Raw genomic sequence first — 129150 nt, forward strand, 5'->3', positions numbered from 1 at the left:
AGAAATGAAAACATAAATTATCAATTTTCTGAATTTAAAGTCCCACCTAGAAAGGAAGACAATGCTTGGTAAAATCATGACTTAAATGCAAATTGAACACGACTTTATGAAAAACTTCACAAGTAATGACTTTTTACACTACTTAGGTTTAAAATTCCTCAGAAACAGTGGTTAAAATGTTTTAAGTGCTAAATTACAAGTTAGCTTTCCAAACTAAATCAACTGGATGGTACAGGAGATTGCAAATCAAAGTTTGCATCTTTTCCTTGAGACACTGGTCCAAAGCCTGTTGAAGTTAACTGGAATCTTTCAAGTGAATTCACTCTGGCCTTGGAAGATAAACATTATGTAAAAACTTTTGCCTTTATAAACCTTCTACTCCCATGAAGGATATGCAAACAAAGGGGAACCTAAAAATTGGATAAAACTTCTGAGTGCTGTGTCTGAGAGGCAGTCGTGATATGGGCTAAATATTCCATTTCAGGACTGGAATAAAAACAAAAGTTCACAAAATCTGCAGACAAGCATGGACAGCCCCCCCCCGCTGCTATATGCATGGTCCCCCCTTCCAGGCTGTAGATTTTACAGGGGCACTGGGTCATCCTTTGCAAGGACAAAGGCCTTCCTTGGGTCTGCCCCAAGCTTCCTGCAGCCCCCTCACTCCTACAATTAACATATCTGTAGGAGATAACTGTGATGTGCCCAGGGTTAACCTTCTCTTATTGGTACCTCTAGGTATCTGTGTGCTGAGTTTCACCTATTTGCTTGTCATATTTGCACTGCTAAGCCTGATTCCAATATTTCCAAGTCCTTAAAGTATAGTCCTACATCTTACCATGGAACCGGACATTCTTATCTTCACCTCATTCAGCCACCTGCAATGTGCTTTGAAGTCAAAAGGCTACCTGAAATTAAGATATTTTTGGTGCTCACCTGTCTTGTAGGTACTGGTATCATATGACAATCAGCCAGATTTCCAATTTTTTTCTTTTTGCATCGACACAGGTCAATTTCCCACAGGCAAAATCCCAAAGCATAAAGGGAAGCAGGACAGAAGCTTTGGAGATACCAGATGCTGCTGCTGGGAGCAGGGCAGACAGGCAGGAGTGGGGTTTATTACTTTTGGGAGATGTCCTCCCCATCCACAGCCCAGGCACTGAAACCCTCACCTCTTGATCAGCACTTTGTATTTACACAGCATTTTACATTGGTGTGGAGCAGGGTTGAGTGCACTTTGGGTGGCAAGGTCAGAACTGGTGAAGAATTTGCATTAACTCCTCCCAAAACTTCTGCACTTGCTAATCACCACAACCCCATAGTGCTGAAAAGCACATTAAATTGTTAAATATTTTTGCAGGACTGGAGGCTTCCAGACCCCATGCTGGGCATCTGAATCCTTTAATGGAAAAATTGCAAGTTTAAGACTGTGCTCCTGTCTGCTCCTGTAACAGCGAGATGGTTTCCCAATAGATTTCTGGGGATTTAGATCAAATTCAGTGGCAGTCTTGGTAATGGATGCTCTAATGTAGTTCAATAGTTTTTGAAAACCTCTGCTGTGAAATGGCTAGCTACAGCACTGAAACACTCCTGATCTTGCTTCTTTCATAAGAAACACTTGTGGCAGCAAAGCCTGAGACCTCCCTGCCACCTGCTGCTGAGCTGGCTGCAACTTGGACCCTGTGAAAAGCTTCTCTCCTCTTTCTTAATACAAAATTGCTGGTTTGTTTCCTTTTGCCCACCTAGTTCTGAAGTTCAAAGCCAGGTTTAGAGTGCAATGGCACAAGGGTCACTCAGAGCAAAATTTTGGTATAATACCATTCAATTATAATGCATGATCTCTAAATATGAAATACAATTCTTAGCTCAATCCAAGGTTTATTGTTTTGTTATCGTAGTTAACATTGCAGTTTGGTACCTCAGCCGCAATGAAAGTATGTTTATGGTAAAATGCCCTTCCCCAGTTTCCTAATTTACCCACTCCTAAAGCCCAGATCTTTACAGACTAATGCTTTTGTGCAGATCTGGACAAAAACTGTCAGTGTAAAGCAACCTACATGATGAAAAATATGTAATTTACAGCCTGAAACTAAATTCGTGTTGCTTGAAACAACTATTTTCTAGCTTAGCTGTTGGAGAGGCGGAGGTGCTAAACTAACTACAGCCTAGTTTTGCCCATTATAAGAGGTTAAGAGATGAGACAGACACAAGAGTAATGTGGAAAAGTGGGGCTGTAACTTTACTGGAACTAGAAAGCTGGCCATAGTCAAGATGCTCTCTGGGCTAATGCCTCTTAGAAGTTTCCTGTCCTTGGATAGAATACCAAATCTAGATTAAAAGCTCCTCCTTGCTTCAGGAACACAGCCAGAGAGATTAGGGTAGGTGTCAGGACCTACTCCCAGTTCATCATGTTGCTCGAGGGAGCCACGTGGCAAATGCTCTTCTGCTGCAGAGCAAGATCCAGAGATCTGGGTAGAGATTGGGCCTTGGCAGTGAGTCCTGGCCTAAATATTAGCTACCTGCCAGTCATGCTTTTTGGACTGGCTTTTCAGGAAGATAAAAGCACCCAAAGCACCAAAGAAAAATCTACACTCATTGACACTGGGCACATGGTCAGAGGAATGCTGTCTGGGCAAAATACAAAAGGCAGCAATAAAACATCCTGCTGCTGTGAAGCTTTCCCATCCAGCCTCATGGAAACCAGCCTAAAGCCAGAGAACCCTGTCTGTGAAGGAGGTGGAAAATTTCACACAGTGAAAAAACTTGAACCTTTGTGAAGAATCTGGGCTCACCCTCCCAAGCGCTGCAATAGGTGATAACCCTGCACACAGCATGGGACCTCATCTCGTCCTGCTGGTGTGGACCATGGGATGTCTAGCAGCATCTTCAGCACCCCACTTCCCTAGCCAAGCCAAAGGAAAGGAAAATCCCTTTGGGAAACTTGCCTTTGGCATATAGGAATATCTGAACGTGAGTTGCAAAGAAACAACTGCCCATCCACTGGCAATCTAACATGCTGTAATTTTTAGGGGCTTTAACCCACTCTTATTACATTTCAGAGCGTTTTCCTTGACATTTGGATGTTTGGGGCTGGAGAAACAGCCTCAGTGGATGATATTTGGCACTTCCTGGATTTTCCACACAAGGTAAGCCAACAAGCCTGAAGCAGCTGGGGCTGGCCAAGTCCTCTTCCCTGTTGTGCAGACTCATGATGTGCCAAGGAACCTCCACAAGTCAAGGCCCAAAGGTGAGAAGGCAGTGAGGAGAAATGAGACTTTGGCTTCCCACTTCACATCACTTCAAATGACTTTTAACATCCAGGAGGAAAAAATACAGTGAAAATCTCTCCCTGCACGTGCAGGAGGGTGAACACGAGACCTTTCTACTGAAGCTCCAGCATGTGTTGGTCTTTTATTTGGATGCAACTCTTCTTCCACCCCCTCACCACTGCTGATGAATACCCCCAAATTTGTCCCAGAAGCCTGTCATACCTGGGCATGTGGAAAAGGACAACTGTCTGCTGTGGAAACAGCAGCAGATTGGCTTGTGGTTACCGATCCTGTCTGCGGCTGAGGGCTTGCTGATGGGGAAGCCTACATCCAGCCTTTAGCGATGCTCCTGCCTTCCAGAGGTGGCTGGCAGAAGTTGCTGATGTCTTTGGCTGCCCTGAGTGTCCCTCATTCAAGGTCCTGCATGGAATTCCTTCCTCTGCCAAGTGGTTTAAAAAAAAAAAAAAAAAAAAGAAAAAAAAAGAAGCAAAAAATAATTAGACTTACACTTAAAAAAAGAGTTTGGAAAATATGTTTCTTAAAATCAACCCCCATTTAAAAAAATTAGTTCAAGATGTTGTCACTTCCTGAGCCAGGAGACACTGGGAGCACAATGCAGGAAGCTTGTCCAGCCCCTGCACTGCTGTCGGACAGGGACAAGTTATTATAGTGTGGGTGTGATTAAAAAAGGTTCTGAGCACCCAGACAAAATTTTCCTTTGTCCCTGTGCAGTATGTGTGTAACCCAGTCTGTCACCTGCACTGACCAGGGGATGGAAACAAAGTTGAAGAGTTTTACCTCTATGAAGTCATTTGTTTCAGACAAATTGCAAACAGCAACACAGATCCATCTGTGGTGAAGACTATTTCTGCCATGTTGTCAGTGGGATGTTGCTAAACAGAGCTGCCACAGACTCTCTTCACCCCACAGGCCACCCTCAGGAGATCAGACTGTCAGGGAGAGATGCAGTAGGATGCTGATGCCAAACAATCACAGAACCACAGAATGGTTTTAGTTTGGAGGGGACATTAAAGATCATCTCATTCCAACCCCCCTACCTTGGGCAGGACATCTTCCATTAGACCAGGTTGCTCAAAGTCCCATCCAACCTGGCCTTGGACACTTCCAGGGATGGGGTATCCACAGCTCTCTGGCAACAGGTGCCAGTCTCCCACCACCCTCACAGTAAAGGTTTTGTTCCCAATATCTGATCAAAATCTACCCTTGCCCTAATGCAGGAGGACCATGAGTCAGCTATGAGTGACATAGGAATAATTAAATCATTTAAGTGAGCAAGAACTGTGCTCTGTGTGTCTGTGCTGGTGTTTGTTAGGGTATGATACACACACCAAAAGCACTGAGGCATAAAGATGCCTGTTAAATGTTATTCTGTTATCACTGTGTCTGCTCCATGCAATTACATTCACAATTCATTTCTGAACTGGGAGAGGAGAGGAGGAATAGCTTTTTTCTCTTTAGCACTTCAGGACCAGATCCAAATCTCTTGAACATCAATGGGCACCTTCCCAATGCTTTCATTAGGTTTCAGCACATAGCCTAGCTGCAGTAGAACAAATGGAGATTATTATTTAGGCAGATAAACCTTCCATCACCTTTAACTAGCAGTAAATTTCAGTGTGACAGAGACATAACGCATATTTGGGAGTCAATACATTGCTTGCTAACTCTCTAACAATACTGGGAGATACGCTTTTTTGGAACTGAACATTTCAAAGAGATATAAACTGGAATCTGCAGTGCATAAGCTGTTGCTTCCAGAAGCCCCTAATTTTCTTCTCTTTCTTTTTTTGCTCCTGATTTCCTTAGCTTCAGCTTCTCCTTTCTTTGATTTATCCTACAGTCTTCACTTCAGTGAGGCAATGCTCAGTGTACAGAACACGAAGTCCAAGTTGAGTTTCTTCTTTTTAAGGCGGCTCTAACTTGACCTTTCTCCATTTTTTTAGCTTTTCAGCTTTTTCCAACATCTTGTAAGTTAAAATATATGGTATTGTAGTGTTGAATAAAAGTCTATAAGACACAAGAAAAAATTGAAAATTTCATTTTCAATGTATATTATACTAGACAGAACCACTGACAGTAGTATGCTAATGGCTGGATGCAATAATCTGAAAGGTTTTTTCCCAGGCTAAATTATTCTCTGAGTCTATGAATAAGTTTAGTAAGTGTATCATTTAATATGATTCTGTAATTGTTTATATCTGCAATTAGAATTTACAGATTTTTTTCTCAGTATTATCTGCATATATTTCTGAAGAATAACAAAAATGAAATTTAAAGGGTCTAAAACATACCCTGAGGTAAATTTCATATATAGAATATTATAGCATTGAAGATGGATCTCCCCGGATTGTCTGCAGAAAGCACTTTATTTCCTTTGATTGATGTTATCAAAGTCTTGACTCTAATATTTGAAAGTCAATGCCAGAACTCATGTTTCAAGAAAATTTACTGGCAATTGAAATATAAATTTTTTTGGGGTTTCTTTAAGGGGTTGAACATTTAATAAACCAGTCTTTGATAATAACTTTAAAGTGCTTGAATGTGAATTTAAGAAACTGAATTGTGAAAGTTGAGTTGGTTTCATTTTAAAGTTTTTAAAAAAGATTATTTCCTGTAAATTAAGATCTATACCTGTACACTGACAAGATTTAATTTAATAAAGTGGTTTGAACAAACAGAAGTATTTTTCCCCTCTCACTTAAAGATAATACACTGCAGAGATTAGCAAACACATGTTATTTGCTTCCTCAGATTTTGGTAGAAGAGAAAATATTTGTGTTCTCATCAAAATAATAGAAGTTCCATTTTATCATCAGCTGTAGGAGTATTTGATCCATATTTAAGTAAATTAAAATCATGGCTACAGACTTACGGGTCTGAATTTCAGATCCGTTGATAACAATAATAATACCCCAATAAATCAATTATGTAATAAAGGAGGATAAAAAAATCTAGTAAATTAATCACTTCATGATATTTTAACTAAAGGAAAATTCATAGCAACTTTTGTTGAAATTTGCAGTATATGGCAATAATGCTTGCAACAACAAAGATTAAGAAACCTGAATCTATGACTTTGGGTTTTGTTTTTTGTTTTACAGATACTGAGCTTAAAACTTCCTTATGAACTGAAATATATTGTTTATTTTCATTAGAGAGATATGAAATGAGTCATTAAGTCTTTGACCTAAATGCCTTTTTGCTTGCGTATGTTATCTCCAAAAGAAAGAACAAAGTGTTATTAGGCTACAGGTTATTTTTCAATGTGAGGGTTACGTTCAAAATTAAAAAAAAACCCCACATTTTTACTTGGTTATATATATTTGTTACCTAGTGCTGCTCTGCCCTCTTTTATATGTCCATTTCTCACATCAAAATAGGATTCACTCCTGTCCAAAGTTTTTTCCTAAATTCAAAATATAAGGAAAGAAGGTCAGAAAACAAGAGGTTAACCGTAACTTCTAACAATATAAATCCATTCAAGCCATAAATAGCAAGGTGATTTGGTTTCTTAATGCTTACCATGACTTTAAAATGAGTAGTAAGGAATCTCCAGTGCTGGAAAATTGAAGATTATTAAGGGTAATGAATACCAGCCAGAACTTAGATGTTAAAAACTGGGGCATAAAGCAGGCCAGAGCTGTGCTGGCTCTGAAGAAGTAAAGGTTAGGAGCAAGACTCACTGAGTTTATGCCAGAGAAATTCTCATTTGAACAAAACATTCCACGAAATCCACTGTACCTTGTCTGTGTTCCAGCAGCTTTCACAAAGGCCAGGCATCACAGTGGGACATTTTCCTGCTCTCTTCACTCAGCCTAGTGTTGAGCATTTCAGACTTTCAGTTCAGACTGAGATGTTGGATGTTGGGTGACACAATGGCAAAAAAATGGACAGTCATTGCCTGGGAAGGTAAAGCTTGATAAGGAGTTGATGGCCTTGGGTTAACCCTTGGTCTTGACTTTGAAAATACCCATTTGCAGTCCTCCAGTGAGGGTTTGGGTCCTGTTTCGAGTTCATTTACCTTGAATGGATGAGGAACTTGGTGTCATAATGTTCTGGAGTTAGCGCAGCATTACACTCTGGAATTTCACAGTAGATTATCCCAGTTTTGCCCAGTTGTGGTCACATCTCCTCTTGGAATCCTTGCAAAACTCTGTGTGGCCTAAATTTGAGTCCTCCCAAGGAATTTCATCCAAGTGGAACTGGCTATCCAGATTATTATCAGAGTATGCCACAATCTACACTGAATGGAAACCTCAATCAACAGGGACCTCTTGGAGCTGCACATATGCCTGTAAGTGCACTACAGCTTGGGAGGCCAAACCTTTTCTGTTCATCATGTCAGGACGACCACGAGCAACATCACAGAGCCCGTGAGTGATGCTGACAAGCACTGAGGTGAGCATGAATAAAGAAAATCCAATTTGTGCTGAGCACCAACACCGAGCCCTGGCCTTATGAAATGCACTTACTGGCAGAAGGCTGCTGTTTGCTTCCGCTTTCTATTTCGCTGGAGCCAACTCTTTAATCTCAGCGAGTGCCACCCCTGAGCAGTCTGGCATGTGCACTCTGGGGGCTGCTGAGATCCCAGCAGCCTCCTGCCAGGAGTTCATTAGTTACAAGAACAGGAGCGCTGCCTGTGTGCTGTGCCAGCGTGTGGCTTCCAGGTCTTTGACGGTGTGTGTTTATGCAACTGCAGACAGTGCTGGCGTCTGCTGCGCCTTGCAGGGTGACAAGGAAATGACAGTAAATCCAAGAGTGTGCTCATTCATTGCTTACGTGAAAATATCCTGCCTTCATCATGCCAGAGAGGAGCCAATGTCAGCGCTCAGAGCTCTGAGGTCACTTCCCCCATATCATGTCACATGTCTCTGGGGTACTTGCATGGACAGACCAGCAAAGTTGACAGGATCCATATTTTGTTTCAGAGGCAGTTGACCATCACCCTGCTGCTGAGGTCAGTGGAAAGGGAGACAAGACTGAGCCAGGCTGAGCCATGGAGCTCTCTGATACAGCCCTTGGAGATGCCCAGCTCCAGAAGGGTTGCTTTCCTGGATTTCATAGCCAGAAAATAGTATGCAAGAGTCAGTGACTTGCTTGGTGCCAGCCAGAGCAGATCTACTGATGCCGTGGACTGGCACTGTTTCGCACTGCACAAATATCTGGTGCAAGGTTTTTCGCTCCTCCTGACTGCTAATTCCAACTGAAATGCAAACCCATTTTAAGACAGTTTAAAAATGTAAAATTAGTTCTTAGTTTCTTATCTGCTAGCATCAAATCTGGCCAAGGCAGCTATCTGTAATTTTAGAGTATATCAAGAAGATTTATAGATCTCATGGAAAGACTCTTTTCCATCTCCCTGGCGATTTAGCCTTCCACTTGCTTTTTAACTTCAGTCCATCTTTAGATCCTATGGAAACAACACTAAAGCTAAATGCAGAACTAAAATGAGCTCACATCATCTGGAAAAACATCTTTCTTGGAGAGGCCATATTTAACTTAAACCTCTACCAGGGTAGCAAGAGTTTATACAGTGTTAAAGGGTTAGAGTTAAAGGGTTTATACAGTGATACAGAGAATTATACTCTCTGATAACCTTGTCAGGGCTTGCCACAAAGGAACATCAAAATAGAAATGAGTTTCATGAGCAGACATCAACCCTTTTTAATGTTAGACTGAAACAAAGGGATTGAGGTATAGGAACAGGAGAAGATGAATAGGTATGAAAAAGCTTAATATAATGATTACAGAAGCGATGAAAACTTGCAAACATGGTGTTATAACCATTGCATGTAAAATGAAGAGTAAATAACCACAGCAATAGCAACCAATATTTTTATGATGTGGCAATCATATATGTTATCCTTCCATTGTCCATATATGAATGACATTCAACTGAATATAATAAACCATTAAGAATGAGAGGTGAAGTGTTCTCAATTGCCATCTGAAAAGGGATCAAACATTTCAGTACCAAAGAGGAAACATTTATAATATGCCTTTGAGTTCAAAAAATGGAAGCAGCAGGATGGAGTAACTGGAAAAACAAAGTGGTATGAGAGAGCTTGGGGCAGAGGCCAGCCACAGGGCAGATAGAGGAGGAAAGACTTTTGACAGAAAAGTATAAGCCTAAACTGCAATGAGTGGCAGCTCTGTCCTGCAGCTACTGCAGATAACTTGAAATAAAATACTAGGAGCTATAGAGAGAACTGGCCAGTGCTCTTTTGACACTAATTCTCCTTCTTGGAGTTTTTCAGTTTTCCATTAAGAAATTTCACAAGAGGTATTAAAAAAATGCAACAAACACTAAAAAAAAAAAAGAGCCCAGATCATTGTCATACTGGACCTGGAACCAAAGATATATGATAGACTCTGTCATGATGCTTCTTCTTGCCCTGCTGCAGATTACAGAGCTGAGCTACTGAGCATTGCAGTCTGAGTCTTGAATTGTTTATTGGGATGTCTGCTTTCCTGTCATACTTGCCAGAAAAGTGTGGCTGAATGTCTGATCTGAAGCAGAATAATTTACTTCTGTTATCTGATGCTGTGCAAAGGGTGAGACTAATCTTTCATTGTCTGCTAGCAAAATAAAAAAAATGGATTCTCTGAGTATATCTCCCACTGTCCTTGACTCCATAGTTGCACAAACTTGCTGGAAGTTTAGGCTTTCAGCCTTCTAAAAGACTAGATGGTACAGTAGTCCAGATGTTCTTCACAGAAGGCTTCATTACAAGGATAGTGCCATTACAGCCAATGAACAAGAACTTGTAGGCATTCTTCAGTGCCCTTTCTGCAATGCAGTTGGCCAATTATGCAACTTCAGCAAGTATGGTGATGGAACTTGGTGGTTTTATGCAGTAGAGGTTCCTGCTGACTGGAAGGAAGACAGTGTTGTTCCAGTTTACAAGGGCATGAGGGAGACTTTGGGAAACTACAGACCTGTTAGCCCAGTCTTGATGCCTGGGAAAATTACACAGAACATCATACTGGGTGCTACTGATAGGCCTTTAGAGGACAAAGCAATCATCAGTGGGTTCATGGGATAAAGGGAAGTCCTGTATAATTTATTTAATATTCTTCTAGCATAAAGTCACCCACCTATTGGATGAGGGGAAGGCAGTGGAAAATGTTTTTCTGCACTTCAGTTTATTAAGGATTTTGATTTTGTCCCTCACAACATTCCTCTAGACAAGCTGTCCGACTATGCAGTGAGCAGGTACATGGTTCAGTGGGTGAAGAATTGAGTGAAGAGCAGGGCTCAAAAGGTTGTAGGGAATCTGTCTGGAGGCCAGTCACCAGCACTTTTCCCCAGGGCTCACTTCTAGGGACAGTTCTGTTCAATACATTGGAGACTGCAGTAGGAAGTTGATGCTGATGATGCTAAACTGGAATATACTGTTGACTCTCTTAAGGGACAAGAGGCCTTGTGGAGGGATCTGGATAGTTTGAAGCACTGAGCAATCATCAGTGGCATGAAACTGAACAAGAACAAATGCTGGGATGGAGAAGTACTTTCCACAAGTATGAATTGGGAGTGGCATGGCTGGAAAGCAGCCCCACAGGAAGGGGTCTGAGGCTGCAGGCTGACAGCATGCTCAGCACAAGTCACCAGTGGCAAACCTATCTTAGGATGCATCAAATACACCACAACCATCTGGTCAAAAGGTGGTTGTATCCTGTACAGCAGGTTGCAAATCCTGCTGTATTTAGCACATACAGATGACCTGCAGGGTCATCTTGAGTATTGTGGGTCCCAAAATTTAACAAGGATGTGAAGGTCCTTGAATGTGTCAGAGGGGGACAAAAAAATGGTGAAAGAGCTGGATGCCACATCCTCTGAGGAGCAGCTGAGGACAGGGGCTTAATCTAGTTTGGAGAGAAGGAGGCTGAGGCACCTCACAGAGCTGCTCTCTGCAGCTTCATGACAAGAGGAAGTGTAGAGGGTACCCAGCGCCAGCATGCATGGGAATAGCTAAAAAGCTGCTTCCAACAGAACGGATATAACTGGAAACAGGATTTTAATTTATGTTTCTGACTCTCTTTCAGGACAGGTGCTCACAAGCAGTATCACAGTGTGCAGGTGTAGCCAGGAACAGGTTAATGCAATCCTCAATTTAGCTTGAAAAACCATCACTTGAAGTCTGGCAAAGTCAGAGCCAGAATTTTGCAAATCCCCTACATCTTGTGGAGAGCCATTTCCTAGTGGGACTGCATGAGGAAAGTGGATTTCTGTCTCACTTGTGGCAAGAAGTTAATGGCACAATTTGTATCCAACACAGTTGCTATGAGCTCTACCTCTCCAGACAAGTTTGCCCATAGAGTTTCTTGAAATATTATGAATTATGGGCTGTTTATCTTCCTGGTGAGTGTCCTTCACCCAGGATCTCTCTGGAGAGAGTGAACATGACGGTCTGTAAACACCATTCCTTCATAGGACATGTTTGTTTTGACCACACATCCTTCCTGAACCCTGCCGTATAGAATAGCCCAAACAATGGAACTGCCTGGAGCCAAAAGAAGTTGTGCCAGGTGAACCCAGCCTCCTTCAAATCAGAGGCAGACACTGTGTCAAGCCACAGATGATACAGCAGTCTTGAAAATATGTAACTGATATTGAAAACCACTCTGAAAATTATCTAAAATGTATTAACCTTTACCAGAAACAGGAAAGCAGATAAATGATTGATGCAAAAAGAAGGCTCGTTCTAGGAAAAGAAACCTCAAAAGTTTTAAGAATGTGACTTTCTCTGTTTGGTAATGCATTTTTTATGTATGAATTTGTATTTTGGCATTCAAAAAATCCAACCCGCAAACATTCCTACTTTATTTTTATTAGTTTTTCTTTTTCTCTGTTTTTAAATTATTTTGATTTTTAGCCTTTGAGGAGGAAGAACAATAACCAAAGTCATGTATTACTTTGGATGTAAAAGTTGAAACAATTTTGATTTATGAATACAGGGGAGCAGTCCCTGTTTCCTGAAAAGCGGGAATAAGGATTGGATACAGTCACAGAGAAAAGGATTGTCCAAATTATGACACACCTTGATAACACATGAACCACACTTGTTGCCTTCCAAAACTTTCTCTGCTGTCATTCTTGAGTAGTGATGCATGAAAAGCACTCCTGTGCCTGCCTGGTGCTTGTATTGCCCACATGGAGTGCTGAAAAGTGGCAGCTCCTCATGGGGCTGCAAGCCTAGAACCTTTCCAAGCACAGGCTGTTTTGCACAAGCAAGAACCCCTGGAGAAATGGAGCCATGGGGAGAGCAGAGCTCGCTCCCTCTCAAGGTTTGTAATGGGCCAGAGAGAGCCAGGGCACGTGTGGTGGCTTGGAAGCACAAGTGCAGCAGGCAGGAACAGAGTTGGAAAGGCCCAGAGAAGCCCTGGCAAAGGGCTTTGCTCAGTGACACACAGAACAAGAAACAACTCTGGGGGCCACCCTTGGAGCCTAGGAAGCTGTCTTTCCCCAGATGTGGGGTATGAGGGTCACCTTCGTGGGGCATGAGCAGCAGGCAGCAACCTGGCCAAAAGGGAGGGACCCTACAAGCCCTGAGCAGTGGTCATGCTTGATGCTGCAGAGGAAGGCCAGAAAGCCATGGAAAACGGCGCCAATCTGTCCCACAGGAAAATTCCTTCCTTATCTCAGCACCAGTACAGGCTATTCTCTAGGCATGTGTCTAAGACCTGTTTTGTTGTCTCACAGATTGGTCAACACTTCCCAGATGTCTAAAACCTATTATCCCTCAGCCTGGAGCTGTCTCAGGGCCTTATGAAGGTGGCCATACTCGAATGGATGCTGAACTAGCACATCCTGAACCAATTAACTCTGGCTGTACTAATTACATTTCCATACTGTGCTGTATTTAGCAATAATCCAGACTGGATGTAACAACTTCCTATACAATTGGCACTGAGAGCCACATCAAAATAAAAAAATAGTCACATCTTTTGGTCGCTGTAGGTGGAAATTTTTTTGAAGCACAAGTGAGACTTCACTTTTTATTTTTACTTTAGTTTTTAACTATGGCCATTGATGGCCTGATCTGAGGTTTATGTCTCATCCCAAATGTTTTAATATGGGCTGCTGTTATGTAGCAGGGCACTTTAGTGTGAGGGTTTTCAGTACAAAGCAAGTGCTGTTTACAGCACTGGAGTGCAGCAATTGTGCTCATGCCCTCGGGTTCAGGTGGCCCAAAGTTCACTGTGGTGCTCAAGGCACCTGACCAAACACACACCACGTATGTCTTCCTCCTCTACAGCCCTTTGCCAGCCATGTTTTAGGCAGCTGCTATAGAAATAAAGTAGGAAGTTTTAGTGATGTATTGTGCTTGGCCATCCTTGCCTGGTGCTTTTGGCTGGCAGGGACATGTTTCACCATCGAGGCAATATCCAACATTTCCTCCTGCTGTTGAAAAAGATCCTCTGAAGGGAGAGATTTTGTTAGTGAGCAACACATCTGACATCATGCTAGAGCTGCTCTAATATAGGCAACATTGAGCCCCAGGCTTTGAAGCACAATAACTCTTTGCTTCCAGTGGCTTAGCTTTTGAGATTGCCTGTTTCACAAGGCCAGCTCAGGTGGCTCAGTGATGGGAGAGGCAGCAGGTGTACGGGAACTTGTCCTGCCTTGCTTCATTCTGGACTTTGTCCTCTGATTAGTACTCCTAATGTTTCCCATGGGGACCATCAGTCTTTTTCGCCCACATCTGTAAGAGTGAGACTGTTGGAACAAATAATCCTAAGGACAATATCATTTTGGCAGTATGAGCTAGCACAAGGAGGAAATTAAATGGAAGGGTGTTGGGCGCTTTCAAGGTCCAAATTCAGCAGCTCTGTTAAGCAAACTTTTCTTGGAATTGAAAGAACAGGGTCGTAAGTGCCGACTGTTTACTTCCACTGGCTAGAGATTATTTCACGCCTAATCTATTCACTTCAGTGGGAGGTGCAGATGTTTGGTACTTCCCCGAAGCAAGCATGAAAGGTCAAATCCATCCAAGGCCTCCTTCCTTCTGCAGGGCACCCAAGAGCAAGCACTGGTCCCTGCATGGCCATCAGGCACTGAGTGAACATTGTCTGGGTGAGCAAACCCCACGAGAGCTCTGTCAGACTGGTCAGGTCTTTCAGGGATTTGTATTGCCCAAAAAGAAATGCTGATTTTTAGGAGACTTTAAACTTGAATTTGGGTTCCATAATTAATGTCCTCTCTATAAATTCATAAAACAAGCTGAAAAGGGGCAGGCAAACATGGTTCATCTTCTTCCTTTTTTCCTCCCTCACTCCTGCTTCTTTTCTCTGGGGTGTGAAAAATACCACTCTGCTGGCATACTTTAATTCTGCTTTATCTCATTTCTTTTGTCACCTTGCTCTATTATTGCTATTTTTCTCCCCTTCTCACCTACATGAAACATGAACTTAACAGATTTCTGAATGAGATTTCCAGTCTAGGATGTCCCAGCAGTCTGGAAACAGGGTAAAATGTCTTCTGTTTGGGTGAGATTTCTCCCATGGTAAGCGACACTGCCTGCTGCTCACAGCCTCCTTTGTGTTCAAGCAGGCACATTTGACAAAAGAAAGGATTCAGAACAGATCCTGTGCTGGCATAAAACATCACATTTCTTTGGAAATCTGCAGAGTACTGAGCCAACACACAAGTAAAGACACCCCATTCCTCTGACAGGACTGGGTCTGCAGGAAGAGGCAATGTCTTTAATTAGCTGAATTGGTATGGTTGCAAAAGTAGCCAGCTTTAGGCAAGAGCTCCTCTTCCTCTTCAAGCCTACAACTGAAGCAGCTTCTTTCAAAGCTGAATGCCAGCTGAGAGGGATTGTTCACAGTTTAGTCCTTCTGACAAGCTGCATTATTTATTTACTTTAAAGCAGGAATTATAAGGCCAAAAAACTTTATATTAAAGCTGCATATTGCTTTGTAGGTACAATGTTCATTCCATGAAGAATCTTTGGAGCTTTCTACATACCATTTCTTTAATTCAAAAGTCAATATTTCTGAAAATAACTTCTACATCATTTCTGTAAAAGAATGCTGGGAGAAAACATCTTGTTTTCTGTCTCTCTCTCTCTCTCTCTCTCTCTCTCTATGAAGCAATTGCTCAAGAATGAATTATGGTCATGCATACAGGATTTAGTACAGGATCTTACTTTAATAAAGGAAAAGCAATGTGGGCTGCCCAGCATAGGGCAATACATAGTTCACCATCTCCTTTGGAGAGATGTGGTGTATTTCCAGCGGTTAAGTATCTACAGACTCCGCAGAGACCAGAGTTTTAACACTCTCATCATAGTTGGTAGTCACTTGGACCACTAATAAGGGTATCTCCACTGTCACTCATCATTACTTTCAGCATTTCCACCTCCTGTGCTCTTGCCAGTGCAAACTGCTGCCAACATCAAGAATATCCTTCTTTATACAAGTCACCGATTATGGGGTATTGCAGCAATGAACAAGGGTTAATGGCACCAAGTCTATGGTAAAAAAACCCCAAACTCAATGTCCATATGAAAAATTGCCCCATCAAATTAACAGAAGCAACTCTCATACAAGAAAAAAGGAAACAGGTGAAGAAAGAACATAAAAAATTAATTTCAAAATGGCATGGCAATGGAAAGATAGGAAGGACTTTTCTCACAACTTTAAAAGGCTTATAGGACAGCGGAGAAGACCTGCCTGCTGTGTGTGAGGGTACAGCGAGGTTCCTGACAGACCTGAAGAATGAAGATAGGACAGTGGGGACAGGCTGAAGGGCACTGTCTGGCCACACAGGGGCTGTCACAGACTGCTGGATTGGGGCAGGAGCCATGAGCACATACCCCCGCCAGACAGGCTGGGACAGCAGTGGCAGAGGTGATGGGAGCGGGCATGCATTCTCCGTGGAAAACAAAACTGAGTCACCAGCCCGGCCTGAAGGATAATTTTAGTGCAGAGGGTGAAACTCAACCCTCTCCTTCAGCGTGACATGGGCTGCTACGTAGAGCTGGCAACTCAGCTGCTGCTGTTTCAGGAACGTCAAAGCTGTTTATCAGCCCTGAGCAAGCGTGGGAAAAACCTTGGCGGGGAGCAGGGCGAGCCCAGCAGGTTTTCCTTTCATTTCCTCTCCTTCCTTTTTGCTCACGAGCCCCTTTGCCTGGCGTCATGGAAGCCTGAGCAGAGCCAAATTAATAGTGATGGCTGGGTGTTGAGGGCACAATCAACACCCCTGCACATGGAGCGAGCGCACAGGGGCACACAGGGTAAGCCCAGACGCGTAACATACACATGTAATTTTACTCCATGTTGTAAGGCAGGGGCTGGGAACCCTCCATGACATTGGTGCTACTGCCACAATGCCACCAGGCCTCTGAAAGCCCCACTGGTGGAGGCAATGGTGTTGGCCCAAAGTTATCACAATCAGGAAGGCAAGAGCAGGTGGAAAGCAGAATTGTTGTCCCTACCTTGCAGGGTGGGAAAGAAAGGAGTCTGAAGTAGATTCCTATGGATGTAGTAGTGAGAAGATTAATTCTTTAGTCTTTAAGGGCAGCAGGCAGCACTCTTTTAAAATCACACACATTCTTGTAGATAAACACACAGGTTTATCAGTTTGCATCAGACATGCACTCACGCCTGCAAAATGTGCAGTGCTGGGCTATTTATCTTTGTTTCAAACAAAATACCATACTGCAGCTATGTGCATCACTTCATTTAGGATGCAGTTTTGGGTTCTATGGTGAAACAGCCATACCAAACCACATGGATTTTTACCTTGGAGTATGTTGAATTAGCAGGCACTGGAAGTGTTTGGAAATTTACAGCAACATATTCAGAGCAGCATCTTGTCCTACATTTCTGACCATTTTCTGGGACTACTGACTAGATCCTTATTTTTTTTCCTCTCCCTTTACAAAGCAGCAAGTGCTCAGGATTGTTTAAAAACTTTTCCAAGCTTACTTCATTTGTTCCTATGCCTAAGTGCAGATGTGAAGATTAAATCTGTGTCTGAGTTCATGCCATACATGCAGCCTTCTGGAAAGACTGTGACCTCCAGATCTTTATAGTCAGAGACTGCTGTCCACTTGTGTGGGTGCCCTTTTGAAATCTTTATTCTTTACAGCTAGGGAGTAAGTTACTGATGATCTTGTGATGTGCCTTTCTGTCATGTGGGAACATCCTGCAGTTTGCCTCCAGCATCAGTTTGTGGCCAAGGATGCAGGATGTGATACAACAGACATGCCAAGACCTCTCATCAACTATTACTGGGGTATTTTGGGACAGCAGCAACTGCACATGAACCAACTCTGGTCTCTCTGTTGGACACCTGCATGTAGTTCAGTGTATGCTGCACACATATGGCTGGCACTGCCCTTGCCCTTGAGATAGAACTGCTGGCAAAATAAATAGGTCAAATCCAACTCAGATTCATCAGGTATTTAGATGCTCCTACTGAAATACATGCAAGCAAGTGTTGCAAACGCTGTTTGGAAGTGAACTTCACTGATGTTAGGAAGTAACGGGTGGTGGGAAAAGAGATGCAAGATTGCAAGGAGTAAGTGGAAGCACTAAAATGCAATTAACTTCAAGGTGAGAAATACACTGATTTTGTAATGTCCCAAGATAAGAATATCATACTGTCTAGAGATTCCTTGACTAAAATTGACTTTGACAATGGATTATTGTGCTTCTACCTATGTTATTCATGAAAGTTGGCATTCCCTTGTATATGGCAGCACTTCCATGGTGTGCAGCAAGGCTTGAGGCAGCAAAATCTGTCCCTAATACTAGAATTAAGCAAACTGTTAAAATAGGAACTGAACCAAATGCCCAGATCTCCTCCCCAAACTCAAACAAAACCTTTATTTGAGGTTCAGGAATATTTGGTTAACTTTAAATTAAACAATGTTGTGTTTCTACACATCCTGCTTTCAGCAAAGACTCCAAGCAGAAACACAAAAATATGGCAGGCACATCTATGTTTGCACTATTTCTGGCCCAGCTGAAACCAGGAAACACTGGAAATCACACAAAATTGCCTCACAGACTATCCAGCTACCAGGTTTTGCTGCTGTAACCCCACAGAGTACAATATAACTCATGTTCATACCGATTTATTATTAATTTTTTACCAAATAACCGTGACAAACAAGTTTCCCAGACTATCGGACATATGAACCCCCCATTTTTATTCAATTGTGGCAGCATACTATATAGGTACCTTATATTCCTTTTATGTTCCTTCTCATTGAGTCACCGGCATAGCTGCCTGAAGACAAAATGTCTCTTGTGGTATGCAACGACAAACCAAAGCACATCATAACAGAGATAACAAACCAGGCATTCGCAGGTTGTGCTTCATATTTGGTTTGTGGCTAATTCGAAATACGTAATCCTAACTTTTGCTGCTTGATATCTCTTTTGACAACTCTCTGCATCGGATTTGTAGAGCATAAATATGAAGACAACCCTCATTGTTTTAGAGGAATATATTTAACCATATAACACTTCTCTATAAGTCAGGGCAAAATTTTGAAAGCACTTTTGTGTACCAGAGTTTTGCAAATTCATATTTAAAGGAACATTTAATGTTATTGCTAGAAACTTTATCACTGTCAGCAAAACATAATACAGACACCCTGATTACCCAGCTATCTGCTTGACCGCAACAAAGCCATCCCAAACGATTCAGTACCACAGCTTCATGCTTGCTAGCCAGATTTATTATATTTTCCAGATTCTAACAAGACACATATTAAGAAATGCATGTTAATCATTGTCCTAATGAGAACAATATGCAGTTAGCATTTAGAGTGTCACACAAAAAATACAGAAGGCAAGTACAGAATAAGTGCACTCTAAATTCAAGGAAACCAAATCCTTCTTTCCACTAGTGTGTTTCAGTGAAATGGCCCTCTCCAAGAGAAATTTTTAATCAACTAGCTAAATTTTAACTGGTATGTATATGTGCTTTCATTAGGCATGGGGCAAAGTAAAATGCCATTATGACCACAAAGAATGTGAAAGAAAAACAACCACTCTCCCACTTGCTTGCGTACAAAATGCTATGCGTATATCAAGCACTAAAAGCCTGCCCAGTATCTCTCCTCTGGAGACACCAAACTTCCCAGTGTTTACATCTGTTTACAGCCAGATGATTTCTGGAGCTAACATGTGTTAAGAAGACAAGAATCTGTCTTTAAATTTATTTGCAAGTAATGAAATGCATACCTTACAGAATAAACCAGTTAATGCCATTTGGTAAAAGTGCAAAACCCATCACACTTCTGAGAGTCTCAAAGGTGCATGAAGGTTTGGTTTGAACTTTCTAAAGCAAAATATGTGCACTTGCTGAACTTTTTTTGGTTATGTGGAGATAAGAAGATTGAGATGCTGATGAAAAAGCAATTAAAACAGGTATCAATGGAGTGGGTGCAAAAAAAAGCAAGATTGTCATGTCTGCTTAGACTGCAGTGCCTCGCTGCCACACTGCACAGAGAAGATCTAAAACCCATGCCTCCTGTTCTTCTCTCCAGCCTTTCTACACAGGTCACAGGCTCTGTCTTTCTCTCCATCCTGACCACCAGGCACTGTGTGAATGCTGATTCAGCCTTTACTAACTATGCACAAAGAACAGCTTCTCTTTTTTCAAACCTCTCTGTAATTATAAAGGTGTTACCACACCCTGAGTAAAGACTGTTTGAAGTAGTAACAAAACATTAAAGCCATTTAGAGTGCAGTACTGTTTAATCCCTTTGCATAGGTTAAAACTAGTTTGGCCATGAAGAGTGAGTGCTGAAGTAAAATGTGACTGAAAATTGTCTTAACACACCCTACTGGACACCTTTTCCAAAAGGAAGATGCATAAAAACTTTGGCTTACTTCTTTTTGAAGGTGTACCTCTCCCTCCTTCCCTTCCTTTCACACCATTCTCCGAAGAAACAGAAAAGTATTTTTTGCATGTCAGCAAGCATTAAATGAATAAAGCTACTCCAGTTTCTTTTCAGAAAAACAAAACTTAGCTCAAAAATTGACTACCAGCTTCCTGAAGAGTAGAAAAAAACCAAAACCCCAACGAAAACAGAACACAAAGCAAAAATAAAACCCAAACAACAAATGTACATAATTTTGATGCATATCATTTAAAATGTTATTTTTCACTTAGGGATAAAGTTTTATGGAGGACATCTTTCCCCTGAAGTCTCCAAAAGTAGCAACAATAATGACAACAAAATTCAGCTTTTTCTTCTAGGCAGTACCATTGCTGCTATCTGCTTTGTCTTCTTGGAAAAATAAATAATGAAATCTTTGCAAAAGGAAAATCAACCTTAAATAAATAGTACCTATAAATATTATCTTAATGGTAACTATATAATACTGCAAATGCATCACTGAGCAGAATAATGTGATTGAAAGATACCTTTTGTTTTATGTATTTTACTCAGTTATATGCTTATGTTCTCTCTCAAGTGAAAACTTAAGAATTCCAAAAAGAGCAACAATTAGCTTGAAAAATCAGCTTAGAAGTCAACAACTGACTACTAATAACCATCCTCTTGGCTAATACGCGTCTGCCCAGGGCAGCCAGTGTCTGTAATCAGCATTCATCTTTCATCCTCGTCAGCTGGGCTGCCTGGCAGGTGCTGGGTGGGGTGAACACGGAGGGGTCTGTGATGCCTGGATGGATGTCGAAGAAGCGAGTGGAGGTTGTCACGCTGTAGTTCTTGGTGTAGGTTTCCTGTACTGGGTAACAGTCTTTGACGGTGTAAACGCCGACCCAGGATTCCACTGCAACCAACCAGAAATGTGACTAATTTAGGTGACAAGACAAGATGAATGGGTCATGATGATGTCAGTCTCTTTTAACTCACTGCTTCTGTTTAACAATGTCTATTCAGATTCTCATTATCATTTTATTATTTTAAAATTCCTACTCTTTTCAAACACTTCTAGCGGTTCATTATCTCAAGACTACACTCAGTGCCTCCAGGTATGTGATGTAGCATGTCTGTCCCTTTTTAACTTCAGTTTAATTCCACAGTGTGCTAATCTCAGAGGTGTTCCCTCTCTCTCTTTCCCCCTTACTCTCTGTCATCACCTCTATCCACTATGCTATTTAGGAAGTGGCAGTAATACCATTGAAGTGGTTTCCTTTGAATACACTTCACTTTTATCTCTCTCTTATTAACCTCACAGACACCTTCTGTGTTCATCCTTTACCCCTTCAATCACACTCCATCCCATTGTTTTATGCACTTCAGACCTCTTGACAGCAGAAACTCATGATATTAAAATTGCCTACTGTGATCATAAATCAGCTCCTCACAGAGGAATGCCCGTGACAAATTTTTCTAGTCCCAAGGGCACTCATTTTCTCCCACCCAGCAGCAATCAAACACATGTGTTTTTAGTACTTTTTAGTTTTGTGTCATAGCCTGTATCACAACCACATTACCAGAAATAAATAAATGGTGACATGAAACACATATTCTGTATCCAAAGAAAGAGTGGCAGGTTAAACAATATTTGAATATACCTCTTTTGAGCATGCTACTTTACCAAAACCATTCTGACCTCAATTAATATGGTTTTGAGTACAAAGAAAAGGAGGCAACCTTTTACCAAACAAGTCTTCTCTCCTCTAAAACTTTTGTAATTGTAAAATAAATATAATTTTTACAATCCAAACCAATACTAACTGAAAGGTATATAGGCAGACATGTAACTTTCAGACATTATGTTTATGAGTGATCATATAGAAAAGCACTGGAGATACAAAATAATACAGGATAAAAATCACCCATCATTAATTTAATGTATCTGGATATAATGTTCCACAAAAATTCAAAAAATATCAGATCTGAAAAAAAATTATTATTGGAGTGAGTGATAATTTGCTTCTTGCAATATATCAGAGGATGTATCAACCCAGTTACAGAGGCTTAATGATCTTATCCTTCATTCTCTACTTAATTTGTTCTACTTTTATTCAAGAAAGAAATATTTTCCTCTGGCTAAATGCTCAAGTTCGTAACCAGCCTCTATATATTAGATGCCCATAACCATAAGTATTGCATTAGCTGAATAGTCCCATAAATTTCACTGAGGCTTTAAAATTATTTTTATAGTTTTCTGGGTCATCAATAAACCACAGATGAAACTGAAGCCAAAGTACTAATAAATTTCTATGCATTCAAAATCTAACATACTAAACGCTGGAAAATTCAGCCTTCTTTCTTCTATCATGCAAGTATTCAGCTGCCAAGTGCAGAACTAAGCCTTGTGAGCAGATATTTTTTTGCCAGTATAGAGCACAACAAAATTTAGGCACTTATTAAGGATTTCAGTGGCTGCAGAATCATGTGTAGACAAACACTGACACCTGATTTGTTTCTGTTAGACTCTAGTTCCAGTGTGCCCCTAATGATAGTACCAATTCTTCTCTAGATAAATTTTGATACAGGCTGCCAGATTCAGACATGAAATGATGCTGTTCCATGCCAAACTCTGTATGATACCAAATACAACAAAATCGAGTCCCCTGAACATATTTAATCCTGCTGAGATATGAAATTTTCCTAAAAAACCTCATTGTTATTAAAATGATATTCTGTGCACAGGATATTTTCATTACTTCTTCCAGAGAACTTTATAGAAATATGGAAACTTGGGGTGAAACACAAATAATTTTATTTTTCCTTGTGCAGCAGAGACATTGGTTATTATTAAAATAAAACAAAAGCATGCACATACATTTCCTGGCTGGTTTTCTGTCAGACCATTCCTGTACCATAACTTCATCTCCAGGTCCCCCAATGTAGTACTGATCTTCATAAGTTGAATTGGCAGGAATATCATATGGATCCCATGGCTCTGTCAGAGCAATCTTTGAACAAAGCTTTGTAACTTGTTCAATCTGAAACATCACCGCATCTTTGTAGAGCAATATATATTCAAAGAACCTGAAACATTAAGAAAAAGCAATTAACATATATAGTCTTTTTCTGTCCTAAGCAACGAACACTGCTGATATGTAAGCTTGCCTTTGACTTCTCAGTATAAGAACATTTCCACTTGCATTAAACTTCGCCAAACTTTGAGTAACGCTAACCCATTGGGCTGAAATTTCCCATGCTGAAAGTTTCTCTCAGCTGATTCATTCCAAAATAAATAAATCAGGCTGAACTGGTTCAGCCATTTCTGAGAACAACAGAACAACTTTTCTGAGAACAACTGAGAGAAAAACATGTTATTATTCCTAGTTTGTTGTTGTTTTTTTTTTTTTTCTCTAATAGCTGTTTTATTAAAATGCTCCACTGCCTCCACGTTTTGGAGAAAGGAAAAATCTTGGCAGGGGAAAAGTTTTTATTAAAAGTTGCTCAGATTTGGCTAAGCTATAAGCCTTTGAAAAAAATCTGCTTGCACAGGCTGGATAGATTCACTTCTCCATGAATGTGGTAGAGCCTTCCTCTGTGCTGGTGAGATACGGTATCTGCCATCCTCACAGATGTTTCTCCATGGCAACACACACAGCTTAAGTGGGACATGGTGGTGAAGGGGGAAATACATGGTCCCAAGTGCAGAACTGAGAGGGTCCCCCTCCATAAGGCACAGCTTCTCTATGGAAGCCACCAGACCCCCAAGATGTAGTGAAAAGAAAAAGCAGAGGAGCAAAATAGTAAGGCAGAGATAAGAAGCAGTGTGGAGCTCAGAGTTTGAGAGATTGGAAGGTGAAGTCACTGGCATGGATAGTTAATAAGGACTTAAAACAAATCTTCTAGCGAGTATGAAGTGACCAAAGCCATGCTCTGAGAGAGGTGATAAACATTTATATGGACACTTTAATCTAGTTTCTTTGTACAGTGGTCTGGTCTACCACCAGTACTGTGACATTGCTTCTTCTATACCTTCAAAAAGGAGGTCCTTGCCTTTTAACTGGGCACAAAACCAGAGAGAAACAGAAAATCAAAATTATCAGAAGTATCAGCTGATCTTGAATACTCAGCTGGCAATAGCAGAAACTTGACTTCTCCAGGGTACTTTGCATTGCCAATCAGATGAGAAGCTCAAAGCACATCTCAAATCATCATCATGCACGCTCTGCATCTTTTGCAAAGAACTTACAGGGGTCACTTTCTAAACCCTCCAAAACTCTGCATTCATTATTAGAAGCTTCCCTTGAATATCTCAGCTCAAATATTTGGCTACAGGCTACTGCTATGCAGAGAAAAGGAAGGGAACAGCTTCATCTTTCCATCTGTAATTCCTTTCTTCATTCATAATGCTGCCTCCACTTGCAAAAAAAAATAAAAATGGCTTGGGTGCCTTTGGACACAGAAAGCTTCTACTTCACAAATCTGATGCTATTTCCTAACACTATGCATCCTGTGCCATCAGAAGGATGGGAAGCTAGTAGAAATTATTGCATAATTCATGTAATTGAAGAGATGATGCTCAAAAGCAAGAGCAGACACTTCTCTATTTCCCAACTCCTGCATGTTTCTCTTTGCAGTCCTCACATTCTTTTGGGGAGGATGCAAAGTTTACATAAAATAGGGTTGAAACAAAAACAATTTACAGTTTTAATTTTTGCACTACACAATTCCACCAGACAGCAATAACTTCACCCACCAGTGACACTGTGGCATTTAAAGGTTGCATAATAAGAAGTGTCTCAGCATGGTTAAAAGCATCTGAGCAACATTCTCATCACTTCCTGAGAGCATCGTTTATCCTGCATGCATGGAAACACAGTCAGGCTAAATGGCCTTAACCAAACTGAACAGTGATGGAGAATATAAAACGGGACAAGGAAGCTGACCTGATGTAAAATGGAGCCCATCTCTTACTCACAACCTTGCAAAACATGGAAGGCAGCTTGTCCTGCTTTCCAAGTAGGAAAACTGGGAACTTCCTCCACACTGACAAGACTCATGCAAAGAGGCTGACAAACTGCAAAGCTACATATGACCCTGCCCACAGTAAATCATTCTGCCCGTATCTTAAAATATTCCTGCTTCTGCCATGACTTTCACCAACTTTCACTAACCTTGCCTGCCATTTCCTTAGTCAAAGGCAAGGTTTCTACAGTCATGATGTGCTACTGAAGAATTCAGTATCTTTTTAAACTCTTTTCTTACATAAACCCAACCTGAGATCACATATGGACATACATAACTTTTATATCACATTTGGTTCAGAGAACATACAAGAACACTAAAATACATTTATTTATGTGTTTTCAATGAGAGTCTAATGACCCAACTACTCATCAGGTGGCTGCCCAGCAGCTCCCATGACAGTGGGATGGGAAATGCCTTACAGAGGAATCTATCATCATGTTTAAGACATCTGAGTGATCATACAGTGATTTTGTAAACAAACACAAAATCCCCAATGTATTAGAAAAGCATTACAAACTACTAGGAATAAAAATTAAACTGTTACATTTCTTTTTAAAATCCTCACTTAAAACTCAATTCACACAGAAATTTTACTCACATTTTTAGCAATCCTACAGACAACAAGATAGGCATTATGAAATACTAAAGTAAATAAAAATAAGGAAAATCCAAACAAATCAAACTCAGCATCAATCATCTCTCTGGCAGCCATTCTGCAGAATAAGAGGCTCCACCACTGACATTTTGGTTCTGAATCTATGTGTAGGAGACACTAGTCCTACACCTTGATGTGCCGCTGGGATGAACTCTGCCTCTGTGGTGGCAGGCACACAAGGGGAGATCTGCAGAAAACATCATTCTTCTCACTGAGCATGACAGCCCTGGGTAAGCAGGGGCAAGATTTACACTGTTCTTGTTCAACCCAGATGTGCCTCACATCCAAGGTTAATAGAGAATTGCTCTGTGTCTTGGAAACAGTCAGCACAGAAACCTAAGATTACACAGGATCTGAGTTTAATGGCATATGAAAGGTGAATGGTTAAGTTGCTGTTTTATAAAGAGAAGTATTTACCAGCCAAAATTAACAGCAAATTGTGCACAAATATAAAAACGATAATTAAAAAAAAAAAAAAAAAAGAGAAATATTTTCCTCTTTTTGTTTTTAACCAGCCAAATCCTGAGTATAGTGCCTCTATTTGTTTTAGGTGCCTGAGATTTCATTGGCTTCTTGAGGGGAAGCACAAAGTCCTGAAAATAGGTCTTGGCAAAGAAACAGCAGAGGAAATTATTTTTAATTAGTTTGTTTTTTCAGAATAATGTAACATATTTGCAGCCTGTGCCCACCTCTAATATTATTTTTATACTAATTTAATTACTTAAAATGTAACTTCAAGAAATCCCCAACCTAAAACCAAGTGCCCCAGCTAGGCCTCTAATTAGGCACCTTGAAACAGATTTGAAGCAGTTACTTGGATAATTATCCTATTTGCCTGACTCAGATTATTTCCTTTCATTTCCTATCCTATTCTCTTCCACCCTACCGTGTTCAATGCCTCACTCCCTTGCACACTATGGAACTCTCTCATGATCCTTAATACTCCCTTTGTCTGTGCCTGAAAATGGATAAATTCCAGCATATAAAGAGACACATATTTTTGCTCCCTTGCTTTAAAGAATTTCTTAACTCTGGACCATATCCTGCACAAATAATTCCATTGATTTTGCTGGAAGCAATCATGTCAGATAGGTGGGATACAGGCTGGGTTCAGTACTTTCTTCTCCCAAGCTAAGGAAAGTATTTTTCTGAAAAAGAGACCAAGAGAGTTAAATGCAAAGCCAGAATACCATGACCACACATCAAGGTGAAGCACAAGGTGAAGTACTAAGGATGTACTGCAAGGGGTGGGTGTGCATCCAAATACTGTCCTACCTCTGAAATTCCTCGTGAAATCTAGAGAGATAGCTAGAGGTTCCTCTCAGGACATAGCCCAGCTAACATAAAGACACACTCCTGGACCCTCACAAAGGCTGAACTAATAAACTTGTCTTCTGAATGGGTGATTTTTTGCATGTTAATAATGCAGTTTGTAACAATGAACTATTTTTCAACATTTGTCCGAAAAAAAAATATCATTAATGTTAACATCATGCTACCGACTCCTTTTCAGGTGCTCATTCTGCATCCTATGCTGGGTCCTTCCCAGTCCTGAAACCTGCTAGCCTGCCCATCACCTAACACATCTGCCTGACTCCCAGGGTTTACTTCTGCACTTCCAAGGGCTTCCTTGTGAGAGCCAAACCAAGAAGAAAGGAGCTGCTTGCTGTTGAACCGCCTTTGTAGTGACTCAGAAGAGCAGAGGTGCTCTTAGTGGCCTGGCAAGACCCTTGTGATGTATTGAAGAATATCAGACAAAGTCATTTGCTAGAGAGAAGTAAAATAATGGTTTGGGATTGAGACTGGGTAACAGAAACTCTTTCTGTGCTAAATCTGTCTCTGCATCATTTTGCTCATCATTGTGGCTTTGGACAATCAACTTACAGTAACAGAGCCTTAGAATGCTGTTTATTATTTTCCTTTGATTGCTGCAGCACTAGTGAGACACAAATCTGTGATTACAAACCAGTTGTGTGAGGCATTGTATTAACAAAGAACAAAACCACAAATCCTTCCTCAAACAAACACTGAAACAATGGTAAAACAGACTTTACTGCAAAGGTGTACTGGGGTTTCATGAACCTAGGGCTTTAACCTGTTGATTCAGATTTCCCACCTGTAGCTATTGTAACCTTAAAGCCCTCACTCATGTGAACCAGGACTTACATTAACTAGTAGTATAAAGCTAGTGAAAAACAAAAGCAAAATTTTATGTATTATTTCTATCTGAGATACTGTATTACTCAGCAGGAAACAGTATTTAACTATTTAACATGCTATTTAACATCTCAAGCTGAGGTCACTGCAATGATTTCCAAACTAACTTTACTTTCACTTTTGTGATTAAATGAATGCTTGAAGCACCTGTCTGCTTCTGTGGTACTACCTAATTCTTTGACAGTTCATTTTATAAAAAGATACTTTTAAACATTTTAAGAATCTAACCCCATATCTAACTATAAGAAATTTCACTACAAATAAACATCCCAATCAAATTATATGTTCTAGTGTGCATGGATAGGTACATCCATATATTTAATTCCTGAGGTATCTTGTCCCATCTTGATAAAATACCCCACAATGATACCACTCTTTTTTACTGAAGATGGACTGGGAGAATGGGAACCTTTAATTGAAGTGTAACTACATAACCCCATGTTCTCAGGTCCTCAGATCAAGGGAGCAAAGCTGCAAAGCAGACATGCAGACAGTTGATAAACACTCATCAGGTCAAGAACATTCATCTGCTTTTAGAAGGATCTGGCAAGCTCATTTCAAAAGGGAGAAGTATATTTCTGGGAACTCCTTTCCTCTTTCCCATGAAGTTTTCGGTAATTTCAGACTTGTGTTTTTCTTCTGGTATATCAGACCTCAACAACAACAGTAATTTACCATATTTGATCTCACATGTTTGGCAGTGGTGCAGGAATATGGTATATTGTACAAATACAGGACTGTGCAAATACATGTGACAGTAAATGTAATGTGATATTGTGTAAAAGCAATATTTTTTAGTCTGACTTAAATCACTCACAGATTGTAAAGGCTTTGGTTTTTGTTTTTTTTTTTAAATTTTAAAGGAGATCAGGCCCCTTGTATCAGGTATCTAATTAATAAGGTATATGAGGAACTTTGACCAGACTACCAGTCAGAAACTTCAGTTTCTGAAACAGAGTATTAGCTAATTTAAGTCCTGTTAATTATGCAGTTTGTGTACAAAGAAAACCTTAAATACAGGAATCAAAAGCTGAAAAGTCAAAACTACACCAGCTAAAGAATGACATACATTTGTGACTTCAATTATGAAACTCAATAAAAAATTATGCAATTTGTTATTATTTTAATTGTTTTCCCATAAATTAGATTAGTTATTTTGGCAAACACTAAGGGAAAATCAGCTCTTCAGCAAGAAGCTTGCTTCCCCTGATGTCCCTTTTTGGCTATTTGACATTTCTTAATAATCCACCAAGTCACACCCCTGAGAATAATGCATTGCAATTGAAGTTGAAATTCAGAAAAACAATTAAGCATTTTGTTTAAGGGAGTTGTGTTTTGCAAGAGGCTAAAAGATGCACTGCCCTTAATAGAGAGCATCTGTGTGTTTCCATAAGTAACAGTATATTTATAATTGGAGCCCTCAGTAGACAATAATGCAGCTCAAAAGGAAAGGAATGGAAGATGTGGCCAGCATACCATAATGCTTTCCAATGAATCAATGGAATCACCTCCTAGGGAATATGGTATATACTAGCAGAACCACATGGTATCAAAATATACTTGAGGTCAGAGATTATTTTCCTGTTATGGGTTTGTAAAAATGTCTAGTACAGTGACGCTTCCATGAGTAAGTTAATAATAATAAAAGTTACTGGAAAATCACAGCAGGGCTTAGAGGAGACCAAAAAGAGTGAGGAAGGCCAGGACTCACCTCTTAGTATATACAAAAGACCTTAGGCAAGATGAAATAATAAAAAGGGAAATAACAGAGGTACATCATAATTTATTCATTACATTTCTCACCCTCTTTGTCCTATATGCAGAAGGGCAGTAAATAACTCTACTGGAAGAGTCAATGCTTAAAACTGAGACATAGAAATGCTCTTTTGAGAGTGCAATTATTTTAAGGCACTCTGTGAGCTTGTAAAGATGTAAGAAATAGGAAGCAGAAATTTAATATGTAGAGAGAGCCAGAAAAAACATGGTTACAATGACTGAGATCATCTCAAAAAGGAAAGAAAAAAACCATACCCAAACATAAAAGACATACCTGTGTTCCTGTTTTTAATTTCACCTCTAGAGACCAGCCAGGAGCCTGAAGCTTGTGCCACAAGTCCTGGCAGGATCTGGGCAGGGCCAGGAGCAATGCTGGCCAAGCCCCACTAGCATGTGTAAATGGAGCCACAGGGAGCAGTAGAGACCAAGACAGGCCAAGAGGGTGTGGGGTGGCTTTTCCCGTGCAAGGGTTTTCAGCAAGGGGGCTGAACCTCTGCCAGCTTGCCCAGGTAGCAACTGAATCCACCAGCAGAAAGGCACGGCCTCCCTAAAGCTCTGCAGCTGCTACAACTGATGCAGCTGCCCAGACAGAGCTCTGGTGGACCCAGGTGTCACCTGCAGTGTGTGCCCTGCTTGGATGGTGGCAGTGAGCATCCTTGTGAGAGCTGAGGCCAGGTACAGGAACACCTCTGCTTAGTGACAAAGCTGCGGGAGCAGGTGAGTAGGCTGAGGAGTACCAGGGATTGCAATGACCCCTAAACTACATTTGAAGTGGAAAAGTTAAAATCAGGCTTGCTAGAGGTAAGCCTGGGGGTGGCACACCAGTGTTTGAGGGATGGTGTGCTATCAAGGTCGTTTGGTCTGCTCACTCAGTGGAGGAAGGGTATGAGGGTATGGAGGAGATCTACACAACAGCAGAGACACAAGGGTTATTGATGTGTTAGAAACCACAGAAGAGCTTGAGAACAGTCACAAAGGACTTCTTCCCCTCACAAAACAGGAGGCAGTATCAACAGCCTGACTGAAATGCATCTACACTGATGCACACAGCAGAGACAGCTGGAACAGGAGTTGGAAGCCATTCTGCAGCAGGAAAATAGTGATACAGTTTGAAAGACGTCAGGATGACTTGCAAAGCTGGAATGTTGTAAAGAATGGCTGCAAATGACTCAGAAGAGATAGGAAAGAGAGGTGGTGGAGCAGCCCTGTGTGTTAGGGAGTATTTAATTTGTCTGGAGACTAGTGATGGTGACAACAGGGCTGAGAGCAACATGGATAAGAGTTGGGGGAAGACTAGCAAGGCAGATGTCATGTTACAGACCACTCAATCAGGATGAAGGGGCAGACAAAATATTCCACAAACAAGCAGCAGGGAGAAGACTCGTAATCACTTGCTCTTGTTCTCATGGGGGACTTCAACTTGCCAGATGTTTGCTGGAAATACAACACAGCAGAGAGGAAACAGTCTAGGAGGTGACTGAAATGTGTGGAAGATAACTTCCTGGCACAGCTCATGAGGGAGACAGCTAGGAAAGGTAGCCCTCTGGAAATGTTATTCATGAAAGTGACAAGCTCTTCGGTGATGTGATAGCTGGAGGCCAACTTGGGCACAGTGATCACAAAATGACAGAGTTTTAAATTACCAGAGAAGTAAGAAGAGGGATGTCAGCAGAACTTTTTTGACTTCTGAAGGGCAAACTTCGGCCTATTCAGGATGAGGAACAGGCCAAAATACTTAATGCCTTCTTTGCCTCAGTCTTTAATGTAAGACCTGTTGCTTTCTGGCTACCCAACACCCTGAGCTGAAAGGCAAAGACAAGAAGCCTCTATAATCCACAGGGAAATGGTCAGTGACTTGGTACACCACTTGTATTTGTGACACACAAAAGTCCATGGGGCTGGATGGGATCCACCCAAGAGCATTGAGGGAGCGCAGAGATTTGCTCACTGAGACACTTTCCATCATTTCCCAGCACTCTTGGCTCACTCAGGAGGTCACAGCTGGCTGTAAGTTAGAAAATGTGATGTTCATCTGCAAGAAGGGCAAGGAGGAGGATACAGGGAACTGGCTTGTCAGGCAAATGTCAGTGCTGTGAAAGGTCATGGAGCAGATCACCTTGAGTGGCATTATGAAGTATGTGCAGAATTGGGTCCAACCCACAGGGGTTTATGAAAGGCAGATACTGCTTGGCCAACCCAATCTCCTATGACAAGGTGACCCCACTCAGTGGATAAGAGAAAGGATGCTAAAGCATTCCTTGGTTTTAGTAAAGTCTATCCACAGCATTATCCTGAAGGAACTGGCTGCCCATGGTTTGCATGGGTGCACTGTTCACTGGGTTAAACACTGTCTGGGACCAAAGAGTAGTGGCAGAGTTAAATCCAGCTGGAGGCCAGTTATGAGTGGTGTTTGGAAGGGCTCAGTCTTGGGGCTAGTCCTGTTTAATATCTCTATCCATGAACTGGATGAGGGGATCAAGTGCACCCTCAATAAATCTGCAAATAACACCAAGTTGGGCAGGAGTGTTGCTGATCTGCTGGAGGGCACAATTGCTCTACAGAGGGATCTGCACAGGCTGGATCAACGGGCTGAAGCTAATGGTATGAGGTCAACAAGGGCAGGAGCTGGGTCCTGCACTTACTTGGGTCACAACAACCAAGTCACAGGGAGCACTTCAGGCTGGGGGAAGAATGGCTGGAAAGCTGCCCAGTGGAAAAGAGGTTGCTGGATGTCAGCCAGCTGAACACGAGCCAGGGGCGTGACCAAGAAGGCCACTGGCATCCTGGCCTGTATCAGCAAGTGTGACCAGGGCAGTGATTGCATCCTTGTACCCAGCCCTGGTGAGGTTGCACCTAAAACAGTGTTCAGCTCTGGGTCCCTCACTACAAGAAGGACACTGAGGTGCTGGAGCACCTGAGGATCAGAGAAGGGCAATGGAGCTGGGGAAGGGTCTGGACCACAAGTCTGATGAGGGGTGGCTAAGGGAGTTATAGCTGTTTAGCCTGGAGAAAAAGATGCTCAGGGGAGACCTTATTGCTCTCTACAACTACCCGACTTGACATGGTAGCCAGGTGGGTGCCAGTCTCTTATCTCAAGGAACGAATTATAAGACAAGAGAATATGGCCTGAAGTTGTGCCAGGAGAAGTTTAGATTAAGTATCTTCATATATTTATATAAGAAATTTCTTAAATATTTTAAATTTCTTCAAGCATTGTAACAGACCCAGCAGGGTGGCTGAGTCATGATCCCAGGAGGTACTAAAAAGACCTGAGGATGTGGTGCTTAGGGACATGGTTTAGTGGTGGCCTTTGTTTGGACTCAATGACCCTAAAAGTCATTTGCAACATAAATAATTTAATGATTCTAATTGTCAGATTTATCTGGAGTTTTTATACCTTTCTCTTAACCAGGGAGACAGGATAATAAACTGGATGTTAGCTCTGCCCCCTATGAAAGTATCTATTTTACACATCAGACAGACATAGTAGAATAAGGCTCCTTAAGTACAAATAACTAAATTAAAACACTCTCCCTCTTCCAGACGCGTATTTTAGAATAAAATAATAATAACATATAAAAACATTTCTTCAGCTAGAACTGGATACTGCAGCTTTTTACACACCTTCTGCTTATAAACAGAGGAGGATCTTCATATAAAGAGGGATTACAAGCATTTCAGGAGCCCTATAATGATCTTCATTGAGATTGTAAATCACATCATGCATATACTTGGCCAGTTAGTTGGTTTTCAGTATGCACTCCTGCAGAAAAAGTAATCATGAAGCAGTCTGAGGAACAGATTGCCCTTTGGAACAGATGGGGAGGAGGTCCCTATTCTGATAGAGTGAACTTTTCTTTCATGATGGAATATTCCTTGGAAAAATTTGTGAGGATATGCGCTTGTACCAGATTGCTGTCCCAAGATGTAATGTTTTCCACCTTCCATCTGCAATGATTTCCTTAAGAGGGATGATTCAGGTCTTTCTGATACCTATCCAATATAAAAAATTAAAAAAAAAGTGTCGGTTTTCAAGGGAGTTTGGAAGTCAGGCCAGATAATCAGATGCAACCGTTAAAAAGCTAAGTACTCTTCAACTTTCCAACCTCCATCCAAAGATCTGAGTATAGCTTATTGTTAAATAAACTTTGTGAAAGATGGACATTCACTTCATTGGAAATATAAGCAAGCTGAAATCATGGCACTGAACTACATTCTTCCTCTCCATCTCCAATGTAAAAATAACTTCATTTCAACCAGAAGTCTTTGTGCAGGTCCTTTTCTTCTTCCTTCAGCAGCTATCAATCAAAAGTAATATTGCTAGGTGAGTGCATAAGTTAATGACTGGATTCAAATACAGTGTGTCTGTGTGTTAAAATACTGGGTGGAACTGACTGAAAGCGTAATAAAGCGGAAATGTAATAAAACAGATTTATAGAAAATAAGGGAATGTCTGTGTGAAAGAAAACAATTAGGGAAGATGTTAATTGCTACATGGTTGTAAAGGAAATGGCATTTTGAACACATATCCACTGAGAAGTGGTGCAGTGCACAGTACTGATTTAGAAAGTGAAGTTTACAGTTCTGGGTCCATTAGGGAGGTTATTTATTCAGCTCTGCTTAGTCCTGATGAGACCAGAATGCTGATATTGCTCCTGGTTTTGGATGCCTCACTTAAGAGAACAGATAAACAGATAGGACACAGTCCAGTGAACAGCAAGGACAGTGGGATGTTTAAGAAACAGGACCTATGAAGAAACCAAGCATGTTTAGTCTACAGCAGCAAGCCTGAGGTATGATGATAAGATGGTCAGCATATCAAATGCTAAAAATGAATACCAACTTTTCTCCATGTCACTTGAAGCAAGGAGGGCTTACTTAGGAGATACTCTGAAAATGTCTGTGTCTTCTTACAGTCCAGCTTTTACAAGAACTGGTAAGAAAATCAGGGATCAGGGACAACTCATGTAAAGCTTTTCTTCTCCAGGATGGAGGAACAAGTTATATGGCAACCTGAAGACCTTCCCAGCCTTACACGTTAGTGACTGGAGAATACTGATGTCTGCTGGTCTTTTTTTGGTAACAGACTAGCTCAAACAAGAAGTCCTGATATTATAAGACCTGGATTCTTGACACTGCTTCCTTCCTAAAGATGCTGAACAATCTTTGGGGATGACTTCCTGAGACCTCCCAAACTCAATTGTAGCACTCTCTGAGGAGTCTCAGCAGAGGGCTCCATCTCATTTCACATGAGAATTTGAGAGATGGTGCCATCTCTTGCACATTGATGACCTTCATCTGTTTGCCTGCACAATTAACTCTAGTTACAACATCTCACTGTTTTCAGTGCCTGAATGAATTAAAGACAAATACTGTCTAAAATCAGGACTGGTGATGTAGGAGTCAAATGAAACATGTTCAGCATTCACAGGGAATAATTAAAAGGTTGAACTATCTGTAAAATTTGCTCTTCACAGAACTATTTTTCTTTGGTCCTCTTTTGAGTTATTGTGCTTTTTCTTATGACAACAACTTTTCCACTTTTGGGGAACAGGGAGCTGCTTTCAGCAGTCACCACATGCCTACTGCTTGTAGGAATCCTCCATAAGCAATAACCATGATACAGCACAAGAAACTGGCCTAAATCAATTAAAAATCAATTGGGTTGAAAATACATAATTAGTAGATGAAAATTAATTTCAAAACCTTTATCTTCAAGTTATTGGGCACACATCAGTGTGATTGATACAGAATTATTTCACAGGTTATCTATTAGTCCATCACAGAAACAACAATTGCTGAAGACACTGCAATCAGCTAAAGAAAGCATGATTAAGCATACATTTCTATTTTTAAGAATGCTTATAGCTATTTCAGTTGCATTAACCCCCTGACACATTTATTTTTCATTCAAGGACAGTTCTAAGAAGCAGTAGCAAAGAGGGTAGGACCTGTAAATAATATTGGTATAAATATACTACGCTGGCACAGCTGAAAGTTTTCCATTACTCAGGAAAAGGTCACTAGACCTATTGAACATGTTTAGACTACCCATGCTGCTTGAAACATGACAAAAATAGCTTTACCATTTAGCATCTGACACAAATACAAACTGAACTCTTTAGCTAACTGGTATGCTTACCTAATTTTGGGGTGTTTTCCTGACATGGAGCCCGGTGTCCTACATACACTCACAGTGAGCCATACTTTTCTTTGAGCTTTGCCTAATCATATGAATTTAGAACTTTTGTGCATGCTGAAAGTCTTTTCCTTTACTGTTCCTATAATCATAACAGAAATTAACATAACTCTTGTTTTTAAAAGAGAAAATTCCTTTATAATTATTTCAAAATTACACGGTCTCATATTATCATATTACATTTTTTTGCTGTTCTAATCACATAATTTAATATATTTAATGGGCAAAATTTTCAAAACTGACCAGTGATCTTTACCAGCTTCCTATTTTGGGCATTCAACATGAAGAAACTTAAAAAAGGGCAGCATTCAGTATTTTCTAAAATTCAGTGTGTCATTGCAAAATTGAGGTGCGCAATTCTACTCGACACTTTTTCTTTGTATTCAAAGGCTGCATAAGAAACTCCTGAATTCTCTCCCCAAAGAAACAGATAAGCAGAAGTCACTTTCTGCCCATCAGATTTTCATCTCTCATGTTTACAATTGTCCAGAGACAATTGTGGAAATTGTGGAAATTGTTCTTTCCACATCATAAGAGCAGACCCTCATGTAACTCCTGCTGTTTGCAATTTCCATCCATCAGCTATGTAATTAGAGAAAAATACGGCTCTACAACCCCTTTTCCAAAAGTATACATTAACCTGACCCGAAGTCTTGTGAAATCAGCCAGAAAATTTCACTGACTTTTACAGATGCTACAACAGGTGTTTTACTTAGAAGAAAAAATAAGCTGAAAAAAGTTTTAAACCTAACATGGCTATCAACTCATCTCAAATGGGCAACATAAAGAGATGCTGAAGGGTAAGCATAACATTTTATGCAGTTTCAACTACACAAAAATATATTTTCACAAATTTTAGCCAACTTTTGCATATTCTGGGATTTGTGATATTTCTTTTTCTTTTCCCTTATAGTATTCTGGGCCTTGTTTTTAGGTAAAGCATTAACATCTTTATATCCTTAAGTGCAAAAACCTAAATTATATGAAGCATCTTTTTGTCATAAAAGCTCTCCTTTGGGAAAGTTTTTTATGTAGTCTCTTGCTGGAGCTAACTGGACAAAAATCCTACAACTGTGAGAGTATGGGAACAGAAAAATTAATTTGCTTATGAGAAATCTTTGGAGCATTTTCATTTATTCATTTGTTTTCTGTTGTATTGCTCAGCATACTTGATCTCCCACATTCTCTGCATTGCATTAACCATGCAGTTGGACTCATCAAGGGAATAGGAAAGTGGTTTCTGAGGGAGGGTGGTGCTACTGAAGCAACCAGGGGGAGAGAGGATGAAAAAAGCCTGCACCAACCAAGCCTCATCTTGTTACTGCCTGCCCCAGTGCTCTGCACTGCAGGTGCACCTCAAAGGCATTGTACCTGGAGGTTGCTATGATCACATCTCACAAAAGTTAATTTATACATGTGCTACTTCAGTACAAACAGTTTGGGCTAATGATTTGAGCTGACTTCATTCCTTACATTTGATGCTTGTTCATACACTGTACTAAGATCCTGGTAAACATCACATACATATTATAATGATGAGATGTTCTTTTACTTTTCATAATATTTCAAGGGGTATTAAAAAAAATACAAAAATTATCTATGAAAATAATCTATGGAGTTTTACAGCCTAAAACAGCATTCACATATTTGGGGTATGTGGAAGGAAATCCAAAGAACCAAACAGTGTTTCAGATGTATTAGACTTCCAAAACACAACATGGCTTGACCCACCATGGATCCCTCTACCAGGCTCCAGCTAAGAAGTTTTAGTACCTACATTTTTGAGGTGGTGCCTTGAGTATCATCAAACTGCACATTACTTTGATTTGGCTTGACTATGCTAGCAGAAGTTATGTGACAGACTGGGTACTCTGGACCTCTAGAGACCAACTGTTTTCTTCTTCAGAGGACTAGATGACTTATTTTAGGAATTTAGGAACTTACAATAACCTGGCAATGAGGTATATATCTTGAGAAGTCACCTACTCTTACACTCGGCAAAGCTAACAAGAAATGTATGTAACTATGTCAATGAACAAAGAATACACATAAATGTATTGAGAATCAATATCTTCATGCTTACATTTGTTTTAGAGATAGCCAGAGCAGAAGTTAAAAAAATTAGCAACTTTTTATCTTCTGCTGTGTTGAAGCAATTATGTGGTCTCGTACACTTTCCCTCTTCAATACCAAGGGGATAAAATAGAGTATCTCTACTCTCCTACCCTTATCCCCTTTTACTCTCCCTAATTCTTTTTTTTTCACTTATAAAAAAAAGAAAATACCTCACCTTCACACTTTATCAAGCTCATTACCTGAATTTGTGCTTTCCTCTGTTTTCTGAAAGAGACAGGGTTACAAACTGGTCTGGCTTTGCAAATCCAGTGTGGTTTTCGGTACTTAAAACGGTACATGGAATGTCCAAATAAGCACAGAATCACAGAACGCTTTGGATTGGAGGGGACCTTTAAGATAATATAGTTCCAGCTTTCTGCCAGAGGCAAGGACATCTTCCACTAGACCAGGCTGCTCCAAGTCCACAGGTACTCTCACAGATAAGAAAAAGAAATTAATTCCTTGTACAGAAGATGTAAGTTAAGAAATCTGGATCTAATTAAATAGTGATACCTTAATTTGGAAACTAATTCTACTAAGAATTCCTCAATCTGTACAGAATTCTGCTCTACAATAAGCATCCTCTGAGAATTACCAGAACGGCACAGCATGAGTAAACTTTCCAGTGCTGGCTGCCTAAAAGTATGGCAGAATCATAAGTTTCCTGGCAAGAAAAGTGTCTGAATATGATAAAACCACAGATGCAAATAGTATTAGAAGATAGTGAAAGAATGAAAAATGAAATCTTTCTTCATTGTGTTCACTGGGTGGACTCTGGGCTCCCCTGAGTGTTTAAAAACCTTTAGCACTACCATGAACAAAACTGCCTTCAAAAACCCTGGGGAAAATCTGGCCATTCCCCCTCAGGAACATTAATTTCTGAAACAACAGGTATCCATACAAACAGTAGGTTTCCATACAGACAGACTACTTAAGGAGAAATTTCCAGCTGTTTAGCAGCTATACAGGTGTCACACCAGCTTTTCTGTGTAGGGTTTCACCAAAATAAATGGCAAATCACGGCACATTTTTAGAAGCCCTCCTATCTATTGATAGAGCCATCTGATTTTCAGATGAAGCAGCAAGCATGAATTCCCACCAAGAACTGACAGGAGGAAAGCAAATTAAGGCTTGCTAAGCATAAAAGTACCAGAACTGACAGGGTGGTGAGGGATGGGTAACATCAGAGACCAAAACCTCAGCGGAAAGTTGTATTAGTGGTTTATCTTCCTACTTTATACCACTTTTTTTTTTTTTTTTTTTTTTTTTTACTGCTGTTGGTGCCACGTTCTGAATAAAGAGAATAGAACAAACACAGAGATTTTTGTTCTTTATGTTGCTGATAAGAAGGGTTACATTATGTGGAGGTGTTTTGGGAGCCTTTTCATTTTACTCCTTTAAAGCCTTAAGAAAATGCACATTAGAAAATGGTTTGCTCCAAACAACCTGAAAAATTAGTTACAGACAAACTTTTTTAGTTACATCACAAAACTTTTCTTTCTAAAGCAGTTGACCATGTGTTTTGAACATACACTCTGAAGTATGAAATAATATTTGGCAACAGCTATAAAGGAATGTATTTTGAAGAGCACATTACTGGACAAGAAGTCAATCATTAAGGGTCAGTGAAGCTGTTTTTGGAGTGATTTACTTGTGAATTATTCAACTGACCAAAAAGTAAATATGCAGAGTATTATTACAATGTTATTTTTTAACTTAAATAAAGAAGTAAGTAACCTTAACATGAGATGTTGCAATACATGTGGTAATATTGGTCTTCTGCATTGTTTGCTATATCACATTATCATATTGCATTATGAAGTGTCCTCAGGAAAAAACAATACATATAGAAAATAAGATAACTAGTAAGTAGACAATATCACTTTCCATTTGAGAAGGGCATATAAGTTTAATGAACTTAAAGATAAACCACTTCTTCGATGCTTCATAGTAAAAATAATTTGAACTGCAATGAAGAGATTGCTTTTGTTTATAATTTAGGGAGAAGTTAGAGCAAAGAAAGTTAAGCTAGATCAAAGAATATTAAACTAGAGCAAAGAAAGTTTCAGTCTTCTAATATCCAGATGAAGACAGCAACTGAAATTTTTACTACTCTTTTAGAACTCCATAAATCTAATGTGCTCTTACACCTGTAGCTATTAGATCACTCTTTGGGGACAGTCAGGTTGAATCAGACAGTTATGCAGTCCTACATGTATTTCTATCAAACTTTAAAATGGGTTTTTTTAGTTACAAAAAAAAAAAAAAAAGAAAAGAAAAGAAAATAAAATGCAGATAGAGCCCCAGAATCAACATAATTTGGTATCTCTCAATGATATCTGATAATCTAAATCTTCCTCACTGACGGAATCTTACAGGTTATTTTTGTAAGACAAGAAATGAATAATGTCCCAAGACCACTCACTTTCATATGCAAAAGAAATAAGCTATACACATACAGTGTGGTATCAGCGCACATATTACCATGAATTTTCAACACTCCTTCAATACAGCAGTGTACACCATGGACCCCCAGCCACAAGGCTGACTGACTGAGGTAATTTCCAACCCACGCATCTAGCCTCTTCTGTTCCTCCTGCGTGGACAGAAAGGCAGCAACCCAGAGGGATCCAAATTTCAGACAATCATTAAACCAACAAGGAGCTATTCAGTGGGGAAGGGCAGAAGGCTGGATGGAAGTTCCCTCTGGGCTGGATTTAGCCCACAAAACATAGTCTGGATGATGCCAGAATGGAAGGTTAAATTTCATAAGGAATGAAAGGGATAAAATAAGCTTTCATGGAATGAATAGCTACGTAGCTCCCCAGACATATGAACTCTTAGTAGCCAAAGACTGAAAAATTGTAGTAACTACAGTGTGAGCACTGTACAAGAAGAAAATGCCTGCCAAATTCATGTTCTGATGCCAGAAATTTTTAAAATCATGAAAACACATAAACAAAAATCTGAGAAAGTATAAATACGGCCATTGCTAAGTTATGGGAACAACACTATTGACTGTAGGAAAGTTGCTAATAAAATTCTCACAGCAAAAATAAGAATTGCAGAAGTTACCTTATATTTTTGTTGTTTTGTGATACATGGGAAGCATCTTTTAATAATTGACTGGGACACAAAGTCAAATGTCTGCACATAAACTTCAAAACAATGATTAAACTGATTCCCAAATAAATGTTAGCCAGGGATCTTTACTAATGAAACATGAAAAAAAAGTGCGTGAGTTCACATGAAAACAAATGATTCCCTCTTTCTTATTACCACCTGTTATAAATTAGGTTTTGGACAAGGACATTTATGCTGCTGTTGGAAACCCCAAATTTACTCTTGGGTATGAAAATATAAGAGGTACCAGCTTCAGAAATTATCACAGTACTTAAAACAAAGACTATCTCACATGTTGAATCATCCGTGCTTTCACACATGGGAACAAATTCTTGGCAGAAAATCCTGTCCTTGGCTCATGACTCTCAGGTATGGCTGAGTGACCATAATACAGGCAAAGAAGCATCCTCCAGGATCCTCAGGACAACACAAAATTTCTCCTGTAGAATCTAAGATCTCTAGTCAACATACATATATCTCCTCTGGGGCCATGAAAGTGAAGCAGTAAACAAGAACAACTGAAAGGGCTGCTTGGCAGAGGTGAGGAGAAGTTTCACTGGCCACTGGTACCATAACGTTATGCAATGCTGTGCTGGGCATAATGCTCCTTATTCTAGGAGAGCCAAAATATTGCACAAAGTGGCCCTGTTTTACCCAGACATCATTCCCTCCCCAGCACATCAGACACTATACCATGCCTTAAAAACACTCTGGAGGAGAAAATAATTTCCCCTTTGAGTAAAGAAGAGCAACAGGTAAAAATACTTCATGAGAGAGAACTCATCAAGTTGCTGAGCATGGGATTCCTTGCAAATCTACAGCTAAGGCCAAAATGAAAGTCATCTGAAGACAGGGTTGAAACTGATCAAGATGACTTTCAGGAGTTGGATTGTTGCTGCTGCAGCTACACAGATTCACAGCTGGATGACCTCAAGTCTGAATAGCTCAGTATTATTTATTATGCCATGTCATGGTTAGCCACCAGTTAGTTTATAGCAAAATGGAGAGGATAGAAGGATATCTGAACCATACCTTTCAATTTTGAATCAATTAATGACTCGGCATACTAAAAAAGGCATAATAAGGTACCATTTCACTGACCTGTCTGGGAAAACGTCATCCAGTTGAAAACTTGTCCCATGCAGCTAATAAATGGATAAACCCATCAATATGCAATGCAAATCAGGTCTCTTATCTTGAAAAGGAAACTTTTTTTTTTATCTCACAGAAGCCCCATATTAGAAAATTCTGGTTTAACATTTGGAGGAGATACTTTTTCAGATGAATGGCCTTTGGTCCTGTGAGAATAGGTGTGATGCTGTCAGTTGTGACATCCCAATTGCGTCAGGCCTCAAGCTTAATGGAGCCCAAATTAAGATTATGAATATAAAGATGTCTTTCACTGTGTTTGTTTAGCTGTGCAGTCATGTCACCATCAGCTGTCTGTGACCACAGAACACTGAATCTCTTTCTATTCACATCCACTTTAAATCTCTACCAAAAAAACAAAACAAAACAAAAAACCCCCACCAAAACAAAACAAAAAAAACCCCTTTGAATAAAATTCATGGTGATTTATCTTTGAAAAACACTGGTCCAAGTTATAGAGCTATAAGCATATTATATTTTCAATGCAGTCCTGGTTTTGCCTTAAGTTTTTGTGATAATGTCCAACAGCAGAAAATGAGCCATATGTTTCAAAACAAATACACATTATTCCAAAAAAGTTCAAACAGACAAGCAAGAGATGGTAAGAGGGAAGAAAGAAGTAATTCCCTGAATTTAAAGGGTTCAGATGGATAAAAGGCTTAAGCCAATATACACTAGTATCAAGTAGGACATGGTCTTAGTGACTACCATTTAACGTCTTTTAGATAAAACTTCTTAATGAGAACATCTGTTTTTTAATAACATCCAGTAAGCAATATCTGTAACTCATGTGGTAGTTACGACCCCAGTGAGTGTCTGCCGTGGTTTTTAACTACATCAACCAGAGCACTAGTGAATTATCCATTTGGGGTCACTGGACACTTTATCTACATTTTTCTCTAGCTTTAAAGGGCTTTGTGGATCCTGCTATTTTGAATTTAAGAGCCAGTTAATTTTGTTCAGTTTGGATGTGTGCTATGTTTTGGTATTACATGAAATGGCTCCAGAGCACTTAGCATAAACAATGGTTTCAAGAACACTACACTAAACAGAACAGCCATCTCAAAGCAATGGATTTGCTTTCTTCATACCCAGGTGTTTTTTTCTGGGTTTTTTTTTTTTTTTTCACAACAAAGATGCTGTTGTTCAAGGAAGCATAGCACACAAGACAGAAAAAGCTTTACTAAGCTAACAGATCCCAACTTCCTCTAACAGAGTCCACTTGTTTGTGACTGCTGCAGTTTGATGGCTGAAGAATTTCAACTGCCTCCCCTGAGCAGTGTTTTAATCTCTTCCCAACCAGTCCACCTGTAACAACAAAAGCAACAAACTCCAGTGCCTTCCTGAACTGTATAGCCTGGCCGACTTCCAACAAGATCAAGAACTTGGGAAAGGTAATTGCTGCTGCCTGTGGGCAGAGACAAACAGAATGAACAGTTGGAGTGAGACGAAGATTCTCCACCATGCAGCCATCATGGATCACAGTTCACTCCTTGTACAGTGCTCTTCTCCAGGAACCAGCTGGATGTCTCTCCTTGGCAGGGAGCATCACTGAGGGACTCAGTAAAATGACTTGTAAATGGGCTTATGATGGAAATGTAGGAGTTAAGGCTTGTACAGCCAACTGCCACACCCCATCACACAACTCTCACTAGAACAACTGAGGCTTGCTTCAGGCTATTGCCTGGCATCTATCTGTCAATGTGCATCCATGACAGCAGCTTTCCAAAGCCTCTTTTCCAAACTCATAGTCATAAGCAGCAGCAGATACTTGAAAGAACTTGACACCTATAGGAGGAAAGTAAATGCAGGAGGTCCTTCCCTCGGTTCTTGTTCTCAGAAGTGAGTTATATACACAGCAGCTTATTAAGAATTTTAGGTCCCAAGAACTCAGGTTACATTTAAAGAAACTGCTGAAAATTCATTTCTGCTTCATTGCAAATTAAGGGTTTCACAAGTCTGCACAGTCTACATAATCTTAAAAAATGGAACTTGGATTCCATATTCCTTGGGCAACTTGGCCAATTCTGAAAATTTTACCCGTGATAGTCTTTCATTCCCCAGAACATTAAACTCCAGAAACCACTCCCAAAACCAAGTCTGGGAAACAAATTTGCAGTTGCTCAGGGTAGCTCAATACTTAGCCTATTGAGTCACCACAATGACCACAGAACGGATGGATTATATGATTTTAATAAGTCAGACACCACTGTTTTTTCCTTTACAATCACACATCCTAAAACAACTAAAAAGTAGTTGAGATAAGTCAGACACGTGTGCCCACACTCTGTTTATTTTGAAAAGTCATCACTTCTTCTTCAGATGAATGTTGTTATATTTGCACCTGACCTTATGCTGCTTCTCTTCAGTCATGGGCAGGGATTGACACACACAGGCAAAGAGCCTGCCAGAATAAGAGACTTATTTCTCTAAACATAGCTTTGTCACTCCTCTATCACACCAGCAGTTTGTGTTGCCAGCTGAGGAGTTTATCCTCCCCTTAACTGTACCTATCTTTTTCAAATATGATTGAACTAAAGGAATTTAACAATATGCAGTTCTGTTTTTAAATTAACACTGATAGTGTACCTCCTGATTGTTTTTCTGCTGTGCAGCTACAGTTTTTAAGACACTAACCCTAACAGCTGCAAAAACACAAGCATCTCAATGTTCTGAGTACTGTACAACAGGCCAAGGAAATGACTGTTAAATTACACGGATAGAAGAAAGAAAAAAAAAAGCATTTGTTTCCTCCTACCGACTTTCTTGACCACGCTAATTTTTTTTTTCCTTTCCACCACCACCACATTTCTCATAGGACAACCTGTTATTGGCCCTTCCCTGAAAATCATTCTGTGGAAAATAGTATGGAAGATAAGTGTGAAACTCTGTGAACACAACATGTGGCAAGTAATACTCTCAAGCACCACCTGTACTATTTCTGCTCCTCATTTCACGCTTTTCTTTCTTCATAACTAAGCACTAACACCTGTTGAGTGGCTTCAGCAGTGCCAAAGAGTACACCCTTTGCTCTGTTTCTCCAAGAAAAAGAAAGGTGATGGATAACATGAAGTTCTGGCCACAACACAGTCAGTAGGATTTTTTGTTTGGACTTTTTTTTTTGTGCCAGGATTTCTCACAATTTGCAGAGATGTCATACTCAAATCTACACCATTTGAAGCTACCTTAAAAAAAACTCCCCAACTGCAAACCATGCTGGTCACTGTTACCTATTTTGTGAAGTGTCCGGAGAAAAATGCCAATAGAGAGTTGAACGTGAGGAATGTTTAACATCCAGAGAGCACAGAAGGAAGAAACTTCACCTAGCAGGCAATAAAGAATTCAAAAATACGTTCTGTGTTTAACAGCATGAACACAGCTTTGCCTCAAGAGCTCTAGGGAGCTGTTTCAAGTGCTACCCTTTCACATTATATATGGAATGACCTAGTCCAAATGGGAAACATCACAATATATTCAATGCTTGTTTTCTTTTCTCCTCTTCTGCTACCAGTATCAGCTGAGCATTACACATAACTTGAAGATTGTCCCTGCCCATCTTGTCTATCCCCAAAAATTTGATCCTGAAGCAGAAAGAAGTAGCAGGGCAAGGCATGCTGGAGAAAACAAAAGAAACAGAGTGTAGCTAAGGCTGGGTCTGTAAAAGCAATGAAAAGAAGTGAGAAAGAAAGCCCAGAAATTAATCCAACTGGAATAGGTTCTCCTTGAAAAATCTCAGCCTAGGATCACTGTTGGTAGTTTTTACACTCTGAGCCAGAGTGTGGAAGCCAATTGTGTGACCTAGAGAAACACACACCCAACAAGCTGGTTGAAACCATGAAACTATGACTTCTCTGATGAACTGGGTCTGTTGGTTGTCTGGCAAGCAAGGTCTGTGCCCAGATGGCAGGTGACACAGTGCAGCTGTACAGCCTTTACCAATGTGGTCACTGCATCTCAGGTGATCTTGAACCAACCGATGGGCAAAGAAGCGATGTTAACGAAGCAGCAACTGGTTGTTTACCTTATGGCTACTTTTCTGGAATTGAGGTAGGTATGTTTTATGGGCTGATGTAGGTATGAAAATGCCACATAGCAGAATACATGATTTTGAAACATATATCTCCATTAAAATCTTAAAGTTTCATGTTTTCCTGCGGCTATGAGCCTGCAAGCCATTCCACACAGGAAAATCTTTGTGTCCTTGATTAACCTCAGCCAATAACTCAAACAGGGCTGTGTCTGATTAAGGTCCACATTTGCAAGCTTCAGAAAATGCTTTGTAGAAAAATGTGGTTGTTGGCCAGCCCTGATTGCTGCACATAAGTTACATCTGATAGGAGCAAAATGTGAGAATTTAAACTGAAATTTCCTTAGAGACCAGGGCAGCACTATTTTTCTTGTTGATTTTGTACTCGTTGCCTCGGCATAATTACCCCTTTCTTGTCAATGTCAAAACAGGGTGGAGGAGAGGTTATTTTTCAAAAGACAGGATAAATCCCTTTGCCTCTAACTTCTGAAGGCTTCAGTTTACGACTCAATGTGTCCACAGTTAAATGAAGTTGTGATCACAATTCTAGACCTGATCCTACACATACTGAAACCAATGGGATACTTTCTGTTTACTTAAATGGAAGCTGGGTCATGCCCTGAGCAGACATTACTGCACATAAAAAAAAACCCCTCTCCAGTTTTGGATGGCAGAAAGCATGGACCTGGAAACATTAAAGACCCCTGAGGTCAGAAATTGTCTACAACAAAAATACAAGAAAAACCAACAAGCACACCTGTCTGACTGTTTCTAGCCCTATCAACCCAGACAAAACTGTACCAAGAGCAGGTATTTATCAAAAATGTAATAAGTTAAGATTTTGGCAAAAGACAAAACGTGGCCCAGAGTCTAAAATGTAGCATAATTACTAAATCTTAAAGTTTTCAAATAAAATTAACATAAGCTTGAAAAAATGAATGCAGCACAACCTATAAGCTAGAAAAGACTTGCATCAGGCTTTGTAGCAGTTTTATGCTTGTCAAACATGAAAGTCAACCTAGGATTTGCAGAAGAAGGGAAGCCTGAGCACGTCATGGCCAGTGTTAGACTCTGTGATCTATGTCAGCAGACCACCAGTAAACACCTGTATGTTGTTTTTAATTCTTCATATGGTCCCTATGCAAAAACAGTAATGAAAAAAGCTTACAGTGAGGGAAAGATAAGCCTGAAAACGAAACCAGAACAGTTCTAAGAGCGTCAGGGGATTTGGAGGGAAAGGATCACAGAAGAGCATATGCTTTGGGAGGATTAAAACAATTACTACACGATGTTGGTATGAAATTGATTGTCAGGAAAAAAAGCCAGCAGCAAAAAAAGAATATTGATCTTTTAACAGGAGAGACCATTAGTTTGGATGATACAGCATTTGTGGGCTGGTCTTTACCTTGTCTTACACATCCCCAGGATGGACACACTATTATTTGAACAATCCATCGGTAGGAGAGGCAGAAGTACGGGCAGACCTGCTACCCTCACACTGGCAGGTATGTTTTGACATGTTGTCTGAAAGTGATTGACGCTCAGCAGCCAGAAATGTCTCACTCAGGAAGGCCTCTCTAGGCTGATCAGTTCTTCCACACAACCTGAGCATGGCAGGCTGAGGAGGAAAGAAGAGGCTCTTCTTTAGTTAGCTTTTTTCTACATTTATTTTTCAGTAAATCAAGAAACAGACAATGACACGGGATTTTTTGGGATACTTATGGGCTTAACAGATACACCCTGTGTAAAGGAAGAACGGGAAGGTCCTGCAGGGCTGTGCAATGGGAATGAATACATTGTACCACAGGTAATGGATGCATCCTGACACCAGGCACTTCCTTAAGGCCAAGCACTGACAAGGACCAAGAAGGGCCAGAGAACTTGTAACTCAAATTTGTCTGCAAATTACTGAGCTAGAACCTCCTCCCTTACCCCATAACGTTATTCACATATTTGAGTATAACCTCTTAATTATAACTCATGATACCCGTTATTCTTCACATATTTGGATTCACTTCCAATTCCATTTAAACAGCAAAAGAGCTGGGGGGAAGGGGGGGGGGGAATATCTCTGAAAATACAAAGCTGACACTATTGATTATAAATCTCCCGACATATATATACATATATCTACACGGAGGATGGACGCAAGCCCTGTTGGTGACAGGTTTCCTAGCGGCTGCTGTTCCCAGGACGCCGGTGCCTCGACTCCGCCGTCCCCGCGCTCCCCCCACTCACGCAGGGGAGGCGCCGCCCGCAACGCGGGGCCCGAAGGACGGAGACCCCCCCCCCCCCCCCTTCCCGGCTTCGCATCACCCCACACACCCCGGGAGGCGCCTCCGGGCTCTGTGCCGACCCTCACCGCCCCGCCCGGCCCAGCCGCAGGTCCCGCCGCCACCTACTTCTTGCAGGGGATGAGCGCCTTCCTCTCCTCCAGGATGCGGAGGCGCTGGTTGGGGCCGTCGTAGGAGACGGCGGCCCGCGTGTTGCGGCCCGAGCTGTGGTCGTAGAACACGGTGCGCCCTTCCCACTGCCGCGGCGCCTGGCACGGCTCGGCCCCCGCCGCCGCTCCACCGCGCAGCAGGAGCACGCCCAGCAGCAGGAGCAGCCGCAGCGGCGGCCCCGGCCCCGGGCGCAGCTGCCGCCCGGCCGCCGGCCGCGCCATGCTCCGCTCCGCGCTCCCTCGGCGCACGGCCGCCCCGCACGGCGCGCAGGCGGGCGGGCAGGCTGTGCCGGGGGGCGGGGGCGGCCCGCCTCCAAACCCGCATCGCCGCGGCGGCGAGAGGCGGCGGCCGCCACAGCGCCCGGACGCCAGCGGGGCGTGAGGCGGCACGGCGACAGGGGCCGGGACACTCGGCCTCCCTCGCCGCAGCCGGGAGGGTCTGGGCGCCCTGGCCGTGCCCGCTGCTCCGCGAGGGCCGCCCAGAGGGCCAGCTGCGAGCTCCAAACCCCGGGCACTCCGCGCTGGCTTGGGGAGGGAGGGGGTACGCGAACAGGAGCGATCTGCTGGGACAAACTGCTTTCATGTTGCCCTCGAGGGGGACATTTCAGTGCGTCCCCACGGACAGAGAGTGTCACCAAGCATTTCTTCACCACATGCATTCCTTCATCTCCCACTGCCCTCTTAGGTGTATCTGCTGTTGTTTCCTGCCTGCTCTGGTTGTGCTTTCCTCACCCACTGAGGGAAGGGGAGGCCCGTGCCCCACAGATGCTCCGTCTCTGCAGCTCTGCTGCATCTGCAGGGACTAACACCGGTGGCACCACGGTACCTGGCCGGGCAGGTACCTCTGAGCTACGCTGGGGCTTTCTCAGGTAACTGGGATAACCCGGCATTGAGTTAATCTTCTTATCTCAGCGGGTCCCTCACAGACGGGGGAGCGGCATTTCCCACAGTGAAGAACGGGCCCGGAGGTCTTTCCGTGCAAGGGCGAGCCGAGCTGGGCTGTGAGGGAGCCCTTTCCCCCGCGCGGGCCCGCCACACCAGGGGCGCGCGGCCGGGGATCACCAAGGAAAGGAAGATAACAAAACAGCTTGGGAAAACATCTGAAACCCCTTCTTCCACTCGTGTGCAGACACGACGGGTGGGGGGCAGGAGCGGGGCGGAGGGCTCACTGCCCGCACAGCAGCGCCGCGCTGCCCCGGCCCCGCCGCCCGCTCCCGGCTCGGCTCGGCCGCCGCCGCTTCCCCTGTCCCGAGCAAACCGGGCCACCAGCCACCCCCCGCCTGTCCGCCGTCCGCTTCCCGCCTCTCCCCGTCCGTGCCGAGCTCATGGAGGGAATTCTGCAACCCCCTGGAGGCGTCGGGAACAGCCGCCGGTGCTCCCTCAAGCCCGCAAAAAGTTTCTTCTCCCTTGAGAAAACGCGGTGTATAAAGTTGAGCCTCACGGGAAGAAGCCGCGGCTCCTACCGTCGCCCTCCCTCTCCCCACGCCGGAGCGCAGAGCCTCCCGGCAGAACCGTGTGGTTTGTGTTTCCTGCCCTCCGCCCCCCTTCCACCTGAAGGAATTTATGACACAGATGAAAACTGAAACGGAGCTGGAGCGGCGGCCGAGAGACGCAGTGATGTCGCCGGGGGATTAAACGGGGTGGAGGTGATGTCACCGTGCCTGCACAGCAAAACGCACACATACACGCACACCCCCCACCCCCCGGAGGAGCGGGGCTGCCAAGGGAGCGCGATCGGCCCCACGTCACTCGTGCCACTGGTATAAATGCGGTCCCGCGATGTCCATGGCTGTCGGCGCGGCGGCTCCCGCCACTTGACTGCAGCAGGGCTCCGGGAGGCAGCGCCGCTCCGCGCCCTTCGGCCGCCGGGACCCGCGGGGCGGCGGCGGGCGGCGGCGGACAAGGAGGAGAAGGAGGAGGAAGAGGATGCTGCGCGCCTTGGTGGCGGTGTCCCTGTGGCTGCGGGTGAGCCCGCGGGCGCAGGGCGCGCCGTGCGAGGCGGTGCGCATCCCCATGTGCCGCTCCATGCCCTGGAATATCACCCGCATGCCCAACCACCTCCACCACAGCACCCAGGAAAACGCCGTCCTCGCTATCGAACAGTTCGAGGAGCTGGTGGCCACCGGCTGCAGCCCGGTCCTGCCCTTCTTCCTCTGCGCCATGTACGCCCCCATCTGCACCCTGGAGTTCCTCTACGACCCCATCAAGCCGTGCCGCTCCGTGTGCCAGCGCGCCCGCGACGGCTGCGAGCCCATCATGCGCCGCTACAACCACAGCTGGCCCGAGAGCCTGGCTTGCGACGACCTCCCCGTCTACGACCGCGGCGTCTGCATCTCCCCGGAGGCCATCGTCACCGACGTGCCGGAGGGTGAGAACCCCGGGGGCAGCGAGAGGTGGGAGGGAGGACTCCCTCCACCCCCGCGGGACGCCCCAGGGTGGGACAAGGGGGCTGCGGGACCCCCACGCTCCAGTCCTGGAGCCTCTTCCGACAGTTTTCTCTCCCTGACGCACCTCTGTTTGCAGATGTGAAGTGGACGGACTTCACACAGGGCTTTATGGTGCCGGACAGACCCCTGGAGCCTGACTGCAGGAGCCGCGGCCAGGGTGAGCCTCGGATGACCCCCCGCCTCCACCTCCCCGCAGATAGGGTCCCTCTGACACCCCTCAACCTTTCTCCTTTCTCTTCCTTTGAAGAGCGGTGCAGGTGCAAAAAGACAAAGCCTACGCTGTCAACCTACTTGGCCAAGAACTACAGCTACAGTAAGTGCATGGGGGAAACACTTCACTTTGCCGGTCCCGCACCCTCCTTGTGTCCCTGCAAGTTAGGCAGCTCTGTGTGCGTGGTGAAGCCACACCAGGCCCCATCCAGCAAGTCTGGCATGAGAAGACTTCTCCAACACAGCCTTTCCAAGTGGGTGTGACTGGGGGATACCTAGCTGTCCTCTTCCAAAATCCAGCTGTAGCACACACCATGTGCAGGCAGTAGTAGTGCACAGAGGATGGTGTGTTTCTGCCAAAAGCAGTAAAATGTCAGTAATGTGCCCCCTTCTGCTCTGCAGAAAGTTGGTTACTGCTGCAAAGGTCACTCTAGTAAAGGCAATTACGTCTGATGTGAGCGTGACGACTTGGCCAGCTCCTGTTTTCGTCCAGCAGGTAGAATAAACAGGGGGTTGCTACCCAAATAAAACCTGTAGATGTGAACCAGCTGCAGCAAAGTAAAAAGTTTTTAGAAATTTATATATACTTTTACTTATTAGCTAGAGTTCTGTCCCATGCAGAATTGTCAGAAATTAACTGAATTCGGTGACAATTTGCACCATCTGGCTGAATAGATGGCTGATAGTTTTATTACATGTTGGGTGACATACTGGCAATAAAAACAATATTCTGATGGTGTGAATCAGGAAGAATTCTAATTAAGATTAGATAAATGCCAGATTGAACCTATTGTCAATACAAAGCCCCTATTAACTATGAATTTAATATGCAGTATTGCTTCATTTTGCACTTTGTGGGCATTTTCTCAGATGGCAGATTTTTTTTCCAGTCATTTATACAGTTCTTCTGCAGTAGGGTTATAATATAATCCAATTCCTATTTGCTTGACATCAAATGAAAGTAAGTTGGTAGCTATTTGCTTATTTGTTAGCATGTTTGGTGGGAATAATCAAGTTGAACCTCTAGCTTAGGTAATTGTACAATTTTTTTGTTCATTACAACATTCTGGTGCATTTACACAACGTATTGTTTTTATATAATTCCTTGATCTGCATCTCTACAACACAGAGATCTGTTTAGGTGGAACAATGAGCTTCTACAGTTTCCTGAAATGTATGAAAAAGTAGTGATATCAAATGACTGTTCCAAAATGAAAAACAGGTGTTAGCCGTGTCAGTTCTGATTTGAGTGTTCCTTGAGTGAAACATGTATGTTGGGATCCAAAATTTAATTCCATTGAATTTGTGAAATCAAGATTTTGTTTTTGAGATGTAAATTTCCATTCAACTCCCTCTGAGATAAATAGACCTACTTATATTGAAAATGAACTGAGGGATGAGATTTAATGAGTTGAAAATCAATCAATCAATCATTTTTTTTCTGAAAACCCTTTAAGACATACAGTCAAATTGTACTTTTAGCTATCAGAACCAATCAGACTTGAAAATGGACTATGAGTCTCCAAATTCCCTGCATGTTTTGTGTCTGTTATACATGTCCTGATAAAGGTAGCACATAAACCCCAGACCACATTAAAAGTGCTGGTCTCCTGTTTTCTACGTGTGAAGTTTATTTCAGATTTTATGAGGTTCATGTGAAGGCTTTTGACCCAGTGGCTGGCAGGGTCCCACAGGGGCAGGCTGATCACCCTGTGCTCTATACAGTTCACATGCTTCTTCAACTGAAGAATGTTCAGACAGTAGAACCCTCTCTATTTTTACATTCCCTAGAGACAAAATCTTTTATGTGAAAATCATACTTTATTGGACCTGGTATTTCTCACAAGAGAGAAGAGATGAAATGATGGACTGGTAGGTAATGCCAGGGTTTGTAGGTACAAAGTTAAGCAGGGATCATTTCAGAGCAATCTGCAGCGTTTCACCTTCTTGCATCAGTGCAGACATGCAGCTTTCCTCAATGAAAGGTAAAAATACAAATGCTTGTGTATTCAGAGTCAGAAGAACCTGTTTCAGTGTCTCATTTATATAAGCATCTCACTATTGGTAGAGAATACAAAGGCAAAAGATGAAAAAAGTATAGCTCAAGTAAATCATGGCAATCCTAAGCCTCTTAGTTTTTTTTGACTGTTCTTTCTAGCCTTCCTTTGTTTCTTATATTTAAGAAAAGACTTTATTTCCTGGTTTAAATCTACAGGAAGTGATTTGATTATTGAAAAGACTGAATTCATGACAACTGTCTGTGAGGTAAATTATTCATTACTTAATTGGAAATAGCCAGATGCAGCTGGAGAATGGGTTAGATTTATGCAAAGTCTTGTTCAAGTCTGAGTTGAAGGATCTGTTTGTGTGTGTGATTCCAGGCGAGGCTGGTTGGCCTGATGTGGCCAAGATTTAAGCACATGTTTAATTCCACTGTTGTCAACAGTCCTACTGAAAACCAAATCAAGATCAGGCCTCTCTTATTCTAAGCCACTGTTCGTGCCCACACAGGCAGAAGTAGTTCTAGTTTCAAAACCAAAACAACAGCTTCCAATTCAATATTTTTATTTAATTTTGTGATGTGTTTAAATTTCTAAGCGTTTATTGTTCTCACTGCTCTATTTTTCTATTTGCAGTCATTCACGCTAAAGTAAAAAGCGTTGAAAGAGGGAACTGCAATGAGATAACGACTGTGGTTGAAGTCAAAGACATACTCAAGTCTTCAACGCCAATTCCTCTGTCCCAAGTGCCTCTTCTTACAAATTCCTCCTGCCAGTGCCCGCCTCTTCAACCAAAGCAGGATGTTCTCATCATGTGCTATGAGTGGCGCTCAAGGTGAGCAGTGATGATGTGGTGCAAAGAAGTGTTAGAGCTGACTGTGATAGATGGGAAGGAGGACCAGCAGAGCTTTCTTCCCCATCATAGGCTTGTTTTGCTGACAGTTTTTGTTAGGATAACTCATACATACACATATGTGTTTCCATTATCTTCACATCTGACTTTATCCACTTCATCAGCCTCAGCTCTGTGCCATAATGTAGTATTTACAAAATTTGGCTCATGCAAAGAGGATAATAAAATTTGGTGGCATTAGGTGCTGCCAGCATCTTGATAAGGCATTATGCAGCAGTTCAGTCACCCCCAGCTTGGGAGTGTTTTTCCAGGACCACTTTCCATAGGGATGAGCTGCTTTGTGTGCAGCAAGCCCAACAGTGGCTGTAGATGATGGTCTGTGTTGGCAGGACCATGTGGAAGGCATCGTTCTGTCTCACCAAGGGAGTGGGCAAGAGATGATACGCATCTTCTGTCAGCAGAGCTGCTGGAGTCAAAGCCAGGCCTTCTCTACTGGCCTGTCCATACTTTGGACCAGTGCCATCAATGAGATGTTTCTCATCCCACAGCTGCACTGGGACCAGCCAAAGCTGCAGCCATTGGAGCTCAAGCTCCCGGATGGCAGATGAAAAGTAAATACTCTCAGAGCAGCTTGCCAGTCCTGCTGTATGATTAAAAGAACAAAACAAAACAAAACAAAACTAACTTTACCAGACCTTTCATCTGGCAGTCGGCCTAGCCCCAGACATGGAAGGAAATCCAGCATGCTGGTTTGGAGGGAAAGGAGTGATGAATCACAGCTCCCTTTTCTCCAGGGTTCCTTGAGGCAGAAGGGGGACGTCCCATCCCCATTAGCACCCCAAGTGCACCAGTAGATGCCAGCAGAGCAGGTGGTGGTGTTTTAGGTTCAGTGTAGGCCTATGTGTTGTGGTTTGGAGACAAGGCTGTCTGTAAAATGTGCAGGCTGGTTTTGCATACTGTGAAGTTACTTTTAATTGGTCACACACACTTGTAAGGACCACGGAACATTCACATGTGGGACGTGATGGGCCATGTCCATATTTTTAATGAGTTTTATGTTGATATTTTCAGAGCATTTTATAGGTGTTTCTAAAATTTTTCATCTGACATCTTATGGCTTTAACTTGTTTTTTGGTGAGCTAGCAAACACAGTATTTTATTATGACACCCCTCCAGGTCTGGAAGTATTTCACAAATGTTAATGTAGAGCCCTTTATTTGTGTTAGTCATTTTAGGGATACAAGCTCTGACTCATGTAGAAAGATTATGACCAGAATGGCGATGGAGGAGCTCTGGATTGCAGAGGATCCTCTGGAGGCTGTTAGGAAAGGGAGATTTCATAAGTCAAAGATCACAATCGGCATCTCCATTATTATGGAAAAACACGCAATTCACTAAATATCTTGTGATGGTTTTTAAAGGTCATTGAGGTTTTTAATTTCATATAGTGTACTAAAATGGATTTGAAAAAGAAACATAAACTATTATATGTGCTTCCTGTTGAACTCAGTGGCAGGCAAACAGAAGGTTTTGAGTTACAGCAGTTTTTTTAAAATGACAGAGCCAGAATCTGCAGAAGCTGTACCTCCTCTGCAGTCAATGGCAAAATACCTATTGCCTATTGTTAGGGATAGAGCCTCACTGGATAATTGACCTGTACCAAAGCTGTGCCAGATGTACCCCATGTTGTGGTTTCATTCATGGCAGTGTGGCCTTGGCATCAATCCTGTACGTTTGTCCTCTAATTTGTCTTTGGAAAGAAAAGGAAATGTATGACATACTGATCCTGATTCTCCAGGGTTTCCATTCATGTTGAGCCTTTTATGTTTGGTCAAACTGGATGCACATTGGGACTGTGAGAGGCAGCATTTTGTACTGCGTTTGAGCTGCTAAGAGCAGCAACACTATTCATGGAAACTGGAGGTCAGGCCCTGCTACACTGTTTAACCTTCACCAGCCAGAACAGTACTGTGTGATGTTGTGTGCATTTATAACAATGTCTTTCCAGCCAACACTGATGTCTAAGTAATAACCCCCAGAATTTTAGTGAAATTTATATTAGGGCATATTAAGGTCTGGTATCTCAACCAACCAAATAAAAGAAAACCAAGAAGTTGTCTCTAGGTTGGGACGTGGAAGGTGTCATGTCAGACTGCTTTAGAATAAGCTGTTTTATTTAATATTTAATAGTCACATTATTGTTTTATTCATTTCATAACGCCTAGACTCAATGTTTTCATGCAGGAGCTAGCCAGATTTCACTGGTAGGTAAGTATGGCAAGTATCACTAACCATATGTCTTCCAAACTCACCTCATTAAGGAGTTAGATGTAGGAAACACATATTTCCATCCTCATGTATTTACAGGTAGAAATGGATACAATTGTAAGTGATCATATAATTATATTAGTGTTTTTTCAGCTAAGCTGTATTAGCTGGTGCATGTGGAACAGCTTCTTTTCTAAAGTCAGAAGTAAAATTTATCAGTTTAATCTACTCTTCACACAAAGACGCACAGAAACATATGGTATCCCGTCATCCCATACATAAAACCTTTCAGTACCAGTACCTGTGGGTGCATTTCCACCCCAGTCTGTGTTAAATCATCTGGAATGGAATCTCAGGAATTAAAATCAGAAATATCTGTAACTTGTTTGTATTTCTTAATTTTCAGGTTGATGCTTCTTGATGGATGTCTAGTTGAAAAATGGAAGGACCAACTAAACAGAAGATTTAAGGTAAATGCAACCAAAGAATGCTGATGTTCTTGTTAAAAAGTTATACGCCTTTGTTTTACTTCAGCATTAACTTTGATGACTTCCAGATATGTGTAACTCCTCTGGGTATCATAATTTTTACTTGAATATTTTCAGCCCTTGTAGTTACCCAAGTATAAGTGAAAATTTGCATACTTTAATCTTGTGTTTTAGAGTCTCTAAAATTTTATTTTGATTAAATTTTATCCTGTGGGATGATCTTTTTGTGAACTCTGGTTTCTTACAATTATATCTCTAGGAATTTCTTTCATATCCTTGTTACCACAAGGAGCAATGAAATGGAAGTGAAGGTGATATGCAGATGAGTACATAGCCCACATTAGATAAAATCCTCTGCACTGGATTAATTTTTTTTGCTGCATTAAAGATTGCAGGCTGGAGACACACACTTCTCACCAGATACTCCCTACTAAGACCCACCCAAAGGATTGGGCATTATCCGTCTGGATTCAGGAAACACTGGAAGGGAAAGTCTTTAGTATAGAGACATAGGTGGCAGGCACAGCAGATGCCCCTGCTTTTTGGGGCTTCAGCATAGCACTTTATATCACTCTCTACTTGTAAACTCCTCTTTTTAATGGAAAGAAAAGATGGCTTGTGAGAAGGTCTGATTCTTCCTCCTGCTTTTAGAGATGGAAGAAAGGTATTTTTGGAATTCAGAAAGGTTTTCGGAGCATTAAGGACATACATGCGTGTTTAAGGACATATATATGTATGTTTTAATTATGAGTTGATTGGCAATTGATAGAGAGGAGGAAAAGAGATGTAGGAATCCATAAGCAGAAGCTTTTGTATTACAGACCAACTTCTTGCAGGAAATTGCATTCAGTGCTTCTCTCATACACTCTTCACTTACTCGTAGGAAACCTATGTGTGGAAAAGAAAACATGCTTTAAATCTTTAAAAAATAAATACATGGCAATTGCAGAGGATGCCATGTGGGATTTAGAAGAATATTGACATATGACTTGGATTCTTGAAATCCTTTAGCTGTCAACTTAATGGCTTGTTGCTGGCACACAGTGTGTTTTAGTCACCTCCTCACACTGTTTTGTCGTTTCTAATTGTGTCTTGAATCATATTTGGGCATTAGTTTTCAGATAGTCAAATAGATGCATGACGGCCAAACAAAATACCCTTCAAAGCACATGTCATTTCCTCTCACATTAATAGTTTCAGTAACTAGCTCCTCATTTAAGCATGTTTGGGTGGGACAAAACTAAATTTCTGCTGATTGTTTTGGTTTTATAAAGATGCATAAAATGACTCTGACCACACAAAGTCGGTATGGAGCTAGGTACCACTGTGGCTTAATTTTAATACCCATCATTCATCTCTGAAGATTTGCATCCAAATTTTATCTTGAGTTACCACTTAAAATGGATGTTTTGAGCTGTCTGTCAGCCACAGAAGACAGTTGTTAACATAACCACAACATGGCTGGTCTTTTCTCTAGCCAGGACAAAGAGTCTGAGCTGCAACAAAATCAGTGCAGCGATACTGAATAGGAAAGCTGGAGAGCACTTCTCTTGCTGTGATCACTGGTAAATCCCCTGCCTTTAGGAGTTTCAGAAGGGAAAGATAATAGTGGGGAGAGCTGAGACCCTTTCTGGGTTCCACTACCTACCTTGTTTTCCTTAAAATAGGTATTTCTGTTCCTAGAAGTGAAAGTCCACAGTCTCTGTTGCTATTTTATGGATCCCTCCACGTTTTGGAGAGCTGACCAGTTAAACTTACTGTAAAAACCTGTTTTGTAATTCCTGCACTATTTGATTTGAAAATCTGACAGCTGTTGTCTTCGGTAGGCTCATTGATTTTCAAAATTTCTTGCTGAATAAAGTTAGAGGTGCATTATTCAAACCATTCCATTGCAACTCTCAACACTGTGATTTCACTGTGATCATCACTATTGTCTGTCCACAACATAAGCTGGTTCATGCCCAGTCCTCTCCACCCCAAGGAAAAGCAGAACTAGAAAGTAAATACCAGCTCCCCCTGTAGCTGGATGCTTAAGTATACATTGTGAAAGGATAATTTGATTCCTGTAGACTTTTCTGAGGAAAAGTTGAGTAGCACCTTCAGCAAGATAGCAAAGAAAGGCCTTGCAAAGGAGTTCCAATGTGCTGATCCTGACTTTTTGATGTCATGATGCTAGCTCCTCTCTATTTCTGAAAAGGCACTCACATGCAGCATGCACATGAGATGGGAAATTGTCATTTCCATCCACTGGTGTTGTGGAAATTTCCTCTAACTTAGAACTTGTTCTCCCTGCAAATAGCCATAACTTGCTGACATCAATGGCCTTGAAATACAGAGCATGAAACTATCAAAGGCAGCACTAGCATCAGTGGTTCAAGATGTCATTAAGATGTAATTATTTATGATTATGTTCTTCCCTAACTCATCCTCTTTGTTTTCTGCATTTCTACAGAGGTGGGAACAGAGACTCCAAGAGCAAAAGCGGCGAACTGCGCGCAGTAAGAACCAGAATTCAGGACGCAGTGGTCAGAGTGGAGCCCTGAAACCACAAACCAAGAACACCAATCCACTGATCAGTGGCCCCAAAAAGGCCAATAAAATAAGAAATGGCCAGAAAGAAATCAACCCAAAAAAAGTATGAGTGTGAAATTCCCAAAAGGAAGGACTTTCCATGCACGACAAGGGTCACAATCTGGCTTGGTCAGCATGTTTTATTAATCTGGAACTCATTGACTTAAAAAATCCTGTCAGTTTCTACATAGACCTTTTTGCTGCACTTTACTGTTACAAGGTTTGCTTATCCTTTCAAGTCACTGCAAGCCATAGAGCATAGGTTTGCACTTATTTGAGGTAGGCATATTCCAGCTGACTGAGCTTTATCTTTGGGCTCTGATTTCCCATCTAGATAGAGGTAGCCTTGGCTGCCAGAGGTTTTGACTCCTTGTACCAGTTGCCTAGTCTGCTTCCTTGCCAGATGCTGGAGAGCTGCATGGAGTTTCTCCTCAGCTGGTGTAGCATTAGTCTGTGAGTTAATCTGTGAATTCGTTGAGAGCTCACTAGACTCAGCAGCTGAGCAGCAGCAGAAGGATGGTAACCTCTGGCAGATATCTCAGGCAGCAATGACTGCAGCTGCTGGAGCTGAACCTATCTTCTGTTTGGAATCACAACCCTTGTTCAGAATGTTCAAAACCATTAAGCATTACCATTAAGCATTTGGGTATGCATTATGTGATTATTTTTATTTGTGTGCCGAAAATATTCTTACAGTGATAGTATTTGATTTTGTGGATTTGTGTAGTAAAAATGCATACAAAGCAGACATTTAATTTTTTATTGTACTTCAGGCTGGCTTCTGTTGTTCTAATTTCAAATATATTTAAACATCTAATTGAAAAATCCATATTGTTTTGAAAGGACAGATTAAAGTGAACAGATCTGTAGACTTCTTAAAAGTAACACATTTGCTGTAATATAGCTTAGCTATGAAAACTGGAATAGAAGCTTTATTCTAAAGATAACTGACAGCTACTGTACAGTATTAAGGAGAAGACAGGGCTTCAAATGGCTCAGTAATCTTTTGGATAACTTTTTATCATTTGATACCATATTTCTAACCTTTCTCTGATTAAATAAAAAAATAAATAAATAAATAAATAAATCAGCCTTGTCCTTATTAATGCGCTTCTCAAAGCAACTGGCTGTCTGCAGTTTTTCTTATCAGAAAGTAACATTTATCCTGAAAAGGGTGACAGAAAAGCAGATGCTTTTATTTATGCAGTGAGTTTACTGACTTAACATTTTCTCTGTGAGGTATTAGAACAACAAAGGTGATACAAATCTAATCTACATAACTCCAAGATGGCATTTATGCTATTCCTTCCAAGGGGTACTTGGATGAGGCAGCATAGATAACACATTCTGATTTCAATTCCATGTAACACACAAGTAGAGCACCAACATTAAGATCAGAAGAGCTTGTGATAGATGCCTGAAAGACCTTCAGGATTTCCTGCAGGAAGACTAAGGACTAGATTGGTCAATCCTGGTAAAATGAAGATTTTTATAATAGAGAAGTTCTACGTCAGATAAGTAGATTATCATAAGGAGTAAGAAATGGTCATGTCACTATGTTGATCTTTACCGTGACAAGAATTCCAATGAAATTTGCATGTGTGAAATTCACAATAGATTACACTGATGTTGGTAGCAGCAGTTATATACTTGGTAATTTGAGGCATAGATGTCAAGTTACAATGTTTAAAAGAAACAGACCAATGTGTTACAAGAAAATGGAATAATAGCATATAGAATAGTTCAGGGGGGGGAAAAAACCAACCTAAATGGTCGTTGTTGAGCTTTGAGCAGCTGCTTAAAATATACAAAGGTCAGCAGTTGGGTGTAGCCCTACTGGTAATTTTGGGCAGGTGCAGTACTTTGTTGATGTGGAACACCTGCAGAATTAGATCTAAAATTCATTCCAGGTGCCAGGAATGCTGAGCATATATAGCAGCATCTATTGACTTCACTAGAAATGATGTGTATTTGACGTGTCTAAAAAAACACTACAAACTTAGGTGCTTAAATACAGCCTGTAGGTGGAACCTTAATCATGTTCAGTGAAATGGAAAAACTGAAATGGAAATCAAAGAAGACGGAATTTCACTTGCAGGTGACTAGTTTAGATTAGTGTGAAAATGCTGACTTAAGTAAGCATGGTCTAAAAGATCAGCGTGATTGGAAAATTTCTAATATAGTTTTATGTACTGTGTAGCAGGAATTCTTAAGCTTTAATTACTTATTGATCCAAATTTAAAGTACCCCAATAAATGTATATATGGTTGGCCATTAAAGAATGAGTGACAGTCACATCAATGTGATGTTGAAGTAATAAATACTGAAGTCATGATATATCCCTTAAAGAAATTATATTGTGCACACAGTCAAATGTGGTGTTTGTTAAATGAAACTTTTGGAACAGCTAGCTAGACTGCACAGTAACATCACATGCTCTTTTACAACTGTTAAAATCAAACTTTTATTCCTTTTGTCAGAGTAAAAAACATACAGATTATTTTCTCCAGAGAATTGTCACCATTCCTTCTCCAAATTGCTGTCATTAGATTGACTATTCCAGGATGCTGGAATAGATGTGGATGCATCCAGCCAGGTGTTTCCAAACTCCTTAACATTTTTATACTTTATGCTGACTAACTTTCAATCTGTTATGGTAAAAATATGGGCTAAGGAAAGGCAATGCAACAAAAAGCAGGGGATATCATAATACAAAGAACAGACATGTAAGGGATAAATTACTAAGGTAGTATGTTTTTCCTAACTAATTTTTTCCTATATTTTAAGAAGCTGTGTGTCAATCCAATTCAGCACTAATGCAAGTAATTTCATTTTGAAAATCCTCTACAATTATTAACTCCTGTGACATCAACTGCCAGATGAATCCAGACCCAGAACATTTGCACCCTCCAGCGTCCCTTCCCTTCCTGTGAAATAGGTTTTGGAGCAGTTGAGGGCTATTTGAACAGGCAAATTCCTCCCCAAAGGGTCCAGTCCCCACATCTGGTCCCTGGTATGTGGCAAAAAGGTGAGACACACCTCTTCTCATGCACATCCATGGCCAAGTGTAGCCATTGCTGTGCTGGTGCAATCCAGCACCGGAGTAATGAAACTCATTTCAGCAAAGGGGGACAAATAGTTTGCTGATGGACAAATGTAATTACTGTAACTACTTAAAGATGAAAAATTAACAGGCCAAGTTCTTGAAGTGTTAAATAGGTTTTTTCTCAGTGTTGCAGCTGCCTTCTTACTGAGGGGCTTGGCATTTTTAAAATATAAAATAAAAATTGCCTGGAACACCAAACATAAGCTTCTAGTGAGCTTCTAACTACCTCCCACACACATGTGCCCAGTTTAGTTAGAAGTGCCATTCAGTATTTTCGCTGAATGTTCTAACCTCTGTTCCAAAAGAATGAAACCTGAAAAAATATTTACTCTAATTGTGAATGATTGGCACCATTTTAGAAGCTCACTGTAAACACAAATCAGAACTCTTTTATGAAACACATTTTTAAAAATCCCATAAACTCCCCTCCAACAAGACCTGAATGACCCGGTCACTTCAATTCAGTGTTGCAACTTTCATCCAGTCAGTGCATATGACTGAGAAATACTTCCTAAGCAAATAAAAAGAAGATTTTCCTATCCAAAATACTCAAACAGCTCTTAAATTCTTTTATCCAGGATTGTAACCTAGATTCCAAATGAATGAAACCTGAAAAAATATTTACTCCAATTATGCACAACTGACACATGCTTTTTGGTTGAGCTTAGCAGTTGAATGTAAATGCACATCTGAAAACATTTCCCCAACCAGTTTTTTCTGGTAAACTACATCAGCTACAATTAATTTTGTAAATAAATGTAATCCATCAGTATGGGTCAACAAACATTCAAAATAATGTTTCCATTTATAAATATCCCCACCCCCAAAAAACTTGCAAGTCATTAATTTCTACAGAGGTGCATTACCTCTGATTAGAGCTAGCCAAGGTTTCTAGAAAAATTGCAGTGAATTTCAACTGCTGACACTTTATTTCATGTAACATCTCTAAAATGAAACAACAGCCTTATTGGAATGTAAAACAACATTTCAAACTTGCTTGTTGTATATGCAGTAAATTTGAGGGCTTTCAGGTGATGTATTAATATTAGATTGGTTCCTGCTGCTGCCACAATGCTTGCAGACAAAGCACTATGGAAATGAGCATAAAGCAAGGGAGACCAACACTCCCTTTCTCTAGATGGGGATATTAAGATTAAGCCACAAAAGTACCTTAAATAAGTACCTTAAATAAGGCAGTTTACATCCAGATAGAGGTTTAATGGTTGTATCAGAGTAACCAAGATATGTCCCAAAGAAAACACCCTAAGTATTTTGATTTGTTGTGGTTACAGTGTGATGAAAACTTGTTTTAGTTTGCAGATACTCAGAGAACTTCCATATGTATTCTCTGAGTAAGGTAATCAGAAAGCTGATAATTTGCTCATGAAGAGCTGTGGATAAACTGAACAGATACTTGCAAGGTCTGACTTGCCAGTGTAGCTCATTCAGCAGTCAGAGCAAAGGAAAAACAGTGCAGCAGTACAGAGCCACAAGCTGATTGACTCCATCTTCTTGGCAGGGAAAAAAAGCTTTTTCTCTACTTGTCTTATTTTTTCATGTAGTAATTCAGTACAAAAACTTGGTACAATCAGACATACTTATTCTTCTAAAACAGTATTTTGAGATTTATAACCATCTTGTTTATCATTCTAAACTGAAACAGATCTTTAATATAGTCTTTAGTGTCAAGTTATGATTTCATTAAAGTTCCTAAACAAGGAAATATGTGGTCTGTGGTACAAATAAACATGCCCTGTGTTTACATTTCTCTCCTGCTGGGACAAAAATCAGAAGAATAATTATGTTATCTTTTGTTAGTCTTGGAAGAATTATAATCAAATCTTTGCACCACCTAATTCTATGATGAACTACAAGATGTTTTCTAAATAAACAGTCGTAAAGGCCACATTCTCTTGTGAACTGGCATTTAGATATGAGATAAATTGACAGAGTCAGACTTTCTGTAAGTTTTATATGCAGCAGTTTTGTCTAAATTTAATTGCAGGAAGATTTTAATCTGTGAGACTCCATGGAGTTTATGTTGGAACAGTGTCCTCCTGCCTCTATAAATCAAATGATTGCTGATCCCACCAGAAATGTTCAAATTCTTAAAAATTGTCTCCATATCTATGTCACAGTAATATAATTTTCAAAGAAGAGTGGATGACAGTACAAAGAACGTGTGCAATACCTATGGGGTGAGTTAAACTTTTAAGAGTTGAAACAATATCTTAAAATACTGGCAGTATTTTCATTGCCATTCTTTCAAATTCATATTTTGATAACTGTACAAAAGTCTGTTTCTCAAAGATATAAAAGCTTTGCAAATCTGAATCTTTTCATCTTCTGAATAAAACAGTTATGTTTGATGTTTTAAGATGTATCTATTAAATTTCTCCTTTCCAAAGCTGCTAGAAGACTTTAAGATAAAGAACATATTTAGGAGAAGAAGATCAGCATTAATAAATGAAATTTTCCCGCATTTCAGTTTGAGTTTGGGTACTTAGGCACCATGAAGAAAAAACTGTCATAGTTTTTTTAATATCTACGCCTAATATTTCAATGGAATCTACTGGATCGCTTTAACCAAGCACAAAGCAGGGATTGTAATTGACACACATTAATATGGAACCCCAAATAGACAAAAATCCTTCAACATCCAATAATTAAATCAAACTGACAAAAATGTTATGTTGTTTAAAAATGATGTGGTGCAATATGAAGGATAGCAGTTAAGCAAGAGCAGTAACTCAGTATGCAACATTTTACCATGCTTAAATAGGCAGAGGCAGAGCTACGGTACCCCCACTGAAAACTTAAATTTCCCAGACCAGAGCAATAAGTTCTTCACAGTATTCATAACCCCTATATGATACTTATTGAGCTCTTTGATTGTGAACTTCCACCAGACATGTTACGGACTCTTAATAAGACATGAAAGCATTTTCCTGTTTTCAACATTTCTGCTCCTGTCAAAAAATAAACCCACCTAAACTTTCCACTTTGTATTTGTCCCACTGGATGAGAAGCCGTTAACACCAGCAAAGATCTTAGGAAATGAGCTGAATTGATGTATGTGAAATTGCTCTACTCAATAAATCTACTGTTTTCTATAGCTGCTTCTTGGTTTAAAGTACAGCATGCCAGGACCCAAAAGACCTAGAGTGCTTAAATAATGCCAGGAAGAACACTTTTAATGAGCTTTTGGAAGTAAAAAAGAAGCCAAAGAACATACAGCAGAAAGTATCTTTCTCAGAACTCACCTCACTGAGGCGACATGAATTCTCTGCTAATTACAACCTCCTACAAGCTAGCGAACCTCAAGCTGAGTTTGTGGCAGTAAAGCAGCTGTAGGTGAAAATGGGCCACCAGGAGAATGCTCAGTCCAACTTCTGCAGGAGGAATGTCTATGATAACAAATGCCCCATCACAACAGAAATATTTGTCAGGAAGTTCTTTATTGAAGCTAGTTGTAGTAAATACATTAGGAACAATAAAGAAAGTATGAGAAGGATTTCATTCTTTCTAGACTTCACACTTAAAATCAACAGTGTAACTGAATTACTTTAAGTGAATGCCATTCTTTAAAATCTCAACCTTCAACAGACTCAAAAAGTGAGAATACATCAGCTACAGAATAATATTTGTGCTCTTCATGAAGGCCAGCCAAGTTAGACTGTACAGGATATGAACTCGCTAGTTTGGCAAGGAGGTACATGTTGAGAATAGATGTTACGTAAGAGCTTGTTTTATATTTTACTTCCTCTGATATATTTGAATTGAGTAAATGGACTGGGAAGGACCCTTTAGTTTATTATTCTACTTGTGACAGTAATCATTAGAAGATATTTAGGAAAAGGATAAATAAACAATGCAAATGTTTTTCAGGGCCCTGACAGAGCCAACAGACCTTAATAGCCCAGAGTGGTCTCACCAGGGATGTACACATATACAGTTGGCCAGTGGGCCCAGGAGCCCCATTAGGCTCACATTTGGAACTGCAGAACTTGATCTACATCACAGAGGATGTGCCATTAATAGTGTTTTAATCACCTTCCTTGACCCTTGTTCTTCCTTATTCTTTTAAAGGTAGCTATACACAAAACACTTTAGAATCCTGGAACCAATGGAAAGGCATAAATCTGTTAAAATGATAAAAGAAAAAGCATCTACTAAGCATACATAAAGAAACCATTACGGATGTCAAACTCCTAGCAGGCACTACTTGTTACATTGATAAGTTTTGCAATATGGAAGAGCTGATAACAAAAGTGGCCTACTAAAATTGGATGAAGTGTGAAGAAAAAGTAAGTAGTAGTCATCTAGTCTTAAAAATAGTGTTTAGGTAGACAAATACATCTAATTACGTGAATATAAATTTTCATAGACTGTATCTTAATTGTTTAGTCTGCATCCAGCTCTCCAAACGCAAACTGAATGCTTCTCTCTGCGTGTTCTACATTAGATGATCCATGAACAGCATTAGACAAAATATCGTGTGCAAACTGAGCCCGAATTGATTCAGGACAGGTCTTCTTTGCCTCTTCTGGATCAGCTGGGCCCATTAGGTTCCTCCACTCTTCCACAGCATTTTCCTTTGATAAGACCATTATCACTGATGGACCCCTGTAAAATCAATATAAAGGAACTCTTACACTATTCTGAGATTTCTGAGATGCAGACTTAGCTTTAATGTCAGAGGTACCATGAAGGGTTATTTTTGAACTATGAACTATCTTAATTTTATTAAGCTGCCTAAGTATTAAAATTTGTTTCTGCATGTTTTTTTTAAGGAAAAAAATCTCATATTTGAAAGCCAAAGAGATTACAATAATCAGATATTTGTATTTGGACTTCTTGTCCAAAAGACATTCTCACCCAATAATTTCTGAAGCTAGGCAATACACACTGTTATTATCAGCTATATTAACAATATTATGAGGAAGATATTTGTCCAGCATGAAGAGAAAAAGGATTCCATTGGAAAGCAGTTCCTTTTTAGGGAAATAAAATCCAAAATGAAATGACCCATAAGTTTGAAAAGGATTGTAAATCTGCCTTTTAAAGGAAGAGTATTCTGTGCTAGAAGCCACTAAACTTGCCAGCAAGAGTGACAGGTTGTAAAATCCTTGCACCAGTTATGGTGTAGCATTTTTTGTTGGCATTGTAGAAGGTGTGGTGTCTACTTACATATCTCAGTACTGTAAACCAATACACTTACTCTGTCATACAGTTCACCAGCTCATCAAAAAAGGGTTTTCCTTGGTGATCCTTGTAAATCTGTGCAGCCATTTCACGAGTTAAAGCTTGTTCTTTTATCTTCGAGATGTTAAATCCAGCCTCTTTAACTTTATTCATAATTTCATCTAGGAGAATAACAAACAAGATCATTTTTGATTGAAATTTAGATGCATTATTTAGATGCAAAAAATACAAACCCCATACACCTAAACTTTAAAAGTTTCAAAAAATACTGGATGCTTTTTTTAAAAAAAATCACCAATAGTTAATAGAATTCTTTTTTCAATATCAAACCAAATATGGACAACATAAGAAACACTTCAACAGTCCTCTAAAATAGGCAGAAACCATTGTCACTGCATTATCCGTCTTGATGCACATATCAAACCCAGATTTTAATAAACTGTGCCAGTAGCATTCACTGTTATTTCTCACATTGAACAGAATGTGGACTGGAGTTGTAATGCTGTATCAAACATCAGCTGGCTGGCCAAAATCAATCTGGATTGGCACAAGAGGGACAGATAGACTCACAAAAGCCAGTGATGAATCATTATTAGAAAGACTACTGAAATTTGTTAGGATAGACTAGAATAATGTTAAGTGGGGGGTCTAGGTAGTTTTTAAAAAATTGGCAGCAAACATCCTTAGGGCAAGATTCTGAATTGCACATAATGCTCTTTTTACTTTGATTTTTTTTCTTCTTATTCCCTTAGACTAAGTAAATTAAACCAAGGGTGGGAATGCATCTAACCGAGCAATGATCCCTTTTGAGTCAGTAGAGATACCTGTCTGAAGTAAGTAATGCAAGTTTGGCCATCTCTCCTTTGACTAATAAAGATGCTGGGCAGGTAGTCTGCAGAAGTGCCTGGCCCTTAAACAGTTTCACTTAGCTAGAAGCTCTCTTTCTTCAATTAACCACTGTTGTAGTGAGGAAGGACTTATAGGCAGTTTAAGCAAAATAATTGTCACATTTGATATCTCAATCTGAATTATGCAAGGCGTGTAAAAGCATTTTTCTGCACAAAAAAAGTATTTCAGAGAACCAGAAGGACGCATTTGATGTGATTTACTGCAGTGTGCATTGCTCATCTTTTGTAGAAATGATGACACCACTAGATATAGCCCCTACTTTCTAAATGCCTTACCTTTATGAGTCTTAGCAGCTTCAGGTTTGATTAATGCAAGGGTTTGTTCCTCAGGGAAGAAGAACTCTAGTTCCTTCTGAGCATCACTGAGTGAAGAGCTGCCGTGCAGCTGATTGATAGGTATGTTTTCAAACGCATACTGTGCACGCAAACTAAGAGTCATTCAAAGAACAAAGTTACTGAAAAGCAAAGCCATTTTGAACTCTATAATTAACCATAGCCCAGGGAATATAAATTAGTGTTGATCTGGAAGTCTGAAATATGAACACACTCCCTCCCAACATTTGGGTTGTTATATTTCCAAGAAAATTTCTTAATGAAATGGCACTTCTGTCAAAAGCAGGTAAGATGATACCATTGCAGTTTTCTAGAGCAATGTCATAAGCAGCTAGAACTAAAGTGTCTGTTTATAAAATATGTAGAAGAAAATTAGTCACAAATAAAATATTCTACTGATGAAAAGGTTTTGATAAGCTACAAGAAAATCTTAGTGGTATTTCAAGAAAAATAATGGTGGTATTTCAAGAACCACCCCCTCATTATTAAAAATAAGTATTACCAACATTTTTTCTCTGACTCAAGAGTTCCTCTTTCACTTCATTGCATTTTTAAAAACTCAGCTTTTAATTCTGTTTAGCAGCCATTATATCTCAAAAAATGCTGCAGTTTCTATGTGTAATACACTACTACTTGCAAGAAAAGCTTAAAAAACTGCAGAAATGCATATGTGTTTCCAGATGATGGCACCATAGTAACACTAGTTGGAATGTGGAATGAGATGAGGAATAAAAAAGTAAGTTGGAAGCTGTGAATGATGGCTTACTTCTGTGACTATTACCTCTCTGGATTTTCCTTAGCCTTTTCAAGAGTTTTTGGACCTAGTAAATTCCTCCAGTGTGATACAGCATTTTCTCGTGTTAGAGCCAATACAAGAGTTGGACCACTGTACATGGGGAAAAGTAGCATTAAAAAAAAAAATTAAAAAAATTAAGCTCTTGTAACTTTTAAAAAGTATTTTGATTATATATAGCCCAGACTAGGAGAATGAGCCCCAGTACTGGAAGATCTTAAAACTGATCTGATTGTTTAAACAGGTATAGGCTGATAAAACCTTATGGGGCTTAAACATGAATTTAAATTGCAAAGTTACTGTGTTTTGTCACAATGGCAAGACGGAGAAAGACTGATCATGCCCTAGCTATGTCCCAACTTCATATGAAGGGAATATCCAAACATGATTTATTTCTCCTCCCCAAGCTATCCAGTACACAGCCTGGTTGAAGATTTCAGAGCTCTCTTACAGGCAATCTAAATGCAGCCTTTTCAGAGCAGACCTAAACTGTTTTCACTCAAATAAATGGACTTGGCTGCTGACACATGATACATACAGCAATATGGAGTAGCTAGTAACTTTTAAAAGCTTGATTTTATGTGTTTAATTGGATATTATTCCATTATCTGCAGTTATCTGTTCCTGTTCTGTCTTTTAGTGAACTTTTAGACAAGAGTATCTTGCAGCCATGTATTATCCAGGAAGTGTTCAATACCAGCAACTAATACCTGAGCAACTTATTCAGGTGGAAGGTGTCCCTGCCCGTTGAAGATGTCCCTGCCCATGGCAGGGTGTTTGAACTAGATGGGCACTAATGATCCCTCCTGACCCAAACCATTCTGTGAAACTATGATTCAATAATTATTTCATATGAAAATTTTAGTCTTGTCTGACTCTACATGGATTCTATATATTTATATTCTCCTTTTTCATTCAGCGTACCTGGTCATTTGCTCTAGAAGGGCTGGGAAGTAGTCTTGATCTACATGCTCGCTGTAAAATGCACGTACTTGTTCCTCAGACAGAATTATTTCCTTCTGCATTGCTATTTGGAAACCATCATCCTTTATCCTTTGCATGATGGAATCTGTTAAATATATTGAAATAATGCTAAATTGACATCCATTCATTAATTTCCATACTTGTAGAGAAATGACATGGACTTTTCAATGAGAATGTTAAATTTTTATGGATGAATTTGTTTCCCAGCTAAAGAACAAGAAACTAATTTAAAGGAACTGCTAGGAGGAATAACTATTTGCCTGGACACTCAGAAAACTGATCCTCATTGTCTTAAGGCTTTCTCTTGCTTAAAAACCTCAGCATGAATTCCTGACTGGGAAATATGATACATGTTCCTACCAGCAAACAAGGTCTAAGGAATTTGAATAGGTGAAATGTTTATTTAACTAAATATTGCAAGACCACATGGGTAAGTAAGCAGCATTTGGCACAAGTCAAAATTACCTCAAAAATTAATGTGTAATTACCTAAACATGAACTGCAGAACTGCTGCTCTAAGCAACATGCTAGACAACCATAAGGAAAATAAATTCACAAGGAAAGATCAAAATTTCAGTCTTTCAGCTCTCTGCACATAAGTTTGCTCAAATACAGGGATTCTCAAGTTCGAAATAAAAATACTATCTGAAATCTAGGAAGAAATGTAAATATATGACTGAGAAGAAAAGTAAACTTGTTTGGATGAAGCTTCATGTAATGGGGTGGATTTTTAAATTTAATCTGTAAAAATGCTGTCTGTTTAGAACTCCACTTGAGCAGCACTGCCTCATGCAACTTAGAACATCTTGGATTGGATGTTTTAGTCCTTGCCATTGATCTATCTTGAACCTGCTATTCAAGAATATTGGCAACTTCATTACGGTGAGAAATCTAGTCCCCTATACTACATTTCAAAATATGAGATTCTCTGAGAGGTCTTCTAGAAATATTCCATCTACAGAATTTCTTGAAAAATTAACCAAAGGAACAAAATATCATTGACATTTGCATTCTCAATATATGAAAAACATTAACCTTGTAACTTCATTCCAGACAAAGATTACTGCTGGCCTAATGCTGGAGAGACAGTATAACATAAAACCATTTCATTAATTGAGTTAGAGTTTAAAATTCAAAATTCAAAATATGAGAATATTTATATACCCTTGATAGAAAATACAGTAATTAACACTTACCTCGCTTTTCCTTCAGGAGAGTAGGTCTAATTATGGCCAAAGTCCTTTCAGCATGTTCTGCATTTATATGAAAATTTGGGAAAAAGAAGGCGAGTTGTCTGCTGGCATCTTCAACACTGTCCTGCACATCACATAAATTTACCAGACTCTCAGTTTCTGTGACTGCTGGCACCCTGATGAAACATGAAGCCATATAGTATTTAAGTGACTGCTTAGTGTTACCAAACTGACTTTTTGAAGATGTACTTTCTTAAAATTTAGTGAAACATAAAAATAGAATGCAAAACTAAGTTTTATTCTAGTTTTAAATTCAGATTCATGAGTAAAGTAACATTTCTGAGAAGAGAATTATTAATCTTCTCAAGAAGTGCCTGATCATGTGCTCTGAAGGAGAAATCTCAGCCAGGCCGCTTCAACAATTCCCCTCTAGCTTATCCAAAATAGTTTTTCTGTTTCATGAGATGGAATTACTATTGACAAGTGTACAGTGTATAATGAATGATCAATAGAAGTCTTGTGCTTAATTCATTTACAGCATGATCATAAAAATTATAGCACTACAGAGTTGTTCAGTGTTGTACAGAGACACTTCTCATTGTTTCTTGCCTGTTTGTTTAGTTGTGTAAATAAAGTCCCTCCTGGCCACTTGTAGAAAATGCAGTATTCCCTAGCTGTACTAAATTAATGCAGAAGGGGATGCAGCAGGCATCGACAAAAATGTCAATTACTATAGCAAATTATTTTTCAGACAAAGTATTTAAACTGATGTTGCATTTAAGTAAATGTCTTGTCTAAATATAAAACTTGTTCCAGTATATGAACTTTTTTGAACACTCTGTTGTCTGAGGCTGTGTATACAACTATCATCCTTAAAATTCTCTACAAACCCTTGGCACAGAAGGAAACCACACATTTCAAGATACCATGGTTGTGAATAGCTAATCCTTACAAATATTCTTCTATCTTGAAACAGGGTGAGGACATGAACCCCAGTACCCTTCCCCTCCTCTGCTGGATTTTACAGTGCTCCTGGGGAGAAGAACATTCCTTGGGTGTGCCCTTGTCTGGCCTGGGCCATATCTACAGCTTCTCAAGAAACAAAGGGGTAAACATGGGAAAGAGTGCAACCTTCAATTGGCAGTGCAGGCAGTCCCCTGGCATGGGTGAAGTAGAACTGCAAGGACTACATCAGCTTTGAAGTGTATCATTATTCTGAGAACCCATTGAAGGTGAGTTCAAAGAGATCAATGACCTTGGCTTGCCATCTTTAACTAGGAAACAAGAAATTTCTGAATTCCCATGAGAACTGGGGCTGCATCTCTAGTGGTGGTCCTGTGAAGGACTAGGTGATGAACTCTCCCTGCTCCCTGAACCTGCACCATGGCACATCTGTGTCTGTAGGAACGTGCCTTGGTTTATGGTGAGCTTTGAACACTGACTGAATCACAGGAACACATTTCACTGGTACTTACTTGGCTGGCTCCTCAGGCTCACCAGACTCACTTGTTTTGTGTAGTTCTTTCCATTGAGGAATAGCATCAGTTGCTTCTAGTCTACTGATTATCAAAACATGGCATGGTCCACTCATCATGAATTTAACAAATGCGTCAAAGTCAGGCTGAAAAACATAATTTTTCCCCTTATGAATTGCAGGAACTCTTGAGTTTATCATCAGAAATGAGACAATTATGCTTCTAAAGTAACTCATGCATTCCTGTTCCAAACTGACACATTCCTCAGAACTCTAATAGATTGTTTAGAATGTTTTTTGATCAATCATTTGAGACAACATTATCAAATGTTTAAAAAATGTAAATTGATATAAAGAAAGTCACATAACTACTTTAAACAAGTACTAGATGTTCTTCCAGGTTAAAATGCAAATGATAAGAATGAAGAAAATTATCTAGAAGTTCAATGTGATCTGCTAGGCTTGTAGTACAGCATGTAGTGTGACATAAAAAACTGCAATACAATTCCGTGAATAATTTTTGAAACTAAAAGTTGTGTAGCTGGCTATAAATATAGAACTCTGAACTTTTTGCAAGAAAATTGTAGGCTTTCCCCTCATTCTCTTTGCTACGTGATTTTCAATTCAGTTTCAACTTTTAATCCTATAAAATTACATTTATGTCAGAAAAATAAACTCGCAGCTAGTGGTGTGAGTTTTTAATTTCTTTTTTGTATATCATCTTTTTCTTGGGGATATCTATTCTCCCTTTAAATATTTGACTAAATCCTTACCAGTCAGCATCATGATAGTTATTTCCTTTAGTAATACAAGGATGAAATATTCACATATATGCTTTCAATTCTTTGCTTTTCTCTTTCAATTATCTTCATATCTATGAATGTTCTTAACCCATTTCCCAAGATGAACAAACTTGAAAAAAAATGTTCAGTATGGTGCATAAAAGATGTCTTTATACTGTGGTGGCTTCAAAAGTACTCTTGCTTATGTAAGAAGAACTACATGTAGCTGCTAATTTTGGCTATCCTGGACCTTTTTCCTGGAGCTTCATCATTAAAAAGAAATAATTTTTGATTCAAGTTTAATCTGAAGGTCTATCACCTTGAGTCTCCATTCCCTTGTAAAAGGCAGACTCTAGGAATTCAGCAAGATTGTGGAGTATTAAATCAGGAAAAACTGCGCACTGGGCAGTTCCCAAAGGAATCAATATGTTTTAATTAAATTATTTTTCAGCTTAAAATTAAAGAATGCCAAATAATTGGTCTCTCAACATGCATAGGGCTCTCTGGAACCATATAGTTCATAGCAGTTTTATTATTCTTCTGTCCTATTGTTGGCAGGGTTCTGCTATGGTGTAATACTGGTGTTTTCTGCTCTCCATGAGATTTGAAAAGTCACGGAAGTCAGGTGAAGTCACAGATGACTGAAAAAAAGGGAAACATTGTATACATCTTTTAAAAGGGTAGAAAGGAGGGCCCCACGAACTATTGGCCCATCAGCCTCACCGCTGTGCCTGGGAAGATAACGGAACAGATCCTCCTAGAAGCTGTGCTAAGGCTCATGGAGGAAAAGGAAGTGATTTGGGTCTGCCAGCTTCACCAAGGGCAAGTCCTGCCTGACCAGCCCAGCCTTCTACAATAGAGTGACTTCATTGTGGACAAGGGAGGAGCTGCAGATGTCATTTGTCTGGGCTTCTGAAAAGCCCTTGACATAGTACTCCACAACATCCTTCTCTCTGAAGTGGAAAAAAATGGTTTTGTTTGCTGTTCGGTAGATAAGGAGTTGGTTGGACAGCTGCATCCAGAGGGTGTTGGTCACAGGCTCAGAGTCCCAATGGACATCAGTGACAAGGGGTGTCCCCCTGGGCTCATACTGGGGACAAGTGCTGTTTAGTCCTTCATTAATGACTTAGGTGAAGGGATTGAGTGCACCCTCAGCAGGTTTGCAGATGACACCAAGCTGACACACCCAAAGGATGCCATCCAGAGGAACCTGCACAAGGAGGGGGCCCATGAGCATTAACAAGACCAAGCACAAGGTGCTGCACCTGGGTCAGGACAACCCCTGGTACCAGCACAGGCTGGGGGATGAACAGATGGAGAACAGCCCTGGGGAGAAGGACTTGGAAGTGCTGGTGAATGAGAGGTTGGACATGACCCAGCTGTGTGCACTCACAGTCCAGAAAGCCAAACGTGTCCTGGGCTGCATCCAGAGCAGCGTGGCCAGCGGGGTGAGGGAAGGAACTCTGCCCTTCTGCTCTGCTCTGTTCTGGTGAGACCCCACCTGCAGTGCTGCATCAGCTCTGGGATCCCAGCACAGGAAGGACATAAAACTGTTGGAGAGAGTCTGGAGGAGGCCACCAAGATGATCAGAGGGATGGAGCATCTCTCCCATGAGGAAAGGCTGAGAGAATTGAGATTGTTCAGCCTGGAAAAGAGAAGGCTTCAGGGTGACCTAATTTCAGCCTTCCAGTATACTTGATAAAAAGCCTAGAAGAAAGATGGAGAGGAACTATTTACAAGGGCATGTAGTGATAGGACAAGGGAGGATGGCTTTACATTGAAATAGAGTAGATTTAGATCAGAAGAAATCCTTTACTGTGAAGGTGGTAAGGAATAGGAATAGGTTGCCCAGAGAAGTTGCAGATGTCTTATCCTTGGAGCCCTGTTAAGACCAGGCTGGATGGAGCTCTGAGCAACTGGTTCTAGTGGAAGGTGTCCCTGCCCTTGGAACCAGACGATCTTTAAGGTCCCTTCCAACCCATGCCATTCTGTGATTCTGTGATTCTATGATATATCAATCATTGTATGCTTTGATTGTCTTTGTTCTTCCCAGGTCTACCACTACACTTAACTAGTCTCAAATCTGGCTGCTCTTCCCATGAAGATTAGTTACTTTTTACCTTTGTTTCAAAACTGCCTCTGTCTAATCTACAATCCCAGCTTTGCTAAAACCAAGCTCTTAATGGTTTCTTACAGTATCTCCCTGTTATTTCCTTTTTAAACCATAGTGCAGCCATCTAGTGATTACTATCAATTTTCTTTAATCTCTCTGACTTTAGCAGGAACCATCTCATCTCATCCTTATTCATTTGGAATGCAACAGGAGCACCTTTCCACCTTCTCCTTCAGCTTAGGCAAACTCTTCCATTGCTTCCTCTAATAATATCAAACTATTTGTCTGCAAATAATTCCAGCCTCTATCTTACACATATAGGTATAAATATTTGCTAAGCAACTTCATTTTTTGTCTCAGATCCTTCTGAAGAGTTAATTTTAGCTACCTCTCTAGTGGAAAATATGTCCATATCCAGATAGTAGTTTGCTAGACCACTGCCATTTAATGGTGGATGGCCTAATTTAATTATTTTCTTGAACTTTATATCTGCCTTTAGCTATTTTTGTCCTCTAATATAGGAAAAGGCACAAAAAAATAGATTTTGTCTGAGATGCTTTCCCTTTCTACCTGTGCACATGTTTATTCCCAGAACTACCCCATGATAATATCTGGAAAGAAATAAAAAATTATATAATTATAAGTTAATAAAAATAAGTGATGTAATATCACTTATTTTATGGCTAGAAAAATTATATGTCAAACAGATATACACTGTCACATAGATGCCATTAGATTTTGGGTTCATTCTGCATTTCAGCACCTAATAGCCAAGATTAAGTAATTGCAGAAATAATCTATACAGCACTATGATTTTCTTTCCCACAAAGGTCACTGGGCCTGCCATAACATGTTTAAAAATCAGTGTAATTTTATTTTGATAAATAGTGGTATAAATTTAGCTTCATGTCTAAGGATCATGTACATTTAGATAACAGAAAGAAGAACAAAATCTTTTAGTATTTAATTGGAGGTCAGTTTAATTTGGTTGGACTATTAAATTGCTACATAGTGATATTTGTATGAGTCAGTGAAAGAAAAGGGAGAGAGAATATCTCTTTATTTATGTACTAAATCTACATTAATTCAGTTATTCAATATATTAAAATTTACCATACAGAGATTTGCAAGAACATCTGGTAACAAGTATGTGTTTTACCTGTTCCTTTAATTTAGGTTTTTAATTCATTTTTACCTCATCTTTATTCCGGGCATAAAATACTCTGATTTGCTCTTCTGTAAGCATTCTCTCCTCTGCTGCTTTAATGTCAAATCCTGCATCTCTAATCTGCAATTATTTGGTTATTAGTCACAGGCATTTGAAAATGGATACATACAAAATCATATGTTATTGTATATTTAAAGATTGATTGATTTTGGAAGCTATCTTAAATTTAAAATTCTCAATATTCAAAATATTACTGCTATCTTTGACTAAACTGAACTTCCAGTCTTTCAAAGCACTTCACTAAATTCAGGATTACAATACCTCTAAGTTAATGTTTGAGAAAAAATGTAGTGCAGTTCAATGTATGTAGGGCATTCATTCAGTAGTTAATAATCCCTTTGATTTCACATTGAATAAACTCCTTTGGATCACTGTGAGTGGTTAACATGCAACTTATGTTGCAAGATATTATAAACTGCATTGTAACCATGGTAGTGCACTTGTTAACAATTGTATTAGGCTAAACTACTTGGCTTTAGGAACAGCAAATAAAGAAAAATGAAATTCACTTTATGATTTTCTGTTTTAAACTAGGCTACTGCACTAAATGCAAGCATTTGTGAGTGATGCACACATGTGACTTACAGCAAAGTTCACATGGGTATGAAGTTTATACCATATACTGATATTTCAACAGCACAGCCAGTAATCCAGCCCCAGTACTGATGATACACCAAGCACTGTGCTCTTTTAAAGCCCCTTTAAGGGCTCTTTTAAGGCTGAGTGTTGTCAGCCTTTTCCCAACAAGGCTGACTGTGGAACCACTGCTGTAAAACACATCTCATGAGCCAAGTAGCAGATGCTCCAGTGATTTTGATTTTCTTTTTTTTTGGGTTTTATTTTTTTCCTTTAATTTCCTTCCTGTCCAGCTAAGGTAGAGTAATTGCACAAACAACAAATAGCACTTTGATTCCCTTTTCTGCAAAGATCATTGTCCCTGTCATAACACTTTTTAAATTTCTTTTAATTTGGTCTTGATATATATTGTTATAAGGCTTTTTTTTTTTTTTTGGTAAAAAAAGCAATATGAATCAATGTCTAACCTCCCCTGGCATAGAATATTAAAGCAATAGTATAAATTTGAATATAATATTATTTCAGGTAAAAATTATTGTGATTTTATCATCCTTAGCAGAGAAGCTTTATCAGCTTCTATTTTAACGTCTAGGCATAAATTAGGATCTACTTAACCTTACATTTTGCTATTATGCCTCTTAAATAAGTAGAATTAATGAATAGTTTAAAATTCTCTCTACCTTTTTCTTAATTTCTTCTACACGTCCCGCTAAGACATCATCAGGTTTTATAATTCCAACAGAATAAGTGAGTACTTCTGAAAAAGGAAAAAAATAATGTCCTAAGTAATACATTCATCAAAATAAATGGAATCATCTTTACTGGACCTGAAATTTACAGTTAAGCATTTGACTGTAACTCAATCAGATCCCAAAAACTGTAGAAGAATTTAAAATAATGATAATGGAAATAGCAGACTACTACTTGTTACCAATACTAGAAACACTTAAGCAACTGCATGTGTTAAGGAAAATATTGCTGCCTAATTTTACTGTATTACATGTCTGAGAGAGCCCCTAACCTGAAGCTGAACCTGAGATAAAGCTCTGTTTTCTGATTTTCTCTCATGTTTAGGTTTTGGGGATTAGTGTGAAGTCTGTAGATAATTGCTAAATGATAATACTGTACTTCTAGGTCTCACAGCGTTTATGAGAAAAAAAAAAATATAGGCTAAAGCTGAGGTCAGAAATATGTAAGTTGAACCTTACAATTAAAAAAACTCCAAAACACAAAGAGGAAGGAAAAGGGATGCCATGACTGTGATCTAATGCCTCTCACAAGGCAAAAAAAAAAAAAAAAAAAAAAAAAAGCAAGATCATGAAGGAGAGGATGGAGGAATTTGTTCAATCTCAGGGTTGTAGAATGGCATTCTATGCATAGATGAAGCCATAGGAACATTCAGTAGCCACAGATAACAACAACAACAAACAAATAGAGAATGTGTAGGTCTCAGCTAATGACAGAACTCAGATAAATCACAGACAGGACTTTTAAACAGGATGGTGCTTATTTTTCAATCTTTTTGGAAGCTTATCCTGCTACTGTGGATTTATGTTCTTCTTTAAATATGTTATTAAATCTGGTCAAAGAGTAATCTGACATAGAAAGCATGCCATTGCTTCACAGATTCACTCTTCCAATCGTCTCAGGTTGGCTCCATCTTAGTATTCCACCTCAACAGAGGTACACAGCTCACATAGGGACTGTGTAGAAGTGACTTTCAGGCCTTAACTTTACACAGGAAAATTCCCTGGCACGTATCACTTCTGTCTAAAGTGTGAAGGTTCCCAGTGTGGGGGTGAAAATACTGATGATGACAGTCCAATACATTAACTCCTTACAGAGGAAAGCTCAGTTGTAGCATTTCATTAACACAACCAAAGGGAGGTCTATTAATGCTAGACATAGAAAATTATTAATCAAAAGACATTTGTTCTCTTTCCTTCAGCTAACATTTCTAAAACAAATCAAGTGTATTTACCCTCCTCTACAGCCTCCTCAGCAGACCCTTCTGATGAACCTTCTTCTGGAAAAACGAGTTCTTCTACCTAAGGTAATTGCAAATGGAATGAAAGTACATCACTAGTGCAAAAGTAAAGTCACCAAACACAGCTGTCATATCTTTGCAACACATTTATCTTAATGTAAGAATGGATTTTCTACCCTGGAAAACAAGTAGTTCTAAGAAAGACCTTTGATCAGTCTGATTTTCCTTAACTGAGTTTCAGTTTGTTAAAATGCACTTTTTACTCTAAGTGGAGCTCTTTCATCTCCATTTTAACAAAACAAGCAATAAGGCATGGTTATTTCCCATGTTTTTGTTTCATATGATGCAGTTCCTAAGTTATATATTAAAGACACTTAGCCATGAAAGAAAAAAAGATTAATAAAGCATTTATGAGCTAGTGGCATTTTTGTCTGTCTCTCCATTTCTTACATTGCTAGGCTGATTTGTTAAGTTTTTATAAAGTACCGTAATGGAAATTTGGGGGTTTTGAGGAGAACAAGCAACAAGGTAGGATTAACTTCTGCTGCTGTGAATTCCAGCTGTGGGATCTTTCACAGTGCAGGCTATTGAGGTCAGACTGAGCTGTCCTTATGTCCTCATGTTACCTGGAAATCAGGAGTCAGAGGTGATAGAACAAACTTGTTGAATGGCCTTTGTTTTTTGTAGCAAATTGGATTCATTAGGTAGAGAGCAATCCCCAAGGCTTTGTGAAACTGATGTAGTGAAAGGTGAGACTGTCTGTGGCAAGAGGGGTGGGACTAGATGATCTTTAAAAGTGTCTTAGAACCCAGATAATTTTTTACTTGATTTCTTAAAAAAACCACGCCATATATATTACTTTATTGTTAGGACAAAAATACGAAAAATGAAATATTATCTAAACATTATCATAGACATTTAGAGAAACAGTGTAATAAAAATACACATTTATGCATAAGTATCTGGCTTGTGAGTACCTCAGCACGCTCCTTTTCTCCAGCTGCAATTTCCCTCTCTTCTTGCACTAGCTCTGTTACTGTCTTAATGATGAGAGGAGCATTTACACCTTTCACCATGGCAAGAATTTTACCATGCTGTTGAAGAGAAGATAATACTCTCAGTGAGTTTTCATCATTTAACTTACTTGAATTTTTGAAACATGTAACATCTTGCAATTTTTTTCCAGCTACAGGATCATTTCCTATGCCCACTGAAGGGGATATCAAAGCTACTACTGCCTCTGTTATTTCAGAATGAAACTTTTGCACATTTAATTCCTTGCTTCCTTTACCAAATTTCCCATGTTTATTTCTAGGCTCAATACTCATGATACATTTGGAAACAAATGCAAATATGGACTTTCACTTGTTCTTAATTTCTGTAGCATGGAGTTTTCTGTCTTTTTTTTTTTGTGTGCATGTGTGACTTCAGTGCATTATCTGCCACATTCAGGTGCACAGTAGAGAAGCTAATGGTGACCAAAAATACTGTCAACCTGTCTAGGTAGCATTCAGATTCAAACCTGAAAATGTCCTGAAAGTATCATTATCTTTGGTCCCTGCTTATGGAAATTCAAATCCTGTCACCCTCTAGTTAAAACAACCCCCACCTCTTAAGTGAGCAGTGCTCTACAGCTGTGTCCTAGGAGAACCAGCTTTCTGTGTCCATCAGTGAGAGATAATAAATATATGATTAATTGCTATAATTTTCCTCAGGTTTGAAAACACAATTTTATTTATTATCTTAAAAATCTTTTAATGCCAGGAAATATAAAATCTCTTTCCGCAATGAAAAGTGTGCATAAAATAAACATTTCAGTGTAACCACATGTAGGCACTTTATGTTAGGCAAACCTGGAAAACTTACCTGGATTTCTCACTAACTACCAAAGCAGTGACTACCACAATTCTTCTGTGGCTGCATGTGGAACAGGTGCACAACAAAAATGTGCTCTAGAACCACCAGATTCAGGCATGGAAAACAGCTCAAGCAAACAACATCAAATAATACCATCCTACATACTGTAAAATGTAGATAGGATTTATAAAGTTTCACATCTATTTTAAAATCTGTTGAAAAGTTAAGGCAGAAATAGGCAGCACATTAAAAGGAACTGATGTGATGTACTTACAACACAAAAAAGAAACACAGGTTCACAGCTCCTCCTAAATGGTTTCAGAGTTTCAATGCCATCAGCTTCTGCCTGATGTCAGACAAAGAGGATTATTTGCTTACATAAGTGTTTATGCATATGCATGTATAAAGGAAAGCTTTTTACTCATAGGAAAACCCCACTCTTACATACTTTGGTGTTGGAAACTCAAACTGCAGTCCTAAATGCAACTATCAGTCCTTATAGTGATGAAGAAAGAACTTGTTTTGTATCATGTTTTGGTAACATGATACTGTCCTCCCTTTGTATATAATCAATTAATCATGGAAAAAGATCTTCTCTTGATACAATTTTCACATGTAGGTTATAATAACATATGTAAATGAAGAAGTAGCCCATGTAGTCTTGATGGAAGAGATTACTCAGTGTCTTAATTTTTTGTGAAATGTGGTCAACTGTATGAAAGCACGTGAGATAACCTTGGAACATAACTGCTAGTGTAAACAAATATTTTTAATACTACAGTTTTGTGATTTTTTTTAATTTCCTCCTTTTTTGTTCTCTTAAAAACGAAACACCAGGTAACATTTACAAAAAAGATGCAACAAGTTTCTAGAGATGTAAGAATTTTAAATGCAATGGTCCATAATGCAGAGACCTAAAACTAAAAGTCTTATAATCTGGCTTTTGAATATTTCTGCAATCTCATCAAGGAAAACAAAAGTTTTGGAATATTTGCTATTTTTTTTTATTATAACTTCTTACATATCTATTACCATTTCTAATCTACTTCTATACAAAGTCTTATGAGGACATATGCAGTGAAAGCAAGCAGGCCAAAATTATGACAACTCATTATAAGGACAGTGAAATGAAAGCTCTGCATATGCAGATCAGAAGATATAATTAAATCAAAATGTAAATATAGTCACACACAGGATCTGTGTCCTTACCGCAGCAAAATGCAGCATATTGTCGTCACTAAAGTCAATCCTTAGTTTTCTGATTAAATTCAGCACAGCTTTGCAAGGACCACACCAAGCTCGGTAGACATCTATTACTAAAATGTAATAGTTTAGAATTAGAAACAAATGACTTGAGGCACTTGTAAAATGAGGCATTTATGTTTAGGTTGAAACAGCACTGGGAAGGCATTCATACGGATTTTTCAGTCCTCTTCTAGTCAGTGAATGTATCATGAATACGTCAATGGATTCAGTGGATACATTAGTGCATACTTACTCTTTAATTTCAATTACTTTTGATGTTGGAAATCTACTTCAGAATACTATATAGGATGATTAATCCAAATAGAAATTTTTCTCTCATATTCCTTTTCCTTTTATTTTCTTTTCTTCTTTTCCCACTGTTGATTTTCATTCTTATCTAGACCTTTATTCTACAGGATTTTCACCTCCCTGAGCCTCTGCCTATTGCTGTCCCTCTGTAGATATGGTCCCATTACAGATTCATTCCTTTTACCAAAAAACAGTTCCTAGGAGATATAGGAGACATAGCTGTTGGGCTAAGTGAACTGAAAACTGGGAATAATGCATGCCATAGAACATGCTCTGTAGAATACTGCAGTAATTATTTAGTCTGTGCAAGATTTTACACACAGAAGCACCCAGCACCCTACCATGGAGAATACCATATTGGAAAGGTATTTTCTAAACATTGGTATATAGCAGAATATAAAAATAAAATTTAGATAAATATGATTTTGATGAGTATTTATCATATAAGATACTGTATATTCCTAATTGTAATACATGATCTTAGAAGTCTTTTCCAACTGAATGAATTTAATGATTCAATGACTCTATGATATACCTTTATAAATATATATTAATATAGCCTTTCTTTAAAAGATATGGTACTAGTCTTCTAGAGTATCTATTAAAGATAAAATATAAATATGAAAACCTGCACATATGTTCATGAAAGATTAAAAAGAAAATATCAGCTCTTAGTACCTACTATACCCTTTATCTGCAGCATTTCATCCCACTGGTCTTGAGTGGTTATTACGGTCTGAAACAACATTAATTAACATTTTAACATTCTAAAAAGGCATAAAAAACCCATCTATTTCCCTCTAAAATTGTTCAAGTAATTAGGATTCATACCTGGAGCTGGATTTCTTTCTTCTTACCTGCCATTTCCCTGTGATTATAGGAATAATATTAAAATTCAAAGCACTTTCAAAGTTTTCTAAAAGACCATGTGACATACAGAACTGATTTTTATGGTTCTCATAAGTATAACTGCCTTCTGATTTCCTTAGCAATTAACTCAACTGAAGCCCCTACAATGACAGTAGTTAATACTCCACTTTGGAATTCTGTGGAGAAATATGCAACTTGTTTGCAAAACCTAGGTGGCACAAGAAACAGAAGGTAACTTAATATCTTAATCTGTTAGGGTGTTCAAAACTTGTGACCTCAACAGTCTTTCGAGCTTATAATCACTCTGCTCAGAACAGCCACAGGCACTTCGGTGAGATGACAGCTGCTCTAACACCAGACCATTTCAGAAAAATATTGATTAAAGAACTTCAGCTCTAATAACATCAAATCAGTCTTCCTGTCTGCTGGGATACATAAAAAGTAGTGACATACTTGTGCCCCATAACTAAATTCCCAAACTGAATCCTGACACATTCATCATTCTGTCATTAATAAATAATGTCCTTCATATATTTATGATAGACAATTAACTGTGAACTGGACAGAACAACGATCTCAGTTAAGATACGTATGTGGATGGAGTTTGACTTCAGCATGGACATCTTGAGTTTCTAGAGTTTTTGGTTAAGATGATGGTCTTTACCTCAGGGAAAATTATATTGCCCCCATGAATGTGACCTCTTCTGGCACTGTTATTTGAGAAGTCAACCAGCAATATGTCCAGGGTTTGAGCTATCCTGACACATTCACCAAAGCCCTTCCCTTCAGATCACAGATTGAGGCATAAAAGCTAATATGAGTGCTCTTACCCTCATGATTGTTTCACATTTCATGTAAAAATATTATTAAAGATTAAAATTTTAAATGCAGGCTTTCTTCAAGTCCTTTAAACCAGGTGGTGGTACAAAGCACAGCATTAATTCCTGTCCTTTAAAGACTCTAAGGAGATGATGCTGACTACTGACACTAGAGGCAACTGGCAGATGGAAATACGTAATATTAGTAGGAAATCATCATCAAAATAACCTATCTTTCATTGTTACCTTCTGTCACTGAGCAATGACAATCAATTCTTTGCAAGATCGGTTCTGCAAAACATAAACCAATACATGAAAATGGTCTGTGCATCCCAAACATTCTACACATGCTCCCCAAATAAAAATATGCAGTCATACACACTCAGATGGCAAAGCAAAGCACTGCAGAACAGACTTGTGATGCTGTAAGGAAATATACAAATATGCACATTAGTCTGGCATAGTAGCTGTACGTGACAGACATGTGAAAGCTAAGTGTGAAATCTATACTTTTGAATAAAATTTTCATGCAACATTTTCTCTAATGCAGCCAGTACTATACTGATTAAACCTGAACAAACAAGCATGTTTTCTCCGTTGTCTATGATATGGGCAGAATGCTTCTCTAACCTTGACAAAAGGCATTTTTCTATCCACACTTCACCATGGATGTGCAAACTCTGCATGTCTTACTGCACTCCTTACAACCAAAACAACTTCCTTGAACTAGACAGACATAAAAACAGACCTGGGTGAACACTCAGACTGTCAAACTGATATTCAAATATGCACAGTCTCTGCAGATAGCCATTCAATGTCTTAGCACAAACCCTCATCACATGAAGATACCCAAGAACATGTGAGATTTTGACATGCTGCTGTTTTGGGTATGTGCATACAGACACGTAACACTCTGAGCATAAGCTCTTGTGTGTGACAGTGGATCCTCCTGAGTTCCTAGGTGGCACTCTGGTGGATCATCTGCCCACACACACACAGAGACACCAACAGAGAAACACATGTGACTGAACAAATGCACAGACACTCAGGCCAGTTCAGGGCCAGCAGGGCTCTACCCCAGGTGTCGTAAGCAGGAAGAGCTCCCAGACACTCGTGTACCCCGTGGTTTGACACACACCCTCCCCAGTAAGCACACCACAGCACAGTGGCTTGGCTACCACTCAGCCCTGAGGTGGCAGTCCCCTCAGGAGCACACAGGGCCCCCAGCCCCCTTACGCCTGTCCTGGAGTAGCCGCTGGCCTGGGGACGCTCTGTGGCCGCCCAACTGCCGCCCTCAACGGCCCTAACGGCCTCCCCACCCTTTATCCGGCACAGCCCCGTCTCCGCTCCATCCCCAAGGGCCATTGTCCCCCCATCACCCTATTTTATCAGTCTGGGGTTGACATTGCACAGACAGCTGAGAGGGAAACGGAGAGGGAGCTGGGGAGCGAAATGTTGGGAGGAAGCGTCACCATTTCCTGTTTTCTTTACCTGAGGGAGAGTCAGCCTTGTTGGAGTCTGAGACACAGAGTGTGTGCCCTTTTTTCTGATACTTAGTTCTAAGATCCAGAAAAACACTGAATTTCATACAATATGAAATTTATGAGCATGTTTTCATGGTGACACATGAAAACAACTGTTAAAGTTAGATAGAAAAGCTAAAAGTGTGAGTGTGTAGATTAAAAAGTTTTTTAAGTGACTATGTGAGAAAGTTAAAGTTTAGAGTTTCAAACAGTTTAGAAAGCAGAAGACAAGTTGGAAGATTTAGACTGTTGCTTCTTTTCCTTCTTTCTTCTTCATGTTCTTCTCCTTCTCCTACTATTACTTTTGGGTAATAGTAGGTGATTGGTTAGAAAATGCCGCAGCGCAGCACACAGGTGATGGGTCATTGGGTCATTAAGAAAAATAATACACGTGTCTATTGTTAATTGGATAAGAATAAGTATAAAGATAAAAGAATTGCATTGTTCAGGGCCATTTTTTGCTTTCAAAGCCAAAGTGAACCACAAAGTGAGCCACAAGGCCATTCTGTACCATCAGAAGAAAATGAACCAGATTGCAGTGAATTGAACTTGCGCAGAAAATTTGGAAAGACCTGCCAAGTTTTGTGATAACATCCTAATAAACAGGAGAAGCAAGATCCTAACAGACTTTGGAGTTTTTGCCCTGACCCGGAGGACTGTGATAAGCAGGAGTCCCCATGAAGGAGTATCCCAAAGGAGCTCAGCTCAGAGGAGACTGAGAAATCCAGGAGTGGGAAAAAAGTACAGAAGTGCAGCAGAATCAGAAAAAGAAAAAAGAAACAAAAATTTTTAAAAAAGTCACTAACCTATCCTTTTAACATGTGAGAAAATTATCCTTGGCACCTAATTAGTGATCTGCCTTCACTCTGTCTGGCTTGCAAATTGTGAGACAATGGACACTAGAAGAGGAAGCTTTTAGTGGCAGTCCTGGTGACCAAAAGAGGTCACCAAATAGTGAATAGCCCCTGTAGGCTATTCAAAAAGCCAAATAACAGTGACTGCCCATGCTCATACTCTATCAGTGCAGGTCTGTCATCACACCGGTGCAGAACAATGTTATCATTTTAAAGATGCACATTTGCATCTCAGCAGGCCCCAAAAAGTCACAGAAGATGAAGGCAAAACTTATTTATACACATAGAAAGCACAATTAGTCCGGAGTACAATGGGGCTATTTTAATGTATTAGCTCTTACAGGCATGGCAACTGGTGGGAATTTCTTTGTGAAGGTAAAGGCTTGAGAATGTTCACAAATCAAATGCTGGTGTCTCTAAACTGCACACATTTCACATATGCATGCTGTTACAGAACTATAAATTGTCCATGCATCAGATTTGTTTTTGAAACCCTGCCCAGGCATACTGTGTGCTGTCATGTATGTCTACCACATATTAAGAAAATTTAGTTTCAGTGACTTTCTTGTAGCTTTTCTTGAGCATTCCAGTACTGCTCACCAAAGCATGACTTGCAAATCCCCAAAGGAAAAGTTACTTTTATTTAATGAAAATAGTATGAAGAAAAAAGTAGGGAAAACAAGCTCTTAGAGGCACTAGAATAGACATTCTTCTTCACAGTTAAATCTTCACAAGTTGAAGTATGTTCATTCTGCAGTAGTGGGAATGAGGCAACGTTTCCACAGAGTTGCAGCAGTTTTCAATGCTGAGATTGTGCTATGTCCTAACAGCTTGGATTAGATCAACTAGGTGGCAAGAGAGATTTTCTATTCAGATAGGAAATAATGCATTTATATGGCAAACATAAATTAATTCCTACATTTTTTACTGGAAAACCCTAACTTTGGAACTAGTACAAGCTCTGAATTGGCCTGCTTGGGAGTGGGGGAGTGCCATTGAATAATCTTGATTTGCTTGCATGAAGTAGGAAAACCACTTTTGAAACCTTCATAGACATACAAAATTGGAAAGAACTACAAAATATGAGGTATTTAACCCAACAGCCATGTGGAAGTTAAAGACTAGGCTATGTTTTTGGGGTTTCCTTCACACTTCACTGCTAACTTTTTTATCCAAACCACTTTCTTCATGAACAGCCACTTTTTTATATATTACAAAAAACTCCCCAAAAAAGTCTTGAAAAGACTAGAATGAGGTAATGCTCTTGTAACAAATGTTAAAAGGCTGACACAGCCTATTCTTTAACTGCTCTGTTGGAATGAATTATATGTATGATTTGGATATCACAAAATACTTAATGTAAAGGGATTTGGTATATCAAAATGCTGAAAAATAAAAAAAAGATTATCCTTCTTGAGGTTAGAGAGTAAAGTTCTATAAAATTTTTAATGAATTTAATGATGACATACTTAGCTTATGTAGACCAATAGTATCCATGGTCATTATAAAAGCCATCCAGAGAGAAGGGGTTAGGAGTTTACGAGGTTTTTCCCTGAATCAAAATGATTCAAGTTTTTTATAATGTATATGAAAAGTATAATGAAAATATGCAATGTTTAAACCACAATGGGTTCATGATGAGTGATTGCATAATTTTCCTGAGTAACTTTTAAACTATTTCACTCCATTTTGTGCATACCACTTAATTTCAGGTCTGCTCTTTGTCATGAACTGTTAATGTCCAGAGTGACCTAGTTCCAAATAACTAACATTCTTTACAAACTAATGGAAAGCATTTGTACACCCTTTTGAGACTTGTAACCCTTGAGACAAAACTAGAGATGCATTTTTCCTGCCAGTCAGTCTTTCTATGTGCCCTATTATATTCTCAGAAGCCAGTGTGTATGTAGTTCTGATGACTGCCTGCTTGTAAACAGAGTGGGGGCCTTGACCACGTTAATTTATAAACTTTTGTAGTCTCTTCTGTGACTCTATAGTCCACATGCATACTGGTGCTGCAGTATATTCAGTCTATGCCCTCTGCAAGTTAGATTTCCTGCATGTGTCCTGGTGTTCCTCCTGCCTCTCTACCTGGATTCACTCTAGGACTGCCCATAATGAGAGAACATCTGACCTTCCCAGCTGTTCTGCAGAGCTGTTCTTAGCCTGGCAGTGTGGCAGCCACTGTAGCTTGAAAGCCTTGTAAGTGTGTATTGGCTTTTTCTGCATGAGCCATAAGTATGCCATGGATCTGATAGCAGTGCAACAGCTTTCTGATTTCTGGTATTTTTCTGTAAAACAGAAAGCAAGCATGTGAAACGGTGGACAATTTAATTTCTTGAAATCAAAGATAGCTGTTATGTTTTAGAAAGTGCAAACCTGAAGAACGTGATTTGTGCTGCTGCAAGTGCAGATCTCTGTCCAATAGCTGCTGGTGGGAAAATTCTGTGCAGTAGAACTGTTTTGGTAAACAAAGTAAGAGCATAAAATAAAAAAAATGAAAAATTTCCTGTAAGAACTTAATGTGACATACCAGCTTGTGTGGTCTCAGGGTGAGGTGACCCAAAAACCAGGCAGTTTGCTTCTGAACTTCTGAGTGGCAGCCCAAGACCACAACAAGTTCCAGTTGTGGAGGTTTGAGGAGCAATTAGTTTTGCCCATAAGTGATGACTGACACAAAGGATTTGACAGCTTGTTTTTCAGGAGTTACCCAGCTTTGTCAGTGGTAAGTGCATTCCCCTAATTTGCCCTGCAGACAACAGGAATGGTAGCCCTAAAGGAAGTTACCAACACATAAACTTTTGCAGAGTTTGTACCACAACAGAGGTTCATGAATGTTAGTGTGTATATATATATATATATATATATATATGAATAAATAAATAAATAAATAAATAAATAAATAAATATAATGAACAGATGAAAAGGACCTGAGATAATTTAGTGATTAAGATGTCTTTAGAAATAAAGGCATTAATCCTCCTGAGTAATATGGCTATTACTTCTGGGACTTGACTCCCTAGAGCAAGAAAAATCAAGGATTTTTTATTTTACCTTACTGGAGAATCTCAACATTATGTGACTAACAGCATGGGTAAGAATTGTGGATGTACACATGATACTTTTTTTTTTTTTATTTTTAATTACAGCCTTTGTTAAAATTTTGAGTTTGGTAATTTGAGTATTAATATTTTCATGTATTATTTTTTTGTTATTCCTTGTCTGTATATGGATTCATCTTTTGAATGTATGAAACAAATTTGACACTTTATATACTGATTTATAGAATATTAGAGTGTAACTTTGGGAACATCCTTTGTAGCTACAGTATGTGCAAACCCGTGAGCACAAGAGTTAAGTGAGACAGAATGAGTGGTTCCCAACAGCTCAAGAAACTGGTAACTCTGATTTGCATCATACCTGAGCCACCTGAAAACAGACTAATAGCTTGGTCTCTGGCAGTATCAAATGCACTGATTCATCAGATTCACATACAGTTTTCCACTAGCGATGTGTACAAAGAGAGATAGAAAAGACTGGTCTTTGCAATGGGATCTAGAAAGTGTAAGAAAATGAAGAAAAGTATCTTCTTGTATACTGAAAAGCAAAACCCATGATTTCAAGTAACAAAGGTGGAGTGCACAAAAATATTTTTGACCAAAGTTAGCTGGTAAAGATACAACAGTGGTTTCTATTTTTATACCTAAAGATCTCCAGACGCCCAGTTTAAGAACTTCCAGAATAGTTAAGATGGCTCAGCTGAACTCAGAACTCTACATTTTAGGGATCTTCAACTAGTAAAATTTTCTTGTTTTGACAGGGAGAACTTCCACAGCGAAAATCTGAACATGTGAAAAACGTGACTGAAATATGTGAAAAGCTTGACTATATTCATGGTAGTAATTTCCAGCAGGACGGAAAAAAGAGAAAACATTCATCCTGATACTTGAAGGTGAGAACCAAAATTTGCTTGAGGAAAGATTTAGGGGATTAGAGAATACTAGACCTGAAAATATGATGGAAAATTATGTGAATACTTGAATTGTGATGTATTCCAAGCAGAATAAGCTGTTACACTCCAGTCAGGGGACAAACTACTGTCTGCACAGCTGTATTGGGTAAGAAATTTTGTAGCAAGAGAAGTATTGTTCTTTGCTGAGACAGGAGCTGAAATTAGACACAGTAAAAGAGCCACTAAAAGCTTTGCCAGAGGCTAGTTGAGGTAAGTTTTTATGGACATAATGAATAAAATAATCAAGCAATTGGAGCACAATTTGGCTTCTGCAAGTTTGTTTTGGTTTTGTATTTAAATTCCCTAGTAATTGGCACTACATGGTCATTTAGAAGAAAAAGTAGGATAATGAGTGGTCTATAAAGAAAAAGAGTGCACAAGGAGGAGGCAGTTGAACAGATGACATTGAGAAGGCTAAATATTAAAAGAAAATTTTGTTAAAATGTTCTAAGCCTAAAGAATATGTCAAAGGAGTTTAAACTTTTCAAGTTGCATTCATTCAAGCTTCTGCAGAAAAAAAATGACATTTAGTTCTTCCTTTTATTGACTCTTTCAGGTTCTGATCCAATTCATGCAAGTAAAAAAGGCTATAAATTTCTAAACAATTTGTTGTATATCTGTTCAAAGTTAATAAAATTATTAGGGCTAGAAAATAGTTCTTGATACAGTGTCTTCAGTCATCACACCATTTAGCCAACAGAAGACTTCAAAAATAAACCCAAATCCTTAGAAGATTGCTGGTTAGAAATGGTGAGTACTGGTGTGACTGGTTCAGAAACATTTTAAATGTTGGATCTTGTTTCTGGTACCATTTTCATATCCAAGGGTTTGTGCTGGTTTAACTTGTTTAATGGATGCAGAATTTATCTGCATGTAGCAGAGCTGCAAAGGCTGGCAAAAGCCAAGCTTTGCACCTGGCACAGGCCAGCCTTTTTGCTGAGGAGATAGTTTTGAGGGATAAATATCATGTGCCTCCCCAATATATGACAGAAGCGTGAGATGAACCACAAATGATCACTTCTGTCATAGGTTCCCGTGGATGGGAAAAGAAAATCAGACTTTTGGTCATGTAGTGAGTGTTCATAGGTCAAAAAAAGTGGTCATTGGGACAGAGTGCAATAGTCACTTGTGAGCAGGAATAGGAAGTTTTTGTGCTGCTGGTGATGTATTTTTAATCTATAGATGAAGGTCCTCCTGGAAGAGGATGATATAGAGCAAGCCTGTGGCTAGATGACTCATCCTATTTGTGAGCTAAAGCTTGGGTTTCTCCCAGTGTTTCCAGGACAGTGTGTGCTAGAGGATCAGAAATCACCTCTGAGTCATCTCAAAACCAGATTTGTCTCTGCTGTTGTGGTTTCCTTCCTGTGCCCCTGCTGTAATCAGCTCATGAGTACGCTTCATGTGCATAGGGGGTGTTCCTGGCTGCAAACATCCCTCCTGTGCACAACTCCAGTGCCAAACACCCTGCAAGTCCCATGGCATCATCACAGAGGCTGGAGGTATAACAAACTTGTTTCCCTTGCACAGGTCTTGGACATAAAGACAGATATGAAATACCTATATATCCAAGTGAATTATCCTCACTGATCAATTTAATGCACTTCAAGACCAAATCAAATGAATTTCACTCTGCTGCTGAACTGAAAGTTTATAGTCTTCTCTCTTTCCATGCATATTTTAGTTCTAGAGCTCTGTGTGTTACTGATAACAGAGTATGTAAATATATAAATGCACTTATAATGCCACCATACCTATCTGGGAGACTTTTGCTAATAATTTTTTGAAAACTATTCCTTCTCCTCTTCTACATGTTCAAAACCTCTCTCATCTTGCTAGCAGCTATTTGATCCTTAAATGAGAGAGGTTCTATCTTTATTTCAATTATGGAAATAATTATTATAGGTTATAAAATAATAATCTTGTAAGTGAAGGGTTTTTCAGATATTAGTTTCAGTGCTTTCCTCTGTAAAACAATACAATAGTCTTGTACATGTTTCCACATTCAGTATTTCATATCTACTCAACAGGTCTATTTTTTTATAGGGGTAGCTATAAATCTTCCTTCACTTTCAACCTGGAACAAAAAGATAAAATTAGTCTTAAAATCTCATTGCACACAGTTTTCACCTGTATTTGTTCAATGCTCTCAGTTATGTCCAGTTAATATATCTCATAAGTACTCAATAAGCTTTCATTCACTAAACCTCAGAAATGTAAGACTTCTGCACGTCTCCTCCTAATTTCACCACTTTGCCTGAAATTTTCAGCATCAGAAACACACAAAGAAGCAGAGAATGACTTTAGTTACATTTGGCAGAAGTGCATTTTTCTCTTGTATAAAATTTGTGACAGCTGTTTATTTTTAATGCAATTCAAGTGTTGTTTACAACACAATGCAGTCATCAACACACCCAGAGTTTTAACGAACACACTTTATGAAGTCAAAAAATTTTTCTTCTGCATCTCAAACTCACTTGCCATTTTCACATTAAAATATAAATGCTGTATTCTGAAATAGTTACAATACAAAACTTCATCTCTAGGCCCAGTATCCTATCACATCACTCAGCTTCAATTGTTTTGTTTCCCTGTGTGATCCACTTTAGACAAGGGTAGTGGTAGCAACCTGATGGGTTCAACACACCTTAATCCTAGAAAGTTGTTACAAAGAGAATATTTGATATTAAAAACATCTGCCTAAGGAAGAATTTGGATTACAGAAATTTGTCTTTGTTGGATGCTTCCCCCTGACTTGGCCATTTAGCAAGACTGAAACATTCCATACAATATTTAAAATATTTTACCTGTGTATGTGTAGGAAACCTAGCAGTAAAACATAGCCATAGCAGCAAGTTACAGTCATACTGAGAGAAAACATCCAGAGATGTCTGCCCAAGCCAAGTGGAAGTTCTCAGATTTTCTTGTTTTCCTTTTAATATCTGTCCAACATCCATTCTGAATCATTGAACTCTGGTTGCATTTATACTACTGAATTGAACCACGTGCAAGAATATTCCCTGGTGTCAGACCTGCTTAGTAAACCTGCAAGCTCTTACAATCATCTCTAAATGTGGTGAGAGGTCTCAGAAAAGTATTTATCCCTGACAGACAGCACTTTTCATAAACATCTGCTCATGATGTGAAAGTTGACAGTGCTCTAGGGGCCCTGCTGTTTATTCCTACAGATATGGCCATGCTTGCTTTAACATGGTGCTCTGGCAATGTCTTAGTAAGCCTCAGTCTGTGCTCCAGGTTCTGCTGGACATACTAATGTCATGGTATAAAAACACCTTTCTGGCTTTGACCTTGAGTTGAAGAAGGGCATGGTGATAGGAGGATGTCTGCCTTTCTTCTAGCCAAAGAGGGTCTGAAACAAGAGTAAGAATACTTAATCTCCATCTGGGACTCCTTGGGGACCACAGGTGTTCTAAATATCATGTCCTGTTTTCTCAAGACATAGAAAATGACAAAGGTGATGTTCAGAGGAGCACAGAGTTGAAACCTCAGTCATCTGTGGCAAGCGAAAGTCGGTCTCCAGTAGGTCTTCAAATCTGAGGTTGGAAGGAGAGCATCCCAAGTACACAGTCTCCAAGCTTCTCTTTTGATTTTTACTTTGTGTCACTCTTCTCCAGTAGCATTATGCCAAGAACAACCCCCAAGAACAACCCAGCGGCCTTTCTCTCATGTGCTGATGTCCTGCTCAGACCATCCTGCTCAACAATAGAATCTGGCCTGGGGCTTCCTCCAGTATAGGAAAATTGAGGTTTATACCTTAAATTTTCTCATGGGAGAGAGGGACCTGAATGCTGAGAAGACTTAGAGACAGGTGCCTTTTTATGTGAGGCAAGATATTCAGAGGCAGAATGTGCTGTAGCAGACAGGAGGATGGAAGGGGGGAAGTCAGCAGCTCCTCCTCAACAGAGAGTCTCCTATGGCAACAGCAGCAGAGAAAATAGCATCAACCATTGCTTGCCTGCTGGCAAACAGCCCTGGGCCCCACTGGGACCTGTGCTCCCTATCGTGCTTGGCACCCTGATGGCAAGCCCTTTAAAGTGGGTGCAGCTGCCAGCTGAGGTTGACTTTGGCAGTGGCATGTGGAATGTGTGTGGGTTCATGCTACCCCTGAGGCAGGGACTTTCATAGCCTGTCCCTTCTTCATTTGCATGTGGGGCTTCCAGGGCTCTGCCACACTCTGACACCACCACAGACCACATCCTTGGTCATAAAAGGCAGAAACAGATGAAGACATCGCAAAATAAGGGGTGCAGCCTGTCTTCACCTGTAGAGAAAAGCCCAGGAATGCCCACCTGTCATGTGCTGTGCTGAACATCAGCTCCTGGGTGGAGGAGATGCAGGTACAGATCTGCACCTTGAGAAGGACTGTGTGTAAAAGATCTGCCAAGGGGGAGAATCAAGCCAAATAATTTCCAAAAGGTGAAGGCAAAGTGGTTGCAAGGCTTTGATGGTTGGGTGCAGTGATTTATGTGAGCACTGTGGTGAGCTAGCCCTAGCCCTAGCCCTGTACCAAGTGCATCATCGCGGTTGTGCAGCTGAAAAGTGGCCTGCTGCACCCTGAACTGCAGTGATTAGTCACCAATTTCTTGTGTCTCCACTTTTTTACATGGCTCTGCATACAGAGGAAACATAATTTTTGTGGCATAGACAGCTAGAACAGCAGCATTTTATGCTCGCTTTTGCTTATATTTGCCAAGTTCTACTACAGTTTAATTTAAGAGGGCCTGGAAACATCCAACACTGGAATCTCATACGATATGGTAATGATGTAAACCCTATATTGCACATTTAAAAAAGGCAGATTATTCTGTTTCCCTGGCAAGCAGCATATCCTTGGCTAAAACTGAGTGAAGATTAATCGTGAAACCTGTAGTGTAATATAAATGTAGTACTATTAATACAGAGAAAGGTTGTATATGATATTTATGTGCATGTGTACACAAACAGAATGCAAACTTACAGAAAGGATGCCATATTATTTTTAAACATTTGAACTTAATTCAGCAAATCACTGTTAAATTTTCAGCGTTTTGCACCTATGTCATGTTTTTTCTTTCTTGGAGTTGATTTTTGAGTTTTATTTCATTTTTATTTTATTTATTTATTGAGTATTTAATTTCCTCCATCTTGTCTTTTGTTGTTTTGTTTTAGTGAAATAATTTATCCTGCAGTTTTCACTAGTATGTTCTTTGATAGGATTAGGGAAATAAAATGTATACACTTTGAAGTAGCTGCTAAAACATTGTCTCTTGCAAATAAAAGGATAAACTTTCCAACAAATGCTACAAATCCTACAATAGAAGAAATTTTGAATTTCATAATGTAGCATATACCTTTAAGAACAATATCCTGGACAACTCAGTTTCATATTTCAAGCTATGTGCATATCAAATGACAAAAGTAATTATCTTGAACTTCTTACATAAATTAAATAGAATCTTTTGCAATCCATTTGATTAATTACAAATAGTGCCGCTTGCAAATTTTCTTTGCGTGGAATCCATCAATCATTTTTGGATAATCAAGATTTTCATCAGCCTAATTTTTAACAGATGAAGTAGCTACATGTCTTAAATGAGCCTGTTATGTTTCAGAATGGAGATAGATATGTTTTGATCACCTGCTGCCACAACAGCTGTCAGGGTTGCTAGAGATGCTTGGAGCACCTTGCGGCAGGTGCAAAGGTGACTTTTGGGGGCAGCTTTATGAGTATGGTGCTTATTAGCACGGCAAGCTCACCACAAAGTTTATCTGTATCACCATTTAAACCTCATAAGGGCATGCTTGGAAAACATATCTTTTTCTTGGCCCTGAAAAGTGGTGCATAAATTCTAGAAGTGTCAGATTGAGTAAGCTGTCTATGAGCTAAGCAGAGTTGTGTCATCCACAGCAAGAAAGTTTTTGCACCTAGAAATATATTGATGGATAGTCTTTTCCTTTAAATGATACATTTATGTTTCTGCTATATATTCAGACCTGAACTCCTCAAAATACTTTCAAGCCAATCTGAGATTTTATTCTTTTGAGGCTTCCACAGCACTGGCCACCCTGACTTTGTTTTATTTCTGTGGGGAGGAAGGTGAGAAGATTTATTCCACATATGCTGCCCAGAATGTTGAAAATTTCTAAACAAAAATAACACATTAAAAAATGAAATTCAAAGTTTTGGCTCTGACTGAAGTAGTTCATCCTCTTTGTACTTTTTTTTTTTTTTTTTAAATTGTGAAAGTTCTAAACAGTAAAACAGAGGAGTTATGTGATGTGGTTAATGCCAGAGTCTTGTGGTTATGAATCATTTTAGTAGCTTTAAAAAATTGATATAATCTATCCTGAGCTGCTTGTCAATTGTGTTAATAACTCAGCAGAACTGGATCCTGGCGAGAAATATGAATGGTGGAGGAATGGAGAGAGGAAATGGTGACAGCTGACAGAATGGTAGCAAGTTTGTACTAAAACTTCACACTTGCTTTCTCCTACTGTTCTGGAGTGATAGACATGTAATGTCACATAAACACCCAAGCAGCAGTGCAGCTATCAGTGCTTCTCCCTTCCTGTGGATTCTTTCTTTAGAGATTCTTTGTCCTCAAAATAAGAACCAGCTGGAAAAAAGGAGAAATAAACTGTTGAGTTTTTGAGAATCTAGGTGGATTATTCAGATACATCTCAGGTATTTGTCTTTTTTTTTTTTAATATTAGGTATTTAATTAACATGCACTTTGGAATAATCTCCTTAATGCTACTTTCTCTTGAGCATCTTCGTTCTGTGATGCTTTTGTCTGTCATATTCACATTTTCCTACAAGAGTAGGAATTTTGTTCTGTAACAATTAAGAAAACACTTGTATAATATTTAATTTGTTATTATATTATTTAATAAAACTAGACTGCAGGCAAGTTGCCAATGCAAATGTGGTGTTGATATTTCCCATTAATCTGTCTATTTCCAGATTATCATGACTATATTACTTTAAATAGAAAGTAATTTTTTTTTTTATTTTTCTTTTTTTTTTTTGGTGGGGGTGTCACGGGGAGGGTGATTTTTTTGTTGTATTTTTGAGATTCAGTTTTATCATCATCCTAATTTCCGAATCTGCTTAACTGAGTGGAATGTCCTGAGTTTATTCTCCAGAGCTGAATGCATCATGGAAACCTGTACTGGCGTCAGAAAACCAGCAAGTGGCATTAACTGCATTGGAAGAGACTGGGAAAGGGTGAGCGAAGAGCCAGCAGCTCTGGCAGCTGAAAATGGGCATCCCACAAGAGCACACAGGTTGTGAGTAGTGGTGCAACAGCAGTTTGATAATACCTGTGGATGCAACCCCCTTCTATGGCAAATTTGAAGTTACCCTTCAAATAAAAGCCACCAGGGGTCAAAATTTAGATGTCTCAATATTAAGGCTTGAAGAAATTATTATTTTTTTGTTTTCTAAGGGAATGTCTCTCTACATATATGTATTTTTCAGATGATAAAACAGTGATTTTGAGAATAACTGTAAAACCAAAATAAAATAATGAAGTGTGGCTACCATGTAACCCCATACATTTCTCGTCCTTCCTTTTTCTGTCCTCAAAAGGAACTTCTTTACAAATGTTGTTTAAAAAGGTGCCACAGAGTGGCAGTCTCTGTTTTTGTGCAGGAAATGTTTCTTCCTTTCTCCCTTTTATTCCCAGACTGAGTGTATGTTAAATTTTGCTTTTCTTACTTTCTAGTGCTCTTTATCTTTTGAGTTTGGATTGCATTTTTATCATCCTTTTGTATCTTTCAGGTTCTAGAATCCATGCTGCCACTCTGAATTTCAAGCTGGATAGTTTTGATTCATGTATGTGTATTTTTGTCTTCTGAAGTTTTGTTTTGAGTCAAAGTTCAGTTATAACTGAAAGAAGGGTTTGCTTTTTTAAAAAAAATGCTCTATAGCCCATATTTAACTATAGGTTCTGGCTTGCTTTTAAATCTTTATTCATGACTCATTCAAATGCTTATTTTACTAGTAACTTCTTTCTGCTTAACCAGGCTTTCTGTCATCAATCATACTGCCTGTTCAGCCAGAAGAGAAAAATGCAAAGAATGATAATATTACAGTAGCACTGATGTGCATTTCCAGAGCTTTAATAGGATAAGTGTCAGCACTGATGCACTTCAACATCATCCATTGCAATAATACTGAGAAGAGGAAGAAGACAGCGAAGCTGGTTGACATTTCAGTATATATCTTATGCATGATCAAATTAGCATTTGCTCCCAATTGAAGGCAGGAGTATATAAAGGAGAGGATTATGCAAAGTGAGGATTACTACTCTAAACACAGCACTTACTAATGTAAAGCTATGAATGGAGGACTACCTTTCTGTGAGAAAGGACAGAAAGGCTGATGCAGACATGAGAATTCACTGTGTAGCTTTCTAGCTGACTAACTTACCATTTGGAAGGAGAAATGGGGAGGGAAAAATAAATGCTTAAAGCATCTCAGTGAAGCAACTCAATTACAACTCATCTCAAATTCTCATCTCCTTGGTTTTGCTGACTACTTTTATTTTTAAATATACCGACTTATTTCAAGCATATCCTGACTCTACCTGCTATGCAACTTGGTTGTTGTGATTAGTGATCAATACTGAGGAACTTGAGACCAAATTCCATCTCTTCACCAGCTTCAGTGTTATGTGAATAACATAATTTATCACTTCTGCATAGCTCCTTTCAAAGACCTCGGGATTTATCAGGATTTCACTGTCTCCACTGTAGCTCGCTTTCTGTAAGTAATTCTAAAAGCATATAAAAAAGTATAATGAGGCAATGAATAGCAAATTGTAAAGCACTGGAAATTAGATCAGTTAGGCAATTTACAATAATTTGTGTGATGTGAAGGGCAGTGTTTGATCTGGGAGTGTCAGAGGGGTGGCCTCTCAGTTTGGCTGTTAAAGCCAAGAATGATGGAGATTGGGGGGGCTCCAGAAGTTAGACAGAATAAGGCAAATGTCTGGGCTCTCTCTGTGGTGGTAATGACAGATTGGTGAGTTCAGATGTTAATTCTCCTCTTTATCTGAAGCACCTACTTTTGAGAGGGCTGGACTGCCTGCTGAAAGTACCCATCTCTTCAAGATAAGTGGCTTAAACTACACAGATATCTTTTGGGTGGCCACGGCAGCAGTGAGTGACTTTGTGACGAACGGGAAGTTTAAACAGTGGAAAAACAGGGAGAGATAACACCAACCACAGAGTGATTCACTACAGCTGAATGGAAAAAAGGTTTTTTAACCTTCTCTAATCTTTTTTAAAAAACAGTCTGTTAAATGTTATGCACTGGTGATCTTTTTCACAGTGTGCTTTCTGTCCAGTAGATTACTTGACATATTTGGTTTGCGGTAGCTCCGCTGGTATGAAGGATATTCTCTATTCTGGGTGGGGTTTTTGTGGTGGCTGTGAGGGATAATGAAACATAAACTGTTCTGAGGCCAACTCAGCTCATGGTGAAGAACCTTACAGCCCTTCTTTAGAACCAAGATGTTGGAAGCATAGAAACCATCCAGGCAAGTTTGAGAATGCCACTTGGTACTTAGGCTACGGAAGAAACACATTTGAAATTTTGACATAATTATGTCAAAAAGGCTTCTGGTGGTGTCACATTTTGAGTCATCTAACGTAAATGATTATGGTATCAAACATACAAAACAGTAATTGGAAAACATCTCTGAGTGACTTAATAAGCTATAAAGTTTCAGAATGTGGTGCTCTCCATGTTGTGATAGCTATTGTCTATGCACATACAACATTCTGCACAATAAAACTAGTGTGACACTTAGCATGACAATGCTGAGGACTTTTTAAAATTTGTGACATTGCAGGAAAAACTACTTAAAAAAACAGAAGTCAAGTCAAAATAAAGAAATATTTATGTGGTTGGGTTCCCAGTTCCTACATTGCTTGTCACCTTTTTAATCAAAAAACAAGTGTCATTAGAGTCTTAAAAGAAAGGCAGCTGGACTACAGATAAATCCAGAAATCTTACACACACCCTGCTGCAGGTTTGCTGCAGGGCAACAAGATATTTCTTCACCTATGAAATTAGTGTGCTGTATGATCTTGTGCTAACTTTCATCATCAGCAGTGGATCAGACTGTTAGCACCACTTCTGCCTTACTTCCAGCAGAGTTTATACTGATAGAAATGAAATGCTTTAAAATACAGCTGTGAACTTGTAATTTACATCAATATTACCAAACTGCTCACGTTTTCCTTAGAAAAACTGTGAGGACCTCTTGCCTTTTCCAGTCTCAGGGCACGAATATTGTAACAAATAGCCCCAAAAATTTTGACATCTCTTGTGGTCACCACTGCGTGTTGTTTCAATGCACAGTCACCTGGGGCTGATGCAAATCCTCTTTTGCTTGTCACATGAAGATTATATCAGTCCAAAGCAAGAGGCTCACCTGCAGAATGTGCATTTGGAGGTGATTGTTGATGTGGTCTGGTGGCATAATCTAGACCATTTTAGGATGTCTAAGAATGCTGCCAGGGATGCGCAGCAGTTCCATTCTTCCTGACTGCTGTCACTTCTTTCCCTGTAATAAGAAAACAATCAACCATCACTGCCACAAGTAAGTCCATAGCTGTAGGCTTCTGCATATGAAAACATGAAGCTAAAGCCAAAGACTGACAGGGTTACTTGGTGAAACTCTGGCTTTTTAGTTCCCACTGAGAATTTAATGCTAGATAGTTCTCTGTAGCTCTCAGAAAGTTCTGAAATAATTCTTTTTTCGTGAGGAAAATTGGGATTTTGTTCTTGCCAGCAGACTGTATCAATGTCTTAGTGATATAAGCGCTGTTAGTAGTTTGTGCCATTTAGTCTCTGCTGGCAGCAGCACTCTTATCATGCAGACCTGCTGATCACTTCCTTCCTGCAGAGGACATGAGGTCCAACACAACCAGCTTGCACCTGTGTTTTAGACATAGAGAGAAACAGTCTTGCAAAATGTCTGCCTTCCCTGAACATTCAGTGGGGAGTGGTTGGTGTACTAGCACACCATGGGTAAAGCTTCTCCAAGCTCAGTTACAGGCACCAGGCAATTAATTTATTGACATCTCCCTCCTTCCTCTTACTTCTTTCCAGATAAATTTATCATTTCTGAGACACACCGTCTTCATATGTAGAGAATCTTTGGTGGCTCCTGGCATTTCCATGGAAGGGAAGTGGAGCCTAAACATTAGACAGGAAAAAGTAGGTGTGTCAGAACAGGACATGGGTCATTCCTTGTCCCTTCTTCCCATTGCTGGAACAGAACAATCATGCAGCAAGAGCTGCTTGGCCCTTGGTTCATAGTGAGCCAGTCTGGAGCTGTGCAAGGCAGAGCACTGTGATAGCAGGACTGCACATATCCATACCTAATAGTGTTAGTCCTCCTCAATATCATTTGGAAACAAACAACTCTCATAATGGAGTTACACAACACAAGAGAGTTTGGCAAGAGAAGAGGGGGAGTTCTCTACAGCTCTGATAGATGGTGATAAGTGAAATTAATACAGTAAAGAAGTCTGCACTGTTAATTCCTTTAAGAATCCTGGAAATTATTTTTCTGTGCATTTTTACGGTGCCCACTGGTTTATCTGAGGACATGTAGTAGCAGAGCCCCTTTAAGAGCAATAAATCAGAGAGACAGGATGTTTTCATGGTATCGTGGTGTGGTACACTTACTCTTCAGTTTGGAGGTTAATGAGTTCTTTCCTCTGAAAGCTAATACAGATTTCATAAGGCATTCCCCAGCGCAGCTAACATGGCAGTTTAATGATTGTCAAACTGGGGGCTTGCATCATTGTCAGGTCTATTTGAGATATTCTGCCAGTGCCTCTTCTAAACCTTTGTAGAAAGGGTTTCTCAGGCTCCCACATGGATTAAGAGTATATTTCAACTCCTTGAAGTCTTATCATAATTTTTTATATGCATTCACATATTTTTCTGACTGGCTAGAATCCATCTCATTTAATTCTCTGAAAGTGTGTTTTGTGGGTTCTGCTAGCTGCTTATACACCCATATACCCACTGCCCTTCCTCCCAGGAACATGAGCCCAGCTATGTTCCACTGGCCAGCTGGCAGCATCTCGTGAAATGCTCCTACTGCAAGGATATTTCTCACTAGAAAACAAAGGCAGGGGCTTACCCTTAGCAGGAAGGAATGGGGGATGTTTTCTTCTGGTTTTACAGGAAGAGCTGATGATCCAAAACTTGCTGGATTGCAGCCATGTGTAGATTTTATAGATGGGAAGCCCTGTGGACCCTCTTCTAGCTTACAAACTCAGCAAAACACTCCAAGCTCTAGCTTACCTAGCTGTGTGCCAGAAGGGTGTTTATAAATTCCAAGGATTGTGGCTTTGCAGCCTGGTGACTGGCATAACCAGTAGCTGTTGAGTGCTTGAATCAGACCACCTCCTTACTCATCCCTGGCTCCTCAGGTTGTTTCTGCACCACAATCCCCCAGAGTCAGAGGCACCCCAGGCACAGGACTGTGCTCCACATCTGGAATACAGAGTGATGCTGCTGGGGAGGAAATGCCTCCTTGCCACCTGAGCTGTAGCCCTATCTGATGGATGCTCAGGGAAACGTCAGCACATGGAGACTCTTCAGTGTCTGTTTCCTGCAGACTTCTTTACTGGATTAATTTCACTTAACCTGCTGGCTGCTTTGATCAGATCCCTGCTGGCTCATGAGGTGTGGGTGTGCAGGAACAAAGGTGAGCTGACAGCTTTCTCCCAGGAGCAATTTCATGAGGAGCTCACCACTGCAGAAGTAGGTGTAGAGGATGTATTGCTTTCCTATTAGATTATTATTCTGTCTGATCAGACAAGATCTGATTAAAAAGATTTTATTCTGTCTGATAATGAGAGGAGAGCATTCCTTTTTAATTGAATTCCTTTTCAAGCTCCGTGAGCGCTAGTAGGAGAAAAATTCTAGAAGAAAACTAATGGAATTTGTTATCTATATGCTTAATAATAGACATATTCTGATTTCAGAGGTGATTTCAGAGGGCAATTCCATTCCTGCAAGGGCAATCCATGGTTTTGGTCTACCAAGGCTCTCCTAAAAATGACTTTCATATGTCCCTTGCATTTCATCTTTCAACCACCTCTATTTGCCAGATAGCAATTGTTGTCTATTTTTGATCCCTCAGATTTTGTTAGCATACTTCAGAGACACATTTTAAACTGTCTCTTTTCTCCTTTTTTTCCTTTTTATCTATTTCTCTCTTGCTCTCTCTTAACTTCTTTGTTATTTTAAATAATAAACAAGTAGATAGTTATGAGTTACACAATTCCTTCTTTCCCATTCTCCCTTCACTGTTTTATCTTGACTTTTAATGAACTAACTTTGGCAACTGAACAGTTTCTCTTTTGTAAAACCTAGGATTTCATTTTTGTTGTCTCAATTTTGCAGACGTCTTTGTTTCTTCCTCTATGTGATTCTAATCTTGCCCTAATGTTTCACATGCAGATACTGCTGTTATGAGATTATTTTGTTATTCTCATTCTCATATTTATATAGGGGAATCCACCATCAAGGCTGTTCAGGTATTTCAACAAAAAGCCCCTGCTTTGACACAAAGATTGTCTTGTGAGTCAGAGGGCTGTGTCCACTCCATGTATACGATATGGATCTTAGAACAAAGCTTTTGAGTTGAGATGGTTGCATGGTGGGAACCTTCTTAAACTGCAGATGACACATCTGTGGTCAGACATCTGTTTGAGCAAGAGCTTTTGTTAACCAAATAAGCTCTAAAGCTGTATAAATCTGGAAAGGGAATGAAATCACACTGTAACTTTGGTTTAAGGCAATGGTTCTCAAACTTTATACTCTCCAGCTTCCTCCTGCCAGAACTTGGCTGGCAACAAATCAAATAAGTCAAGCATTAGGGTAATCAGTAACAGACTAGCTCAAGTCTAGAAACCTGGAAAAGTTACACTGAACCTTCTGATTCTCAGTAAGTTAGTTTTCCTACCCACAAACAAAAAAAAAAACAGTATTTCACCAAACAGATGAGAAGGAAAGGAAAACAGACAATGAGGAGATGAACAATGTGCCCTATGATACCAAACCACTCAACTTTAAAGGGGGTAAGAAGTATTTACAAAGGGGTCTTCATTCAGGTATTCTGAAGAACCACATGCTAAATTCATGTTTTCAGCTGGGATACTGAAACTTTCAGGAGGAAAGTTATTTTCCTTCTTAGTAGCTAATGCAGTACTGAGTTTTGAATTTGGGATGAAAATAATATTGATAACACACTGATATTTTGGCTGTTGATGAGCAGTGCTTACCCTAAGTCAAGGATTTCTCAGTGTCTCACTCTTCCAGGTGCACAAGGAGCTGGGAGGGAGCATGGCCAGGACAGCTGGCCTGAAATGGCTAAAGGGACATTCCACAGCATAGACTGCCATACTCAGTATGTAGATAAACAGGAGAGAATTGGCTGGAAGCCCTCTGATTGCTGCTGGGGGACAGGCTGGGCACTGATCAGCAGGTGGTGAGCAATTGTGTTGTGCATTGCTTGTTTTCCTTGGGTTTTATTTCTCTCTCTCCCTCTCTCTCTCCTTTTCATCAAAATTATTATTTTTATAATCATAATTAGTATTATTAGTACCATTATTATATTTTACTTCATTTTAATTATTAAACTGTGTTTATCCCAACCCACAAGTCTTGCCTTTTTTCTAATTCAGCTCCTCATCCCACGGATAGGGAAGGGGAGGAAGGTGAGTAAGTGGCTTGGTTGCCAGCTGGGGCTACACCACACACACACAGTAAGTCATTAGATGTGATCATCTGCTATAAAGCAAAAGGTGGAACACAGGCATATTTTGTTCATCAGACTAAAATTTTAAGAACTCTTAACTAATCCAGTTGCAACTTCTGATGATGTTATGCCTCTCAGGGACTTAGAGGGTAAAATGTCAAGGGAAGGGGGAAATTTGAGGCTAAAAGGACAGGCAGTTTTCATGTGGCATTTGTCTGAAAATTTATTTCTCCTTTGAAAGGTTCTATGGGCTAGGGGGAAAGAAAAGTGCCTTTTTACAGGGAGGAACGTTTTTAGGGTAACTGTAGAAGGTAGCAGTAGGGCTAAAGCAGAGAAGTTCCTGGTGAGTTATGTATGCTGCACAGCCTCGTTTATGGGACAGGCACCACCAGCCTGTGCCCTGGCATTTTGTGTTTTCACAGCAGAGTGAAAGGACAGTGAGAGAGACACCAGGAGCAGGAGATGAGTCCATGAGTCATCTTGGTGTTCCTCGTTGTGGAAAAACCTCTTTCCAAATTTGTTTCCCCATTTCCTCCATCCAGGATAGGTGGGCAGTCACCTGCTTAGGTTAAGTTTTGGAAAGGTGGCTGGAATGATAATGCCAATGGAAGCACAAAATGTGGAGCTTGTGAAAATTTCCCTTTTCTTCCAGCTTTTTTCCAGTAGGAAGTCTTGTCACCTGCTGGTTTCCATATTGCAACATTTCAGAAGGGGTTTCCACAGATAGAAGATATGAAAATGAGAGGGAGAATTGCTACTAAAAGTGGACTTATTAGAAAATGAGACTGAAGGATGTTTAAAAATTTTTGTCTTTGAGTAAACTGTGGTGGTGTGTTAATGTAAGATGCATCACTGGATTTGATAGTTCTGCCAAGCAGTGTAAGGAAATAAAGCGGCATGTATTTTATGCTATATTTTGATATAATAGAAAGGTTCTTCCTTTTCATAGTGTTTTTTAGAATATTGAGACAGTTGCTCAACAGATTTATTTCCATGGAGTTTTAGAGCTTACAAGGTGTTTTATGCAGCAGTACTGTATCTCAGAAAGCACAGATCAGACTTTCCAAATATTTGTGAGAAGTCATGAATGAAAGAATCATCACGCAAGTCAATGTCTTCTAGTCTATCTTCTGCAGCCTTCTTTTCTCTGACACATTTGTTGTCTCTGTCCTTGCCTGCCAGGACATAAAAGCAGACAGCTGTTGCTAGCACTCCCCTCTTTCTAGGACTAAGGCAATGAGAATCCCCGTTACATCTTTCCTTGTCAGAAAGAAAATTACTTCATCTGGAGCCCAGATTTCCCCTCTTCTTTTGAGTGCAAGTCTGCTTGTGCATTTCTACATGTACCTTGGTGCTCCTGCGTGGTTTTCCATAAATGATTGTACACATCTCCTTGAAGCAGTAGAGCTCCTGCAGGCAGGGATTCTATCTGTCCCAAGAGAGTCAGAACAGAAGAGAGCAACTCTTTCATCATGTACAAGATCAACATCCTCTTCCGGAGTGATGACTCTTGTCCTCTGACTGTCAATCTTATCAGAAAATTGTTGGTTGATGAGCAAGATGTTTCTGCACAATTTGTGTGACATCCTTTGTGTGACAACACATGGTCTTGACTTACCATGAATTTAATATGTGGGTCCTCATTGACAGCTGAACACAGTGTTGCAAAGAAGGCATGAAGAAATTGTAGAGGGTTTTTTTTGGCTAGTCTTTTGTAGCTTTGATATTTTTTGAAGTTATTTTTTCCATGATTTCTCATGTCTTAGTTTTGTCTGGTATTTATTCTCTGTGCAACAATCATTGCAACAAATGCTGCCCCCTGTAAATTTTTTGCAATGTTTCCACCCATGTGCTTATGGATAAAGCAATTTTCAGTCTCTTTCATAATTTCACCCATAATTTCACTGTAGTTCTGCTCTGTATGCCAAATAGCTGCTCTGTGGTGGCACACAATGCCCCAAACTAGAATGTATGTGATAAGAGGCAAGGACTGTAGAGTGGATTCATGTTCAGGGTTGACACAGGAAAAAAAAAAAAAAAAAAAAAAAAAAAAAAAGAGAGACAGATAGTTCTGACAGTATCTGTTAGGGTTAAGAGTGTCATGGTTTGAGTGAAGAAGAAGACAAAAAAAAAGGAGTGGAAGTGTTCCTTTGTTTCCTCCTAATGCATCTAATCCTTCTGCTTGTTTGCATAAGGGCACGTCAATCTGACAACAGCATCAATATGAATTTTCTCTGTAGCAGGCACAAGGAAGAGATGGAACAGAAGGAAGATATGAATTAAAACCAGATATGTCACTTGTGCATCACCCTCTGCACTGTTGAAAAGGATATGCTCAGGTAAGGTGGGAACAGGCCACCTGTAGCAGCAGGGCAGCTGCGGCAGCAGTGAGCACACTCATTTGTATGGTGAGAACCACATGTAGCTTTCCATCAAACTAACTTAGGAAGTCAGGGATACAAGTGGGATTTTGGTTTTGGTCTCCTTGCCTGCTCTGTTCATGCAGAACTTCATGAAGAGAACAAAACTGGAAGATATTTGATATTATTTGCTCCAGAACGTTTGAGGATGTTCCCAGTCTTCGTTGGATAACATTAAAAATTAATGGGGTGACTAAATAGTTTACAATTTTACATGATCTTTTGATGTGAAAGCAATTATTAATGTCTATAATTATCTCCAGAATTACTTGGGTTCTGCAAATGGCATTCAAATCAACATTTTTAACTGTTTTCCAGAGGGTGTCATTCTATAATTCATAGTAAGGAATGGTACCCTACAATCTGAGCTCACTATTATTGTCCTTTCAGAATTTATTTCTTAGCCCATCCTTCTGAAGACTGATCATTTTTTATTTTAACCAGTTTTTAAAGTGCTTTTAAAGCTCTCAGCTGGGGACTGGGTATTGAATAGAGCTTATCTCCATCACTTTAATGTGAGTCTTAGATGTAACAGCACTGAGATCAATGCTTAATCCATTATCCTCTGAATTAGGAGGACCATCTCACGATCTACACCTCTGCTCTCCCACTGTCTGCCTACATAGCCTACATACAGTGCCCACAGCCACTGTGGGGCAGAGTGGGAAAGAGAGAAAGCCTTGATGCTGTGCAAGTTCAGTGCATCCCACCCAGAACTGCTGCTGCCCCGTGGCACCCAGGCAGGGCAAGTAGAACAGTCCCAGTGACAGACAGCAGCCAGTGGCTACCAGACAGCTGTGATGGGCAACAGAGCCTCAGCATCACACCAGAAAGTCAACTCAGTGTGTCTGGGTTATTTCAGCAAGGTAAAAAATGTCAGGCAGCATGAAAGCAATGCTGTCATGACATGATTGGCTCACATGGCTGAGGACATGCATGTAATTTCCCTTTTTCTCCCCTAGACTTGCACAACATTATGGTAGCCTGATCATCAGCAGACTCACAAGCAGGGTCAGAAGACTCTGATCTTTACCAGGTAGGTCACCTTAGAAACATTGGTCAGTGAGAATAGGCAGTGACACAAGACATTTCTTCAAGGAACAGATATTTTATTTAGCCCCAGGAGTACAGTAAGGGAAAAACAGTGTACTTGTTGCACCACCTCCAGCTTTGTCAGTTTTTCTAAAGACTTTGGAAAATCCAACTTTAAAATCTGTCCCTTTGCACTTCATCTCTGCAATATTGAGCTCTGGCTCTAGCTGAAAATCATGGACTGATCAATCTACTGTTTGAATAGGAGTGGACATGGTAATTCTAGAGGAGGCCATCAGATGAGGATTTTCAGATTTCGAGTCTTGCTGCTGTATCCCTGACACCTTACATTTTTTAAAAGAGACAGAAAGGTTCCTGAAACCATCAAGAGTTTTCAACCAAGTTTTTTAATGGAAATGTCAAGGCAAAATCATCTATTCAGGATTGACAGAGTAAGTGTAAGTCCTTTCATTAAAAGAAATGCCATCAATCTGAGGTATTAGCAGCATTACTTTATAAGTGTACTTTATTATCCTCCCAAATAAAGCTTTAATCAGTTTGAATCTAGGGATCATAGCACTTTCTGTAACAAAGATTGCCAGACTAAAATTTATGGGAACTTAAAGGGCTGTGAGGGAGGAAGTGTAGCCTTGTGTGACTCCTAGGAGTCTGGGGTGGGAGAAATCTGGCCCCAAGCTGCTGGGATTCAGCAAATGACAATGGGGCCTTCAACAGAAGGGTTACAGACTTTATGCACTGAGCAGAGCAGGAAGAATGAATCATTAAAATAACTTTTAAATCATGAAGATAAAACAGAGATTCCCAAAACGGATGTGATTCCCAAAGAATATAATCTATCTAATGGAGAAAAGATATACTTTAAAACAAGTTTGTATACAAGCATATGCTGAACTGATTAAGCACTGTTCAGTAACTTTAGTCTAGTTTTGTTTTATTACATGCATAAATGGAAAAAATATGGCATCTGATAATAAATCAACAGAGAACTGAAAGTGACCAAACATCAAAGGTTTTTGAAGGCTCATAAAATATTTCCCTGTCCTGGAGAGGGTCTGATCCTTCCCCTTGACTGAATTCCAGGTCCAGTTATGGAAGCGCAGCAACACTTTTGCCTACAATGGGTCTAAGAGATAACAAAAACAGATCCAGTCCTGATGGGAGAGTGACATAAGGCAGAAATTTTGAATCCTGTTCAGCTCTCATTCACTCTAAATATATAATTATCACAATTTAGAGCTCCTTGTGCCTTTGGCATGACACAAGTAAAGGTGAAGTTGTGATAATGATTAGTTTTCATATAATTTAATTTAATATATACTTTATATAAATTATACAAAAGGAGATTGGACCAGATGGCCCACTGTGGTCTCTTCCAATCTGACCCATTCTGTGATCCTGTGAATACTTCTCATTTGAATAGAGCTTATGTCCTTGCTGTCTAAATTCACTAGTACAAATATCCTGTAAAGGAATTTCTTTCTTCCATCTCTTCCCTTCAGTGTCACAATTGTCAGAAGACGTTAGACCTTCAGAGAAGACAACTTATTGGCCACAGTGGGTTGTGGTTACTGAGACACTTTGAAGAAAAAAAATACAAAGGAATGCATACCTGTGCTGTAATTACTGGAGAAGAACATAAGGAAAATATTAATGAAGCTTCAGGGCATGACTCTTAGGTCAAGACTAGAGTAAGACTCAAGTATGTCTTCTTTCTAGAGAGAAGATAAAAAAAGAGTAGCTTGTGAAAAAGGAATTTTAGTGGCCTGCAAAAGCCAAACAATGCTGTAGACCTATAGAGACATGCCATGAACTCACCAGTCTTCCTAGCTCTGGAAAATCACAACACAGTTTTGTTTTTCTAAACAGCCAGTATTGACACGCTGCAGCTGGACTTCCTGGTAGTTCACGGTTCAGTGGGCTATTCCTGCTATGAAGCACAACATATCCAGGCAGCACATTGTTGTTAAGGCTAAAAAAACCTCATTGTATAGGAGTAGTTTATGGTCTTTATCAAGGTCATAGTTTTGGATATAATATACTCTGAATATATGATGAGGCACGAAGCAGACTAACGTTACCAAGATGAAGAAGAAGCTCTTCGCCTGAGCCCTGAATTCCACATGGGAGTTAATGTCAGGCCAGTATTTCACAGCTACTCTGTAGATCACAGTCAGCTGGATTCCGGTGAGCACGGCACACACAGCCACCAGAACCCCAACCAGGCAGTAGTTTGCGATCACCATGTGAGCCTCCTGCAGCTCCGTGTGGAATTGGAAGCACTCGGAGGAGCGGTACGTCTTCGAGGTGCCGTAGTAGGAGAGGAGAACGGGCGTGATGACCAGCGCTCCCAGCAGCCAGACAGCCCCCGCCCAGGCCGCCGTGTAGCACTTCCGAAACTCCAGCCGGAGGAGGCGGGCGATGATGATGGCCACGTAAAAGGCGAAGGTGGCGTACATGTGCAGGTAGATGATGGCGCTCGCCAGCCTGCACGCAAACCTCCCGAATTTCCACACCCCCGAGATGTAGTAGCTGAGGCGGAAGGGGATGCTGAGGAGCATGAAGCTGTGCAGCACCAGGAGGCTGGTGATCGTAATGGTCATCACGGACTGGGATCTCCTTTGAAGCAACAGCTGGGCCATCATGATGACCCCCAGGGTGCCACCAGCCAGGTTGATGATGTACAGGACAATCAGAACAGTGTGGAGCTTCTCTGAAGAGTCCAGCACTGTGTCATTGGAGGAATGGTTCTGTTGGGTTATGCAGCTGTTAAGCATCCTCATATGCTCCTCTTTTAAAGGTTACTGAAAAGGAAAAATGGGAGTGAAACATTTTCTTTGGTATTTCCTTCATTGTTAACTGGAATATAACAGATTCCTAAAGAGACACTACTGAATTGCATCTGAAATTATGTTATCCCATGTATTTTACAGCCTTATAACTGTTGTGATCCTGCATATTACAGCAATAGCCCATGCCTCTCAGGGTTGAAACTACATTTTGCATAATTATGAATGAGATTTTGATTGACTAAACTTCATTCTAGGATTTTTTTCAATTATTTGCCTCTAGATATAGCCATTTGTAATAACGAAGACACTGTTTGTGCATATTTTATCTGCATTCATATTATAAAGCTAAAACTGAAGGTGGGAAAATACTGAAATATGAAGATGTACCTATCATGTGTGGATACTCTATGATGACACCCGATCCATCTTTTTAACATCTTGCTGGATGGGTGCAAAATACACATAAGGTCGCAACAGTTTGTTTCTAGATACTTGGAGAAAATTGAAAGTAAAAGTTTGCAGAGGAAAATTCAATCATTTCTTGCTTCATCTGCAAGTATTTTTGTTACAGAATTTCACCTGAACTGATCTATTATGAAAAGTGATGAAAAGATATAAATTATTTAGGAACGATCTTCTGAGAGGTATAATTCATTTGGCACTTGTTACATAGCCATATACAGCTGCATTCTTATTTAGACAACTCAAAATGCAGACTTGTATAAAGATTTCTGTACAAATATATGGGGACAGCTCACAGGGTAGATAGATGCTTTGCTAATGAAATTTATCCTTACCTTAGAAAGAGTTTTGAAAGGACAAACTAAGAGCTGAAAAATCATCTCTTAAAAAAGCAGTGCCTTTTCTGTCTGATTTGAAGTTTGAAATCAGTAAATTTGTAAACAATTGAAAACTTGTAAACTTGAAATCAGTAAACTTGTTTTAGCCGTCAATTATTAGTTCTTTGTACTCATCTGTAAAGTGATAGACTGCACGCAACTGTAAAACATTTTCAGAGAAACTTCTTATTTATGAAGCATCAGACAAAACATCTTTAGAAAGACAAGATCGGTATAAACCTTTCTGTTCACCTCCTTTTAAAATTCTTTTAAACATTTTAAATAGCATTCTTTAAAGCATTTAAACGTTTAAAATTTTTTACCTGCCTAATATTCCCAAGAAAAGCACAAGAAATTTCCAAGAAACTTTGTTACATGAAAAGTTTTACCAACTAATTAATTTTCCGACGTATATTGTTAATATTTCAAATTTGGAAAATGTACAACTTTTAGTTCTAGACAGCATAATTACAGCTTAATGGCAACATTTTATATCCCTTTGAAATAGATTATGATTTTTTTTCTATTTATGGCAATGAAATATTTGAATTTTACCTTACAATCTCTTCTTTTTGTGACTTCACCCTGAAATATGTCATTCCATGCAGCTGTAGCATGTGGCATACATAAGCAGAGTGGAAAAAACAGCCTTTGACCTGTTTGACCAAGAAGACCTAGGGTTTTCTCAGCCCACACACAGGAAGGAACAAGCCTTCCTTTTGCTTCACTGCGATAGCAATCTCATATGTGCGAAGTCGAATGCTCTTTTCATCATGCAGGGAGAGCCACAGAGAAGTTGCTGAGCTGCCAGAGACCATCATTGTGCTGGGACATGTAGAACACATCAGGTCAGGACTGCCTCTGACCACAGTTTGGTCAGTCTCAAAGTTCAGGTGGGCAAGGATTCCCTGAGCCCTACAGCTACCACAAGGTACCAGGTTTTGCTGCTAAACAAGTGAGAAGTGCCACTGATCAAGGAAAGAAATGTGCACCTGAGCAAAGGATTTTTTCCTTATACATCCACTTTCCCCCTGAATTTTATTATTGTTTAATAATTAATCTAAATGTTCCAGAATAATGTTGTTTAGCAGAGTTAATGGGGGATTTCACCATGTTACTGTATTGTCAAGAATTCAGAAATTTCTCACTGTTTAAATATTACACTTAAAACAAACTGCAGACATATATGAAAAGCAACTTAAGAGCTGTTGGCTGCCACCAAAACTGCTGAAGATCAGAAACTGAACTTCTCCACTGATGTTTTCATTCTTCTCAGTCTCTTTTTCTTTGAAACATTCCTTAGAAGTTGTATGTTAATGCTGTTCAGTGTGCTAACATTGTATCTTCATGTTCTTCTGTTAAATAAAATAAATTTAAAAATCACTCAAGTCAGCCCTGTAATCTAGGTTTAGTTTTTAGGTTAGTTTGTTATTTGAGTACAAGAGGAAATTAGCACATAGCTTGCCTTGACCAGCTGTGAGAATAAAGATTGAAGGAGAAATGCATCTATACACAGCAGAAATCCAGGTCAAGACTAGAATTACAGAGTTTAAGGAAGGAAAAGACTCGGCATATCTGGTTTAACAGCGGGGTAAACAGAAGACAAAGAAGAAGAAGAGTGAAGGTTTCGGTTACTGAGAAGAAAAAACGAAACAGAAGTAGCAGTTGAGAGAAGAGAAACAAGGCCTGTTGAATGTTTGGAGATGGGATGGATCTCTGTGGAAGTGTCAGAACACGTGGAGCCACGCATGGGTGTAGCAGACTTCCTCTAAGCAGGGAGTAGGTCCATGGTAGAACTCTAACTTCTCCATTTCATGTCTGCATGATTTCCTCTGTTTCCCACGTCAGTCTAAAAAAATATGGTCTTTTCTGGTCAAGCAACCAAGGTTTCATTTTTGATTTCAAGAGCTTCTTTCTGTCTTTGAACAGACATAAAACTGTCCTGTCTTTTGTGACTGGATAGATTTTCAGTTTTAGATACTTCTAGGGTAATAACTGCTGACAATTTAAATAATTTAATAATATTAATCCTCTATTGTTAGCTGCTTACAGGAACTGAGCTATGCATAGGCCATAAACAATGGTAAAATAGGGAATACCTGTGTTATGCTTTAATACACTGCTTTTTCTGGGACTACAGGTGAAATCACAGTTCTTGCTGTCTCATTCCTGCCTTGTCAGACATGAATCACAGGTACTGGATTGTAAGAAAATCATACTCCATAGTTAGGGAACATGCAGGATAATCCCTTTGATTTGCCAATCTCTCCCACCCCATGCATCATGAATAATTTACTAACTTCAGCCACTAAATGGTGAACAAGTTTAGCAGAACTTTTCAGATTCTCAGACTACTTTTCTAATTAGTTGATTGCAGATTTACTGAGAGATTTCTTAGGCATTGTCAGGATGGAAGAGGCTGTCTGGCTTCTCTGTTTATTAGAAATCATAATATATAGTTGCCTTAGTCATACCTATTTAGTATGCCTCAAAAGTAGACATTATGCTTTATGTAAATAGAAGTAATATATAATGGATTTCTGTGAAGGAATTTGGCAGATCGTATCACAGGCAGGTTATGACTTACCTTTTAAAACAAAGCTGTTATTTATTTGGTTTGGTGCAAAGAGAAGAGGTTTATTATTATAAATTCAGGAATTTGTTGTTGTTATCCTGTTTTGGTATATTCCAGTTTAGAAAGTAGAAGATTTATTAGTTTTGTCTCACTATTTGGTCTAATTGACCTCCAACACCTGTAGTGGCAAGTAAAGGTCTCGTTGCTTTAGTTTACTCCAGAAAATTGATATTACTGTCTATATCAATAGACAGTAATATAAATAGAGTACATATAGATATGATATCTATATCCATTTTAATTTGGAACAGCTGCAGAAAACCACATGTAAGTCAAGGATCTGGCACCAACAGCATAAATTTTTCCTTATCCCAGATTCTTTCCTTTCTGCTTGACCATGGTACTACTCAGTGTACTTTTCAAACTTCCTATTGTTTTGCTTTTTTCAGAAGTCTGTGTTTCAAAGAATAGCCCCACATAATGCTACCATACCTGGTTCCTCAGGTTCTGCTTGATAAATAAGGTCATAGCCACAGCATCTGAATTCTTTCCTGATACTTATACACAGAATCAACAAGCCTCTTCATGGATCTTTAGATCCCTGAAACTAATTTTTGCTTGACACAGAGCTGGCTAAATCTTTAATAAACTAAAAAGCAATTAGAAAGGAAGCACATAAACCTATTAACTCATGCAGGAAAGCAAGATAGCAGTTTTCAGCGAGTTACAGGAAGCATGGAGGGTGCCCAAAACACAAAGGTGGTGCTTTCAAGGTAGGGTGAAGAGGTTGGTCTGGTGAGAACCCACCTGGAATACTGTGTCCACTCTCTGGGGCCCCAACATAAGAAGGATGTGAAGATGATTGAGCAGGTCCAGAGGAGGCCACAAAATGATCAGAGGGGTGGAACACCTCTCCTATGAAAACTGGCTGAGAGAGTTGGGGCTGTTCATCCCAGAGAAGAGAATTCTCAGGGAACACCTTAGAGCACTTTCCAGTACATAAAGGGGATGTACAGGAAAGATGGAGAGGGGCTTTTCACAAGGGCAGGTGGGGGTAGGATAAGGATAATGGTAATGGCGTTGAAGTGAAAAAGGAGAGATTTAGATTAGATAGGAGGAGCAACACCCTTTTCTGTGGGGGTGGTGAGGCACTGGCCAGGTAACACAGAGAAGCTGTGGATGCCCCATCCCTGGAAGTATTCAAGACTTGGATGGAGGAGCCTTTAAGTGACGTAGTCTAGTTGAAGGTGTTCCTGCTCATGGCAGGTGTGTTAGGACTTGGTGATATTTGAGATCCCTTCCACACCAAGGCCTTCTATGATTTTATGTTTTGGTTTTGAATTTAGGTTGTTTTCACAAATTCTCATTGATCTTAAACTCTCCAAGATCTTACAACTGTGTGTTTGTGACCACATTTCACAAAAAGGAGCCTTATCTTTACTGAGGAAAGTTTCTCATTTTTCTGAAAGAAAAGCAAGTGCTTATGTTCTGAGTGGAGTTGCAGAGAGAGCACTAGAAGACAAGGATGAGGACCCTAAATACTAAAACCAATTACATTTATCAGTAAATTAGTTTATACTTTAGATGAGTCTAGTATCTAGAAGGCCATCATCCCAATTTCATCAAAATACACATCCATAAAAGTCAGTTATTCAAAAATAAGAAAATAAGAGGATTTTGAACTATTGAGAATTTGAAGTATCTGATATCAGCTCCATAGGAATGAAACCTGTGAGCAAAATGGAAAAAAAAGAATTAGCATTTATCCTTGTGAGTGTTGGGTGGGAGTGGGAATGAATATCAATAGTGCGAGTTCTAAGATACAAAGGGAATTAAATATATTAAGTATGAGTACAAAACAGAACAGCTAGAGCACTTCCAAAAGATAGTGATAATGTTTCATTCTGTTCTCAGTGGTATAAAATGGACTGGTTGTGATAGGAGAAAGTTTTTTTAGTTCCTATCACTAAAAAGAGAACTGAATACAAAAACCACACTGCAAGTTATCAGACTTTTCTAATTTAATTTCCTGTGAGATATTTCAAGATGCCTAAAGAAGCAAGTGAATCTGAAATTTGGAGACCTTGGCTGGTGGATGCCACCACAGAAATTGCTTCCTTTAAGTCTGTGGCAGACAAGACAGGGTTAGTCACACAAACAGAGGAAATGCCAAAGCTGAGGCCATTAGGCACTGGACAGAACCCTGTATTTACAAAAACTGATGCTCTCACCTGTAGAGAGCCTTGTCCATAGGATGACTGCCATTTGCAGAAGAAAATACAGCAGAGAAAAAATCAGGTCTGCAGCACTCAGCGACAGAAGTGGCTTAAAGCATTGTGCAGACAGGAATAATCTTGAGGGATTTAAAAAGAGATGCTCACCATATATTTAAAGTATATTTCCTCCCAGTCCCTGCCTTGGAAATGTTTCTGTTGGCTCCTTCAATTACACCAGTAGCAGCCAGGAATGAACCTCTGTGCTGGCAAGTTCATCATCCATGGTTCCAGCAGAACAGTGTAATTTCTGCTGCCTTTTTTGCTAGTTGGGAGATCTCTATGCTTCCATTATGCACACTGTTTACAGGAATGAAATGCAATGAATGCCACATGTATGTCTGTTTATAGCCCATACTCTCAGCACATGGCAAAGAGAATATATGCAACCAAGAAAAATGCTCTCATGATAAAATGATCATGATCCTAAGTGCCATCAAACTGTCTACATAGATTCATTCAATAGCTTTCACTGTTTCTTTGTTTCCTCAGTTCAAGGATTTGAGCAATTACTGTAATTGTAAGAATATTTCTACTCTAGAGCATGGATGGGCAATGTAGATAATTAACATATTTTAACCTAACTCTGTGAAAATGGAATATGTGATAGGTTCCAACTGAACTGTTTATCAGAGTCCTGTTAAATTTATCTTTCCATTATGACAAAAATAGGTTGTAGAACAAAAGAACAGGATGGAGGGGAATGTTTAAAATGGAGTGAATAACTTAATTGTTTTTTATTCAACCACCAGTAGCTCCTAGAAATGAAAGACATGAGAAGCCATTTATTTATTTATTTATTTATCCCAAGATTGAGAGAGAAGAGTTTGCCTTAAGTATAATCAATAATAATTTGACCAAAAGTGTAGATGAAAATGAGGAAGTTTACCTATACATTTCAAATCTCATAGACCTGTGTGCTTCAATTGTACATTCTCAATGTACAAAATAGCAGAAATAATTTTAGTAGAAATAAGCATTTTTAAACACATTATATTTAGCTATAAACTTAAAGGCCTCATTAATCAAAAATTTCAAAATTTGGTTCCTTTACATGAGAAGAGGTAAATTCTTAAAAATAAATCCAGGGATTATGTTCTCAGTTCAAAGGAGGATACTGAAAGGGCCAATTAATTTTCTTCTTACTTTTTTTTTTTCATTAAGTATGCTATTAGGCAAGACTGTCAAAACATTGTTAGCCAGCATAAACCAGTTGCTACCCATGAGAGGATAAAGATTAATTAATTCAAAAGTTGTTTTTTAAATCCTCCTGATATTTCAAAATCCTCTTGATTAAAAAATGAATAAATAACAGGTTTTTCCTATTTGAGTATTAGGAATTTTTTTGCTTTACATGTTCAAATTTAACAATTTGAATAAAAATGAGATTGTATTAAAATCTAATTTTATTTTCAAAACTAAAGGTATTTGGTACAACTCAAACCACAAGTTTAAGGAATTTTATAGTCTTTTAACTCCTTCCTTAAAAATGTGGCTTGAATTCTGGCTGGTAGCTAAGCTCAGCCCTCACTCATTTCCCCAGAGCGATGGGGATGAGAACTGGAAGGGCAAAAGAGAGAGGAAAACTTTTGGGTCAAGATAAAGGCAGTTTAATTAGTGGAGAGGGTTAAAGAGAAACATTAATTAAGCAATGCAAAAGCAGTCATTACTAACCACCAGAAAATGATGCCAAATCAGTCTCTGAGCAACAGCGACTTTGGTAAAGCTGCCCCTTCCCAGTTTTGCTGCTGAGTGTGTTGTTCTGTGGTATGGAAGATTCTTTTGGAGACTCTTTTGAAGATTCCTTTTTTCAGATCAGCTGTCCCAGCTGCATCCCCTCCCCACCTCCTGCCCACCCTCAGCCCATGGGCTAGAGGAGCAGACTCAGAAAAGAAAGAAGGTGTTGGTGCCATGAAGTCCTGGCTCAGCAAGGGCTACACCACTGGTCTGTTATCAACACTGTTTTGCCACTAATCGAAAACACAGCACCATATGGGCAGCTATGGAAAAAAATTGCTCCATCCCAGACAGAGCCAGCACAGGAAAAGAAAAATAAAGTTGTGAAGAAAACTCTTTAAATATTCTGGATATGTAGCAATATATAAATAATTTCAAAATGAAAGTTTTTGTTTGGAAAAAAAATTTAAAAGTAAGTTACAAAGCTTGTCTGGAATATGGATTAATCCAGGAAAAAAAATCTTTCTAGGTTAAACCTTCCTCTGAATGAAGCAGTAATAAGCACCATACTTAATATTTTCCTAAAAGCATCCATCTCTGGTAGCAAAAACTCTCACTTGACAGAAGAAGACAGGGACAGAGTGGGGTATGTTAAAAAGAGTTTGATCACTGGAAGATGGGGCATATCAGGTGAGCAAGGGTGTGAGGGTCAAACATGGCACTGAAACACTTCCAAAGAGCTGCCAGGAGTAGCTGGCAGTCAGAGAGCAAAGCTCCCCAGTGCTGGGTCTGGCATCCTGCAGCATCCTAACCATGAGCTGTGTAACAGGACAGAGCTTTGTGGGTAACATTGAGTGGGAAGACGCAGTAACGTGCTGGAAGCTGGGGCTGCTGTTCAGAGGGACCTCAGCAGGTCCCTCTGGGGGGAATGGTGGTCAGTCTCCCCCCTGCTGTAATTTAGCCTTTAATTAATTGTGCCCTGGGGCAGCAAGCTGTGTTGTAGTTGGTAAGATATGCTTTGTAAATAAGAAGAAAAATAAGATTATGGAACCCCTCATGTGTTGTTTGTCAGATCACTTTATTCTTTCTTAATAAGGGCTTTGGGTACAACAAGTAAAGTTTGGATTATGAGCACCTAGGGGAAGCAGGAGGGCAGCACCAGTCTCTTCTCTCTGGTGCCCAGCTATAGGGCCAAAGGGAATGGCTTTAAGCTGTCAGAAGTTCAGTCTGGTTATTAGGAAAAAGTCCTTTGCCCACAGAGTGGTTGAGCACTGGAACAGACTTTCCAGGAAACGGTCATTCCTGAGCTTGCCAGAGTTCAGGAAACATTTGGACAATGCTCTCAGGCACACGGTGTGATCCTTGGGGTTTCCCTGTGCAGGACCAGGAGCTGGACTTTGTACCCTGTGAGTCCTTTCCAGCTCAGGATATTCTGTGGTTTGTCCTGGAGCTGTGGTAGAGGAGGTTTAAGTTGCATTAAAGTTAGAAAAGGCTCTTCATCCAGAGGGTGGTGGTTGGGCGCTGGAACATGATCCCCACAGAAGTGGTCAGAGCCCCAAGCCTGACAGAGTTTAAGAAGCATTTGTACACCACTCTCAGGTACACGGTGCAATTCTTTGGGTGTCCAGTGTAGGGGCAAGAGTTGGACTTGATGATCCTTGAGGGACCCTTCCAACTCAGTGCATTCTGTTGAATCTGTGATTCTGTGGCATTCATAACAATTTGAGTGTAGCTGTAGGCCAGGAGGCCCAGAGAAGGTGTTTGGATTCTCCATCCTTAAACATTTTTGAAACACAGCTAGACTCAGCCCTGGGTAAACTCATCTAACCTTGAGTTTAGCTGTGCTTTGAGCAGAGGATAGGGCTGGATGATCTTGAGAGATCTCTTACTATCCATTTCTGGCTGTGCTTTAAACTCATCTCAACACTACAGAGGTGAATCTTACTTCCACATCTTTACTTTTTGTTCCAAAGTTTTTGAAGGTTCAAGTTACTAAATTTGGTTACTAAATGTAGTTACTAACTGGCAGCAATTACTAATGAGGAACATTTTGTAACACAAATTTAAATTATCATTTGCTCCTACACATGTCCTGACCTCCAGAACAAGATTTTGTCCTTGCTATTATTTTATCATCTCAGGATTTTACTGTTCTAGCAAAAATACCCCTTGACATTAAACTACATGAAACCACCTTGGTCCAAGATAATTATTACTTCTGTCATTTTTACTTCACAAGTACTGCAGTGGTTTCATACTCCTACACGTTTTTGTAAAAGGTGTTGTTATGGTGATACATTTCACATGCTGTATTTCTTCGTATGACTTTGCTACCACTCTTTTGTGTTCCCTGTGTAGTTAAATATGCTCAGGAGTGACCAGTTTGGGGTATTTAATCAAGAAACAGATGAGATATTTTTTGCAGATTCTATTTTGTCACAGCTTGGCTTTTTTGATTTCTCTGTGAATTAACTGCCTTGTCGTGTGCTTTATTTTCTTCTAATTTTGCAGCTTCCTGTACTTCACATTCATTGGGGTGTTAAGTTTGGCAGTGGTGTTTTCCGTCCTTGTTTACTATCCACACACCACTGCTGCATTACAAAGAGCTCTAACTCTTCAAAAGAATGAGAGAAGGCTCAGTCTTTCAAGCTGCTTAGTCGACTGAACATTAATACTGTTCAGTGAAACAGGTATGAGATCAGATTTACAGTCTCCTGTCAGTGGCAGACAGAATGAGAACTCCATTTTCAAATGTGGTTATTTTTCATTTTGTTATTTGTGACTGAGTTTCCAGGCTGATTATTGTTGGGACAAAGTAAAGTGCACAAAAGTGTGCAACTTCCATTCAGCAGCCCTGAAAGGAGCATATTCTTGAATATCAGAGGGGTGCTACAGTAAATTGCCTCTTTATTTATATAACAGAGCATACAGAGGAGATAACGGCAGAGTTAATGAGACTCTGCATCTATACGGGTTACATTAGTAATGAGAAACAGCTCCACTAATTAACTCTGCTCCCTAATGAAATTAGATTCATGCTGTAAAAGACTTCTACAATAAAGTCAATACAAACCTGAAGTATATCAGTTTCTAACTCCTTCATTACGGTAGGGTGACATAAACAATATCATGATTTTATATTGGCATGGGACGGTACGCATTGTTGGTAGGCTGAGCTTGTTCCAGTTCCCACAGAAAACCCCAATATCTTCCTTTCCTCATCCCTTCCTTTCCTGCACACACGCAGACTATTAAATCAGTGAACTATTATTTCTGTTTCTAAGTTAATTTTGAAAAAAACTTGATACACAAGTTTGCCCATGTAAATCCATTAAAAGCAATAGAAGCTCAAATTGTAAGCTTGAATTTTCTTCCCAAGTGGTGAGCTGAGTTCTTAGCAAACTTCAGAAAGCATATTCCCACTGACTAGTCATACAAATTATCATCTGCTTGACACTGGTTGAGCATCTCTTTAACATGCTGTTTGGATGCTCTGCTAGTTCTTTCCTTCTACAGTATCCTGGTTTTCCATGCTCAAAGCTGAGCAGAGACCACAAATACTTTTGTTCTTGCATTATCTGAGTAATGAATTAAGTTCCATCACGATCCTGCAACATAAAAGGGTCTTCAAAAGCGAGAGAGATGTCTAGAAGCTGTTGAACCACCTCAGCTGCTTTTTTCTTTGTCATAAGCGGATGGAAAACACAAAATTTGGTGATGCATTCCTCATGCATCATTATTCACTTCAAGCTGCCCAGACACATGGGCTGCATATTGACGGTCAATTTAATCCATGCTAAGTTCTCCTTGTTCAGAACAGACCACTCAGGAAGCCATTCCAAGTAGTGCCTTCTCTCCTCTTGGCTACACTACACAGAAGGATTTGAAGTGCTCACCAGTATCTCTGGTGATGTTTGCATACTTAGACAATACATGTTTCGTGGCACAGATTATATCATATGTATCCTCGATGCTCACGTAAAGGAGACTCCTCTTCTGTTTGCCTGCTCTCAATCAACTTCTCAGTGTGTCCACATTGTAGAATGTAGAATGTAGAATATAGAATTTCATACCTGAGGCAAATAGTAAGCAGTTTATTAGAAGTAATTCTGTGTATGTAAATGGGGAAAGCACTGATATAAACATTGAGACTTAAAAAACCAGAAAGAGTGTGTTCTCCATACTTACTTTCTAAGCAGATAGTATTCATGGCTCAACTTTGACTTGGGATTCTGTCTTTCTTGTCTTTATTCCAGCAACAGTTGCACAATACTCTCTATTTGGGATAATGTACATGGAGAATTTCTTATTCATTTTGTACAGTTGTTCTCTAAATTTAAGTTGAAATTCCTGGGGCAACTTCAGGAACTCAGCAATTAGAGAGAAATCTGATTCAACTCCCTCTGTTTATGTACAACTGCTCTTGCACCAATTTCTGACATACGTTACAGACATATTGTGAAACCACACATTTGGCAAACTGAATAAATTTTCAATCATTCCTCAGAATGTCTTCCAGTAATTTTGCAAAATGACAGAAAATAGTAGGAATGTATTATGCAAAATATACAACCTCTATCTTTTTGAACTTGTTGGTGTTGGTTTAAAAGATAACAGGAAGAACTCTTTTCATTTTACTTCCCAGACTGTTTAATACCCCTCAGTATATTACAGAGCACACTATATATTACATTTTCTAAAATAAAGACTCTTCTGAGGGCAACTTTGTAAAACGTACAGATGTTTTTAATCTTTTGTTCTGTTGGATTGATATTTGACCTGACCTTCCCTACTAGAACAGTAGTGATAAAAGGTGACATTTTGTGAAATGCTGGAAACCATTAGGTATTCCAGGTGATGACCAAATAGAGAATGTGGTCCAGGGGTCTAATAAAATGACTATTATTTTCTGAAAGAACAGCAAATTGCCAATTTTTTATTTTTTTAATATCCACTTCACAGGTTCATTATATTATATACAGATTGTCTGCTGTTCAGGTTTAAACTTCTGAAGGCCAGTTTGCTGTAAAGGGAGTTTAATTCTTGTAAGTTGAATTGAACTTACATGCTGCTTTTGCCTATGTGAAACCGTGATGTTATTTCTAGTGTACAGACACATTTCATGTCTTGAGAGGATTCTCATTCAGCTGCTCCTTCTGTAGCAGAGGACAGGGACTGTGCTCTGTCTCCATGTATGTGGAACTTACATCCATTTGTGTTTCTCTCCATGCAGCCTCCAGACAGGTGAGACTTTCCAAGGGTATGATTGAAGGATGTCCATCACATTTTCCCGTTAATGCAGAGATCTGTGAGGTCTTGCTCCACTGAGGAAAAGTACTGGGAAGACAAAGCCCTACGTGCAATTCTTACATGTTGTCGTCAGAGATCATGGTGCCATCACTCCATGTGCCTCCCCACCTCAACCAGTGGCTGGTTGCTGTGTTTCTCCATGCTGCAGAACTCTGAAGCAGATCAGGGGCTATGAGCTCTTTTCCATGAGCCTTCCTCTCAGTGTGTGTTCCCCGTGGAGCACAAGCCAGGGTCTTGCTTCCTACAGGTTCAGTAAAACATTTGAAGATGCTATCAAATTTATCTGCCAACATCTCTCTTGCCTCTATTGTTGGCATTGGGCATGTCCCTTCCTGGCTATGACCCTGCTATGGGTGGGGGTGCCTCTGGAGCTGGTAACTGAGCCCCAGATGGTTGTGCATTACCCTTCCCAGCTATGGGACTGGCATAATTTCCAGTAGGAAGACCTGAGTCATGTGAGCCTACTTGTCCAAAATTCAACAAAGGCAAACGCAGGGTCCTGCACCTGGGGAAAAATGACCCCCTGCACTAGCACAGGCTGGGGGTCAGTCTTATGGAAAGCAGCTCTGCAGAAAAAGACCTGGAGGTCCTGGGTGTCCATGAGGCTACAGTGCCCTTGTGGCCAAGATGGACAGTGGGGTTCATTAGGAAGAGCTTTTCCAGCAGGTCAAGGGAGGTGATCCTGCTCCTCTATTCAGCTCTGGTTAGGCCACATCTGGAGTGCTTTGTCCAGTTCTGGGCTTCTGGGCACAAGGGAGACATGGAACTCCTGGAACAGATCTGGTGAAGGGCTACAGAGATGAGCACCTCTACAGTTCTGCTAGAGCCTCTCCCTTAGCAGGCCAGGCTGAGAGATCTGGACCTGTTCAGCCCAAGAAATAGTGTCTTAAAGGGGTCCTCATCAATGCCTATCTGTCTGAAGGGAGGGTGACAATAGGATGGAGCCAGGCTCTTCTCAGTGGTGCCAAGCACAAGGACATGGGGCAATGGGCAGAAACAGGTGCACAGGAAATTCCATCTGAATATGAAGAGGAACTTCTTTACTGGGCTGTGACCATGCACTGGAACAGGTTACCCAGAGAGGCTGTGGAGTGTCTTACTGCAGATATCAAGAACCATCTAGATGCAATCCTGTGTTATGTCCTCTAGGGTGCTTGAGCAGGGGGGCTGGAACTGATGACCCACTGTGGTCCTTTCCTACCTTACACAGTCTTTGATTTTGTGATTCTGAGCCCCGGTCACATGTGACTGACACACAATTCCCTTAGGGTACAGAGCTGATGAGCAAAACCAGCCTGGCATTCACAAACTGGAGGCATTACTGGGAATGAGGGAAGTAACAGGTTGAGGGTGAAAGCAGCCAGATGGCATGTCTGCTGCCTCACCAGAGCAAAGATATTACTAATATTATTACTTATTATTATTATTACTATATTAAAAATATTACTAATAGTCAAACTTCAGGGAATGGACACTGTGTATTATCTTTATTGGTTTTTCTCTTTTCAGCAAAACATTTGGTTTATTAAGCAGCTGTTTGCAAGTGAGGAAAATTACATCACTGAGTGTCAGAAAGTTTAGTTTGATTTTCTGAAATTTTTGTCTGGGAAGTCAAGCTGCTGTTTTATTAATGACCCCTTGACTTTTGAAACCAACCCTTGCTTCCAATCAAGTCTTAGCCATAGGGTTTACTTACAGGGAAAATGCATGCCAAGTCCTATTTCTCTGAAAACAGCAGAAATGAGTGACTTTATGGATCAGAAATGTCCAATTCTGCAATCCTGTTGAGTCTTTTGTTCAGGACCTGCTGCCTCTGCTGCCTTCAGGGTTTTTCATTCCCATCTCTGTCTATCCCTGGAGAAAGCATCTAGTGCCTGAAAGCCTGAAACCCCTTTCTTGACCTGCAGCTGTGGAAGTTCCTCAACCAGTACTTTTAGTCTAAGGCACCCTGGTTATTGGGAATACATGGAAATGGAAATGGAAATGGAAATGTCAAGTGACACAGACTGTGGAAAATTGCCTGGAAAGAAAAGATCTGTGTCCTAAGGGGAATTAGACAAGTAAAATTCCAGTCTGATAAAAGCCTCAGATCAAGATTGCTGCAAAATGCAGTCTTGCTGTATTTGTCCTTGCCTTGACTTTATTTTCGATGATTCCCTGGTGAGCTGGAGAGGGAACTGATGCAGCTGAGAGACATTCAGCAGGCAAATTCCAGCCATATGGAAAGAGTGATGCAGGAGTGGGAACAAAGAGTGTCTGAGAGCAAGTTTGATCCCATCAGTGAGAAAACCACTTTTTAGCAACTTTAAGGATTAAATAAATAACCTGAGATGAAGGCCAGAGACACAGTCACCTTACCTTGTTGCTCTGTGGCAGAAGTATGCTGGTATTCTGTTCTCCTCATTCCCACTCCTATTCTTCAGATTCTATCCCCATTATGTCCTTCTGTAATAGTGTGTTTGTGTTCATGGTTGTTTCCTAGTCTAGTACTATCCTCTGTCATCCAGTCAGCAAAAAAGAGTCTCCTTCAGGCTTGTGGTGCCTCTGACCAAGCAGATGATTGTAGCTGGAAATTCCCTTCCTCTGTTGTGGCCAATTCCTGGCAGAGTTAAGAGAGTTCATTCTCTCAGGGCAGGAGAAGGCTTTCTCTGCCAGACACTGACTCTCACAAAGCAAAACAAGTGGCAGATATAAAGTTTGCATAGACAGTCCCATAAAAATCCTGACTTGTAGCTGGATAACATCACCAACTTAAATAATGGAATTATTGGACCCCCTAATTTGCTTATTATCACACTGAGTTAGTATTAACATCATTAGCATCAATTTTTATTCTGAGAAAAAAGCCACTACTATTTTTTTTTTGTGGTGCTATGATGCAGGCTACTGTGAAAGTGTGTATTTTTACAAGAATTAAATTACTTGTGATTTTAGCACATGGATGAACAAGATTAGTTGGGCTGTATAGCCAGGAAGTACTGTTTGTAAAATCATGGTTTATGTTTAATTTTAAATTCACATATAAAATAATTTAAATTTATGTGCATTTTTTTGTAGGAGGGACCTTACTTTCTCAGCACATAGTCATTTTGTTTGTTAATAACTTTATTATAGTAGAAGGGTTATAATATAATGTTACAAAGCTACGCAGTGCCTACGGAATGCATGCAAGGCATTTTCTTAAACCCACCACATTTCTATGGGAGGAAACAAAAATGTTATGCCAATTTCCATCCTCTCTAACCACAAGGAGAATATGATTTGTTTGTGTGGCTTTAAAACAAATGTGGATCATAGCAGTTTATTGCTTTCTTAATGACACACAGATAACTAGCAGTGAACTGCACATTCAAGTTGACTCCTTCCATGTTTTGAAAGTCTCTGTAGCAGCTGTCACCCTTTTTACTGTGATCTTTTAGGAACAAATGCCTTCTTGGACAGATTTTTCTCAGATACACACACACACTGAAAACACATTTCTTTCTTAACAGATGTGGTCCAGGCAGTTTGCCAAGGGTGAGCCATGAGAGCTGCCCAACA

At 39.8% G+C, this 129150-nt stretch overlaps 4 protein-coding genes and 1 long non-coding RNA gene across 13 annotated transcripts; 2 read left to right on the forward strand and 3 right to left on the reverse strand.

Annotated features, from left to right (window-relative positions):
• Positions 1 to 18363: 18363 nt before the first annotated feature.
• EPDR1 (ependymin related 1) lies at positions 18364 to 50110 on the reverse strand. 2 transcript variants are annotated; one of them, XM_086847149.1, is made up of 4 exons: positions 49283 to 50110; positions 48832 to 48980; positions 23019 to 23227; positions 18364 to 21053 (listed from the first exon to the last, which is right to left on the reverse strand). In XM_086847149.1, exons 1-4 carry the CDS (start codon positions 49529 to 49531, stop codon positions 20863 to 20865), a joined length of 798 nt encoding a protein of 265 aa, XP_086703275.1. In that variant the 5' UTR covers positions 49532 to 50110; the 3' UTR covers positions 18364 to 20862. The 2 variants fall into 2 exon arrangements, with proteins under 2 accessions (XP_086703275.1, XP_086703281.1); XM_086847155.1 differs by lacking the exon at positions 49283 to 50110 and having other exon boundaries at positions 48832 to 49132.
• Positions 49645 to 60796, forward strand: SFRP4 (secreted frizzled related protein 4). Its single transcript, XM_023919451.2, has 6 exons — positions 49645 to 51240; positions 51396 to 51476; positions 51567 to 51632; positions 54166 to 54364; positions 57057 to 57120; positions 59591 to 60796. Exons 1-6 carry the CDS (start codon positions 50799 to 50801, stop codon positions 59777 to 59779), a joined length of 1041 nt encoding a protein of 346 aa, XP_023775219.1. The 5' UTR covers positions 49645 to 50798; the 3' UTR covers positions 59780 to 60796.
• A 5458-nt stretch (positions 60797 to 66254) lies between these two features.
• On the reverse strand, positions 66255 to 86946 carry NME8 (NME/NM23 family member 8). Of its 8 annotated transcripts, XM_086847179.1 has the most exons (18): positions 86629 to 86740; positions 85869 to 85913; positions 85737 to 85781; positions 84634 to 84670; positions 84481 to 84538; positions 83458 to 83564; positions 82523 to 82594; positions 81369 to 81485; positions 80386 to 80452; positions 79085 to 79161; positions 77796 to 77888; positions 73707 to 73852; positions 72235 to 72407; positions 70979 to 71123; positions 70043 to 70147; positions 69205 to 69356; positions 68037 to 68181; positions 66255 to 67441 (listed from the first exon to the last, which is right to left on the reverse strand). In XM_086847179.1, exons 4-18 carry the CDS (start codon positions 84664 to 84666, stop codon positions 67219 to 67221), a joined length of 1713 nt encoding a protein of 570 aa, XP_086703305.1. In that variant the 5' UTR covers positions 84667 to 84670; positions 85737 to 85781; positions 85869 to 85913; positions 86629 to 86740; the 3' UTR covers positions 66255 to 67218. The 8 variants fall into 8 exon arrangements, with proteins under 8 accessions (XP_086703305.1, XP_086703312.1, XP_023775213.2 ...); XM_086847186.1 differs by lacking the exon at positions 85869 to 85913 and having other exon boundaries at positions 86121 to 86946; XM_023919445.2 differs by lacking the exon at positions 85869 to 85913 and having other exon boundaries at positions 86727 to 86814.
• A 12005-nt stretch (positions 86947 to 98951) lies between these two features.
• Positions 98952 to 100174, forward strand: LOC111923619 (uncharacterized). The gene is made up of 3 exons (XR_002861173.2): positions 98952 to 99104; positions 99660 to 99713; positions 99905 to 100174. It is a non-coding gene; the product is annotated as an uncharacterized LOC111923619 (long non-coding RNA).
• Positions 100175 to 110514: 10340 nt separating this feature from the next.
• LOC111923618 (putative G protein-coupled receptor 141) lies at positions 110515 to 114451 on the reverse strand. The gene is made up of 2 exons (XM_023919444.2): positions 114331 to 114451; positions 110515 to 112948 (listed from the first exon to the last, which is right to left on the reverse strand). The coding sequence occupies exon 2, from the start codon at positions 112925 to 112927 to the stop codon at positions 112058 to 112060; it is 870 nt and encodes a 289-aa protein (XP_023775212.1). The 5' UTR covers positions 112928 to 112948; positions 114331 to 114451; the 3' UTR covers positions 110515 to 112057.
• Positions 114452 to 129150: the final 14699 nt, after the last annotated feature.

This window comes from Cyanistes caeruleus, chromosome 1, assembly GCF_971803275.1.
Source record: "Cyanistes caeruleus chromosome 1, bCyaCae1.hap1.1, whole genome shotgun sequence".
Lineage (NCBI taxonomy): Eukaryota > Metazoa > Chordata > Aves > Passeriformes > Paridae > Cyanistes > Cyanistes caeruleus.

What these genes read in the sequence shown, in the direction of transcription:
- NME8 (XM_086847186.1), bottom strand. Translation starts at nt 84,666, where the DNA reads ATGGCAGGTAAGAAGAAAGAAATCCAGCTCCAG. An exon ending in ATGCCCGGAATAAAGATGAG is followed by an intron (nt 73,853 to 77,795) that starts GTAAAAATGAAT and finishes TATGTTTTTCAG; the next exon opens with CCTGACTTTGACGCATTTGT. An exon ending in CTTCTAGAGCAAATGACCAG is followed by an intron (nt 70,148 to 70,978) that starts GTACGCTGAATG and finishes CCCCATGTACAG; the next exon opens with TGGTCCAACTCTTGTATTGG.
- SFRP4 (XM_023919451.2), top strand. Translation starts at nt 50,799, where the DNA reads ATGCTGCGCGCCTTGGTGGCGGTGTCCCTGTGGCTGCGGGTGAGCCCG. An exon ending in CTGCAGGAGCCGCGGCCAGG is followed by an intron (nt 51,477 to 51,566) that starts GTGAGCCTCGGA and finishes CTTCCTTTGAAG; the next exon opens with AGCGGTGCAGGTGCAAAAAG. An exon ending in TGCTATGAGTGGCGCTCAAG is followed by an intron (nt 54,365 to 57,056) that starts GTGAGCAGTGAT and finishes CTTAATTTTCAG; the next exon opens with GTTGATGCTTCTTGATGGAT.
- EPDR1 (XM_086847149.1), bottom strand. Translation starts at nt 49,531, where the DNA reads ATGCATGTGGTGAAGAAATGCTTGGTGACACTCTCTGTCCGTGGGGAC. An exon ending in GCTGCGGCGAGGGAGGCCGA is followed by an intron (nt 48,981 to 49,282) that starts GTGTCCCGGCCC and finishes GCGGGGGCCGAG; the next exon opens with CCGTGCCAGGCGCCGCGGCA. An exon ending in GCGCTCATCCCCTGCAAGAA is followed by an intron (nt 23,228 to 48,831) that starts GTAGGTGGCGGC and finishes TTAATGTTTCAG; the next exon opens with GTTCTTTGAATATATATTGC.
- LOC111923618 (XM_023919444.2), bottom strand. Translation starts at nt 112,927, where the DNA reads ATGAGGATGCTTAACAGCTGCATAACCCAACAGAACCATTCCTCCAAT.